General features: G+C 38.3%; 1 protein-coding gene and 1 pseudogene across 3 annotated transcripts; both read right to left on the reverse strand.

The window, feature by feature from the left end:
- Window positions 1-10,219: 10,219 nt before the first annotated feature.
- On the reverse strand, window positions 10,220-80,670 carry Tmem161b (transmembrane protein 161B). Of its 3 annotated transcripts, XM_021179988.3 has the most exons (12): window positions 80,505-80,635; window positions 52,932-53,035; window positions 46,393-46,476; window positions 43,989-44,086; window positions 33,891-34,047; window positions 22,888-23,039; window positions 22,388-22,448; window positions 21,635-21,775; window positions 18,992-19,105; window positions 13,473-13,647; window positions 12,546-12,642; window positions 10,221-11,423 (listed from the first exon to the last, which is right to left on the reverse strand). In XM_021179988.3, the coding sequence occupies exons 1-12, from the start codon at window positions 80,505-80,507 to the stop codon at window positions 11,146-11,148; spliced, it is 1,464 nt and encodes a 487-aa protein (XP_021035647.1). In that variant the 5' UTR covers window positions 80,508-80,635; the 3' UTR covers window positions 10,221-11,145. The 3 variants fall into 3 exon arrangements, with proteins under 3 accessions (XP_029324184.1, XP_029324185.1, XP_021035647.1); XM_029468324.2 differs by lacking the exon at window positions 52,932-53,035 and having other exon boundaries at window positions 10,220-11,423; window positions 80,505-80,670; XM_029468325.2 differs by lacking the exons at window positions 43,989-44,086; window positions 46,393-46,476; window positions 52,932-53,035; window positions 80,505-80,635 and having other exon boundaries at window positions 10,220-11,423; window positions 22,888-23,001; window positions 33,891-33,989.
- A 49,609-nt stretch (window positions 80,671-130,279) lies between these two features.
- Window positions 130,280-130,740, reverse strand: LOC110307576 (signal recognition particle 14 kDa protein-like; annotated as a pseudogene).
- Between the last annotated feature and the right edge of the window lie 13,439 nt (window positions 130,741-144,179).

Raw genomic sequence — 144,179 nt, forward strand, 5'->3', positions numbered from 1 at the left:
CAAAGAAAAGCTTAGGTCCAGGTGTGGTGGTCCATACCTTTAATCCCAGCAGTCAGAGACAGAGCCATAGGAATCTGTGAATAGATGTAATAGAACAAGAGGACCATATTTCAGCCCCAGCAAATAGCTGCCACATGGCCCTAGTTTTAGAGTCAAGAGTAGAAGGGGTTACTGGGACATTTGGTGCTCATTAGCTAAGAAATTAGCAAGAGGACACTCGCCAGCTACCCACAACACCCGACACAGGATCTTAAGACGTCTGGTGAGTGGAACACAGCTTCTGCTCCAATCCAATTGCACGCGGGACCTGAGACTGCATTAATTAGGGAAACAGAAAACCGGCCTGAGTAGGGCCACAGGCCTCTTCCGGCCTGAACAGCACCTGGGTAGCTAGAGCACAGGGTCGGCTGACACCCGCCAGCTACCCACGACCCCCGCCACAGAATTTTGAGACTTCTGGTGAGTGGAACACAGCTTCTATTCCAATCTTTAAACAGTGACAACGACAACAACTAACCCCAGAGATTACCAGATGGCGAAAGGTAAACGTAATAATCTTACTAACAGAAACCAAGACCACTCACCATCATCAGAACCCAGCACTCCCACTTCGCCCAGTCCAGGGCACCCCAACACACCGGAAAAGCTAGACACGGATCTATAAGCATATCTCATGATGATGGAAGAGGACTTCAAGAAGGACTTTAATAACACACTTAAAGAAATACAAAGGAACACTGGTAAACAGGTAGAAGACATTAAAGAGGAAGCACAAAAATCCCTTAAAGAATTGCAGGAGAACACTGCTAAAGAGTTACAAATCCTTAAAGAAAAACAGGATAACATAATCAAACAGGTAGAAGTCCTTAAAGAAAAACAGGAAAACACATCCAAACAGATGATGGAAATGAACAAAACCATACTAGACCTAAAAAGGGAAGTAGACACAATAAAGAAAACCCGAAATGAGGCAACACTGGAGATAGAAACCCTAGGAAAGAAATCTGGAACCACAGATACGAGCATCAGCAACAGAATACAAGAGATGGAAGAGAGAATCTCAGGTGCAGAAGAATCCATAGAGAACATCGGCACAACAATCAAGGAAAATGTAAAACGCAAAAAGATCCTAACTCAAAACATCCAAGAAATACAGGACACAATGAGAAGACCAAACCTACGGATAATAGGAGTGGATGAGAATGAAGATTTTCAACTCGAAGGACCAGCAAACATCTTCAACAAAATTATAGAAGAAAACTTCCCAAATCTAAAGAAAGAGATGCCCATGAACACACAAGAAGCCTACAGAACTCCAAATAGACTGGACCAGAAAAGAAATACCTCCCGACACATAATAATCAGAGCAACAAATGCTCTAAATAAAGATAGAATACTAAAAGCAGTAAGAGAAAAAGGCCAAGTAACATATAAAGGCAAGCCTATCAGAATTACACCAGATTTTTCACCAGAGACTATGAAAGCCAGAAGATCCTGGACGGATGTTATACAGACACTAAAAGAACACAAATTCCAGCCCAGGCTACTATACCCAGCCAAACTCTCAATTAACATAGATGGAGAAACCAAAGTATTCCACGACAAAACCAAATTCACACATTATCTCTCCACGAATCCAGCCCTTCAAAGGATAATAACAGAAAAAAACCAATACAAGGACAGGAACCACGCCCTAGAAACAACAAGAAGGTAATCCCTCAACAAACCTAAAAGAAGACAGCCACAAGAACAGAATGCCAACTTTAACAACAAAAATAACAGGAAACAACAATTACTTTTCCTTAATATCTCTTAATATCAATGGACTCAACTCCCCGATAAAAAGACATAGACTAACAAACTGGCTACACAAACAAGACCCAACATTTTGCTGCTTACAGGAAACTCATCTCAGAGAAAAAGATAGACACTACCTCAGAATGAAAGGCTGGAAAACAATTTTCCAAGCAAATGGTATGAAGAAACAAGCTGGAGTAGCCATTCTAATATCTGATAAGATTGACTTCCAACCCAAAGTCATCAAAAAAGACAGGGAGGGACACTTCATACTCATCAAAGGTAAAATCCTCCAAGAGGAACTATCAATCCTGAATATCTATGCTCCAAATACAAAGGCAGCCACATTCATTAAAGAAACTTTAGTAAGTCTCAAAGCACACATTGCAACTCATACAATAATAGTGGGAGAATTCAACACACCACTTTCACCAATGGACAGAACATGGAAACAAAAACTAAACAGGGACACAGTGAAACTAACAGAAATTATGAATCAAATGGATCTGGCAGATATCTACAGAACATTCTATCCTAAAACAAAAGGATATACCTTCTTCTTAGCACCTCATAGTACCTTCTCCAAAATTGACCACATAATTGGACACAAAACAGGCCTCAACAGATACAAAAATATTGAAATTGTCCCATGCATCCTATCAGATCACCATGGACTAAGGCTGATCTTCAATAACAAAATAAATAATAGAAAGCCAACATTCACGTGGAAACTGAACAACACTCTTCTCAATGATACCTTGGTCAAGGAAGGAATAAAGAAAGAAATTAAGGACTTTTTAGAGTTCAATGAAAATGAAGCCACAACATACCCAAACTTATGGGACGCAATGAAAGCATTTCTAAGAGGAAAACTCATAGCTCTGAGTGCCTCCAAAAGGAAACTAGAGAGAGCACACATTAGCAGCTTGACAACATACCTAAAAGCACTAGAACAAAAGGAAGCAAATTCACCCAAGAGGAGTAGACAGCAGGAAATAATCAAACTCAGGGGCGAAATCAACCAAGTGGAAACAAGAAGAACTATTCAAAGAATCAACCAATCAAGGAGCTGGTTCTTTGAGAAAATCAACAAGATAGATAAACCCTTAGCCAGACTCACTAGAGGGCACAGGGAAAGCATCCTAATTAACAAAATCAGAAATGAAAAAGGAGACATAACAACAGATCCTGAAGACATCCAAAACACCATCAGATCCTTCTACCAAAGGCTATACTCAACAAAACTGGAGAACCTGGATGAAATGGAGAAGTTCCTAGACAGAAACCAGGTACCAAAGTTGAATCAAGATCAGATTAATGATCTAAACAGCCCTATATCCCCCAAAGAAAGAAATAGAAGCAGTCATTAATAGTCTCCCAACTGAAAAAAGCCCAGGACCAGATGGGTTTAGTGCAGAGTTCAAAGAAGATCTAATCCCAGTTCTTCACAAACTATTCCACAAAATAGAAACAGAAGGTACTCTACCCAACTCATTCTATGAAGCCACAATTACTCTGATACCTAAACCACAAAAAGACCCAACAAAGATAGAAAACTTCAGACCAATATCCCTTATGAATATTGATGCAAAAATCCTCAATAAAGTTCTTGCTAACCGAATCCAAGAACACATCAAAACAATCATCCATCCTGACCAAGTAGGTTTCATCCCAGGGATGCAGGGATGGTTCAATATACGGAAATCCATCAACGTAATCCAGTATATAAACACACTCAAAGACAAAAACCACATGGTCATCTCGTTAGATGCGGAAAAAGCATTTGACAAGCATTTGACAAGATCCAACACCCATTCATGATAAAAGTCTTGGAAAGATCAGGAATTCAAGGCCCATACCTAAACATGATAAAAGCAATCTACAGCAAACCAGTAGCCAACATCAAAGTAAATGGTGAGAAGCTTGAAGCAATCCCTCTAAAATCAGGGACTAGACATGGCTGTCCACTTTCTCCATACCTATTCAACATTGTACTTGAAGTCCTAGCCAGAGCAATTCGACAACAAAAGGAGATCAAAGGGATACAAATTGGAAAAGATGAAGTCAAAATATCACTTTTTGCAGATGATATGATAGTATATATAAGTGACCCTAAAAATTCCACCAGAGAACTCCTAAGCCTGATAAACAGCTTCGGTGAAGTAGCTGGATATAAAATTAACTCAAACAAATCAATGGCCTTTCTCTACACAAAGAATAAACAGGCTGAGAAAGAAATTAGGGAAACAACACCCTTCTCAATAGTCACAAATAATATAAAATATCTTGGCGTGACTCTAACTAAGGAAGTGAAAGATCTGTATAATAAAAACTTCAAGTCTCTGAAGAAAGAAATTATAGAAGATCTCAGAAGATGGAAAGATCTCCCATGCTCATGGATTGGCAGGATCAACATTGTAAAAATGGCTATCTTGCCAAAAGCAATCTACAGATTCAATGCAATCCCCATCAAAATTCCAACTCAATTCTTCAACGAATTAGAAAGTGCAATCTGCAAATTCATCTGGAATAACAAAAAACCTAGGATAGCAAAAACTCTTCTCAAGGATAAAAGAACCTCCGGTGGAATCACCATTCCGGACCTAAAGCTTTACTACAGAGCAATTGTGATAAAAACTGCGTGGTACTGGTATAGTGATAGACAAATAGACCAATGGAATAGAATTGAAGACCCAGAAATGAACCCACACACCTACGGTCACTTGATCTTCGACAAGGGAGCTAAAAACATCCAGTGGAAGAAAGACAGCATTTTCAACAAATGGTGCTGGCACAACTGGTTGTTAACATGTAGAAGAATGCGAATCGATCCATTCCTATCTCCTTGTACTAAGGTCAAGTCTAAGTGGATCAAGGAACTTCACATAAAACCAGAGACACTGAAACTTATAGAGGAGAAAGTGGGGAAAAGCCTTGAAGATATGGGCACAGGGGAAAAATTCTTGAATAGAACAGCAATGGCTTGTGCTGTAAGATGGAGAATTGACAAGTGGGACCTCATGAAACTGCAAAGCTTCTGCAAGGCAAAAGACACCATCAATAAGATAAAAAAACCACCAACAGATTGGGAAAGGATCTTCACCTATCCTAAATCAGATAAGGGACTAATATCCAATATACATAAAGAACTCAAGAAAGTGGACTCCAGAAAGTCAAATAACCCCATTAAAAAATGGGGCTCAGAACTGAACAAAGAATTCTCACCTGAGGAATACCGAATGGCAGAGAAGCACCTGAAAAAATGTTCAACATCCTTAATCATCAGGGAAATGCAAATCAAAACAACCCTGAGATTCCACCTCACACCAGTCAGAATGGCTAAGATCAAAAATTCAGGTGACAGCAGATGCTGGCGAGGATGTGGAGAAAGAGGAACACTCCTCCATTGTTGGTGGGATTGCAAGCTTGTACAACCACTCTGGAAATCAGTCTGGCGGTTCCTCAGAAAATTGGACATAGTACTACCGGAGGATCCAGCAATACCTCTCCTGGGCATATATCCAGAAGATGTCCCAACCGGTAAAAAGGACACATGCTCCACTATGTTCATAGCAGCCCTATTTATAATAGCCAGAAGCTGGAAAGAACCCAGATGTCCCTCACCAGAGGAATGGATATAGAAATTATGGTACATTTACACAATGGAGTACTACTCAGCTATTAAAAAGAATGAATTTATGAAATTCCTAGCCAAATGGATGGACCTGGAGGGCATAATCTTGAGTGAGGTAACACAATCACAAAAGAACTCACACAATATGTATTCACTGATAAGTGGATATTAGCCTAAAACTTAGGATACCCAAGATATAAGATACAATTTGCTAAACGCATGAAACTCAAGAAGAATGAAGACCAAAGTGTGGACACTGTGCCCCTTCTTAGAATTGGGAACAAAACACCCAGGGAAGGAGTTACAAAGTTCGTAGCTGTGATGAAAGGATGGACCATTTAGATACCTGCCATATCCAGGGATCCATCCCATAATCAGCTTCTAAACACTGACACCATTGCATACACTAGCAAGATTTTGCTGAAAGGACCCAAATATAGCTGTCTCTTGTGAGATGATGCTGGGGCCTAGCAAACACAGGAGTGGATGCTCACAGTCAGCTATGGGAGCTAGGGCTCCCAATGGAGAAGCTAGAGAAAGTACCCAAGGAGCTAAAGGGATCTGCAACCCTATTGTTGGAACAACATGATGTACTAACCAGAACCCCGGAGCTCTTGTCTCTAGCTGCATATGTATCGAAAGATGGCCTAGTCGGCCATCACTGGAAAGAGAGGCCCATTGGACTTGCAAACTTTATATGCCCCAATATAGGGGAATGCCAGGGCCAAAAGAATGGGAAGGGGTGGGTAGGGAAGTGGGGGGCGCTATGGGGGACTTTTGGGATAGCATTGGAAATGTAATTGAGGAAAATATGTAATAAAAATATGAAAAATTAAAAAAAAAAGAAATTAGCAAGAAGGAACCAGCATCACTGAAGAGAAATATTCTGGGAAATGTTCTCTGGGAGCAAAGAAGCTATGTTCTAGAGATAGACCTCATACTGGCAGCTAGACTTGGTAATGTGTAAGAATCACTCAGGTGGTACTGGTTTTGAAGACACAAAGAGCTCAGAGAGCAGCTGAAGCTTGGCACTGTGAGAGGCCAGAAAAGGCCACTAGTGAAGGTGCAGCCTCAGTGGCAGCTGAAGCCTGAAGGGGCCATTCAAATTAGTTGAGGCTTGGCACCATGAAGAGTCTGAGAGCCTACTAGCAAAAGTGCAGTCTGCCTGCAGCAGAAGACCCTGGCATACTAGAGATGACCACCAAGAGCAGCAGCAGTGGAGTGGAGTCAGCCAGAGCCTGAGGTGCTACAGAGTGCAGAGCTGGAGAAGTGACTGAAGCCATTTAGAGAAGTCCAGAAGACCACATGTGGATCCCAGTCACTGGAACACTTCAACACTGTGATGTTGAAGTTTGCTCGGAGACCCCAAGATGTTAGAGATGCCACAGCTGTGGGTTACCAGCCAAGGGAAGCTGCTAACTAGGAGTACAATCAGCCCAAGAGAAACAGTTGTGTTGCAGAGCTGAAAGGAGCTGGAGACTGGAAAAGTCTTGACATCTGACATACAGATGCAGAATTTGGAGTTTGCCCAGCTGCTTTTTGGTCTTGCTTTGGTACAGAATTAACTCACGGTGCTCCACACCCTATGTTTTGGAATGGTAACACCCTGTACCATGATATGTTAGAAATAGGTGATCTCCATTTTTTATTTTAAAGGTGAATATAATTAAGAGATTACATGAATTCCAGCAGAGACTTTGAACTTTAGACTTAGAACATTATTCAGGTTATGATAGATTATGGAGACTTTTGAAGTTGCACTAAGTGTATTTTGTGCTATGATATGGCTAGGTATGGCCCTCACTCAAGTGTTTGAAGAAGTCTATGGGGGGTCAGGGAGTAAATGAGGTTTGTATATGGTTGGCCCATGTGAATGGAACTATAAGGAGATGTGGCCTTGTTAGAAAAGGTGTGTCACTGTAAAGACAGTGCTTTGAGGTTTCATATATATGCTCAGTCTGGCCAGTGTGATACAGTCCCTTCTACTGCCTGTGGATCAAGTAGAACTCTTGGCTAACACCAAGTCTGCATTCATGCTGCCTAAGTCCTCACCGTAATAATAGACTGAATCTCTGAAATTATAAGCTAGCCACTACTAAATGTTTTCTCTTTTAAGAGTTGCCTTGGTCGTGAAGTCCCTTCACAGCAATGAAATACCTTCCTCTACACAAATGACCAAGGGGCTGTGAAAGAAATCGAGACTAATACCTTTCACAGTAGCCTCAAATAATATATCTTGAGGTAGCACTAACCAAGCCAGTGAAAGAATTGTATGATTAAAAACTTCAAGTCTTTGAAGACAGAAATTGAAAAAGATGGAAAGATCACACATGCTAATGGATCAGTAAGATCAACATAGTAAAAATGGCAATTCTATCTAAGCATCTACAGATTAAATGTAATCTTCACCAAAATTTCAACACAATTCTTGACAGATCTTGAAAGGACAATTCTCAATTCTATATAGAAGCATAAAAAGTAAAACAAAACAAAAAAACCTGACCTCAAGTCTTATTACAAAGTAATAAAAACATCATGGTAAGTAGACACATTGATCAAATGTAGTGAAGACCCAAGTGTAAATCCATAGACCTATAAACACCACATTTTTGGTAAAGACGGCAGAAATACACACTGGTAAAAAAAGACACCATCGTTAACAAATGGTGCTGTTTTAAACTGGATATCTGTATGGTGAAGAATGCAGATAGATTGATACTTAACACCTTCAACTCCAACTGAATCGAAGACCTCAACATAAAGCTGAGTACCGTGAACCTGATAGAAGAGAAAGGGGAGAATAGCCTTGAACACATCGGCACAGGAGACAATTCCTTAAACAGAACACACAATGCAGGTGCTAAGATAGATTTACAATTAACAAATGAAACCTCATGAAACTGAAAAGCCTCTGGACACCATCAATAGGACAAAATTGCAGCCAGCAGATTGGAAAATAGTTAAAGAGTTTACCAACTCTAAATCTAATAGAGGAGTAATATCCAAAGTATATAAAGACCTCAAGAAATTAGACATCAACAAACTAAACAATCTAATTTAAAAAGGGGTATACAGACATAAAAAGAGAATTCTCAATAGAGGAATCTCAAATGGCTGAAAAGCACTTCAAGAAATATCCATCATCCTTAGCCATCAGAGAAATGCAAAGCAAAACTACTTTGAGATTCCATCTTTCACCTGTCAGAATGGCTAACACCAAGAACACACGTGACAGCACATGCCAGTGAGGATGTGGAGCAAGGGGAACACTCTTCCACTGTTGGTAGGTGTGCAAACTTCTATAGCCACTGTGGACATCAGTATGGTGATTGCTCAGAAAGTTAGGAATTCTCTAACTCAAGATCCAGCCTATGCTACCCTTGGTCTATGCTTGATCACACCACAAGGTAACTTGCTCAACCTTGGTCACTGCTACTCTACTTCAGAAATTAGAAATTAGAAACAACCTAGGTGTACCTCAACAGAAGATACAGAATAGGGTATTATTCGGCTATTAAAAAAATCATGCAACTTGCAGGCAAATGGATGGAAGTAGGAAAAAAAATACCCATCCCGAGTAAACCAAGACTCATAAAAATAAATATGGTATGCATTTACTTATATGTAGTTATTAGCTTTTAAGTACTAAATAAGCTACAACATGTAGACCCTGAGAGGTTTTGGCATAGAGAAAAGGACCCCTGAGGGGGCACATGGATTTTCCTGGAGGGGGATATAGAGTAAATTTTATGACTGGAATGAAGCTGGAATGGGGGGTCAGGAGTGGTCAGACTAGGGAGGAGAGGAGGTGGGAAGGTTGAAAGGAGACAGGATTAAAAGAGGGAATGAGGGGAGACAGCTAGAACTGAAGGGCATTTGAGGGCAGGAACGGAAAGCTAGAGCAGTTGAAAGTCACAATAAAATGACTCCTAATACTCATAGATCAGTATCTTACTCAGCCAACAACAGAGACACTTCCTCTTATAGCAGACGGGAACACATAGAGGCTCACCAGCAGACATTATGAAGTGGGGAAGAAAGAGAGAGACACACAGATAAGACTGTACGCACCTTGGAACACACAGCTGTACTGGATTTGTCTCCATTAAATCCCTCTCTGCAGAGCCCAGGAAACTCTGCAGAAGAGGCAGAAGGTGTCTGGGAGACAAAAGAGACAATGGACACCAGAACACGGCCCTCTCAGACATCTGAGCAAAGCACTTATGAGTTCAGAGACTAAAGCAGCATCAGCAGGGCTTATGGGTCTGGACCAGGTCCCCTGTATATATACTCTAGTTTTCAGTTTAACACTTTATGGAGAGGGACTGCTGAATAAATGCAGAGTGGTTCTCTAACTCTTATGCCTATTATTGGCATCTTATTTTTCTATTGGCCTGGCCTGTTCAACCATGCTATGAATGGTTTTTGTTTTCTCTTATTGTATTTTATTTTGTTATGTTTTGTTGTTATCTCTTAGAAGCCTGTTCTTTTCTAATGAGAGTCAGAAAGGGAGTGGATCTGGGTGTGAGAGGAGGTGAGCAGAAAGAGGAGTAGAGGGATAGGGACCTGTATTTAGATATATTGTATGACAAAAGAATTTATGTTTAATAAAAGGCAAAAACCAAAAAAAGAAAATGAAATTTAATGTGTAAGAAATCAACTAATCTTCATGACATTTTAAGTACTATTATCATATATGTACAACAAATAAATTACACTCTCTTGAGCTTTAAAAAAATGTATTTTAATCTCATTCCAAACAGAAATTTCTAGATACAAATACATCTCATTCAAATCATTGTTTAACGTACATTCTGAAACTTAAAATATTATAAGGATTCAATATTTTCATCTTTTATAACCTCAATATATTATATATTTAATATATAATATATACACAATACATACACGTAGTCAGCAGGATTGCAAAGTAATTCTCAAATTTGATCAGTATTGATAAATATTTTTAGATTAAACATAACTATTTAAAAATCAAAGAAAAAATAAAATACAGCAAGGCCCAAAACTAACAGTGAGACTGCTGATGTTCATATGGCCAATCATTTAAAAAGAACTTTCAAGCTGGGTGGCATTCACTTTAAAAGAATATTCCTGCTACTCTCAAGTAACAGTACTTGTAGACAATAGGTGATTTATATCTCCATTCAATGTAAAATGACTATGCAGCTTTTCTTACTGTAATATACAGTAGCTTTCTCTTCCTTTCTGTTGGATTTTTTTTTTAAGACTAATACATTACCAACAGAAGTAATTTTCATTCCTTTCCCTTCCCTCTGGCATGGCTCAGTTTGAAGATTGTTCTGTAGGCAGCAACTATGAGTAGTAACAGTACCACAACACCATGAAAAGCAGTCAGTAACTGGAGTCCTAGAAGAAGTCTAACAGACTGTTGGAGGTTTGCAGCTGTAAACCAAGATAATCAGAAGGATTACCCCTGCAGATAGCCCTCTCACATTAGTTCTCACAATGAGTTACAATTCCAATGCCACAGTGTGTAACAGTGTAACAACCTATCTCATGAGTTTTAAATATTACAACATTAATTCACCCTGAGAGTACAGAGGAAGCATTCAAAACAAAACACTCCAATAATTTTTTTCTCCGTTGTATTTGCATTCTTCCTTTGTCAATCCTTCAAGGGCACAGATATTTGAATTTAAAGTGTGACTTGGATATCCGTTTTTGACTGAAATTCATGCCACTGTCAGATACTGATGATAGAAAAGCCCAAAAAGGCTTGTAGAAAAGAGGCAAGCAGCAATCCACCATGTCAAAAATGACAGAAGTCCTCGAAAAAGGAGAGGCGTGAAGATGTTTTTTAAGCTGCTCAGTGCCACTGTGATTTGTGTAACAGTTACCTTCATCTTCCCATCAGGTGATGGTAGTTCAGGGTAAACCGAGTTGGAGGGGAGATTATTATCCACTGGCAAGGGAAAGGCAGCTTCTGGATAAATTCCCCAGGAATGATTACCTAGGATATTCAAGACACAAAACTTGATAAGTAGATGATTCTAAGGATCAAACAAAACAAACAAACAAACAAACAAACAAAACCATAAGAAAAGCAAACCTTAAATCCCCACCCATATTACACATTAAAAAGTTTGGTGGTAGAGTAAACAATTTTACGTTGAAAATAAAGTAATAATTTTGCTACCTGTTAAGGTAATAAAATTAACTGAACCATATTATAGAATTTTTTTTAAAGTAATTAAAGTATATTATAAAAAACAAGTATGACAGATCCTTAATTCAGTGCAGTGAAATCTGGCTATGAGTCAACAGCCTTCCTTGACAGAACAGCCCCATTAACTTCCTAGAAATCCTTTCTGGGGCTCCAGCATCACACCAAATGTCTTTCTGAGAAAGATATGACATCAATGTGAGAAACAGTTAATGGCTTTTAGAACTGGCTTCATCATAAACTTTTTTACCTTGCATAGGATATGAGTCACATAGTGTAACTGAGCTACCCGTCCCTTATGGTACAGAGGTCTGAAGGCACACTTAAACTTAGGATCTGTTCCCTGTATGAGTGAGCCTATTCAGATCATACTTAAAGAGTTTCTTGGGGCTTTTAAACCACCACTATGGAAGACTGCCTGAACTAAGAAAAGGAAAATAGGGCAACCATAGGTAGTTCCTGGGTACTAACACACAAAGAGACTTGACAGTCCAGACCCCACTTTTGCCCTGAAAATCCTTCACCCTTTCTTCCAACATAAGTTACCTGAAGTCAAACTGTCTATATAATCTGCCACCTAGCCAAGTTTACAAAGACTTTGTAATAACTGAAATCTTAGGCCCCAACAAACCTTTAATTCACCTACTTATAACACTCAAGTCTAAACAACAGTGCTTAGCCACATTATTTGAGAACTCTGGAATTAACCTTAAAAGAAAACCCTTTAAACATAAAATAATAAAACTGCACACATCCAGGCTTCTAAACCCAAGACCTTTCCAGAAAAGATTTCTCTGGCTTCCTTCTAAAGCTACAACAAACAACAGCAATGTCACTAGGTGCACATCCATGCTGGTGACAGAAAGCAAAGGGTGTGCCCTCGGTGCCATGGCACACACACATGCCTACCTAGTGTTTTCAGAAGCAGAGTCATGTGAAGCAGCATTACCAGAGGTGCCACATACTGCAGGGCAATGACACACAGGTAGTAAAAGACTCGCGCCACCTGTAACCAACAACAGCAGACAAGTGATGAGTGAATTAACTGGTCCTAAAGTCATCACACTGCAATGCTTATGATATTATCTAATCCCTTCCTGAGCAAACAAGTGAATTATTACTAGTCTACATTTCATTATGCATGGATCTTAAATTCAAAAAGGCTCAAACTGAAGATAAAGATTTTAGAATTTGAAAGTACTACAAAATTGAAGAAAAATCTCAAAAGTAAATTACCAAAATCTCTATGGAGAGCTACTTAAACAACAGAGTAAACAACTATAAAGGCAGATATGGACATGAACTCTATAAATAAAACACTAAATCTTCACTCCATATGAACATATTTGAGGTCAACTTTTGAATAACACGAAAATATATAAAATATAAAGATGAAAAACAGGCCAACATTCTAGTAAATCTAAAAAGAAAAGGGATCAGACTCTAGGCCCACACATCACTCACATCTCTCTTCTTGAAAGTCTCCACTAAGTACTTAGAATTCACATAGAGGGAGTAATCAGACAGGCACTGCATTCCCCAGTCTTCTAGTCGTAAGGTCTGACAACATACTGTAATGCCTTTCAGAAGTTTATATGGCTGCCCATTCAGCATCAGGGACTTGAAACAGCTTTGTAGCAACCAACAGTATTGACACATAAGCCCCTTTCAGCAGCAGAATTGGATAAACATCTCTGACAAATGCCAGCTTATGAGCACCCCATTTGTTTACAGGAAAGATATTATGAGATGGCATATTTCAATTAAAGGTCCAAATTATTCTTCATGAAATGGCTTCTGTCATTCATTTTCCATTTTGATTGTTATATAACTTGCCATTTTCTGTAGCTCAACTGTACTTATTCGGCCAGCTTCTTTCTTCATTTGATCCACACATTTCTGGGCCAAATTTAAATATGCTTGCAGGTGACTTCGCATCATGGCCAACCGCAAAACACAGAGCAGGATTATTAACCAGAGTCGAAGAGTATCAAATGTGGCTTCTGTCATTCTAGAGATCAGAAAGTGGATATGGTGCTCTCAGGGATCACAATGTATTAGCACAGTAGTCATGCTACTTACTATTCACCATGGAGACCATAGAAAAATTTATACTTATCTAGACTGAACCAGGAGACCCAGAACAAAAGAATTCTACTCTACCAATAACACATTTAATGGCTTCCCTTGTACAAAATAAGTAAGCATAAGCATAACGAAAGTATAGGTCACAAGAGAGCCCCCTTACTATCTACCTATGGCTAGGAAAAAACGTGAGCGATATGACAAAGGCAGTGAGGCTGAATGGTCGCAGATGATTTCGTTCAAAGGGATCATAGGAGACCACAGGTGGAACTAATCAAGTCAATGACTCACCTACAACTTGCTATAGTTTCACATGTTTATAGACTTATTTGGTTGGGGTAATTTCAGTCTGCTCTGTTTCTAATTAGGACCACTGAAAATTAAACAAAACAAAACAAAACTCATAGATTAGAAATCTCCTTAATTAATCTGTCATGTTCTAAGTGGTGCCTCAACAATAAGTTTAAGATTTTAGCACATCTTGTAGCTCAAGACTGAGGGGATTGGTGTGTGTGGGGGTTGAGGGGGGGGGAGGAAGGATAGAGACAGGTGCATCCCTGAAGCTCACTGGGCAGACAGTCCATGAATCAGTGAGCTTCAATGACACTGTCTCAGAAAAATATTAGTAGAATGTGATCCAGGAAAGACAACTGATATTGACAGTGTCCCCCAACCCTTTATCATGCTCACATACATGTACACATGTACACACACACACATACACACACACACACACCATATATACATGCACATACCCTTCCCCATTGTGATGCTTTGAATAGGTGTGGCCCCACAGGCTCATGTTTGAACGCTTGGCCCATAAGGAATGGCACTATCAGGAAGTATGGCCTAGTTGCAGTGAATGTAGCCTTTCTTTTGAACAAAATGTGTCCCTTTTGGGACAGTCTTTGAGGTATTCTACGCTCAAGTAACACACAGTGTGGTATGAGATCTCTGGGTGCTGCCTGCAGATGATAATGGACTACTAAACCTCTGAAATTGTAAGTCAGGCCCAATTAAAATTTTTCCTATTTAAAAGCTGCCTTGGTCATGCTGTCCCTTCATAGCAATGAAACCCTAACTGAGATAGCCCCTACACACAATGTTCCCTGTTGTGTGCTCTATTCATTCTAACGTCGATTTCAGGGTGCATCTTTGTCACGGGATTTTCACTGTCCAATTACATCAGTGCTGAGGAGGCCCATGATTGGACAGGGAAAAGGGAGGCAGAGTAAAGAGTTAGAGAGACAGTGTCTCAGAGTAGGAGGACAAGGAAGATGGTGGCTAACGTGTACCCATGTGGTGTTTTCCAGCTACAAGTAGCTATGATTTCACAAGGTTAAAATATTGGGATAGATCTTTTATCATTATTAATTAGCTCTGAAATTACTGTACTGGCATCTTATAAATTGTGATATTATTGATACATAAATCTGATTGGTTAAGCATTAAGAGTCTTGATTCTACCAGGGTAATGTGTATTATGATTGATGGCTGACCGTGGAGTTACTGGTAGCGAGAGGAACTGGGGGTGTGTGGGGAGCAAGGAGAGGTACGAGAGAGATGGCCCAGCGGGAGCCCTGAGGTCTGACGTGGCAGGAGAGTTGGCAGGCCAGCAGGAGCGCAGAAGCGTGGTCTGGCCCCATGCAGAGTTGGTGGGTTCATTATTTTAATATTTCCGGCAACACATCTTAACTCCAGCTCTTATTTGGAAAATCAGTGTGTGCAATTACACCAAGCATCATCGAGTTACTCTATCAAGTCACTCACAAGGTACTACTTTTCAAACAGAAACCAGTTCTTACAAAACAACAATAAAACCTTTAAGGTTTAAAGAGACATCAAAAGTCTATCTTCATTACCAAAATACTTTAAGCTTTTCCCATCAGTCTAACTTTTGAAGAGATGTCATAAGAGTATGTATTGTCAAGCCTTGCTTTTTATGTAGGTCTGGGGACCTGAACTTAGATCTCTGGGCTTGTCCAGCTGTCAACTTTATAAAATGAACCATCTCCCAGCCTGAAACAATTAAAAGAAAAGAAAAGAAAAGAAAAGAAAAGAAAAGAAAAGAAAAGAGGAGCCTAAAACAATTCACAATAGGTTTTCCCTGATCATGGTCTATTACTACATCACCCTTCTGTACAACAGCAATTGCCTGGGAAGTGAACTAAAGGCCTATCTATACAGGTGCTATGGTACATCATGCTGTTGAATAAGAAAAAGGGAAGGCAGAGAAGCCATGAAAATGTGATTCTGTTTGAGTGTTTTCTGAACTGAAGGTCAGAAATGGGAATGAGACAAAAACTTTATAACCCATAGTGGTTTGTTTCCCTTTTCAAGGTTGTAAAGGCACACAGATTTAAACTACAATGCAAAGGCACTGTTGGCTAGAAAACATAAAGACATAACAATTTAACAATACATTTCCACTAGAATAAGTGAGACAAACGAGCCAGTCAAAAACAATAACAGTATAAAGATGTAAGGGTATGTGCACCCTCAAAGCTGTCATTCCAAGTGACCTGTCTAGAAGTCTGTTCCCTGGAGTGTGGAACGAGGACTGACTGGTAACAGTGAAGATGGCTATTTCACAGCTATGGAGGAGAACAAGGCAAACTTAATAAACTAGAAAATCACTGGCTCATTTTCCAAGTTCAGTATGTGGAATCAGCTACTGATTAAGTATCTTCTAACACATCCTAAGGTAATACAAGTATCTGATCATGTGACCTGATGGAGTCTCAGGCAGGAATGTGAACTGGGGTCAATGCACAGGTAAAGAACAGGCAGAAGGTAAGGACAGCAGTCGCAGGCGAGCCTCAGCTCAGGTCTGAGACTGTATCAGAAAGTGAAAAAGAAGCTCACATATAACTGTGTGGAGGTGGAGGCAGGTGACCACCCACTGTGAGCTCAAAGTGAGCTGGGGCTTCAATAAGACCTAGTCTTTATCAATCAATCAATCAATCAATCAATCAATCAATCAATCAGAGAGAATGGGGAGAAAGAATTCTTTCCAGATTCCAAGGTAATAGTGGTCTTTAGGATAACTTCTAGTTTTCCTTTCTGGCTATAAACACACAAAGGCTGCATGTAGCCCCATTTTACTTTTTCCATACTGTACCAGAATTTAAGCACATATCCCATCAGCACAGCAGCATATCCACTATACTTCTGACTACAAGCACTATTCCATATACTTAGTACTTTATATGACAGAAAAACCACATCACTTTCTTTTTGACCAACAGTCATTATTTCATCAACTACCACATGGATGCTTGACTTTAAACAGATTTTGTTTTGAGACAGGGTTTCTCTGTGTACTCTGGCTGTCTTGGAATTTGTGTTATGGACCAGGCTGGCCTCAAACTCAAGACATTCACCTGCCTCTGCCTTCCACGTGTTGGGATTAAAGGTGTGCTCCACCACTGGCCAGCATAAACAGATATTTTCAACTAAATTATTAACTTACAACTAAAACAGGATAAGATGGAGGATATTTAGGCTATAATTTTGATTAACTGTTTATGAAATATAGCAGAAGCAAAGATAAAACAATGGAGAAAACAGTTTCGCGACTATCCCAAGGGAGGATGTTGTATATAAACAAATTGGATTTTGGTACTGCTACATTTAGAGGAGGGTGGGAACAGAGAGAAATGCGAATCTCACTAGGCTGCCCGGCCTGACCTTAAGCTCCTCATCTTTAGGCCTCCCTCATGACTTTAGAGCCATGACTGTATTCTTAGATGTGCATCCTCAGGTCTGTCTCCCACAAAATGGTTGAGTAACACCATTAGTCAACTATTTAACTTTTGAGTCTGCTTCTCATCTAGTCAATGAGAACAGTAACTATGAACAATTATTACACAAAAGACCAAGAAAAAATGCTGAGAATCACTGACACAGCATAATTGGTTTCTGACAAATGCTAGTTTCCTTGTTCTTCCTAATTTTACTTGTAATCTGTCAAGTTAAACCTATTATTAAGGGTTAGTTGTTTAGTTATATGTATGATAGACACTACTTCTTCAGGGAATACTTCCCTAGTTCAAAAGAATTATGTCAAAATAAAAATGTTATGGTCACCACTGGTTCTACTCTCCAAGGCAATTGAGTATATACTACACATAACACAGTACACACCATGCAGCCAGTGATTTGCCAGACTTCTCGACTTTAATTCTGACGACACAATAGTGAAAAGAGCATCATTAAGCACTTTTCAAAGGGCTGCATTACATGTGATCTTTCACTGAATTCTACCAAGAACCCTGTGAGGTAGATATCACTTCCTTTTCCAGATGGGGAAACAGAGACAGAACAGTTAAAAAATCTGCCTCAAGTGACATTGTCAATGAGAAGCTGGGCTAGAGTGCAAAGCAGCTGTCTAAACCTTCTTAGAACTGCAATGGAATCCCACGACATGTGCCTAGCACACAGAGTGGTTATTAGTGCCTGCCAATAAACTTCTTTATTCCTTTGATATCTTATTCTGCTAACACATAGTTGTCTAACTGGGGATATATGAACAAGTAATAATAATAATAATAATAATAATAATAATTTTAAGATATTACTTTTAATTTTCCTAAGTATGTTGTAGAAACAAATTTTGTTAGAGATGGCAACTATAGTACTTACTGTATGTCTCTAATTTATTTGAAAACATTTTATCTAAAAGGTATGAATGAAGCAAAAGGCAATGTTAAAATTTTCCATGGATAAGGAAATAAATACTACTATAGTTTTCATTGGCATTACTTTCCCTCCATAAGTTTCACAGTAGAACAATAATAAAAGCACCGTAGAGGGATCCAAATAGGCAAAATGGCAGATGATAATTGGACATCAGGAGATAAATCTCAGGGTGTATATAGGCTAATATTAGTATAGAGTAATATTTGTTAGTATTCTTTTCAAAAAAGTTCAAAAATAGGTTATATGATGGCCTGCAGCTTCAGGTTCAAGCCTTATCTTCACCACTTACACTAATATTAAAGAATAAAGTACCTCCACTTAATATAAAAGCAGACAAACAAAAAACTTTAGAAGTGTGACATGTCTTCAATTCTAGTATTCAGGAGGAAGAATCAGGCAGATCTCTGTGAGTTCAAGACCAGACTGATCCACACAGTGAGTTCCAGGACAGTCTGGGCAATATACTGATACTCTGTCTAAAAAAAAGATGAACAAACCTACCTACCATTAGAAAAAGCAACTTTGAAGTATAATGAAATAAAACATAGGACTCAAGTACCCATACTTACAAAGGGACACTCTCTCTACCCAATGGTGGGTTCATGATATAGTCTTTAGTGATTGGTTTCACCCAGAGCAGAACCATAAATAAAGGTGCCAAGAAGTTGATATGAAGTAATGTTCTGAAAATATACAAGAAATACCATAAAGATCTAGAAACAAAATGTGCAAGTATAACTAGGGTATAGCATTTCTAACTATTTACTGTTAACCAGAATCCTTAAGAACTGAGTTATTATCTTAGTGTTTCAGGTGAGAACATGCAGACCTAGAAAGACAATCCCTTAAATCCAGGACTCAATGATAGGTGTTTTAAGAATTATCTACAGTGATCCCAAGGGAATATATACCCACACGTCATCCGAAAATTTTCAACATAGCTAAACTGAACATTTGCTTATTATTCACAAATAAATGAGTAGAAGGCAAATGGCAAATGAAACACAACAGCTTACAACTGAGCAAACCTTGCAATATGCAATGATCATTTATAATGCCAAAATTACAAATGACTCAAGATTTGTATTTCTTGGACTGTTATAAACACAGATGAAATTCATTTACCATATACAAATAAAGATAATGTACCACCCCCCCCCCCTTATTTTTAGTTCTATGGAACAGACCTTGTTACACAGCCTAGCCTGGCCTTCATGTTACTCTCAGCCTCACAAAAGCTGGAACTACAGACATGAGCCACCATACTGGGGCTACATTCCTAATGCAGAAGAGGGATATCAGGATTAAGCTGCAACCTCTCTGTTAACTAAATCTGTATCCTACAGATACACATGGCTTGACAAAAGTTTTCTCTTTGGAACAAAAGACAGACTTGTTACACTATTTTATTACAACACACTGCTTTCATTATCAACCATAGAGAAGGCTTAACTATAGGTTTTAAATACACAGACTTTTAAATATTACTACATAGACAAATGGTAGGGACAGGTCTGGAGGACACAGGGCTGAGTCAGGAATAGTAAGTCCTGAGACGGAAAGGTGGTTACAACCCAAGCACAGTACAAGCTGCAGTGCCTTGCCATAGGGGTGCAGTCTGAGCTGCTCCTTTGCCACTCAGGCTACCCACAACAGAACTAGCTTGCTCATACTGTTGCAGCATGACAGGGTGAGTGCTGTACCACAACACGAGGCTGTAATAAACTGGAAATAACACAAAATCCCAAATTCCCACAGGAAAACCCTTAAAATAAAGCCACATTTTACTGAAGATAGATGCATCACCCTCTCTCCAATCATCACTAAATGCTTTATGTTTTATAACGTGATTCTTTCATCTCACAGTCTTGGTAAACCATGGAGGGCAGGGAAGAAAGAGCAGTATTAGGTATGCAGTGTTGCTAGGGAACACTCCAGTATCAAGGAGCAGCCCACAGCGGTTTCAGTAGCTTGTGAAGGGCTCCCCTCCACCCACCCTTTTCAGCTTATTTAAATCCTAACACTGGGGTTAGTGGACTGCAGTGTGTGTGTAGAGAGGAGGGGGGGGGGAATCAGGTTTTGTCTTAAAAGAAGCCTTTAGAGAGCTGGGTGGTGGGAAAGGCAGGGCATAGTGAAGAGCATGCTGAGTAAAAGAAAAAACGTGGGGGGAGATGAAGTAGTGTGTAACAGGGGCGGGGCAGCTAGGAACAAGTAAACACCTAAACACGGAGAAAATGGAGTCAAGAGGAAAAGTGAAAATTAAAGAACATAGGTAAAAGCTAAGAATGTAAAGAGAGGAATTAGGATCTTAAAGTGTCTTAAATACAGTGTCCTCCTAGAAGAGCTTAATGACTATATATATGTATATAAGATGGAGGGTCCAAGGATGACCTGCAGTGCAGGTATAAACGAAAGCATATACAAGCTCACCCTTCTGTTAAGGTGGGAGTGGGTGGGTAGGGGAGCAGGGCTGGGGGAGGGTATAGGGGGCTTTGGGGATAGCATTTAAAATGTAAATGAAGAAAATATCTAATAAAAAATTGAAAAAAAAAGATGTCTCTATTCATAAACAAACTAAACTCCAATCAACCAAATAAACAAAGACCCCTAAATAACTACAGAAATCAGCAATGGCTTCAGAGCCATGAGCAGAGGTTTAATGTTTTCTCCCTTAGATTCAAAATAAGATTTGGTGGTTAAACTAACTTGATGCAGGATGTTGCATATTATTTACAATCTGGAAATAAAATAGTGAAATACTTTAAGTTTAACATGCAGATCAACAACTTAAAAACATTCTTACAAATGTAACTCAGATTTAAAATTATTTGTCATAAATAAAAATATTAAAATATCTGAATCAACACATAAACTTTAAGTATTAAAAAAACTTTTTTAAAAAAATTTTTCTATGAGATTTTCAATTTGAATGTAGAGACCAAAATGCTATAAATCTCTGAATTAAAAAGAATATAAACTTTAACATTTTCATTTAAACAGGTAAAAATGAGTTTTAACAACAAATGTATTTTTAACACTAGCCTGAAATTTCAAAGAGAAACTACTTATAGCTGACTAAAAACTGGTGTGACATCAAATATTTATTGATATTAATTTTGAATAAAATAATTTATTTTATCACAATAATATACCTTAATTAAGATGGAAAACATATATTTATCTGCATGTGCTTATGTACATTTTCCGCTTACTGTGTAATTTTTTCTGTTGCCATATTCAGGGCATCCAGATGCATTTGAGCCAGCCGTAATCCAGGAAATGTCAAAAAAGCCCCAATGAGTGAACAGAAAACAGCCAGGAAAAATTTGAAAGTAAGTTTTGAAACAGGGCCCCTAGAAATAAAGTTTAAAAAAAAAAAACTGATAAATTTTTTGATAACTTACTAAGAACCATTTTTTCTATCCAGGTAATTTACAAGTCATGACAACGTCAGTACATCAAAGTATGTACTACACACATGCATACTGATCTTATTCTTGACAGGTCATGGTGAACTAACTAGAAACTAAACCAGATATTTCTTAAATAATAGCCAACAATCCAAGCTACACATTAATGACATATGGCTCAGATATAAGTTAATTTCATCTTTGGACACAGTGGGATTGTAAGAGCAAATATAGCTAAAAATTTGATGGGAAAGTCTTAACTTCAAATGACTGTACACAGTCTGAGTAAGGTGTTCCTAAAAGTGGTGACCCGGGGGCTGGCAATGGAGTTTAGGGGTAAGCGCCTCTCACAGTGAGTTTGGAGGTGAGCACCTGCTCGTCTGTATGCACTGGTCCCAGGGTTAGATCCCAATACCGAAGTGAGTGAGGGAGAGAAGTGAGAGTCCTATCATAAGGGAATTATTTTACTAATTAAAATCAATTATTTATAGTAAAAACTGCTTTAAGAATGAAAAATGTTAAATTTAAATAATGCTCAAATTGTCAAAAACTTACTGAGATTCTAAACCCTGCTTTTCAAGAAACTGCATTGCACTGTCTGAAAAATTTGTAAACCCTGTAGGAAAAAAGAGACTACTGTCATCATAGGGTGAAATATACTCTTAGAAAACACAGCATCTTATATGCTAATGACTAGCCTTTCTCTGTGTTAATAAGTATGCTATGATGCAATAAAAATCAGTTATTCCCAAGAACAGTCTCTAAAACATCCCTTTGATACTTGTACATTTCATGAGTGCAGAAAATTTGAATTAATTCCTTAGCATTACAGAAATTAATTAAACCTTAAGAAAAAACTAAGTGTGCAACATTTTGGGAACAAGGTTAATAAAATCTTATAAAACAGTAACAATAAAGATCTCATTGAAGAATAGTAAAGGTTAATTAGAACATAAGCCAACTCAACGTTTAAATATTTATCTGACAAAAACTTAAATACTGAAATAAAAAATATTTAACTAAAATTGATTTTTAAAGTTGTATAAAAGTTTTACCTGTTTCAAGGCCAAACTCCAGGTAGTTCTCTGTTACGATCAAAACTGCCATTGCTTTAACGAAGAAAAAAAATCCAAAGGTGACACAAACTGACCTTTCACCTCCATCTTCTACTTTAAAATAGTGTGTAGTTAATGAAAATAGAACTTTGCTGCAAAAGGAAAAGTTCAGGAAAAACCACAAATAACTTGTGGGAGCTATGTACAGCCATCTTTACATCAGGCAAATGCCAAAAGAATACCCAGTATTCGCTTTGATTCTATCTAGTGTCTGTCAGAGGTCCTTGGGAAGTGAAAACTAATGAAAATCTTAATGGAAATAGAACACAAAGAGAAAATCTAATGAGTCTATATTTTTAAATTAAGGAAAAGTATGTAAAAATTAAATTGTAATTACATAATGTATTTCTTATGTATATGACTCAAATTCAATGGGAGTAACAACAGAATTTGAGAAACCAATAGGTTCAGGACAACAGCAGCTTGAAAAGGAGTGGCAGAGATTTTAGGCTGCTACTCTTATCAGGCATACTTATTAAGCCTTTATATTTATTACTTGCACTTATAATAAATTACATATTATAATACCACAGAAGTCTTTTGTACCCACTAAATTATAAAATTTTAAAATTGCTTATAGTTGCTGGTGTTATATGAAAACTATTTAGAACCATCATTCATATGAGGGCTAAACAAAGACAATTCCAACTGAATATTCCAAACTGATCAAAGTTTCAACATGCCCACCTTGAAAATAAAACAAAAGGCAACATGTTACCTGAACTCCACATAACACATATTTACTCCTTTAATTAGGATCAAGTCAAATATAACGCACACCTAGCACTTGGACCGCATTCTCCTTAAAAGAATGCAGCCAGTTAACAAATGTAGACATAAGAAACTTTGATAGAGCTGGCTCCCACTCTCACAGCCTTTGCAGCACACTGAGCTCCATCGATACAGCGCGCCGGGCCATGCGAGAGCTGGCCCAGCACTGGGCGACTCTGTGCCTCGCAGAGGAAAACCAGCTAAACATGGGCAAAGGAGATCCTAAGAAGCGGAGAGGCAAAATGTCCTCATATGCATGCACTCTTTGTGCAAACCTGGCGGGAGGAGCACAAGAAGAAGCACCCGGATGCTTCTGTCAGCTTCTCAGAGTTCTCCAAGCAGTGCTCAGAGAGGTGGAAGACCATGTCTGCTAAAGAAAAGGGGAAATTTGAAGATATGGCAAAGGCTGACAAGGCTTGTTATGAAAGAGAAATGAAAACCTACATCCCTACTAAAGAGGAGACCAAAAAGAAGTTCAAGGACCCCAATGCACCCAAGAGGCCTCCTTCGGCCTTCTTGTTCTGTTCTGAGTACTAACCCAAAATCAAAGGCGAGCATCCTGGTTTATCCATTGGTGATGTTGCAAAGAAACTAGGAGAGATATGGAACAACACTTCAGTGGATGACAAGCAGCCCTATGAGAAGAAGGCTGCCAAGCTGAAGGAGAAGTGCGAGAAGGATATTGCTGCCTACAGAGCTAAAGGAAAACCTGATGCAGCGACAAAGGGGGTAGTCAAGGCTGAAAAGAGCACAAAAAAGAAGGAAAAGGAAGATGATGAGTAGGGTGAAGAGGATGAGGAAGAGGAGGGAGAGGAAGACAAAGATGAAGAAGATGATGAATAAGTTGGTTCTAGCAGTTTTTTTTTCTTGTCTATAAAGCTTTTATCCCCACTGTACACAACTCACTCCTTTTAAAGAAAAGAAATTGAAATGTAAGGCTGTGTAAGATTTGTTTTTAAACTGTAGAGTGTCTTTTTTTGTATAGTTAACACACTACCGAATGTGTCTTTAGATAGCCCTGTCCTGGTCCTATTTTCAATAGCCACTAACCTTGCCTGGTACAGTCTGGGGGTTGTAAATTGGCATGGAAATTTAAAGCAGGTTCTTGTTGGTGCACAGCACAACTTAGTTATATATGGAGCCAGCAGTTTTGTTTCGTTTTTTTTCTTTTGGTTTTACTTTTGGGTTTTATTTTTTTTCATCTTCAGTTGTCTCTGATCCTGCATATACGAAGATAATAGTTGTTCTGTTAACTGAATACCACTCTGTAATTGCAAAAAAAAAAAAAAAAAAGCGGCTGTTTTGTTGACATTCTGAATGCTTCTAAGTAAATATACTTTAAAAAAAAGAATCTTTGATAGAATGTCATGTTAAGCACTGAAAAAAACAGCTGTGTTTTAGCATTAGTCACATACAAAACAAACCGCGGCTAAAGAGACCTGTTCCAGAAGTTAGGCAAAAACCTGGAAGTTATGCAGTTAGATTAGAGGAGGCTGAGTTTTAACCCTAGCATAATCCAGAGCCTGGACACTCAGCACTCACTTGTCTGCCTCCACCAATGACACTAAATAGTCAATCCCAGAGCAGAGGAAAAGATGGACCTTTTCAAACTAGTTAAACATTTTTCTTACAGTTTTTCAAAAGGAGCATGCTCTATGCTAAAGCTACACTTTAAAAAAAACTTATTTTATTTAATCCATCAATTAATGAATAAATGGTGTTAGGTTCCCAGCCTAGGGCCTTAAGCTTTCTAGGGAAGTGCTAAACCATGAGACATCTGTACATCCTGCTCAATAATTTCTATAGCAAGGAATAAATCTTCACGTCTTCTGAATCTGGAAAGCTGGCAATCTCCTCAAAGCACAGAAAGACTTTAAGAAACAATACTGATGCAAGCTTGCATCTTGCAGTGCAGGACTTTGTTGTGCTTCTATGCTCTACTCCTCCTAAAATCCCTACTACTGCTATGTAAATCTTACCTGAACCTGCTAGTCAGTCTTTTTCCTATTTTTTAATAACACCTACTCAATCATATATAAGTAGCTATGAGTAAACTGTGGCACTGTTGAACTTGGCATGATGCTCTGCTGTCAAGCTTAAGCAAATTATCAAATTTATTTGATGTTAATTTCAATTCAAATGATTCAGAGGTTTGTCAAAAGCATCATTTCTATGTTATTTTAAGAAAGATGATTTTTAAAGCTTCTCTTTCATGAAACCATTACATATAAATCAATATTATTCTTCTCAACTTTTATACATAAAGAGATTTTGCCAATTATGACAAAGACTACAGAGACTCAACACCAGGTTTTTTGATAAAGCCTTGAGGAACCATATTATTTTATATTTACCTCAAAACTAAAGACACATATACACACACACTCTCTCTCTGTGGGTGGGTGTGCATTCACTTCACTTAAATCATGCCTGGTACAAGAAACGTAGCAACTGTCTGGGACTGGTGAAGTCACGGATCTTAGAAGAGAAACTACTCCATCCTACTTTATTAGACCAGCATAATTTTTAAATACATTCTAAAACTTTAAGTCTTTTTGTTTGCTTGTTTGTTTTGTTACTTTTTTTTTTTTCTTTTTTCTTTTGAGACAGTTTCTCTGTGTGGAGCCCTGGCTGACCTGGAACTTGCTCTGTAGGTCAGCCTGGTCTCAAACTCAGATCCACCTTTCTCTGCTTCCTGAGTACCTGGATTAAAGACGTGCACTACCACCGCCAGCTAAACCTTATACTCTTGTAATTTCCAGGTCAGTACAGCTTCTCTCTACAACAAATAAAGACCATCACAGAAAACAATAGACAAACTGCAGCAATCAACAGACCAAGCTGATCTATCTACAGTATAGCTCCTGTTATCTAAGACTCAGAGAACATTTAGACTAGGGGAGAAAAGGATTATAAGAACCAGAGGACTAAGAAGTTTGCAGTATCTCCTAGAAGTGACTGCCTAAAAACAACTGAATTATGACAATATCAATAGTCACACTAATGTGAAAGGGGAATAAATAAATAAACCTCACAGGGTCCAACCCCTAGACAAAAAACTACCAGTCATTAAAGACTGCTGAGAGGGAAAGGCTGGGTTGGTGTAGCTCTGCATCACTCTCTCTTCCCCTGCCACGAACACCAGTAAGAATCAAAGGGAAAAAGGCTATCATTTTGAGAGAGAGTGAGGAAGGACAAGGAAAACTTTGAAGAAGGAAAAGGAAGGAGAGAAGTGATGTAATTTAATGTTAATTTACTATAGTTTTTTAAAAAGGCCATATGCATTGAGAGACTATGACCAACCCTGACCTGAATTAAGTGTCCAGTCAATTTTAGCAATGCAGGAATAGTTTGACATACGTAAATGTAACTCATCATGTAGTGAAGATTAAAACACAGAAATAACACCACTTTACTAGAAAACTTTGGTAAAATCCAGAATTCATGGTAGAAATCATAGAAGGCTAGTGACAGAGGAAGTGTACATCAACACACCAAAAGCTGTTACAGCAGCCCTACCCTACTAAATGCAGAAAACCTCAAGCACCTGCACACTAAGATCTGGGATAAATAAGGAGGCCCATTCTTTTTACTGCTATACAGTACAGTTTGAAGTCTCAGCTAGACCAATAGGACAAGGGAAGGAAATAAATGGGATAGGAATAGGAAAAAAAAAAGAACAAAGTATCCTTGTTTGCAGAAGATATGATTATATAAGAGTTCCTAAAGACTCCACCCAAATCCTTTTATAGATGATACTTTCTGCAAAGTGGGACGACACAAAACACATACAAACCAAGAGCTGTCTTATATATCAATGACAAACACACCAAAAATGAAATTCCATTTATAACAGCCATAATAAAATAAAATAAACATGCCTAGGGACAAACTGAACCAAGGAAATAAAAGAACTCTACAATGGAAACTTTACAACAAACAACACAGAAATTAAGGAAGATGCAAGAAGATTGAAGAGTTTCCAGGCTCATGGATAGGCACAACTAATCTTATAAAAATGGCCATCCTACCAATAGCAACCCACAGAGTCAATGCAATTCCAATCAAAATTACATGACCTCTTCACAGATGCAGAAAACCAAAAACCAATCCCAAGCATTTCCGGGCCAAAAGGAAGTAGGATAGCTAAGACAGTCTTGAGCCAAAAGATGCTTAGCGAGGTACCACCATACTTGATTTCAAATTATACTACAGTAATAAATATTGTATGGTACTGGCACAAAAACAGAGATCTATGGGATAGAATTGAGAACCCAAATATAAGTTCATGTAACTATAATTATACAACTTTTGGCAGAGTTGTCAAATATATATTGAAGAAAAACTGTATCTTAATTCTGATACTATAAAACCAGGAGTGGAGAAAGCAGAGTGCATGTTTCAACTTACAAGGACAGGTAAGAAGCTGGCGAGCAAGACTCCAGTACCTCAGGAAATAAAAACAATTACAAAATGGTATCCCACAAAACTCAAAAGCTTCTGTACAGCAAAGCAAACTGTGAAACAAGTAATAGGCCCACGTTTACCAGCTATTCATTCATCGGGGATTCATGTCCAAAGTATACAAAGAACTCAACAACTAAACATTAAGAAAATCAAGAATCCAACTAAAAATGGGCTATGGAACGGAATAGAAAATTCTCATACAAAGAGCCAGAAGAACCTTAAAAAGTGCTCGTCAGCATCACTGCCCATCAGGAAAATGTGATCAAAACTCTTCAAAGATCCCCTGTTACCCCAATCGAAAAAGCCATCTCCAGTAATACAAATGACAGCAAATGCAGGTGTGCACATGGCAAAAGAGAATTTCTTACATACTTTTGGTGGAGTGTAAACTAGTGGAAATCAGTTCTGAATAAAACTGCTTAAGACCCAGCTATACTACTCCTGAGCCACATTCAAAGGACTTCATACTCTACCTCAGAGACACTCAGACAGCCATGGTTTTAGAGGAAGAAAATGAAGCAGCTAGGATATCCCAACAGATGAATACATAAGAAAAATATACACACAATACAGTGCTGTTCTTTGTTCAGGCAAAGAACAAAAAAATAAAGAAATGGATAGAACTGAAAAACTGGTACTTCAGGCCCTAAGTTCTCTCTTTATATTTATATCCTAGTTGCAAACTTTTGTTTTGCGTATTTAACTTGGAAGACAAATTGAAGCCAGGAAATTAAAAGGGAGATATGGGGAGGTACGTTAAAGGGGAGGGGAAAATAAATTATAGGTAAAAAGAAAGTAGAAAGTGGAAAATTGGGGGTGGAGAGGCTTATGCAGGAAGAGGCATATAAGGAAGAGTATGGGAAAACCAATGGAAGCCTAATAGGATCCTTGGGATACAAAAGAAAGGGGATTGGGATGGGCTTAACGAATTAAGTGGAGGTGTGGATAGAGGAGAAATAGCAAGAGGAAAGAAAATAGCAAGCAGGTTAATCAAAAGTAAGGATGTATGAAAAAGTTATTACGGAAACTGACTAGTTTAGCAAGCTAATTTCAAAACAGTAGTTTGAGCAGAAGGACACCACACAGATGGACAATGCCACTCCCAGAAGTCACAGGTTATTACATAAAAGTCAAAGTTCGAGGCACGGGACGTCTCCCCATGAGTTGTTAGTTAGAGAAGGCCAAGAGATATTAAAACTATCACAAGCTATTGTCATTGCTACACAGTAAAATCATATTGCTGAAAACACCACAGACTTGGGCTACAGGACATAAATTAATCTCACACCAAACAGGAACCATCCTGATAACTAGCCTTCAAGGTGCTAGAAAGAGATCATGTTCCTACTTAAACTGAATTTCACATAAGCTGAAATTTGTTCAACCATGGAGAGATGATGTACTTATGTTTGTGACTATTATTAAAAGTGCTGGTACTTTTCCCCTATTCAAATGATTACGTTTCACACTTCTACTTTTCTTGGTAGAAAAGCAACTAAGACAATTACATTTTTCATTTTACACTACAGAACAAAGAGACAGACAAAACCCTAAAAACAATATTACATCTTTATTACACATTCTTCATTTAAAGCTAATTTATAATAAGCACATTCACTCTTATGATCTATTTAGCAAAATCTTTCAAGATAATCATTCCAATTCAACAGTACAAAAAGTTTGTAACATTACCTTCAAGTTTTATCATATTCTAGATGTGCAGCCTTATTACTTAGGAAGAAAAAAGGAACATAAAGTTTTTCTAGATATTAGAAAAAAGTATCATACATGTTTTAAAGTACATCACAAAATAACCTTATAGTGGGCCAGGGTAAATGTAACCAGATAATAGAGAAAAATACCTCTCAAAGATATATGAAAGCATAAAGATGGGCTTTATTTTAAAAAACAAAAATGGCCAAGGTTTTAGATTCTAATAAAACAAAAGGCCACCCTTGAATCCTTTTTGACTAGAGCTGACATCTAAAGCAAACTACTTCAGAGTTCCAACTTTCACATCACATTTGTACAAAGGAAGAATATAGTAATAGTAATCTGTAACCTTTTAAGGGATTTAGAAGTAGCTAGAAACTGACTCGCCCTAAGTTGCTATGGCTATTTCCCACAGCAAATAAGGTAGCACTTAACTTCTATACCTTTGCATGTCTACAAATAAAACTGCCTCAACTGGAAAGCCTTAGGACTTATGTTCATTTAAACTACGACTTGGTTTTATAAATATTTGCATGTCCATAATAATAGCAAATTAAAAACTCTAGCTAGGTATAAAGATATGCATAATGGCTTTTGAATCTTACATATTTGACACTGTATAATACAGTGTGGAAATATGACTAATGATTTAGTACTGTAGCCAAGCACAATAGGTCTGAAAAGCCTTAGAATTCTTTGCAGCATAGCTTTCTTCTTGAAATTCATGTAATTGACCCAACACTACTATGGGCTACAGTTTATTCTTAAGAAAGTTTATTTTAAAAACCTGCCTGTATGTTATAAACTACTTTAACATTTTGACTTCTATCACAGGATCACTCACTGGCTTTTGCTATGATGATTTTACCTCTTTGCTTTTCATTTCTTCATAAGAGATTAAAATGCTCCATAATCAGAGACATTTCCCTAGAACTCTAGGACGTCACATGAAGTAAAGACCATTAGTACAGCTGCTTCCCTGTGCTGTGAGGTCTTCACTGTCATTGCCTTACACTCTAGCTCATGGCATAAATAGGACTGAAGCATGAAGCCTGGTCAATGATGATGTGCAGAGCTACAAACCAATGAGGAGGGAAGTCAGGGTCAGTTTAGAGTGCACTGATGACAAGAGGTGGCCCACATCCAGGCTCTAACATTTAAATTTAGTATCATGCATTCAAAATACCAGTCTCCTTCTTTTAGGACTCTCAAGACTACAGAAAATGTTTCTGCTGTCCAATGTAAGTCCATCAACATAAATACACCAAGAAAAGGAACAAATGATTGTGTAAATAAAACAACTGGCCTGTGTAACTTAATCACTAAACTGATTAAGTTAAATGTTCCTAATTTGAGAACTACTTTAACCAAGAATATTTCATTAGTAACAACTGCAGAAAATATCTGAATCAATTAATGTATATGTGCTTGGAAATCTGCAGAGACCTGCATTTGATTCATAAGTAGGGACATACAATAAGGAGATGAAGAAATCCTAAACAGTAGTCACTGCTGGTAGATTTGATTCATAAAGATGAGAGCAGTTAAAGCTAGGACAAGCACGGGCTGTCAGCACATTCTTCTTAAATAAAATGAAAAATGACAGAAAATATGTGAGTGGCTAGTCACTGTGTATGTTCTTTTCTTTAACGAAAGTGGAAAGAGAAGCATTCTATAAGGAATATTTATCACTAATAAAAAGACACAAAATGTAATAAGACAGATTTTCAAAGGAGTTAAAAAAGAGCTCACGAACATTTTAAACTGTAGTAAAAGTCTAAGCGAGAAACATAAGAAAATAGTTGAGAAAGTAAAGAAAATTTCCTAAAAAATACAAAATTATAATGACCATACATATGAAATACAGACAATTCCAGATGCTTGTATAGGTGATTCTACTTCCTCAGCAATAAGCATCCACAAAATGTTCATCAGATAAATAGTTACAAAAAAGCTTCCTAGAACTCACCAACATGAATTTTCAAAACAGGTGATTTTATAAGAATAAGACCAAATCCAAGCTGGGCAATGGTGGCGTATGCCTTTAATAATCCCAGCACTTGGGAGGCAGAGGCAGGCGGATTTCTGAGTTCGAGGTCAGTCTGGTCTACAAAGTGAGTTCCAGGACAGCCAGGGCTATACAGAGAAACCCAGTCTTGAAAAACCAAAAAAAAAAAAAAAAAAAAAAACCAAAAAAAACCCCCCACAAACAAACAAACAAACAAAAACAACAACAACAAAACCCAAAACAAAAAAAAACCCAAAACAAAACAACAAAAACAAAAAAACCCAATTCTTCCCTAAAGTACAGAACTGCCCTAAAGGGTAATAGGCCGGGCATGGTAAAAAAACAAAAAACAAAAAACAAAAAAAAACCCCACAAACAAACAAACAAAAACAACAACAACAAAAACCAAAACAAAAAAAAACCCAAAACAAAACAACAAAAACAAAAAAACCCAATTCCTCCCTAAAGTACAGAATCTAGCTTTTGTTTTGTTAATCTAAAGGGTAATAGGCCGGGCATGGTGGCGCACACCTTTAATCCCAGCACTCTGGAGGCAGAGGCAGGTGGATTTCTGAGTTCGAGGCCATCCTGGTCTACAGAGTCTGTTCCAGGTCAGCCAGGGCTATACAGAGAAACCCTGTCTCAAAAAACCAAAACCAAACCAAAACAAAACAAACAAACAAAAAAACAAAATAGAAAAGAAGTTCCAGAGAGGTCGTACTTAGGTGTGTGAGGGGGAGGGGAGGTGGTGGCACACACAACATGAGAGTTAATAGGACATCCAGTTCTTTAACACAAAATTCTAAAGAAACACTGGTTTTGAATTTTCTGCTGTGTCAAAATATCAACTGTTTAAGAAGACAGCTTGATGCACACAAAACTTCAGAAACTACTTTCTAAAGACATCACACAAGAGTTCATGCTTTCAGATAGAGAGTGAGCCAAAGCATCTGAAAGGGACACTGAAACTTTTTAGGACAGCAGAGAACAGGGCTGCAGAACAAGCCTCTGCAACAGCCGGGCGGTGGTGGCGCACAACTTTAATCCCAGCGCTTGGGAGGCAGAGGCAGGTGGATTTCTAAGTTTGAGGCCAGCCTGGTCTACAGAGTGAGTTCCAGGACAGCCAGGGCTACACAGATAAACCCTGTCTCAAAAAAACCAAAGCTGGGGAAGGCGAAGGTGCTGGGTGGCAAGCCTGAGCCTTGTCTCAAACCAACATGGTGAAGCAGCAGACTCCTACCAGCTGTTCTCTGCTCTTCCAACGTGTGTACACATAGAGTGACACATGAGACGTAACCCTTTCAAGTTTACAGAAGGAGAGTTCTATGGCAAGCAAGATGGCAATGGCGTTCTGATCTACAGATGAATCACTACTCTGGGAAAGCTTACTTTCCAAGAAATAAAAAGAGATTATTGAAGGAAGGCAGCGAAATATGTTTTGCTACAAACAAGATTTTCAAAGGTAGCTACTAGCACAGTAAACCTGAGTGAAACTTAATGAAATGCTATCTGTACTGGAGGGACTGGAAGAGAAAGGAAAATTAGAATATGACTGTCTCAGGATCACAGAGTAATTAAGCACCGGGAAGGAAATCCTCCCTTTATTCCCAGTACAAACATAGAGCTCATTACAAAGGTGAAAATGTCTGCTAGCCTTTCAGATATGCTACATGGGTAAAAAAAGAAATGGGAAAGAAGTTACCTCTTTTCCTACATTTACCTTTTAGAACTGCCCTATTTTGAAATTTTAAGAAGTTGCAAGAAGGATGTTTATTGAATGTGATCAAATTACACTGCAACTTGCTCACATTCAGTAAGAAATTGTCAAAGAAGAAAGTTAACATATCCTAAAAATTCTGTAAAGAATTCAACAAGGAAAATTCTTTAACTGACAAATCTTTTCAAAATTAAACACAAGGTCTAATGGTATTAAGTTAAAAAGAAAAAGGTAAGTTCACCATGTTAATGATGGTTTGAAGGATACATTGCAAAAGACAAAACCAGGAGGCACCACACTAAGCTGATATTCATTTCCTGTGTAGGCTTCATGAAGCTGTAATAGACTTCCGTTACTAAATAGACGATGGTAGCAGCCACCGTGAAGTCCACCAGCCACTGGTATTCTGGAAAGTAATGCAGTGCTGAAAAAGAAAAGGTCAAGACAGGTTGCAGTTAAATGTCAGCTTATGAGGATAAATCCATGGAACATAAAGTATGTTAGACTCCATTCTATTTGCAGACTTGAACTGTAAATTTTACGAATAAAAATGCATCTGTCAAATTTAGCAGTTAAAACCAAAATTTGATAGCTCATAAATTAAGTAAGAAAATAATCTTGAACTGATCACTACAAATTATTTAAATTGCTATTAAAACATGAATGCAAATATATTTGTATCTTCTTAACCTTAGCTTATCTCTATAAAAATTACATGCAAAGTTTTCTTCTGGTGTATTTAGCTGCGTTAACATTAACTTCAATGAATACAATTTCTACAGAAGTTTACATTTGTTCTTAGCCACAGGTAGGAGTGATTCTGTGAGTTATTGCACACATAGCAAGTGAACAAGTGCACTTCTTATTCTCGCTTAGAAGTAAGAAAAATGGATAGAATGCTGATTTTACATAGAGCCATAGCCCTTCAAAAATAAATTCATAATTCAGCGCTTATTCAAAGTACAAGTCTTTGAGAGTACAACTAATTACACATTTGATTTAAACGTTTTTCAAAGTGTAGTGTGCTTTATTTCCTTCAATTTGTGATAGTTATCAATTATGTACACAGGGAACCAAAGTAAAACTGATAGATATCCTTGGTCATATTATTAACCCATATGATCATGTTTTTTTACTTCTATTCAATAAAACACTGAGTTCATACTCATGTATGTCTCTTCAATAGAATTGTAGGAGTCAAAAGAAGTTCACAGAGCACGGAGAGCTCAGCTGTAAAGCGTTTGCTTGAATGAGGCACTTCAATAAGTTGTACCATGGAAAGGAAAGGTGCAACAACTCCTCCGCATAACCATACAGACATGGCATGCATTGTGGAGGCACATAAACACCAAGGAACATGTCACTGCTACTCTGGTTAACAAGAATGTTCCTGATATGAAATAACCAGTTGTTAAACTAGTACCATTTGCAAGTAGTTCTCAAAACTGTCTACATGAAACCATATGTTCAAGAAACTATGTGCTAAAGCCACATTAGTGAAGTATATTAAGTTAAAATAGCAAGTTCTCACTGGTTTGTTTTTTAACATCCAGAATACAACTGTACCCTGTTATTAACTTTTTTTATAAATTAGGAAAAAAAGTCAATACCTAACAGTATTCTACTACACTTTTAGATTGGTGTCTATTCCAATTGTCAGCAGAGAGGCTTCCCCCAGAAGCTGATGTAAACAGATGCAGAGACCCACAGCAGAGCTCAGTGAATGCCATGGAAGAGGGGAAGGATGGACTGAGGGATCCAGGGGGGTGAAAGACACCAGGAGAATCAGCCACACAGAGCTCAGATTGAAGCAGCAACCTTGAAGCCTGCTTGGGGTTTACATTAGGCCTTCTGCATGTATTCTGTGGTTGTTCAGGTTGAGGTTTTGTGGGAGTGGTGATATCTCTGATGCTTTTGCCTGATCAGGGGACCCTTCTCCTCCTACTGGGTTGCCTCATCCAGCCCTGATATGAGAGTATGTGCCCAGCCTCAGTGCATCTTGTTATGTTGTGTGCAGTTATTATCACTGAGAGACCTACTCTTTTCTGAAGTGAAACAGAGGAACAGTGGACCTGGGTGGGGTGGAGAGACTAAGAGGAGAGGAGGCTACTCTTGAGATGTAAAAGAGAATAATAAAGAAAAACAAAGGGATCTTCTGTGCAAGCCCAGTAGAGGGTTCCCAAGGTCCCCAGAGAACTCTCCACACCACAGGCTCCCTAGCACACCCAGGACCTTGAGATCACTGGTGAGTGGAACCCAACATCTGTTCCCAAGAATCCCGGAAGGTCTTGTGCCAGCAGGAACAGGGACAAAGGAACCCCGCCCAACCAGAGGTTGGGATTCCTTCTGGTGGCTCCAGACCCATGCTATCTTGGGCGGGAACTGGGCAGGCCCTAGCACACCCAGGATCTTGGGATCACTGAGACCAGTCTACACAAGAGAGCACATGGGTGGCAAAAGCAACAAAGTTTTTTGGGCAGCATCCTTTCAGGCCTTCATCCTCAGCCAGGAGGTGGAGACGAGACCCAGACCCCTGGGCACCTTCCTTGCCAGATAGGGCTCTGATCCATGGAGTGAGAAGGAGGATCTGAGGTCCAGACTTCTGGGCACCTTCCATGCAAGAGGAGAGTTTGCCTACAGAGAGTGCTCTGTCCAGAGACTCAGGAGAGAGCTGGATTCCCAGGAGTGCTGACAGAGGCTAACAGAATCACAGGAGGAACAAGTGCCAGCCAGAGACAGCTAGAACAGCTAACACCAGTTACCAGATGGCAAAGGGCAAACATAAGAATCTTACTAAAAGAAACCAAGACCACTGGGCACCATCAGAACCCAGTATGCCCACCACAGCGAGTCCAGGATAGCCCAACACACCCAAGACTGGGGTTTAAAATCATATCTCATGATGATGGTAGAGGATTTTAAGAAGGGCTTTAATGACTCACTTAAAGAAATACAGGAAAACACTGCTAAACAGGTAGAAGCCCTTAAAGAATTACAGGAAAACACTACTAAACAGGTAGAATTCCTTACAGAGGAAACACAAAAATTCCTTAAAGAATTACAGGAAAAGACAACCAAACAGGTAATGGAATTGAAGAAAAACATCCAAGATCTAAAAATGGAAGCAGAAACAATAAAGAAAACCCAAAGGGAGACAACTCTGGAGACAGAAATCCTAGGAAAGAAATCAGGAAACTTAGATGTGAGTATCAGCAACAGAATACAAGATATGGAAGAGAGAATCTCAGGTGCAGAAGATTCCATACAGAACATAAACACAACAATCAAAGAAAATGCAAAATCCAAAAAGATCCTAACTCAAAAGACCCAGGAAGTCAGGGACACAATGAGAAGACCAAACCTAAGGATAATAGGAGTAGATGAGAAGGAAGGTTTTCAACTTAAAGGGCCAGTAAATATCTTCAACAAAATTATAGAAGAAAACTTCCCTAACCTAAAGAAAGAGATGACCATGAACGTACAAGAAGGCTAGAGGACTCCACACAGACTGGACCAGAAAACAAATTCCTCCCGACACATAATAATCAGAACAACAAATGCACTAAATAAAGATAGACTATTAAAAGCAGCAAGGGAAAAAGGTCAAGTAACATATAAAGGCAGACCTATTTAGAATCACACCAGACTTCTCACCAGAGTCTATAAAAGCCAGAAGATCCTGGACAGATGTTAGAGACCCTAGAGAACGCAAATGCCAGCCCATGCTACTATACCCAGCAAAATTCTCAATTACCATAGATGGAGAAGCCAAGGCATTCCATGACAAAACCAAATTCACACAATATCTTTCCACAAATCCAGCCCTTCAAAGGATAATAAAGGGAAAACTCTTAACACAAGGATGGAAATTCCGCCCTAGTAAAAGCAAGAAAGTAATTGTTCAAAAAACCTAAAAGAAGACAACCACAAGAATTGATCACCAACTCTAACAACAAAAATAACAGGAAGCAATGATTACTTTTCCTTAATATCTGTTAATATTAATGGACTCAATTCCGTAATAAAAAGACATAGACTAACAGACTGGCTACATAAACAGGACCCAACATTTTGCTGCATACAGGAAACCCACCTCAGGGACAAAAACAGACACTACCTCAGAATAAAAGGCTGGAAAATAATTTTCCAAGCAAATGGTCTGAAGAAACAAGCTGGAGTAGCCGTCCCAATATTCAATACAATCGTCTTCCAACCCAAAGTTATCAAAAAAAGATGAGGGGCGCTTCATACTCATCAAAGGTAAAATCTGCTAAGATGAATTCTCATTTCTGAATATCTATGTTCCAAAGCAAGGACATCCACATTCATTAAAGAAACTTTAGTAAAGCTCAAAGCACACATTGCATCTCAAGAAATAATACTGGGAGACTTTAACACCCCACTCTCATCAATGAACAGATCCTGGAAACAGAAACTAAACAGAGACACAGTGAAACTAACAGAAGTTATGAAACAAATGGATTTAACAGATATCTACAGAACATTTTATCCTAAAACAAAAGGGTATAGCTTTTTCTCAGCAACTCATGGTACCTCCTCAGAAATTGGTCACAAAAGAGGCCTCAACAGATACAAAAATATTGAAATTATTGCATGCATCCTATCAGATCTTCATGGACTAAGGCTGATCTTCAATAACAACATATATAATAGAAAGCCAACATTCATGTGGAAGCTGAACAACACTCTCCTCAATGATACCTTGGTCAAGGAAGAAATAAACAAAGAGATTAAAGACATTTTAGAGTTTAATGAAAATGAAGCCACAACATACCGAAAATTATGGGACACAATGAAAGCATTTCTAAGAGGAAAACTCAGCTCTGAGTGCCTCCAAAAAGAAACTAGAGAGAGGATACACTAGCAGCTTGACAGCACACATAAAAGCTCTAGAATAAAAGGAAGCAAATTCACCCATGAGGAGTAGTAGAAGGCAGGAAATAATCAAACTCAGGGCTGAAATCAATCACTCAGGGCTGAAATCAATCAAGTGGAAACAAAAAGAACTACACAAAGAATCAACCAAACCAGGAGCTGGTTATTTGAGAAAATCAACAAGATAGATAAACCCTTAGCCAGACTCACTAGAGCACACTGGGACAGTATCCTAATTAACAAAATCAGAAATGAAAATGGAGACATAACAACAGAACCTGAGAAAAATCCAAAACATCATCAGATCCTACTACAAAAGGATACACTAAACAAAACTGGAAAACCTGGATAAAATGGACAATTTCCTAGACAGATATAGGTACCAAAGTTAAATCAGGATCAGATTAATGATCTGAACAGTCCCATTCTATTTCCCTAAGAAATAGAAGCAGTATTTAATAGTCTTCCAACCAATAAAAGACCAGGACCAGATGGGTTTAGTGCAAAGTTCTATCAGACCTCCAAGGAAGACGTACTTCCAGTATGCTAATTCATCTGGAATAACAAAAAAACCTAGGATAGCAAAAACTCTTCTCAAGGATAAAAAGAACCTCTGGTGGAATCACCATGCCTGACCTCAAGCTGTACTACAGAGCAATTGTGATAAAAACTGCATGGTACTGGTACAGCAACAGACAGGTAGATCAATGGAATAGAATTGAAGACCCAGAAATGAACTCACACACCTATGGTCACTTGATCATCAGCTAAAATCATCCAATGGAAAAAAGACAGCATTTTCAACAATTGGTGCTGGCATAACTGGCAGTTATCATGTAGAAGAATGCGACCTGATCCATTCTTATCTCCTTGTACAAAGTTCAAGTCTAAGTGGATCAAGGAACTCCACATAAAACCAGAGACAGTGAAACTTATAGAGGAGAAAGTGGGGAAAAGCCTCAAAGATATGAGCACAGGGGAAAAATTTGTGAACAGAACACCAATGGTTTGTGCTGTAAGGTGGAGAATCAACAAATGGGACCTCATAAAATCACAAAGCGTCTGGAAGGCAAAAGACACTGTCAATAAGACAAAAGGCCACCAATAGATTGGGAAAGGATTTTTAGCAATCCTAATTCTGATAGGGGACTAATATCCAATATATACAAAGAACTCAAGAAGCTGGGCTCCAAAAAATCAAATAACCCCATTAAAAATGGGGCAGAGAGCTAAACAAAGAATTCTCAACTGAGGAATATCAAATGGCTGAGAAGCACCTGAAAAAATGTTCAACATCCTTAATCATCAGGGAAATGCAAATCAAAACAACCCTCAGATTCTACCTCACACCAGTCAGAATGGCTAAGATCAAAACTACAGGTGATAGCAGATGCTGGCGAGGATGTGGAGAAAGAGGAACCCTTCTCCATTGCTGGTGGGACTGCAAGCTTGTACAACCACTCTGGAAAACAGTCTGGAGGTTCCTCAGAAAATTGGACATAGTACTACTGGAGAATCCAGCAATACCTCTCCTGGGGTTATATCCAGAAGATGTTCCAACTTGTAATAAGGACACATGCTCCACTATGTACCTAGCAGCCTTATTTATAATAGCCAGAAGCTGGAAAGAACCCAGATGTCCCTCAACAGAGGAATGCATACAGAAAATGTGGTTCATTTCCACAATGGAGTACTACTCAGTTATTAAAAACAATGAATTTATGAAATTCTTAAGCAAATGGATATATCTGGAGGGTATCATCCTGAGTGAGGTAACCCACTCACAAAAGAACTCACATAATATGCAGTCATTGATAAGTGAATTAATATTAACTTAGAATGCCCAACATACAATTTGCAAAACATATGAAACTCAAAAAGGAAGACCATAGTGTAGATACTTAATCCCTCCTTAGAATGGGGAACAAAATACCCATGGAAGGAGTTACAGAGCTAAAGTTTGGAGCTGAGACACAAGGAAGGACCATGCAGAGATTGCCCCACCAGGGGATCCATACCATAATCAACCACCAAACCCAGACACTATTGCATATGCCAGCAAGATTTTGCTGACACGAACCTGATATAGCTGTCTCTTACGAGGCTATGTCAGTGCCTGGCAAATACAGAAGTGGATGCTCATAGTCAGCTATTGGATGGATCACAGGGCTCCCAATGGAGGAGCTAGAGAAAGTACCTGAGGAGCTAAAGGGATCTGCAACCCTATAGGTGGAACAACAATATGAACTAACCAGTACTCCCTGAGCTCGTGCCTCTAGCTGCATATGTAGCAGAAGATGGCCTAGTCCATCTTCCATTTGCCTAGTCTCTTGTGAGACTATGCCAGGGCTTAGCAAACACAGAAGTGGATGCTCACAGTCAGCTATTGGATGGATCACTACAGATACTTGCTCAGCCATGTTCACGGTTACTCTATCATAGTCAAAAATGAGAAACAATGTAGATGCCCACTAAGTGATTAGTGAAAAATGAAAATGTGGTACATTTCACAATGAGATATTATTCAGCTGTTAAAGAAAAAGACCCCGAAATTATGAAGTTTGCAGTTAATTGGATAGCACTAGGAAAAAAATCATCTGGAGTGAGGTAACCCAGACCCAGAAAGATAAATATGCTTATATGTGGATGTTATCTTTTAAGACTTCAATTGGCATGCTGCAAATATAACTATATAGTCACAGGAATTTGGTACTGGAAAATGGACTAACAGGATGGGGAGGATCTCCCACGAAAGCTGAAATGAAATTTATAGATATAAGAGACAAGAGGGAGACTGGAGTAGGAGGATTAAATTGGGAAGAAGATGGAATAGAGGGTAAAGAGGGAGATATCAGGAGGGACAGTTAATATGAAGGGCCAGTTGAGGGATCCTATGAAAGCCCACAGAAACTTCCTAACATGTATACATGTATGAATAAAATATAGTTGGAGGCTCCAATAATAATGCCCCAATTAGACAGCTTTTGCCACCAAGTAAAAACTTTAGTGCTAGGAATAGGTTACATCTAGTTGAATTGTTAGACAAAGAGGCCCCAGGGAAACCCCCCAAATATCTCAGGCCATTAGATGCTCTCTATAAATTTATGGTAAGGCCCTACAGCTGAAGATAGCACATACAATTTTATTGAACACAAAGAGGGCAAGCTGGTACCTATCTAGAGCCTTTCCTGCTACTGATTATGTTCATGGTACTAGAAAAAATGCTGCATGTACCGGAGGAAACAGGTAAACGTTAATCCAACTACAAACCCTGTGATTCATAATGATAACCTGCCTGCATGATATGGTAGTACAATACTCACACAAATGTTGTGCAAGTGTCTTAGGGTTTCTATTCCTGTACAACATCATGACCAAGAAGCAAGTTGGGGAGGAAAGGGTTTATTCAGCTTACACTTCCACACTGCTGTTTATCACTAAAGGAAGTTAGGACTGGAACTCAAGCAGGGCAGGAAGCAGGAGCTGATGCAGAGGCCATGGAGGGATGTTACTTACTGGCTTGCTTCCCCTGGTTTGCTCAGCCTGCTCTCTTATAGAACCCAAGACTGCCAGCCCAGAGATGGTCTCACCCACAAGGGGCCTTCCCCCTTGATCACTAATTGAGAAAATACCCTACAGCTGGATCTCATGGAGGCACTTCCCCAACTGAAGCTCCTTGATCTGTGATAAACCCAGCCTGTGTCAACTTGACACATAAAACCAGCCAGTACAGTACAGCAAATGGAACCTATGCCCGACACTGCTCAGGTGGCCAAGAATCTTCGCTGGATAGGCCATTGGCTTAGGGGAAAATCAAACACTATTATTCTGCTAAAAGAACATAATAAATGATTCTTAACAACACTCTGCTATAGATTATTGTCTTGCTTGGCCATCATCAGAGAAGCATCCTATTGCAGGAGATAGGAACTAACACAGACATCCACAACTGAACAATGCGCTGAGAGTAAGAGGCTTTGGAAGAGTCAGTTCTAAGTGTGCCTTTATCAAGTCAAATCCCTCCTCATAGGGTTCAGGAAGCCACGTTGGAGAGGAGGAGGAAAGAGGGTAAGAGCCAGAAATGAAAGATGCCCCCAAAGAAATCGTGTCTTCAGACAAAGCATCTTCAGACACAACAGGCCTGACACATACATGAACTCACAGAGACTGGCAGCACACATAGAACCCGCTAAAGTTTAAGTCAGATGGGATCCCAATGCTAAGAAAATAAAAAAATAGTGGATATGGAAATCACCCCTAACAAACTGGCACTGACTTGCAAAGGCAAACATTGTTTTCTCCACTCGAGTCTTACTGGGTATTTTATTAGCTACACTTAGAATAGACCCCATGTCCAGCAATAGACGGCCTGCACAAAACAAATTTCCTGGCATTTTTGTAAACTTTCTAACTCAAAATGTTTTGGGTATTTTTGTCTTACTGATCTTTTGCTTCTTTATTATTGTTCCCAATTCTGTGTTTTTAACGGGTTTTAGTGGGATTTTATTGGAGGTAGCAGACATAGTAGTAGTGGTGTGTGTGTGTGTGTGTGTGTTTTGTGACTTTTTACAATTCTGGTTTGTTTGTTTTGTTTTATTTTCTAAACAAAGGGGAAAGGGCATAGAGCTAAGGGGGCGGAGAAGTGGGAGGAGCTAGGGGATAGGAAATCTTGATCAGAATAAAATGTATAAATATTTTTTAATAAAAAGTATTGACTGATTAATGTGGTAGTTCCCCATTTTTCACGAAACCCAGTGGTTCTCATATCTGATTAAGCATCAAAATCACAGGTATTTTTGAAGTCAAATTACCAGAACCTGTTCTAGAATCAATGGATTTTTAAAGATGAGTACAAGAAATCTATATTTTTAAAAGGTCTCTTCAATAACATAATATAATGTATAAGGCTTGAAAACTAGTGTTAGGAGCACCACTTCAGACATCTTTCCCCTCCAGCATTTAATTAGCTTTATATAAAAATTTCATTTTAAACTTAAAATCATTATAGTCATATTATTACAGAAACTGAGGGGTAAAGTTCATTATTTATTTTGATATATTCAATTGATAAAGGTGAACTGTGAATAAAATCTCAACTTCTTAATCCCTAACACCATAAGAATAGTTGAGTTACTAAAATTTAGATATCTCAAATTGCAAATATAATTTAAAGTTCATTATGACAGTAATAGATTACTAAAGGGATAAATTTAAAATTTATGATCTCAAGACTGGTTTCAGCCCAATAACCAGAAACTACAACAAGGCTGAGCAAGTGTGCTGCTTTCCAGACTGGGGAGAAGAATACCATAGAAACAGAAAAGAGAAACTTCATTTGAATAAAGCCTTTGGAGCTTGAGAAAGTCAGTTGTTAGATTCCATGGAAACAAAACCATACCCACAACAGAGACAGTTTTTTTCACCGACATAGCCTGGTGTATGCAGAACACTTTACAAGATTGCCCTTACCTAAAGTATCCACTTCTGTAACGGACTTGGTTTCTAGATGAAGGTCAATGTCTTTTGGAATGGTTAGTGGCTTATTTTCAATATGGCCATTGTATTTTCTGCAAAAATTAGATAAGTAACACAAAAATAAAACACTTAGTTATCCAAGTACATACATTATCCTAAATATAAGAGATTTTAGCTTCATTGTCCTGTCACCCTAGAGGAGGTCACATACTCCAAAACAGTTTTCTAAAGCAGACTACAAGGTGCTGAGGTAAATTATGTGACCATGTATATGACCAGGGGAAGAATTACCTATACCAAAAGAGCAACAAAATCTTGTATGCTAGTATCCTGTTTCACACCCATTTTTTCTACTCTCTTTTGCAAATTTAAAAGCAACCTAGTATCTCTCTAGTAGGTAACAAGATTAAAGGAAAGGAAGAAAAAATAAAATTCTCTTTGAACGTACATGTACATACATATACACATAAACACAGCTGTAATGTAGGTCAGAGATGAATAAGTATATTAAAATTAATGTTCATAGGAAATTCATAAACATGAAAGGCAACTGTAGAGGTGCCTACAAAGACTTCCAGATGGAGAAACTCAGAAAAGTTCTTTAAGTATATTCTGTCACTCCCCAACTTAAGTTTTAAGGACAATCAAATGGATATACAAAGTAATAAGCCCAGTTTTAATAACATTATTTTCAACCTTGTATTTCCTCTGTAGTAAGTAAACATGGGGGCTCTCCGTGACAATATTTCACATAAGTGACCCAAGCCCTATTGCTGTTATTAGTGAGAAGAGAGCATCACCAGTGCGTCCTTCTGTAGTTTCCGCACTGAGTGATCCTGGAAGAGCTATGCACTCAGCTCAGTGGACACTGCCTGCCTGGCTTGCATCAAGCCCTTGGTGTGCTCTAGGATGGCATAAGCCAGGAACGGTTATCTGGTGCTACTGGAATCAGGAGGCAGAAGGATCAGAAGTTCACGTTCATCATCCTCTGTGCCAGCCTGAGCTACATGAGAACTCAAGTCTAAAAAAAGAGCAAATTAACGGGTTATTAGGCATCCAAAAAGAATATGAATATTTTCGAAATGAATAATAAACTCCATAATTAAATCCCACAGTTGTTTAAACATGGGAACAGTGGCCATCTGCTGAGTTTGGTGGTTGAAAACAATAAACAAACAACAAAAAGAAACTAAAAATTCAACCTATATTTAAAAACTGGTCCTTAAGTACATAAACTTGAGAAATCCATTTGACATTTTTTTAAATTATGCTTTTACCATTTTTGGATGTATGGGTTTTTCTGCCAGAGTCTGTGTAGCACATGCATGCAGTGCTCTTGGAGACCAGAAGAGGACATTATAGCCAAAAGAACTGGAATTAGACAGTTTGTGAGTCTGGGTGCCAGGGACTGAGTCAGGACCTATACAACAGCTGGCACTCTTGACCACTGCACCATCATTCAAGCCTCTGGTTCAACACTTCTAATCAACAGCATTTTAGTAAAATGTAAATTAAACTACTTAGGATGGCTGTCTATATTAAGTAGCAGCTGTACATAATAATATCTTATGAACAAAAACATTGGTTAAGAATACTTTATTAAAGTACTGAAATTTTTAAAAGGGAAGGGCTTATGATTAATAATACACTGAAATTCAAGATTAATAAAAAAGATATCCTCAACTGATCCCCAGCTGAGGACATTGAAGCTAATGTGGACTTTTGAGTCAACACAGACTTTCTCTGAGATTTAAATAGGGGTATGCAACTTGAAAGCCATCAGAGTTATACATATGACTACCTCTAGTCTTTGCAATTTACAGAGGGGACTGATTTAAGAAGGCCTGTTAGCAGACAGTTAAAACATTAAACAAAATAGAAAGAGCCGGGCAAGGGCTACAGCTCAGTGGTAGAGCTTTGTTCAGTAGTGCCATAGAAAAAAGCAATGCAGTGACTGAAGGGAACCTACAAAGCCATATCTAGTGAAGAGAACCCCCCACAACCCCGCAAAGACTCCAAAACAGCAGCTCTGAAAGACTTACAGATATCCTTGCAGCTCGTCTCTTAAGCCACGTAAATATCTATAACATAGTTCTCATAACTTAAATCAGAAGTTAACCATTGTTGAGTAAAACAACTGTCTTGACCTTCCTGTTTTCACTGAGATTTACATGGGTTCTGATGTCAAAAATACTTGAATAAAGTTAATCTTTGAGTACAGCAATCATTATTTTGTACTTATATTCTAATTTTTATTTTACTGGAATCTGCAAGGGTTCTGATCTGAAATTTATCAACTACTTACATCATTAATAAATATTCCTTTAATTGAAACAAATATATCTGTGTAACTTATGTAAAATGTTTAATAAATTAGAAGCTCGTCAATATAACTTACCTGTCTTTTTTACTTTTTCCTTTCTGCTGCTTCCCTGCAAGGATTCTTAATTCTTCTTCGGAAGGATGTTGATACCATCTCAAACTAAGGGAGGAAAAAGGAGCCCTTTGAAATAAGTCACTTAAATGACCACGTAATCCGTTTGCAAGTATTTACCGAGTTTCCAACTGGAGGACACTGTAGGAAAATAGTCACGTGACAAATGCAGAGCGAACAGACACTGCTGCTGAAGCCCTGGGGTGAGATGCTCGCCCAGCCAGCATCAGTAAACACTTACTAGATGCCAGGCAGTTACCCTGTATTTCTAACAGCCTGTCGTTTCCTAGGCGAAAATGACACCAACTCTGCAAGAAATTCTCTACCAATCCTCTATTTGAACCAAGTGATAGTTATCTTTAAGAGAGCTGACTCCATGTTCTCTCACATTTACAAATCTTTCCTTTTATTCTTTTCTATTACATAAAATATCCACGTCATTTAATCTTCCCAAGCACCAACCACTTCACTATGACTTTCCTGTTTTACAGAGGTGTCACTATTTACCAGTCACTTAAATGTGGTAGTTCTATCTTACCTTTAGTGTATCCATATGCTGCTATCAGTATTGTGCAATGCTGTAAATTCTCCCCATTCTACTGCACACACTACTCCGGACCTGTGCTCTACTTAGTCTTCCATAGCCATGACTCTCACAACACTCTCTTACCTCATCTTCCTGCCTTTCTTGGACATCCTTCTCATCCTCCCACCCTGAGCCCATTCTTACTTCTTTTTCCATAATAGACATTGTGTCAAAGTACATCAGCCCATAAAAACCTGTCTCAAGGCTACTCTAGGCAGTACAATGTGTAGACTATGCAGGGACTTTCCTCAAGGTCCTTACCATTATATTGTTATAAAGAATAAATACAGACCTTGTATTGCTATACTATTTTTTTAAATCACAAAACTCTAGATTATAATGAGATGTCTAAATTTAAATATCGACTAGCTTGCTGTTTCAAAAAAAGTTACAGAACTGACAATTTGAGTCATAACTCAATATTGCATAGAAAAAAACTGTTTAAACTCTGAGATGGCATTGGGATTGTGTCAATTTTAAAGCTTACATTATTTAGAAAGGTACTGAAATCTTTATGCCTAAAATAATACAATGTTTGGAATTTGCACCAAAATATGTTGGGGTGAGGGTAGATGGAGCCAAGAACAAATAAAACAAGTCTAAGTGCTAGCTACTGCGATGAGTACATAGGTACTAAAAATAGTGTCTACTCTGAAAATTCAGGTTTTAAGACCTGAAACGTATATAGGACTTGAAACTTCCAACTTCCATAGCTTGCAGGATGAGCCCAGAGCTCACTTCTCCAGATTCCTTTCCAGTCATTCTCTACTTCAAAAGAGCACACACTATCTTGAATAAATGATACTTATTTCTAACAAATTCTTTCATCTTGTGATGCTTTTGCATATATTCTTCTTTCTGGCTATAAACATCTATACTCCCATTTATTTCCTGTTTCACAAGGCAGTACTCCAGTGACAATACAGAATGTATCACCTGTCCATTGCTCATTCCAGACAGTGCTTCAGACGCCCGACCTGACAGGCGCTTGTTCTGCTAGTAAGTTAACAGTAGAATCTGGTCATGGAAACCCCAAATATGTGATTAGAGGGTTGAAACTTTAACTTCCAGTCATGGGAAAGAGACTAGAGTGTGAGTTCAATCATTTAAATCAACGATATAAAGTCTACCACATAAAATTCTACGTTTGCAGGAAATTTCCTTAAAAATTTTGGATTTCAAAGCTTGTTGTAATCTTCTGGTTTACACGGATGGGCCCAGAAGGAGAAACCTTCAAGGTGTTCTTGTGGCCAATGTATATTCTTAGATAACACAGCATTGCTATGGATACTCTGGACACTCAGCATGCTGAACGCTAGACATCCAGAGGGCTATGAAGGAAGCACACTGCAGGCCGGGAGAATCCCAAGTGAATGGTGATAGCATCTATGTATGATGGCTATTGTTGGCAAAAATGCAGCTTCCCTGTGGGTTTTGTGTACACAGTCTTGAAGACAGAGGCTGCTGTCCATGTGTCTGTCTTCAGACCTGTGTACAAGCCTGCCTACTTGACTATGCCCTTCAGTATGTGGCTGTGGAGTACTTTGAGGCCTTGGCTGCATGAATAAACTGTTTCTATCTGCCTGTGACTCTTCACATCTCCTAAGCTTCCAGGTCTCCCATGCCCCACTTCCTTTCCTGGCATGAAACTCAGATCTCATAGCTCAGCTCTGTCCAGGAAACCTAGACAGGAGTTCTATTTTCCAGCCTCCTGTAATTTTCTTGAAGCTGACTTACATTTTACTATTTTTTATATAATACAAAGCTAGTATAGTTGCTGGCGTATAGTAACTGCTCAGAAAGGATCACTGAAACAAAATACTTCTGTTTCCTTCCTAATTCAATGAGTACACACACACACACCAAAAAGTCTCTAATGACAATTAATAGGTGAGGAGGAACTTCCTGCAATTCCTATGCAAGTGCAGAATTTTAACTTACAGTTGACTTGTTTGTTATTCAGGGTAGTTACGTTCTATAAGGGAAACACTGAATCATCGCTCCTAGGAAATACAGGAACCTAACCCTGTATTAGAATATAAGATGGCTAGGTGCCAAAGAATACCACTAAGAACACAGTAAGTATAACCATATGCTAGCTGCAACTGTCTGTATATGAATATATATGATGTATATAAAAAAGGATATTCTACATATCTATGACATTCTCTGAAAGGCAAAACACTGCAAGGAAAAAGGGGAAAAGGTGATCCTATTTACTAAACTGCTAACAGAAACTTCAGTCTACTTGTGGTTAGAGATCACATTTACAATCCTGTTCACACAGGACAATGCCAGGACAAGATGGGGAGTACACGAGAAGCCATTAATGTAGCAAATAGGAGTTCAGCCTACTCAGTGGTATATACCACTTACCCTTAGTAGGTATTTGAAACTGCAGACACTATCAAACCTTATATATGCTATGTTTTGTATGCATATATACGTTTTGATTAAGTTTAATTTATAAATTAGGTACAGTAAGAAAGTAACAATGAGGAACAAATAGAAAAATTGTAACAAGATACTGTAATAAAAGTCATTAATACCGCCTCTCACAATCTCACTGTACTACTGACCTTTCTTGTGACCGAGTGAGGTAATACAACGTCTGGATGATCAGATGACGTGAAGGGTAAATGATTTAAGGAACCTGATCTATGATGTAAAGATAACTTGAATACAGTACCCTGATACCACAAAAGTAATCCTTATCCCGACCTAGGATTAAGTGATGAACAGGCAGGTCACATGTAGTGTGACCAGTTAGGAAGAGAGTGTAGTTTCATTATGTTATTTAGGATGGTATGTCATTTTTAAAAACCTTTATTTCTGAAGCTTTTCCATTTAGTGTTTTCAGACTGTGATGGAATGCAGTGGAAAGTACCATCACAGCTTTAGGGGGAACTGTGGCACTAGACCATGACTTGGGCTTCTAAAGGAAGGCCTGAAGCTGTTTATCTGTCATCATCTAGACCTGAGTATATTACTTACAACTGATTCCCATGGGTAAAATGGAATTATCACTACCTACTTGAAAAGAGAAACAGCTATCTTGTTATATCCGAGGTACAGTAAAATCATCTCAGCTTCCTCTGGACCTTCAGCTACTACTAGTCAAGCTACTACCAGCTATGAATACATCAGTCTGAGTTCTAGGCTTGGTACCTCAGAATCTTTCAATTCATAATCCACTCTCTTTTCACTTGTCAACCAGCACAGCATTTAACAGTTGACTCTGAGGTCATAGAGAGAGAAAAAAGCCCACGAAATGCAGGACAAGTAGAGTATCTTTCACCACTTAAAAGATAACTCAATTCCTTCCTCACCATTTTGTGAGGAATCCAGTGGAACAGCTGTCCAATCACACTGCCACCCCATTTGACAGATGTGAAGCCTCATTAACCAAGTACTGGGACTCTGCAGGTTACATGTCCCAATGTATCCTGGTCCTACTTCACTTAGAATAGCCAAATGAAGTATTTAGTTTTTTAAAAAAATTATCCTATGCTTTATATAAATACAAAGACTTTACAGTTTTTTCTTTTTAAACAAACAAAAAATGTTAAAATTATGGCAATGTTAGTGAGAACTAGAAAAATAATAAACTTTTTATGTTAAAAGGCTTGTTAATTTTAAAATCTTGCTTATTTTTTTAGATACAGGTGCTTATTTTTGAAAGCATTGACCAGCTTAATTATCAAGTCAATATACTTAATCAGGTGTCACTTTAATCTCTGCACTGCAAAGATCCAGAGGTCAAAGAGATACAAGGAATTAAGTTAACATAAACCCAAGTACTATCCTTTAAGAAAATTATAATTTATTTATATTATGAAATAAATGAATAAGATGATACCTACAAAAACTAAAAAAATAAAATAAAATAAAAAATTTCACCCAAATTCTTTAGCATACTGTTGGCTAGTACTGTGGTATTTACACATGTATTCTTCACATAAATGGTCTTACTAAACAGTTCTATCAAACATAGTAATTCCCAAGCCATCACATAATAGTTTCAATTGCTCAAATGACTTCAAATAAAAACTACCATTTACAATCAATAGTACATAAGCCACTAGGATGGTATCAATTTTAAACACAGTATGGTTTCATATCATGGAAGGTTGACAAGAGTAATTTATCCTAAATTAAGCTATAAATCAAGGACCGTATTCTATTGAGTTAGTTAACAGTGCTGAGAGTTGGCGTTTGTTGACTTCAAATGCCAGCGTAAAACCTTAAACAGGTAGGTAACATTAAAACACAAGACAAAACAGTGGAAACACAAAATAATAACAGAAAAGTAACCTAACTCAAATATATGGCTTTTAACAGAACTTCCTTTTTCATTAAAGGCAGCCTTAATCAATACAAAATACATTGTTTACAAGAGCAAGTTTCAATCACAAGAAAATCAACCTCATGTTTCATTTTCAAGACTGAGTTTCACACATCTTATAAAAGACCAAACTTTGATAGGACGTAGCTCAGTGAGAAACCTTAGCTCTTAGCATATACAGTACCTACCCTAGGTTCAACTGAAAAGCTTATAACATATTACTTTAACAAATTTATTTTACATATTTTAAGGTTTTATGTTTATTTCTATTGTCATTTACTTAGAACTAATAATTTGCCCAGCTGACATTTTATTCTTTCATAATCTATAGAATGCAAATTAAGTTATAAGATTATGGAAGGTACATAAAATCCCAGCCATAAATGATAGATTTGTACACATAACAATTTCATCAAAAATGTCCATCACTCTTTATTCATTTAAAATACATTTAAACAGTTTATTTCAGTACATAATCAGTACACATGCAAATATGTTGTATTAAAAACTTTAAAGTTTGAATATTTTCCTATATTTGACTATCACAAAGGAAAAAGTACAAAACATAGCAAACACGAATAAAAGAGAAAATAAAGGTGAAAGAAACTTAAATTCTGTAAAAGGAATAGTCTTCTAAATTAAAGGCGTATTTGTCTTGCTGTACAAAAATATATTAGTAAGAGAGCCACTCATTGTGTTCAAGCTTCAAAGGTCTACACAAAGACAGTGGTCAGCATTTAATCAGCTACTGAAGCAGCTATACTGTACTGAAGTAGCATTTTGTAACTGCCAGTACTGTTCAAAGCTTGCATTTCTGTGTACAGATTTCTCTATAACTTTATCATCTAACTTCTTTTTTTTGATTTTATAAAATTATGCGAATCCTAACATGTCAACCTAGAGTGGAGATAAATAGTATTATATTTACAGTATAACAGATTAAATAATACAACATAATTCCACTCCTTCCTCACTGAATCAAGGAGATTAAAATTTTCTGCAATAAAACAAATTATCTGCAAGAACATCTGGTTCTTATACTAATTTTTAAATTAAGTCACCAAAAGCATGGCATTTATTCTAATTTCTTTCCAACATTTAAGCACTTGCTTCTAACTTTCCACCCTCTTGCTGACCAGCTTTTAAAGGTAACTAGAAAAGATACTTCCTATTTTCAGTGGTCAGAGAATAGACAGAAGGAAAAGGAAGAATGGGATTAGGAACTGGATCTCATCTGCTTGTTGCCTTTGTGCTATACAGTTAAACCACCATGCCAAGAGAAAGCAAGCCTCTCTCCTAACACTCACTCTTGTTATTTTGGAATCAGATTCACATTTGTACTTGGAGGAAGTCACTCAGCCTTATAAGCTGGAGACTCCAGGTGCCAGGCATTATCCAGGTGACATGGTGTGTGCTCATAATCCTAGTACTTGTAAGGCAGGAAGATTAACGACAGGGAACTGAAGGTACCTTAACTACATAGGGAACTCTAGGCCAGCCTGGGCTATATTAAAGCTTGTCTCAAAACAAACAAAAAATGTGCCCATTGCAATCAGCCTATGCCTTCCTTACCTGCCATTACAGAGTAGCCATCGAGCAAGAGAATAGTGAGGTATAATCTTCTGCATGACACTGGCCATCACCATGGTAACAACCAGCTGTATACCTATCACACCCTGTGTGAAAAAAGAAACAAATAAATTTAACAATAAATTATTAATGTTTGGGGACCCTGTGGAAAACTCTATACATTTCGAAAATTCTATTTTAAAAAACTGGCTTTAACATTAAATTATCTTGTTCTTGTGGCATTTAAGTGTTCAGGAACACATACTTTGTTTAAACTACAGTATGGGTTTCACCTCCAAAATTCTCTTCAAATTACCAAAGTATCACATGCTTGAGAACACATGTAAAATAGACCAATCATTCAAAATTTATTCCCAAGAGTACTCTATATAAATTAGGGGTATCTGGTCAATTTTGGAGAAAGTTCTATGAGGTGCTAAGAAGACTTGTTTTTGTTTGGGGAACTGTTCTGTAAATATCTGTTAGGTTCATCTGGTTTGTAACATCTGTTAGCTCTAGCATTTCTATCTAGAACTTGTCTGTATGGCCTGTCTATTGTTAAGAGTGTGGAAGTAAAATCTCCCACTATCAGTGTGTGAGGGTCAATATGTGATTTAAGCTTAGTAGTTTTTCTTTTACTAACTTGAGCATCCTTGTGTTTGGTGCACCAATATTAAGACTTTAAATGTATTCTTGTTTTTTGTGGTTTTGGTTTTTTTGATATTGACTGCTTTTGGTTTGAGGCTTTTTTTTTTTTCAGGTCAGATATGAGATCAGCTACATCAGCTTGCTTCTTAGATCCATTTGCTTAGAATATCTTTTCAATCTCTTTAACCTGAGACAGAGTCTATTCTTGATGTTTCATGGACAGGGTAGCAAGATGGTTTCATTTCGTGTTCATTCTCTTAGTCTATGTCTTTTTACTGAAAAATTGAAACCAATAATGTTGAGGAATATCAATGAGCAGTGTTTATTGATTCTTGTTTGTGTGTGTCTGTGTGTGTATTTACCCTCTCTTTATTTACTAGCCTGGGATTATTATTTGTATTCTTCCTCCCCGCCCCTTTCTGTCCTTTCTATATGTATTTATGGGTTCCAGTTTATTAGCTTTTTAAAATGTGATTCCTAAGTAACAAGTGGGTCTCCACATCTACACCTGTTTCTTGTGACTTTCCCTGGGCTCTTTCCTTCTGTTTGTCTTGTCCTATTCTGATGTGTTAATTTTTCTTTTATATTTCATTGTTTACTTAGAAACCTGTTTATTTTCCAATTAAAGATAGAAAGTGGGTGGATCTGGACTGGAGGGGAGGTGGGGAAGAACTCTGAGGAGTAGATGGAGGGGAAACTGTAATCAGGATATATCATGTGAGGGGGGGAATTTTATTTTCAAGGAAAAAAAACAGTAAATTAAGAGTATGTAATATGGTGAAAGTATTGGTTTCATCATCATTCTATAATTCATTTAAGAATGAAAATAGGAAACTTTAAAACCACTAGGCTGGGCAAAGTGGCACAAACCTTCAATCCCAGCACTCAGAAACCAGACGCAAGAGGCTACATAGTGAGACCCTGTCTCAAAAAAACATAAAAAGAGCAGTATATGCAAAGCCAGACCTGGTGGTGAATGACAACGGAAGCTGAGGCAGGAAGACTGATTCAGAGTCAGAAGCCAAAGTGAGCTATCACACCTCTAAACAAACAGAAAGACAAAAGCAAAACACTACAAACCCCCAGGCTAAGCCCACCTCTTTAGACTGACTGCACAAGTGAATGAGTATAGACCATTGACTGAACTAAGTGTAGAAGCGTGAGGGCAGAACTATATTCCTCATCAACTACTGGATCTACGTAGCAGTGTGGTTCCGGCACACCATCTACTTAAACACTGGACCTTTGTTTCCAGAGACAATACTCCAGTCTACCTGACTGAACGGGCTAAGAGTAAAATCTAAGTGACTGCTATCATTAGAAGTTCCGAGGTGTTCTTAAACAGGACTGCTTTTAAAGGTACCTGATCAGTTTTACCTCTGCTTTGTGTGCGCATGCTCTAACGCCGTAAACTCAGGCAACTGGGTTACAAATAGGGCCCCTTTCATTCTGTTTTGCATCCATGGTTACATTACTACACTTTACATTCCCCACTGTTTTACCTGTAGTTTGTAACCAAAGTTCTGCAATTTCTATACTCTGAATATAACCACAAAAAAAAAAAAAAAAAAAAACTCTTCTTCAACAGTGTGCCTGGTTGGTTTCTTTAAAATTATAGATTTAAATGGCAAAGGAGTTTTGAGTTAGTAAAGTGTTGTAGATGACGTGAGCATCACTCAACCTGGCCTTGAATATGGTGATAGCAGCCCAGAGTGTCAAGGTCAGCAATATGGCCACTCACAGACACACTGACAATTTGACAATTTAAGAGTACAGTCATTTCTATGCTCAACAGTAAAACCATATTTTTAGTCACACTTAATAGAAAGTCACTGCTATAAAATGTTATTGCAGGAAGACTGATCTAAACAATGTTTATGATAGAACATGATAAAGTGGAGAAGGACATCACTTCTCTTCTTTCAAATTTCAAACTGTAGTGAGATTCTGCTGTTAACAGCTCTACTGTTAAAGATGCAAACCATGTAATATACAAGTAATCCAACAAACGTCAGAGAAACAGACTTAATAATCCAGGCTCCAAAATAATGACTTTATACCTTTGGTACCTGGAGGGAAAAAAGCATTCTAGAAATAATGTTGAAAAATTGAAAGACTGATCAAATATGAAGCCAAAAAGAGACTTAAGGAGACTCACCTCGAGAAAGTCAAAGCTGGTATATTCTCAGTATTTTAGTTCATGGACAAATTATTCAATGCAAACGTGAAACTCTCATTTGTTCAATTTACTATGTCACTTTCCTCTACTGAAATGAAGCTGAAAATAGCTTTCCAAAACCTCATCCACATACTGTGCTAAACACATGATTGCCTAACAGGAATCTTTCAGCTTTCTAAAGGGAATCAGTAAGTCTTTCCTAGAAGGTGTCCCTGTTAGATGAGTACACACATGATACAAAAGGAAACATCACTGTGACCCGAAAGCAGGGATCTAGAGTAAGAGGTCCTTTAAAAACTATGTGAAAAAGATTTCAGCATAGTTTCTTCTTTTCATACACATATAGGTGAGATACACTGTCAAATTGTGGTTTTTGGAGAATTGTCTCAGTAATTGACTCTTTTACTAGCACCAACTTAGACCAAGTTCTACAGCATGAGCGACTGTAGCATTATTATCAGATTTGAACATTTTCAAGTCTCTTAAATGCTCTGATTTTTTTCTTTTTAAATTTCTTTAACAGAGGATATTTTTAAAGAAATTTAACTATGGAGTTAAGAAAATTTCACAACATAAAGCTTTTAAACAGATGCACTGAAGCTTCAAAGACTATCATAGCTGAATCTCAAACATTCCACCATGCACTCTTAATGGTTTTTATTGGGACCTTAAAATAATAACTTGGTCAAACAGTTTCTATCTGGATTCACTGCCTTTGTTCAAACTCCCTTGACAACTGGAACTAGGAAAATTAACTTATGAAACAGTTTAGGAACCCAAGAGAGTTGTGAAACCTATGGTAAATTGCAGTGAACTTTTCCAAGTCTACTAATCTAAGGCCATCAAGAGTGAGGAAAAGTTACATCTAGTGTCTAGAATGACCATTTTAATTATTGTCAGTAATAGTTTCTGAGCAGGTTAAAAAAAAATCTTACCAATGAAAATTAAGTAATTCTCCAAGAAATAAAAAACCAAATACCAATAGTTTCTTTTGCTTGTCAACACTAGAAACAAAACTTCAATAAATACAAACAAGCTGCAATTTTAAATTTCAAACTTTTGAAAATTATGTCACCTTCAGTGGAGCTGACATTGTTATGTTTCATTAAAGTAGCTCTCCTGCTGGCAAACAAATTGAAAGGAAACACACACTGTTTACTACTAGAAGGCATATTTGCATGTAAACTTGGGACTCACATCACCCCAAATGGTTTCAATTATCATCTCCTGAGTAAGTTAGGCAACAAAAAGGAAAAAGGCTATTACCCATTGACCTTCACATTTTTTTGTTTGTTTCTCAACAGTTTAAAATGTTTAGCAGCTGAAAGAAAGTTATACTCCTTACAGATTTCTTAAACATGTGAACAGCATTTTACTCCTAAAGAACAGAAAACATCATTTCAACCTAGAGTAATACAACACTTAAGAATTCACACTTTAGGCACTTAACAAACCTCTAGACAATTAACAAAGGAAAACAATTTAAATGACCTAAATCATACAGTACTTGGTTATGGACTTACATTGAACCCAGGTACCTAATTTCAAATTTAATGATTCTTCTACTAAAGTCTACTGAGATCACTTAATTAACATATATTCAGGAACAAGCCACTGCATGGTGCTTTAGAACACTAGAGGCAAGAAAATGTGTGTGGTCTTGACCTCTAATGAGCAGTTAGCACATACTTTATGTACTGGCTTTGTGTCAACTTGACACAGACTTTATGTACTGGCTTTGTGTCAACTTGACACAGGCTGGAGTTATCACAGAGAAAGGAGCTTCAGGTAAGGAAATGCCTCCATGAGATCCAGCTGTAAGGCATTTTCTCAATTAGTGATCAAGGGTTGAGGACCCCTTGTGGGTGGTACCATCTCTGGGCTGGTAGTCTTGGGTTCTATAAGAAAGCAAGCTGAGCAAGCCAGGGGAAGCAAGCCAAGCCAGTAAGGAACATCCCTCCATGGCCTCTGCATCAGCTCCTGATTCCTGACCTGCTTGAGTTCCACTTCTGATTTCCACTGGTGATGAACAGCAATGTGGAAAGTGTAAGCTGAATAAACCATTTCCTCCCCAACTTGCTTCTTGATCATGATGTTTGTGCAGGAATAGAAACCCTGATTAATAAGACACCTTTTAGATGAGAGTTACATATTCTATTAAAAAGTGATGAAAAGATGAGCATTCTATGGCAATACAACAAAGGGGAAAGAAGTTGAGAACAAAACTATGACAGGTCACTATGGAAGGTCAATTCAAGAGGCAGTATTCAAGAGGCAGTAGCGTGGTCAATCAAAAGTGCTAACTGCTGAATGGGAAAGATGGAAGGCCAAAACCAGATATCAAGAGGTGAGACTATCTGACTTAAAATTTAAACTTAAGGCTATAATACTATGAAATGTGGTAGGCCATGGTGAGTAGTTAAGAAAACTCTTCTGGAGACCAAGAGCAAATATGGAAAAGATCAGCAGCACTAAGCCAATGGCTCAAAGGAGAGAAGAGGACCTGAAGTTCAAGAAGGAAACAGGACAGCAGAGTCTCTTATTTCAGTGGCAGGAACTATTTACATCTGTGTTTGTCGCATAGTGATAATTTAATTAATTTCAAACAATAACAAAGCACTATAAAACAAATTATACCATCACAGAAATAAATCTAAAAAGCAAAAATATGCTGTCCTGCTGGTTATGGTGACATATGCTGGTTATGGTGACATAATCTCAGGAAACAAAAGCAGGAAAACTGCAAGGTCTTCCTTCTTTTTCGTTTTTCTTTTTTTTTTAGGTGAGGCTACAAAAAGTTGGTATCCTCCCTGGGCTACACAGGAAACATATTTCAAAACAAACAAATCTCAAAAAAAAAAAAAAAAAAAAAAACCAACTCTCTAATATGCATAAGCTGATAACTTGCTAGCTGTGACCAGGAACTTAGCACAAAAACCTGTTTTTATTGACAGTTACACCTCCATCACTCAGAGCAATATCATTTAGAATCGTTTTGACAGCAAGTACAGCATGTGACAGCCGAATGAATGAAATTATAAAGATTCAGTATTAACAAAATTTATAATCCAAGATAACATTTGGGCACAAATTTGCACAGTATAAGGAAGTGCTACAGAAATTGAAAAACTGGATATGAAAGTTTCATAGAAATGGGGAAACCTAAGATGGAAATTGAAATTTCACAAACAAGGAAAATTCCAGGCTAAATGACAAGCATAAATATGAAAGAAGAGAGAGAGAGAGAGAGAGAGAGAGAGAGAGAGAGAGAGAGAATGTGTTCCCAAAGTTCTGATCACCAAGAACCTTTAAAACACATTAGGTTGAATATTAAATATTCCCTAAAAAGGAGTCATCTCCAGGTGGCTGATCTCACTGAAAGGTGATATAATTTAGCCTAAATAATGAAGGGGTCATTCAGTGATGGGGTCATATAATTTGATGGCATTACTGGGAAATGGTAGGAACTAAAAGGTGGATAGGCATGGATGAGAGGAAAGAAATCCCTTAAGGATGTTTCTTTAAAAGGTACAATTTGTTCCTATCCCTTTCCCATCTGCCTTACTGTCTTCTCAAAATGGCAAATACTCTCCTGCCTCAGCACACTGTCAGAAACAAGGGAATAGTTGGCATGAACCAATTTTAACACTGTAAAATCTTTAAAATGCTTTTGTATTTAATCATATCAGGTATTTTGTCATGGCAACAAAACTTCTAACATGGCAAGTATTTAACTCTCATATTCTGTTTGATTAAAAATAACATTTTGGAAGTCTAAGTAGTCAGAAATAGGGCAATGAGCATATACAGAATTAGACTCGTTAGTAATCTGCTTACTCAAAAAGAAGTTCTAATACAAAAAAAGAGAGAGAGAGAGAGAGAGAGAGAGAGAAAAGGCAGTTAAAACCAAGAGGTATGGACAGAGAGAGACCATTCCAGATGAAAATAAAACTGAGTATGCCTGAATACAGGAGACTACAACTGAGGAGGGCTCATGGTATGTTGAGAAGTTCCCTTTGGTGTGGCTAACACTATATAACAAAGTGGTAGACTGAAAGAATCTCAAGAAGCAGGTGGCAAGCCTCAGAGAAGCTACCCAAGGACACTTGAGTACAGCCTCAGCTTTGCAGAAAATACCTGTTTACTGATGTGGTAAGCATAGTCAATCTGCTTGAGGCACACTGATGAAACTCACGTTTGTAAGAGTGAGTGCTATGACTTCATTTACAGGAAAATGGAAGCTAGCAAGAAGATAATGCATTACGTTTACTAAGGACCCATTCAATTACTGTTTTAATGTGTAAGTTACACTAGTAACCAAAAGAACAGGCTAGTTGGTGAGTTTAGCACAGAAAACAGCAAGTACCACTGAAGGACATTTCACTCAGGAAATGCTTAAGACTGATGAAAAACTCATATGCAGTAGACCTTTATAGTATGTAAAATACATTCAACCCCAAATAGTTATGAATACATGTTTTACTTGTTTTTCTTCAGACTTACAACTGATAACGCAGACTTGTCTTCTCTTTATATAAAAAACAAATGAAACATTACTGCTTTTGACTCATAGATACAATTGATATGACTATACTCTCGACTACAAAGGCCAAAAGAAAAAACTATAGCTAAGTTCAATGTAAAAGGATATAATATTTCTTGCATTGTATGTTAATTTCATACTGAAATGCTAACCCTTCCTTCACCACCACATGCAAATAAAAGGTGATAAATCTTAAAACAAATAACATTGTCCAATGTTAAGTAACTGTGATGGTTTGTATGTTCTTGGACCAGGGAGTAGCACCATTTGGAGGCAAGGCCTTGTTGGAATCGGTGTGATCTGGTTGGAGTAGGTGTGTCACTGTGGATGTGGGCTTAAGATCCTCACCCCAGTTGCCTGGAAGTCAGTCTTCCACTAGCAGCCTTTGGATGAAGATGTAGAACTCTCAGCTCTGCCTGTGCCATGCCTGCCTGGTTACTGCCATGCTGCCACCTTGATGATAATGGACTGAACCTCTGAACCTGTAAGCCAGCCCCAATTAAATGTTGTTTTTTATAAGACTTGCCTTGGTCGTGGTGTATGTTCACAGCAGTAAAACCCTAACTAAGACAGTAATCCTCCAAGTTTAGGGAATAATTAAGTCTACAAAAGTGGTCTGGGAAAGTCTGGTTCAAGGAATGACATCTGATTCACTCAAGAGCCACTCCGCTCAAGTAGGCTGACAGTGGACCCACACCTCTCCTTCTCCAATCCACCAGTCTCATCCCCAGCTCTGTAGCAGAAAATTTGGTCTCCCGTTTTCTCTCTGACCCCATCCCCAATGAATCACAAAGATCTTCTCACCAAACCTTCTTTCTCCCAATCATCCATCCCACTCTCCTAGCCTCCAAAGTAGGCGTTCACTGGGAACAGGAGAGCTGAGAGCTGAGAGGCAGGGAAACAGATAAGCCAACCTTCACCACTTCCCTCCCCCTCTAAATCCAATCCCTGAATCTCAAGCCCAGCTCTTCAGCAAAACACCCATGGCAGCTCTCCCTGCCCCTGCTTCCAATCTTTCCCTTGTAACCTGTCTACCCCAACTCAGCACTGTACTTCAGCCCCCAACTTCAGCAGGTACCCCTTGCTAACCCACCACAAGCCAGAAAACCATACAGAATCCCTGCAGGTCTGGTATTCCAGCCTCATCCCCAGCTCTGCAAGAGAATGCCTGCTAAAGCTTTCTTTCTTTCCTCCTCTGCCTGCATCCCCTGTGGATCCTACAGACCTTCCCTCTCCCCATTTGTTGCTTTAGCCCTGCCCCAAACTCTAAGCAGGCATCTTCCCTTTTCTAACCCCTAGTCTCATTCCCAGCACTATAGCATACCCTCTTGGGTGACCTCTCTTCACTGACTGTCCCCCACTCCCATTGCCAATCCAAATAGACAAAAAAAGCAATTATTGAACCTTCTGTTCTCCCTCCTATGGATCCCCTTACACCCCTAGCCTACCCCTATTCCTATGTGTCAGCCCCCAATACCCAGAAACACATTTTATCTGGTACCCACAATGGTCACAACTATCACATCCATAGAAAACTTCCTACCAGGAACACCTCAGCATCACACTCACAAAGACAAATCCAGAAATCAGCACTTAGGCCTATAATCAAACCATTTCCAGATGCCTAGACACCAACTTAAAAACATAAGAATAACCAGGACAACATATTTCCACTAGAACAGTTATCCTACCACAGCATGACCCCAATATCCCAGCATAACTGAAGCACAAGAAAAAGAACTTAACACCAACTATATGAAGATGAAAGAGGTCCTTAAAGAGGTAATGAATAAACCCTTAGAGAAATACAGGAAAACACAAAGAAACAGCGTGATAATATGAATAAAACTGTTTAAGACCAGAATATAGAAATAGAATAAGAAAAGAAAAAACAAAACGAAGAAATGCTAGAAAAAAAATGTAGGAATTCCAACAGGAACTACAGGGGCAAGCTTCATGAACAGAATATAAGAGATAGAAGAGAGAATCGCAGGTGTTGAAGATATGACAGATGAAATGGATTACACCAGTCAAAGAAAATGTTAAATCCAAAAAAACCTCCTGAAACAAAGCAGCCAGGAAACCTGCAACACTATGAAAAGATCAAACCTAAGAATAATAGGAATAGAGGGAGGAGAAGAATACCAGCTCAAAAGTTCAGAAAATGTTTATCACAAAATTATAGTAGAAATTCTCCTAACCTAACGTTGATATCTAATAGAGATATAAGAAGCATAAAATACCAAACAGATTGGATCAGAAAAGAAAGTCACCTTGAGGCAGGGAATGGTAGCACAGACCTCTAATCCCAGCACTTAGGAAGGCAGGCAGATCTCTGAGACTTCAAGGTCAGCCCGACCTACAAAACCAATACCACGACAGCTAGGACTGTTACCCAGAGAAGCCTTGTCTAGGGGCAGGGAATAGCCTCTTTGCCACATAATAATCAAACATACTACAAGAATATTAATAACTGCAAGGGGAAAAGATCAAGTAACATATAAGGGACGACCAATTAGAAAGGAAAAGCCAGAAAGTCCTAGACAGATATGCTGCAGACTAGAAGAGACCACAGATGCCAGCCCAGACTATTATACCCTGCAAAAATTTCAGTCACCATTGAAGGAAAAATAAGATATTCCATGACAAATCCAAATTTAAACACTATATATCTACAAATCCACCCCTACAGAGAGTGCTAGAAGGAAAACTCCAAACTAAAGTTAACTATACCCATGAAAACGCAGGGAAGAAACACCAGCAAAATCAAAAGAGAAGCATACGGAAGCATATGCACAAATACACACACACACACACACACAGGCACACAAACACTGCCACCAGGAAAATAAAAGGAACCAAGAACCAAAGATCAATGATATCTTTCAGTATCAATAGTCTCAATTCCCCAGTACAAAGACACAGACTAACAAAATGGAAGTGAAAACAGGATCCAGACTTCTACTGCATCCAAGAAACACACTGAACATCAATGACAGATACTACCTCAGGGCTAGAAAAAATATTCTAAGCAAATGTACCTAAGAAGCAAGGTGGAGTAGCTATTTGAATATCTATCAAAACAGACTTCAAAACAAATCCAATCAGAAGATATAGGTAAGGACATTACTTACTCATTAGAGAAAAAAAACCTACCAAAGAGACATTTAAGTCCTTAGCATCTATGCCTCAAACACAAGGGCATTCAACTTTGTTAAAGAAAGACTACTACAGTTTAAACCACACAATGACCCTTACACACTGATAGTGAAAAACTTCAGTACCCCACTCTCACCAATGTATCGGTCATCCACACAAAAAAGTAAACAGAAATAATGGAACCAACAAACATTATCAATCAAATGGACCTAATAGGTATCTACAGAACATTCCATCCAAACGAAAGAATAAACCTTCTTAGTACCTCCTGGAACTTTCTCCAACATCAACTACATTTGCAGACATAAACAAGTTTCAGCAGACACAAGAAACTGAAATAACTCTCTGTATGCAGTCAGGCCACCACAGATTAAAGCTGGATACCAACAGTAACAGAAGCAACAGTAAGCTTACAAACTCATAGAAACTGAACAACTCTCTACTGAATGGGTAAAGACAGAAATGAAAAATTAAACTTTCTAGAATTCAACGAAAATAAATACACAGTATATATGATTTTATGGGACATAATGAATGCAGTTCTAAGAGGCTAGAACAAAGCACTAAGCACCTACATTTAAAAAAAAAAAACAAAACAAAAAAACCAAAGGAACAACAACAAATGCTGAAGAAATCTCATACCAGCAACTTAATAGCACACCTGAAAGCCCTGAAACACCCAAAAGGAGTAGATGGGAAGAAATGAACTCAGGGCTGAAATCAATAAAACAGAAACAAATCAATAAAACATAGTTTGTTCTGAGAAAAATTAATAAGATCAACAAAGCTTTATCCAAATTAACCAAAAGGCAGAGAGAGAACAAAGTCAGAAATGAAAAGAGGGACATAGCCATAGACACCAAGGAAAGCCAGAGAATTTAGGACATACCTAAAAAACCTGCACTCAACCAAGTTACAAAATCTAAAAAGAAATGGATAATTTTCTCTATAACCACTTACCAAAGTTAAATCAAGATCAGATAATCAATATAAAAGACCTATAACCCCTATTAAAATAGAAGCAGTCACTAAAAGTCTCCCAAGCAAAAAAAAAAAAACAAACAGCCAGATGGTTTTAGCACAGAATTCCACTAGACTTAAAAAAAAAAAAAAGTTAACAGCAATATCCCTCAAATTATTCCACAAACTAAGAGAACATTGCCCATTCACATTATGAGACTGCAGTCACCAAAACTACAAACAAAAGAAGAGAATTACAGACCAGTTTCCCTTATGAACATAGTTGTAGAAATAATAAAAAAATATTTGTAAACTAAATCCAAGACACATCAAAATGAACATCCACTACTATCAAGTAGGCTTTATCCCAGAGATGCAGGAATGGTTTAATGTATGAAAATCAATAAATGCAATCCACCACATGAACAAATTAAAAAAAAAAAAAAACAACAACAACAACCCACCACCATCTAACTAATTAGATGCACAAAAATCCTTTAACAAAATACATCCTTAATGATAAATGTCCTGAGATTAGGGATATAAAGGACATACCTAAATATAAAAGGCAGTTCAAAGCAAGCCCATAGCCAATAATCAAATTAGAGAGAAATTCAAATCAATTCCACTAAAATAAGGAACAAAACAGGTTGCCTACTCTCTCCATACCCATTCAATGCAGTACCTTAGCTAGAGCAGTAAGACAACTGAAGATCAAGGGGATACAAGTTTGAAAGAAGTAAAGTATTTTTATTTGGTGATGATATGACAACACATAAATGACTCTAAAAACTCTACCAGGGAACTCCTACAGCTGATATCTACTTTCAGCAAAGTAACAGGATACAAGATTAACTAAAATCAGTGGTCATTGTACACACAAATGACAAAGGACTGTGAAAGACACAGGGGAACAGCACTTTCACCACTCCTAACTTCAAGCTGTACTACACAGTTATAGTAATAAAAATCTGCATGAAACCGGCATAAAACCAGACAAATTGATGGATGGAGTCAAATAGAAGACCCGGACATAAAACCACACACCAATGGGCACCTGATTTTTGATAAAGAAGCCAGAAATGCACACTAGAAAAAAAAAAAGACAGCAATCTTTAACAAAACATTAGATACTTTGAACCTTATATAAAACAAAGTGGGGAATGGCCTTGAACGTAATGGCAGAGAAAACACTGATAGCACAGGCACTAAGATCTACAATTTATAAATGGGACATCATGAAACTGAAAAGCTTTTGTAAGGCAAAGGACACAGCAAACCGAAAAAGCAGCAGCCTACAGAATCAAAATATTTTTACTAATTCCACACTGATAGAGGGATAATATCCAAATTATATGAAGAACTCAAGAAACTAGGTATCAAGAAATCAAATAACACAATTTAAAAATGGGGTACAGATCTAAACAGAATTCTCAAAAGAGGAAAATCAAATGGCTAAGAAACATTTAAATAGAATGTTCAAAATCCTTAGTCATCAGGGAAATGCAAATCAATACTATTTTGAGATTCTATCTCACACCTGTCAGAATGGCTAAGATTAATAACACAAGTGACAGTTCATGCTGACAAGGATGTGGAGCAAGGCTAACATACATCTATTGCTGATAAGAATCCAAACATGTACAGCCACTATGGAAAGCAATATATTGTTTCCTTAGAAAGTTGGAATCAAGTTGGAATCAATTTACCTGAAGACCCAACTACATATACCCAAAGGATGTTTCAGCCTACCACAAGGACACTTGCTAAAACATGTTCATTGCTGTTCTGCTAAGAACAGACAGAAATTGGAAAAAACCTAGATGTCCCCTAAAGAAGAATGGAGTATTACTCAGCTGCTAAAACAATAAAAATAAAGTAAAATACAAAAAATATTGACATCATGAAATTTACAGACAAATGGATGGAAGTAGAAAAAAAAATCATCCTGAGTAAGGCAGCCCAGACCCTGAAATGTAAATATGGCATGTATTCACTTATATGTGGTTATTGGCCATTAAATAAATATCTAAGATAAAAATCTATATCAATCATATCACACATATATGGGACAAGAGGGGGCATATGCATCTCCCTAGGAGGAAGAAATAGATTTTATGGGTAGACTGAGAGTAGGGCAGAATGCAAATGGCAGCATCAGGGAGGAGGGGGCAAGGAGACAGGGTTGAGGATGAGAATGTAGAGAGAGAGAGACAGCTAGAATTTGCTGCTTTTATTTTGATACTAATTCCACTCTCCAAACAAGGAGTGAGTCAAGTACTCAGGTGACTTCTTGTGAACCAATCCCCTAATAAAAAGGAGCCAATCACTTGGAGAGCAGGAAGGACTTCCGGGTTGGGGAGAGGAAGAGAGAGAGGGGGTCCCTTTGGACAGGGATATTGTCAGGACAAGATGTAGCTACTAGTGTCTCCCAGCTTATATCACCGGAGAAATTAGATTTAATATAGCTTACAAGATTAGGATTCTAGTTGTTGCGCCCAGATATTGAGTTATCACTGTTTCTGAACTAAGTTTGTGTGGTGTTTCTCGCAGCAACTTGACTGGGTACAAGAGAAAAGGTGCAGCATCAAAGTCTGGGTTTGCCTGATGTGCACCTCAAAGGCTGTGGAAGTATTGAAGCATGGGGCTGAAGTGTTAACGACCCGCCAGTGGGAACCTAGCGAGCTAGGTGGAGAGTCTGCATGAGATAAAAACAGGTCTGCCATTCCCTACCAGTGCATGGCCAGCCAGGCCGCCAGAGCAGAGTTGCCGGCACAAGCCCTGGAACGTGCCGGTTCTTTTTTTGGTTTTCCTGCAACAAACGAGTGCCAATTGGCCATCTTATCACTAAAGGAGTCTTCCAGTACTGGGACTAGGTGGCATTCAAATGAACTGTTGGCCAGTGGGGTACCAAAGACATCCCCAAACAATCCAGGCTGTTACTAAGATAATAGCTTCCCCTCTGCAAACTGACTCCAGGGCCCCATTGCCAAGGACAACTTCCACCCAATTCAAAGAACATGGAGAAGTGGAGGTAGAGCCTACATGGCAGCCTCACCCACAAGTTCCAGTGTCTTTTGTGTGGTAAGGTACTCTGCAGGCTTCCAACGAGAAATGTAAACGCTAATCAAGCCACAAAACCTGTGACCTATAATGCCTGCAAGATACGCTAGGGCAATAGTAGCAAAGAACTTAAAGGAGTAGTCAACCAATGCTGATTTGACTTAAGGCTGCATCCTCAAGACAGAATTCATACCCAACGCTGTCTGGATGATCAAGAACCAGAGACTAGATAGCTCAGACATCTAGAAAACCAAACACTACTGGTCTAAAGAAAAAAAAAAGTAGCAATAAAATAACTCCTAATGATATTCTGCTATATGCATAGATGGCGCGCGCCTTAAACATCAGAGGTGCTTCCTCAACAGAATAATTAGAGACCCAGAGCCAGGTGTTACACAGAGAGAGACTTTAGAACCTGACTCAGGGACCCTGCAGACGAAGGGTAGAAAGAATTTAAGGGAGAAGGAAGATTGGTGGATGGGAGATATGGAGGACACCAGGAGAACAAGGTCCTCTGAATCAACTGAGCAAGGCTCATATGAACTCACAGAGAATGAAGCAGCAAGCACAGGGCCTACATCTGTTCCTCTGTGTATATACTATAGCAGACAGAAAAGGAAATGGGTCGGGAAGGGGAGGAAGGGGGAGGGCACCTCGAGGAGTAGAGGATGAGGAAAGTGTAATCAAGATATACTATATGAGAAAAGAATCTATTTTCAATAAGCAATCAAAAATAGTTCAAATAAACAAAACCAAAAACCCACAAGCAACCACACACACACACACACACACACACACACACACACACACACGTATAGCAAAAGAGGCAGATTAAATGTTACCATTTATGGGTAAGATTAGACCCAAGGCATAAAAAAGTGTATCTTTAGGTCTTTGTCCTTTGAGTGGAAGTATAAGTAAGGACTATGTTAAGTGTGAAAACTGTGGTCATCACAGGTAATATGAACCAGGTCAGGATAAACCAGATAAAAGGTGCCAAGATTCTAGATAAGTTTGCTAGTACCAGGTAGTTGAAAAACTCCTTGGATTTTTTTTTTTTTCAGAGATTTCAAATTAGCTCGGGCATAGTAAGTAAGCTATAGAAGGAGGGAGTACTTCCAATTTAAGAGAATTCTGGTTAAAAGCAGAACATAGGTATTGCATGGATCATTATCCAAGTGACTGTAAGTCTGCCTAAGTGACAACAAGCTTAGGTACATTATCAGACAAATGAATTATCAGGATTTAGAACCTTTATAGACCCAAGATAAAATAGCTTATCAATAGCCAAATATTACACCAGGCAGCATTTGAGATGTCCTTGAAGAACAGTCATGCAACCAACAGGTTCTCTGAAAGTGAGAAAAACAAGTCATAAAATAAATACTAGGGTTATCATCAAAATCAATGGCATTAAAAGAAGGGTTAGAAAATTAAGGGGAAAACTGATAAAAACAAAAATCACACAGGTGAATGATAACAGCCCTAAACTGAAGCTTTGAAGATGGATGCTTTAAGAAGTCAAACATTAGAATAGTTGCTTTAATAGGTCAAGGGATTAAGAACAGTTTAGACTTAATCCAAAGAGAAATCCTCTACAATTCCAAACTGGAAAAAGTAACATAAAACAACCATAAACAGACAAGAAGTCATTCTCAGGAGCCATTTCCAGTACCACAGAATTGGGTATGAGCTATTCCTGCCTAGAGCAGCCTTTAGAGGCACAGTAAACTGGATTTTTCAAAACAAGGCTTTTATAGTAAATGACATTAATGAAAGAATTTTGTAGTAAAGCAGCTAAAGAGGGCTGGCAAAATGGCTCCGTGTGTAAAGGTGCTTGTAGCTAACTAAGCCTTATCACCTAAATTCAATCCCTGAAGGAGAGACTACTCTCATGAACTATCCTCTGACCTCAGTAACACAAGTGTCTCCCCCAAATAAATGCTCTTTCCATAATTATAAAAAGCAGCTAAAACATTAAGTTCAGCAGTCAATATTTAATACTGATTCATTGAATGATTTATGAATTCAATCAAATAATAGATAGTGAACTATCTTCTGCTATAAAATAACTACATCTTAATGTTCAATTTATTCCTAAAAAGAGAACCATTGTATCAACTATGAGTTGAACCCAAAGGACAATTTTTTTTTATTTTTATTTGTATGTACATTGGTTTTCTGCCAGCATGTATGTCTGGGTGAGGGTGTCAGATCTTAGAGACAGTTGGGAGCTGCCATGTGGGTGCTGGGAATTCACCCAGGTCCTCTGGAAGAACATTCAGTGTTCTTAACCACTGAAAAAAATATTTAGCTGAATTGTTTGCAGAACTCTTTAGTTTGCTAGTATCGATGCTTCATTAACAAAATACTTTTTAATTTCTTTAAAACAAAAAGTATATACACAAATTTTACTGCTATTTTCCTAACTCAGGAAAAAGGTGAATATATTTTAAAACTGAAGTGCTGGATTGGAGAGATACCTCAACAATTAAGCGCACATACTAACAGTCCAAACCTTTAATTCTACCTCCCAGGAGCAAGGGGCAGATAGCAGAGTGCATGCTGCTCTCATGGCGGACCTCAGTTCTGTTCTGAGATCCTTTCCAAGAAGCTTACAACTGGCCAGTAGTCCTGCTCCAAAGGCATTTAGCACTTCTGGCTTCTTTAAGAACCTGAGCTCATGGGAACATACCCATCCACATACAAACACATACATCATTTTTAAATAGTAACACAATACTATTTTTTAAAAGATTTATTTATTTTATGTGCGCTGGTGTTTTGCCTGTTTTTATGTCTGTGTGAGGGTGTCAGATTCCCTGGATCTGGAGTTACAGACAGGTCTGAGCTGCCAAGTGGGTGCTGGGAACCAAACCCACATCCTTTGAAGAATAGTCAGTGTTCTCAACCACTGAACCATCTCTCCAGCCCCCAGTAACAAAACATTTTTTAAAAATTATTAAAAGTTATGCTTAAAAGTACAAATTCTCAAGAAAATGCCTAAATACAAGGTAATTTTCTTTAGAATTAAACCTATGATGCAACAGAATACATGCAATTGTATTCAAACCCATCAGGTCTATAGTTTTTGGTAAAGATAATAATAAAGACATCTAGAAGAACTGATTAAATTAAGAAATAACAAAAGACTTATTCTTCAAAATAAGTTGATAAAGCAAACGAGATTAAAAAAACAGCAAAGATAAGGATACATGGTAATGAAATACAATTTATAAACTATTCTAGCATACTGGTGTTGAAAACATCGCAAAGAGAAGGATACATGCTAATTAAGTACAAGTTATACACTACTCTAGCATACTGGTGTTGAAATTAATAGTTGTTTATTTAAAAGATAATTTTTCAGTTATAGCAGTTGAATAAATTATGCAATACCGCTTATAAAGCAATACTGTACTCATAAAAGCATTGCCAATGAACCAAGTATCTTAGAAGATGTTAGTCACTTCATCTCTAGCTAAGACATGACTTACTCAAAAACTGTTCTCATTTCTTCCACCTCACTCCAACCTCCACTTCCTGGAAGTTATCACAGTAGTTTTAATACCACAAAGTTAATACTTACTCCTTGATGAAATAAAGGACAAAGGATAAACTTGCCCGACTGTTTAATTACAGGCACTGTATGAAGCACTGAACTGTAACATAAAGAAAAGTCCTGTTTCTTTATGAAAAGGAGTACCTCTTACCAGGAAAGCCAATATACCATGCTCTCTGTGCCTCCAAAGACAAGGCATACCATAGTCATCTCAATTTAAAGTAGTGGCTATTTGTGTTACAAATACTTTCATTTATACAAGCTATATTTTACAACCATGTTAAGCACAGTAGTAATGATTCATAAAGCAAATTTAAAATAAAAATTCAGTTATAAATACAAAAGCCAAGAAACTTTAGGTATATATCTGTACAGTTAACTATTCCTTAAATGCACTCATGGTGAATATTTTAATGCACTGAATAAGTGAACACACTAGAGTACATAGTTTTGTTACTAGCAACACAACAATTAGAAAAGCTCTCTCTCATTTCCTATCTCTAAAATAAGGGGGAAATGATATCTCAAATCCCAATTAACCAAATTAACAAATAAACAAATAGTATTTGAAAATTTAACACTTTGATAGCATCAGCAAAGTCTCTGATATGGAATTTTCATCTAATAAATAATGGTCCTGTGCAAAAAAGTGATAAAATGAGCTACAATTTATAAGAAGTTTAAAAGGAAACTAAGATTTGCAAATTAATGTAAAGTAGGAGACTCAGTCCACTACTCAACAGTCTCATTGCAAATTAGTGCTTTAAAATAGACAGACAGACAGACAGACAGACAAGATCTCCATGGTGACTGACATGCTTATAGAGTATTAAGGCCTTTACTGCCAAGCCTGAGGATCTGAGTTGGATACCCCGGACCCCCATGGTAAAAAAACCTTAAGTCCAAGCAATCTTCAGAGCTCCACACACTCCATACCATGGCAGGTGCACCTGTTACAGTACACATAAACACAGGCACTTAACTTTTCAAAAATTCTATTTATCTCTAGAGACTTAGGACTTAATGAATCTTACAGTCTTGTTTTTGTTTATTTGTCTGGTTTTTGAATTCTATTGCAGAAACTTAGTAAATTCTCTCTTTAAATGACTTGGGGATATTTATTTTTAAATGATACAGTATTTTTTTCTAATCAGTGGTTATTAAGAGAAAGGAGTTGGGGATATCACTTAGCACTGGGAAAATAATGAAACAAAAGCATTTGAGGGTATTAGTAACACTAAGCACTTGGGTGATTTTATCAGGACAACAGGATCAAGACCAGCCTGACCTACAGCATTACATTTCAGGGCGCTCAGAGATCCACATGGAAGAAGAGGGAAAGAGGATATAAGAAATGAAGACCACAGACACTTTTAGTAAAAATGACTAATAAACAAATTGTAAAGATAAAATTCAAGGACTCAATAAGCATTGTTAAAATTATACTAGAAAAGAATTTCATACTAAAATGTTTCAAGATCATATTCTACAGTATATTGAATGTCTCAGGTTTTTTCCTATGTGTTTCTAATAGTCAGAAAAATACTGACCAATTACTTCCAAAATCCAGTTGCCAAGTCTTCTACTTTTATTTCCATTAAAGAGCATAAGACAATTTTTAAGAACAATAAGTGCAAAACTTAGCTAGGCATGGTAGCATATACCTGTTGGAAGCCTGTGGCAGAGGGATCAAGAGTTTGAGACAGCAGGAAGTACAGAGTGAATTCCATACTAACCTGGACTAATTGGCAAAACAATGTGGCAAAAATCAAAAATCAAACGGTTTTCCTTTTGAATAAGGCTAAACAGAAAAGAATGGTGTTAGTGACAAAATAAATCTGTTTACACAGACAACGTCACAAGCTGCAAGAATAAGAACCATTTATAATTAATCACTTATAATCATAAATATTGTTGAAGTCTTCTGGAATGATAAAAACATTAATGAAGTTATGGCTTTGGTGGAAAAGCATCTTCCATCATGACTTCCCTTCAGTGAAAGGAAGCAGAAGGTGACACATGGCTTTCCCAAGCAGTAGAGCAAACAGCAGCAGTCAGAAAACAAAGATAACACAACATCAGTTGAGCACAGCATGGTGCCAAGGACAAACATAATTTGAATGACTGAGATTATTATATTTAAAAGTTCCTATTTATCGCAGAGATAAAAATGTGAAGTTTACTTTAAAAAGTAAACACAGGTTGTAACTCAATGTCAAACCCTTCCCTCAGCATTGGCAAAACGAAGTAAAATGAAAACCTGATTGTGCTAAGTATTCATGGTAGGTATCAACCACTGACAATCTACAACAAAATATGCATAAAACACAGCAGAACAACATGCTAACGGTTCCTGTAGATATGCCAGTTGCACTGAACAAAGGTTTCTTTTCCCCTTCCCAGTGCCCCCTCAGACTAACCACATTTCCTCACAATCCAGACCTCTCCATTCCTGAGATTTTGCTGCAGAGATACTATCACTACCAACCCATGGCATGTACTGCAGGATAACTATGGATGTGGCCCAACATAAAATTGTAAATGTACTTAAAATGGTTTCTAACGTGACGTCTCTTGTAACTCAACTGGATGTTGTTGAGCATGACCTTGAGATGACAAATCCTTTATCAAAATATTCTATTTTTCCTCTAAAAAAATATCTGTACTAATTAAACAGTCAGTGATCAAAACATGGAGAAATGGTCTTTGTGTCTGCTGACCTTATGAAAGGGAGGCAAGTTTCTCTAAGAGATTACAGTTATTTTATAGCTCATTTGGTAGCCAAGTTTCAGAAGTCATCACAAGTGCAAAGAGGAGGAGAGAGACAATTGCTAGAACCCTGGGAAGAAGAAATGGGTGAGTGTGCCACATGCTTAGAACAAGTATGAGAGAAAACGCTTTCAGTAACTAAGGAACTCCAGTTCACAGCTTCTCTTCGGCAATCCCTCCTCATTCATCAGCATTATGTCAAGTCCATGCCCACACCTAAATGATTAATACTCTGCTTTGAAGGAATGTTTTAACTAGATATAGTTGAAGCAAAATAAGTACTAAGGAATTTACACTGTTGCTCTAATTTTGTGCCTCCATCTGTACAACTGAAGTTAAAACAAAACAAAACCTCAGAATTCAACTACTTCATAGTATTTAAACTGCTAAAAATACTCTTAGGTATTATAGTTACTGATAAGAAGCAAAATTCAATTTTTATTCATCTATAGTGCTTTAAGTCTTTAACTTTTAAAAACTTTTCTTAGCTGGGCGTGATGGCACACCACTGCCTGGCTAGCAGTATTTTATATCAGCATCCAAAATAAAGTGAAATATTTAAATAATGGTCTAAGAAGATATAGCTAGACATGGTGACACACACCAATCCCAGCATGAGAGAAAGTAGGAAGAGAGTAAAGTATAAGATTAAGGGGAGGAAGGAACAATTTTAATGTTTCCTAAGAAAATGTATTTTAATTGAGTTAGGCCCACCCTCTCTAGGTGATCTGTTTCACAGGAAGGAGACTGCCTACTGTATGAGATAAGAAAGTAAGTTGATCACAACCTGTCTTGACTTCACTCTTGCTCTAGACCAGCTCTCTGATGCATAGCTTTCCTGTCCCACAGAGGTCCTCCTGGTTGGTTAATAGTTCCCTTAGAGATGGAATCATTCCATCCAAAAAGGAAAGCTTTTTTAAATATGAAGGTAAACAACTTAAAATAGCTTCAGTAAGATCCTGAAACTAATCAGATTCCCTAGTGCCTTCCCTGCCAGAGTAAGCAATAAAAGCTGAGAGTTACCCTCAGACAGAAGGAAACCAGGCTGAGAAGACGACTCAGAGCTGCAAAGAAAACTTAAGACCATGAAAGCTGACTGGAAGGAGAAGGCAGCCAAGCTGCCTGGAAGAGGTTTCGACCAGTGGAGGCACCTGGAAAGAACACTCTCCAGCCTGTTGAGCTACCTTTAGGCTGTCCAGTGTGCTCATGGTTCCCAGCTTTGTGAGCTGTCACCTGTGCTAGGTATGTGTTGGGTGGAGTGGGTAAGGGGAGGGCTCAGTGATATAGATGTCTGTGTCATTTCTGCTGCTGTAAGTAATCCCTTACCCATATTCTTTTAAGTTACCCTACAGCACACATCAAGTGGACTTCAGTGGTATCTTACTTAGGTCTGTCATAGGTTCCCTATCTGGATGAGAAGACATTTGTGTTGCATCTCCCCAGGACAAGTTTTGTCACACAGCACATTCCCTGCAATCCAAGTACCACTGACTGGCAAGTATAGGTCCTGGCTCTGTCTTAGAATAAATGAAGGAGGAGGGTAGGAAACACAAGAGGAAAGGAAGAAGAAAACTATCAAGACACAAAGACCAGGGTAGAGGAACTTCAATATTACAAAGAAGAATAAGCCAATCCACAAGGGTTTTAAATTTGCATGGTTCCAATTATATAATATCCTGGAAACCCTTGATTATAGTGAAAAAAGATCAGTGGTTGCCTGAGGAAGGGAAAGAGGAAGAATGATTTCAGGGGAGTTAAAATACACTTATACCATAATGATGGGTGTACATAAAAAAAAAAAACCTATTCATTCAAACCCACATATAATGTGATCAAAATACAATATAAAATTCTCAATGAATGAAAATATATTTTTTAAAAAAATTAAAGATACATATCACTCGTAAAAGTTACAGATAATGGAGAGGCATGTAGAACAACAGAAACTCGTGCACACAATCTAAACCTAATCAAAAGTTCCTCTTTAAAAAAATAATCTTTATGGCTTGGAGAGATGGCTCAGCAGTTATGAGCAGTGGCTATTTTTCCATAGGAACCAGGTTCATTTTCCACCACCTATGTGACTATAGGAACTCTACTTTGATGATCTTGTGGAATTTATCACATCCCAATGGCAATACCCTGAAACATGAGTTAGGTGAAGTTTCTACCCTCCTAAGTCATTGGAAGTTAAACCCCAGTGCGAGTTTCAGAGAGGACAAGCCATAGTTTACTATCCTATCTGCTCTGGAATTATGTGAAACAAACAAACACAAAACAAAAGTCCTTGTGAAGTGAGTATTTTGTTGGTTTGGCTAAAATGACTATACCCTTTGTTTTACCAGACAACCGTTTAAAAAGCCCTATTATTTCAGAGGATACTTCTTCACTCATTCACTTGCCATTTGCTGAAACATTTCACTGTCAGCAAAGCTATCAACTAGATGAAGTCTCTCTAACTTGAACCAGAACTGTGAATAAAACCATACTAAGTCATTAGCAATGAAAATAGTCAAACAAGCAAAAAAAGCAGAAGGTAGTTTACAAATGTTTGTTTCTGCAAAGGTGCTCAGGCACAACCTTAACCAAAATAGTAACTGAAGAAACACAAGGCTCTAACATAGATTGACTAGGCCTCTCGGAAGACAAAGAGCAAAGAATCGCAGGAAAGAGAAATCAGAAAACTTGAGAAGAAACTCAGATCTCTGCTACTACATTCAATGTTAAAACCTCCTTAGAATCCTTAAAAGGCTCACAAGAGACAGCTATATCAGGATCCTTTCAGCAAAATCTTGCTGACATGCCTGGCAAACACAGAAGTGGATGCTCACAGTCAGCTATTGGATGGAACACAGGGCCCTCAATGAAGGAGCTAGAGAAAGTAGCCAAGGAGCTGAAGGGGTCTGCAACCCTATAGGTGGAACAACAATATGAACTAACCAGTACCCCCAGAACTTGTGTCTTTAGCTGCATATGTATCAGAAGATGGCCTAGTTGGCCATCATATGGAAGAGAGGCCCCCTGGTCTTGCAAACTTTATATGCCCCAATACAGGGGAATGCCAGGGCCAAGAAGTGGGAGTGGGTGGATAGGGGAGTGTGGGGGGGAGGGTATAGGGGACTTTCGGGATAGCATTTGAAATGTAAATGAAGAAAATACCTAATAAAAAATTGGAAAAAGAAAAAAAAAAAAGAATCCTCAAAAGGATTGTCTTTCACTCAAATGCAAAAGAACTTCCAATAAATACACTCCAGTTCTTAGTTTTCCATTTTCCTTTAAGAATGGCTTGAAGACCACTTGTTTCAGACTTAACTACAGAATTTATTAAAAATAAATTTTTGAGTTGGGAATGATAGCTCATACAATAACCCCAGCATTTGGGAGGCTGAAGCAGGAAAGCAGGGAGTTCAAGGCTAGCCTGAGCTACTGAATTAAGAACCTGTTTCCAAAAACAAGCATGCAAAGATTCAAAACTTTTACTACTCAAAATAGGATCCAAATACACATTTTTTTTTTAAACCAAGAATCATAGGTAATTTTTTTTTTTTTCCTGAGTAGTACAGAATTCACTGTATACCAGACTGGCCTTGGACTCACAGATCCCATGCTGGGATTTCAGGCATGCACCACCATGCCCAGGCATTCTTAAGGAAACTTAAGTATCCAACACTCGTCACAAGTTCACTAGATGTCAGCTATTCCTTGACTCCCTCAGTTTACAATCAATTCACTGGTCGGTACTCTCTAAGTGTACTGTGTGTGTTTCTCTCATATCACATAGCACATTATTTCTTCCCAGCACCGCTCCTCACCAACTCTGCTATAGCAAAGCTTTCTGTCTCCCCACAATTAACAGCAGCAAATTATTAAACTGCTACATTGACTAAACAAGCCACCAGGGATCTGTAACTCAAAATGTTGCTCTAATTGTGCTACTGTTCTCTCATAAATCAATACCAATGCAAGATTTTCATCACAACAGAAAGTGGAACAGAATTAAAACACTTGCAGTTATGTTTTCTACCAAATATTTTCACATACTGAAAGCAAATAATTTAGTTCAGTATTTTTGGTCTACATCACAAGCCTATTGTCCTTTGCTCACAATACAAGAACCTGATATACACAGCACATCTATGAAGTTTGGGGCTACAAAACCAGATCAGAGAATGAGCGGGCAGAATAAATTTATAACCAATTAAACATCAGTAAATCCAAAGTATCCACTGTGGGGTAGCATTTATAAGACATGAAATACCTGGCCTAATATAAAGACAAGGATTCTCAGACTACCCAAATGATGTATGTGTGTGTGTTTGTGTGTGTGTGTGTGTGAATATATATGAATGATGCTTTTAAAGGAACTAAAAGAGCAAGGGAACCATATTAAATCTTTTTTTGCTCTGTTTTTCTCTTTTACTTATTCACTTTACATCCCACTCACTGGCTCCCTCCCACGATCCTTCCCCTGACCCCTACCCCCACCCCAAGCAGGTGGGGCCCCCAGAATATCCCTCAATCCTGGTACATCAAGTCTCTGTACCAGATTAAATCTTAATCTGAAACTTGTATTTGTCATGAAATAAGGTTCTAAGTCACTGAATGTAAAGAATCAGAAGATGACTAAAAGCCAAATCTACTTTTGCCAGGAATTTAGAACTTCTCAAAGAGTTCAAACTCTTACCAAATTTATGTAAGTAAACTAATGGATAGAACCTGGGTCTTGAGAGTTCATGTCTAGTGAGTGTTCTTCTCACTGTATGGTTCACAACTTAACTGTTAATTCAACCAAGGTCAACCTAAATTCCGACCATCCTTGCTTTATTTTTTAAGGATTCCAAGCAATGACAGCAACTCCATACACAAACACCAACTTCATAGCGGTGAACAACTTTAACTTTAGTCAAGTAACTAACTCAAAAACAAGACAGATCAATGTCACAATGGAGACAACCAGGCCCCACATTGTGAAGTGTCACCATGAGATTAGCTGAAAACATATCTACTTCCTTCGAGCTGCCAGAATGGTTCTGTGGATCTCAGAATGCAGAGGACACATTCTAATTCGGCTTCTATGTGACTATCATGGATTTAATCATTTTATGTAGATACTATCGCCAACTTTCTAGACAAGACCAAGTTTATTAGACCTCACCTCAGGTATAACACTGCCTGCTTCTAAACTCCACATTCTTCCTTCTGTAAAATTGGAAGAGATGGGGAGGTTGCTAGACTTGAATTCCTTCTAGTGCTAATGTTCCCTCTCTAATTTCATGATCCCAAATGAAAACAGAACTCTCTTAAGGAATCTAAGCCATACTATTCAGAGGTTCAAAACACTAAAACAAACAAACAAACAAACAAAAACATTAAAAGAAAGAAGTAACCTGGTAGTTTGCAACTGAAACCAGGTTTTTTGTTGTTGTTGTTTTGTTTTGTTTTTTTTTCTCTAGTAAGTCATACAAAACAGCTAAAACTGGCAATATTAACCCTGAAAAAAGGGGGCATGGCCAAACTGGGAGTGGTGGCATATGCCTTTGATCCCAGCACTTGGGAAGCAGAGGCAGACAGATCTCTGAATCAGAGGGCAGTCTGGTCTACATAAAAAGGCAGCAGCATAGTCAACTAAAGCTTGAACCCAAGATAGAAGTCTCTGCAGATGGTTTGAAATCTTTCATGTGGCTGATTGCCTGTTCAACTTTACCAGAACCCTAGGACTTTGGAAATAGCAACTATCTTTTAAAAATTCTTTTATGTTCCAGAAAGTAGTTGACTGCAGTCACCAGCCCCTACACAACCACCTGCCTTCCTCTCATAGTCCCCCAATAAAGCCTAACTTAGATGTTTCGAAATCCCATTCATTCCATCAATTAACTTCTGAACTGTGTGATCAGTCAGCACCCATTGCTTCTTATCTACAGTTGATTAAGACGTTCTTTGTACAAGTCCCTGAACTTTGTCCTTTCAGACTAAAACAGCAGAGAACTCTGAGAATGACTGGCCTCACGGTAAAACACTCTTCGGTTACTCCTTTCCCTCCAATCTCTCACACCAGGTTCTTTCTATGTTTACGTATCCTTCTCACCTAACCTTTAAGACACTTGCAAATAATATGGCTGAGGCTGTGCTCCCTACTTCGATAGAGATTTACAATAAGAAATTACAAATTTTCCTTTCAAGTTAAATCTGTTGGGACTCAACCTGGACATTTTCTTTAAAAGTGACATTGATTTTTCAGTTCTGCTATAGTTGAGTGTTAAGAGAAGCCAATTTTGTCTTAAGTGCCTCGGCGTTGCTTGTCTCCAAGGAGACAGGAGAGCGTGCAAAAAGGCACTGCTGCGTCCTTAAATTCTCAGCCAAAAGCCTGCGGCGGGAAAAGGTGGCAGGGACAACGTGGTGGGTAGAGCAAGGTCAACAGTGGGCCACCGGGCGCCACAGGACACACGCGAGGGCAGGCTCCTTAGACTGGGTACTCCGACAGACCCGCCCCTCTCCAACCCCACAGGTCCCTCGGCTGACTGGAACCCCGGCGGCGGCCGTGCGCACTCTGGGAAGGTTGGGGTCCTGCCAGCGGTTCATCCCAACGCTCCAGCAGGTTCCATTCCCAGCAGGGACATCAACCGGCTCCTTTCACAGACTAACCTCCCTGTCCTTTCCTCCTGAGGTTGTCACTCTGATCCTCACAAGACTCACCATAACGCCAAGAACAGGTCGTGGGACAGACAGTCTAGAGTCCCCGGGACCGTCCAGAATCTCCCCTTCAGGTTCTGCAAAACGGAGCTCTCGAAACCGCGAAGGGAAAGGTCTTCCGGCTCGGCCGGAAGTCCTGCCCGCATGGGACAGGAAGTTCCTCCCTCTCCGGACCGCCAGCGACCCCACGCCACGCAGAGAGGAGGAGACGCAAGGCGTTCTCTAAAGCTACTTCCGTGGGTGTGAGGCTAAGGCGAGGGGCGGGGCTGACCTTGAGAACGCAGGGGCGCAGGCGCACAGGTAGGTGGGCGTGGCGGGGCGGGGCGGAATGCCCGCAGGATTCCTAGGTAGGTGCGGTACTTTTCGCGGGCGCTGGGGTCGGTTTGTGCTGCTGCAGGGATCAGCTGGGTGGGTGTAGCCGTCGTACTCTGACGGTTTAGTGAGGGTAAAGAACCTTCTAGGCTGTATTCATGCTGAGATCATTCAGAAATTGTTTAGCCAGCCTCCTTTCTGTCCGCTTTCCTTACGCAGTACCGTGGAATCTCAGTTAATTCATGCTGTCCAAGCACCTTCCTCTCTTAGGTCAATGAAATGTGACCCTTAGAAGTTCTTTGCTCTTCACAGACGCCAGCTCAAACCAGAGGATATCTACAAAAAGAGCAGAGGAGCTAAGAAGAAAATTCAGTATGGACATTTCCAACCTACTTAATACCAATATGAACAGAAAGGGCCTTACAACATTCTCATATACATACATACACACACATTTATGCTTTATGACACCTCCCTCCTTCCAAATCTGTACCAGTGAACTTGCCTTTTTATTGTGATGAGGGTTAACCATAGAGGTAAGTTTGAAATAAGGACACAGAGCATCTTTGACCCAGAAATTATCACACAGTTTAACGATCCTTATGGAAACATGCTTATCTCACCCTTCTCCGTGAGATACCTTTTACCATAATGTGGTTCTCTTGTGGAGTCAGAACTGGGGAGGAAATTCATCTTCAGCAGTCAAGGTTGCACAAACTTGCAACTATAAAGCAGCTATGATGTTCAACCTCTAACTGGCCCAAGGACCCTGGGAAACAATTCTGAGCTACCTAGAGAAATTAGATTGGTGCTGTTTCAAAAGGATACAGAAACAAAGTTTATATATTATGTTAATTTTTAATGGGGGGATAGGGTGACAGGTGATAGAGAAATTATAAGAAATGAGAGAAGCTACTCTGAGACCAATAGCCTTGAGGAATAGTTTGTGAAACTGAGTCTGCTGCTGATCAACCCAGAACTTCCCCCAAGGGTTCTGTTACTGCTTTATAGAAACATGCCTGCTAATAGACAGGCCCCAGGGCAACTGCAGTATGGTAAAGAAGGACTCTATCTGGGGGAAGCCATTGCTATCCTTGAGAAAGAAAAGGTGGAAGTGGAGAGTGGCTATCAGCCTGTCAGTGACATCACATTCTGTGAAGTCTTGTCTTTCACTTGTGACACAGTGGGTCTTCCATCTGTCCTAAACCTGGCAGCCTTGTTAAGGATCAGAAAACATCTTCTCCTATATGACAGTAGGATAGGAATTATTAGCAGGATAGAATCCATTCCTGCCAGAGGAAAAACAAGAAATCAGTTTTTACTACCTTATTGCTTTCAATAGACTGTCAGATTCTATATTCTTTATTTTGTACATGGCACATTGATTAACAATCCTTGGTTAAAATACTTTAGTTTCGCATAGTGTGTATATATGTTTACATTTACAGCTGTATCAAGTCTTTTTGTCCTATTAAAAAACAATATACTCTACTAATTACCTGTTTTTTTTATTGACCATTTTCTATTTCTTAAATGTATAGAAGTCTTTGACAAAGATTCAGAGAAAGAATTATGAAAAGGAAAGAGGGGAAATGTGATGATAAAGATTAAAAGATCTTTTTGGCAAATTAGTTATGATCACAGTCTTTGATAAAAGTCATGGCTGCTTACCATGTGGGGTTTGTGATAATTTAAAATGTCCTCTCTACGAACTGATCTCAGATATGTATAAATATCAACAGAATAGTATTTACATGAGCACTCTGGTCTGAAACTCTTCCAATTTTTAAAATCACTTTTTAAAAGTCTAAACCCTGTCTTAACAAAATGTGTTAATAGTTTTACCTCTAAAAAAATTCAAACTCTTTTCTCTTTACTGAATATGATATGTTTTATTCTGTGATTTATATTTCTTGTAAATTGTAATTAGTCTGTAACTATGTGTGGAACGTTGGGTTTTGTTCCCTTAGGTAAATTGTACTTAAAATTCTTTATTGGCCATCTTAGAAAAACCATGTACCAGTAACAATGATTTATTGGTCATGTTCTGCCATATATGGTTAGTGGAACATTTCGCAATTGTTCTAAAAAGTCACTCGTGGGAAATGGTTGTCTTTTAAGTAGGATCAGAGGATGGGACCTTCACAATGTGCTGAATGTCCTTTTCAGAGAGAGAAGAACTTGCTTCCCCGTTGTTTATTCTGCACCATGTGAGAACTTAATCACAACTCACTTGCCAACAACAAAGGGGTCCATTTTCACCCCCACCAGTGATACATATGAGAACTAATTTTGTGGTTTAAATCACCCAGTTTATGGTACTTTTGTTATAGTATCCAAAGTAAAGAATGCAAAATTGTGTTCAGTGTAATTGCTTTGACCTGAATAAAAAGCCCTACACTCGCAGAAAAAGATAATTGAGAATGTATCCATTACCATTCAGCATTCATTTTCTAAACTGTTCTATTTGAAACAATTATTAAGAAAAAAATTGTCCATCAATAAAGCTTCTTAAAGCCTACCTATATTGCTCTTACTTTCCTAATTTAGGAGAAAATGTCTTCAGAAGTTAAACCAGGCATATGACCATAGCCCCAGCAATTGGAGGGTAGAGAGTCAGGAGTCCAAGGCTAGTCTAGGCTACTTAAAAGTCTCAAAAATAAAAATGTACTGCATTCCTTCAATAATAGTAGCATTCCTGAGAATCTTTATTGCCATGTTGCTTCCCCTCATTGATTTTAGAAGTTGAGTGCAATGACAAATCTTGTACAAGCTGTATAGTGTATATTTTCACAGGATCTGGGGTAGGGGGAGTCAAAGACAAGTGTCCTTCCTCAAGAGCTGTAATCCCTTTGTCTCTGTCTCTGTCTCTCGATGTCTTTGTCTCTCTCTCCCTCCTTCCCTCCTTCTCTTCCTCTCTCTGTCTCTTTCTCTCTCTCTCTCTCTCTCTCTCTCTCTCTCTCTCTCTCTCTCTCTCTCTCTCTCCAAGAAACATTAACAAGTTTGTGTGTGTGTGTGTGTGTGTTGTTTGTTTGGGGGATTTGGTTTTGTTTTAAGCATAGGTTCTAGGATTCAAACTCAAAACAGCCAGCATTTTACTTGTCGGAGTTATCTTCCCATAATGGGATCTTGATGCCATTTGAAACTTTTTCCCCCTCCTTCAAGTGCCCCCTGGTCCTTCCCCATCTTTCTTTCCACTCATCTTCATGTTCTTTCTTCCTTTCAACCTAAACAAAAACTTTAAGACAACAAAGCAAAACAAAACAAACAAAAAAACCAAAAATGCAAACAATCAAATAAAACTACTAAACTATAACAGGAAAAAGCCCCCCCCACCAAAAAAAAAAAAAAAACACAACAGGACCTCAGAAAATGAAAACGTTTCTGTGTCGCAGAGGACACCATCAAAGTAGCAGCCTATAGATTGAGGAAAAAGATTTACCAGTTATACATTTGACAAAGCCTTTGTATGTAAAACAAAAACAAAAACAACTGAACATCAAGAAAACAATCATAGAGTCATTTTTCTAGCCATAGAAATGTCTTCTTAAATAGTCTACCTAGATTAAATCTTCAGTCAAACAACATCACACACACACACACCAGTCATAAACAACTTTAAACAAAATCATATAAAAGTGTCTCTTTAAAATCTAATCTAGCTTTATTCTATGATTAAATATTTACTTTCATCTTTCTATCAGTTATTGTTATACACTAAAGAAAATGGGAGAGTTATATTTCCTATGATCAGAAGTTTTCGTTTTTGTTTTTTACTACTAAAAGTTATTTTACCAGTAAAAGAAGTACTTTAACTAGAAATGGGTCATAAGTGAATAAAATATAAAAGGGTGCCATTTCAATGACAAGAAAACCCATTTTTTTTAAAAAATCTGGGAAGCCTTTATTAGTCAAATGGGGAACAGTACAGAACCTGAAACTACAATCCAGCTTGAAAAATTTCACGTAGTTCTCTCTACAGCACTATATCTAAGCAAAACTCAAAGAGTTACCTAACCATAGAGATAAGATTTCATATCCTCTAGGTGAGTAACAATTTGATACTGGGAGTATCCATGGAAAATTTATACATTTCTAATAGGTGGCACTGATACCGATTCTGGAAACGATTTGACATTACTAATAAAATTAAAAATGAGCAGTATCTTTGATCCATGAAAAGTGTACCACAAGATATACAAGAACATTTACAACAATGTCATATAAACCAGCAAAATTTAGGAATAATCCATTGTAGTTTGATAGGAAAGTAGGGAAATATGTTGAGAATATACACACAGTAGAATATAGCATTAGAAAAAGTTCATTACAAGTATAGAAACATGGGTAAGCCTATTCATAAAATTAGTCGAATAAAACATAAACTCACAATAAAGTATTACAGGATCCTACTTAAAAATTTAACAGCAACAAAAACAATCTAAGTATAACATGGATAATAAATTGTGGATTTACTTTTTTAGTTGTTGTTCTTTGTGTGTGCCTTGTATGTACACATTGATGTAGCCACACCCACACATGGGAAGGCTTTGCACCTTGAGACAAGTTCTCTCACTGAACCCTATTAGATAGATTTAGGGTAGCTGGACATTGAGTTGCCAGCATTTGCCTGTCTTCTCTTCCATCATCAACCCCCAAAGGGGAGGTTATAGTACAAGCTGCCAAGCTTGGTTATTCATATACTGGTCTTCTTGTTTAAATAGCCCATCCTCTCATCCACTGAGCCATCTCCCCTGCCCCTACTTATTCTTAAAGTAACATTTTCTTTACTAAAATTAGATAGACTGTATATAGCTGTTCATTGAATGGGTGTTTTGTGTTTCTTACATATATTTTATAAATATTCATTTGAAACTAGTCAATGAAGTAATTCTAGATGATAGCCAGTAGTAATACAGCTTTAAAATATTTGTGTATATAATAAATATAAATAGGGTCTATTTAAAAGATTATCTATGTAGATGTTATAAATAACATGTACCTGGCATTGTATTATACTTTTAAAGGAAAGTATATCACCTTTATGGAAATATCTATAAATAGTTGGTATGTATATTTTTACCTGTAAAGAATGAGTCCCCCAAAATATGCATAACTTTGCCAAAATTATAACATTTTTAGCAAATCAGGGTTTAAACTCATTGTGATACAAGAGTATATGTTCTCAACCACAGTAGCAAAAACTGTAGTATTCACTGTTAGCTTTTCATATGTGCCATAGACATCACTTATAGTCTGATAAAGTCTATAGAGTTCCCTTTAGAATAATGTTTTTAAGTACATAAAATATAATATGTAAGATCAATTGTTTGTGATACAGCAATAAAGACATTAAATGTATGCATGTACTTTTAAAATACTGCTTTAATGGAGGGTCTAATTGTAAAGTTTTGGTATAGTAACTACCAGTTATATCTTGAGACACATAACTATGATAATGTGATAGAAAAATATCTAACTTCTATAGGCAAAAAGGTCCCCAATACACTAGTAACATTGATCTATTGTCTGTGTCCACTATTTGAAGAAATTAGATTTTATTTAGAAGTCAACAGATGTAGGACTGCAGATGTGGCTCATTGGAAGAGCATTGGTTAGAATAGATGAGATCCTGTTTGTGATCTCCAGCATACATAAAAAACATTAGTAGACATGAGACTGCAGGTGTGTGTCAGCAAAAGAAGTCTTGGTAAGCATGTTCAAGACCCTATGTTTGATCCCAACATAAATACATGGCAGACATGGGACTGTAGGTGTGCAACAGTGGGAGAGCCCTTGGTTAGTGTGTGTCAGATACTGAGTTTAATCCCTGATGTAAATAAAATAGCAGAAAGTGGGACAGTAATATTTTTCTGAACTTGATTAAAGCCTGCTTTATTATCTCAACTTGTAAACTTTCCAACATATTTTACTTAAAATGATCATCCTCACATAACCTACTCTATGGCTTGAGATTATAAGCAAAAAGTGTTATGCAAATACATTTAGTTTACTGGAAAAAAATACTTCCTCAGGTGAATGTGTGGGTTCATAAATGACTGTTAGAGTAGCCAAACTCCTGTATAGACAAAAGAAAGCTCAGGGCTCATACAGAAGGTTTTATGTATAAGCTTTGAAATTGCTGCCAACATTTACTGCCATATACTAGTCATAAAATAATTTATTGTTGATTCAGTACCATTTAGCATATACAAAATTTCAATACCTGTACCCATGCCATACTCAGAGAAGAAAATTCAAATAACTGGACATCTTTAAAAGTTTACTTGGGCTAATTTTTTTAAAGTGAAGTTTTGTACTTGCTTTTCTTATGATTTTAGCATACTGGCACAGCACCTGGGGAACCTGACTCTGATCAACAAGGAGGAATTGCTTGGCTAATTGAAAGTGACAGAAACCTTTGGAGAAAGCAATAGCACACCAAGGATAATTATAAAAAGTAACATGAACACTAAAGAATACTGTTAAGAACCTAAAGCTCCCAAATGAGGTTAGACTTGCAAAAACAATCTAAGAGAGAGGACAAATAATGGACCTTTTAAAATTCTGCTCAGAACCAGGAGATAATCAGGGGAAAGCCATGTACAGCTTCTCATACTGGATCAGTGCTAACAGAGAAAGCACAACTCGAGGTCTTGCTTCATTTGTAACAAAGGAAGCATATGCTGGGATCGTGAATGAGCCTGTGTCTGTGGTGTCAAGCACCTGGGTTTAATCTCTGTTTACAATATTAAAATGTATCAAGGCCATAGTTTTGAACTGAGCTTCCCCTATAAAGCAGGCAAAAATAATCTTCCTGCTAACACTGGATATCACCAAACTGAAAGCATCCAACCCCCCCAAACAAGCTAGTTTTAGCCCACATAGTAAGGAATATGCTCTGCTGTAAGCCTGCTAGGAAAGTCACTTTGAAGTGACCAGTTGTCTTTGTATTCCTTGTTTGTATTCTTAAGCCTTGTTCTGCTTATTAAGCCCATCTCCCCATCCCAGCTTATTGGATCATCTATATTAGAGAATGAGACACCACTCAACTTTTAGACTCATATATAAAAGCCAGTCTATTTTTTTAAGATAAATGTTTTGTGATTTTTGACATTTGGCAACACTTAAATTTATTATTCTGGGTAGGTGTTTCTCCCAGCTATAAGATGGAGATAATATTTCTCGTAGGAATTATCCAAATAATGAAAATAACATTTTAAAACATGGAATCAGGCTCACAAAGAGTACCTAAAACTAGTAACTCTGACTTGCTAAATTTTCTTAAAAGCAAAGTTTAAATAGTAGTGAAAAGAATATGATTTCCAAATAGGTGGAGAAATCTTGATAGTTCCTAAAAATTTAAGTTTAAATTATATCCTGCTATGAATGGTTTGCTTTCCAGGCATTTAACAGAAAATTAATAAGATTTTAGTGATACACATATTTGAAGAATTTCAGGAAACAAATAGAGCAAGCTAACACATGTGTATCTTTTAGGGTAAGAAATTGAAGACTTTGAGAACTCAGGAATTCAAGGTTCATATGGAAACATAATAAAAGAGCTACAGCAAGCCAAAAGCCACTATCAAATTAAATGGAGAAAAACTTGAAGCAATCCCACTAAAATCAGAGGCAAGAAAAGGCTGCCCACTCTCTCCCTATCTATTCAATATAGTACTTGAAGTTCTAACTAGAACAATCAAATAACAAAAAAGAGATGTAGGGGATACAAAGGAAGGAGCCAAGGTATCCTTATTTGTAGATGATATGATAATATACATGAATGAACCCAAAAATTAAACCAGAGAACTTCTATAGGTGATACATAACTTCAGCAAAATGGCTGGATATAAAATTAACTCAAACAAATCAGTAACCTTCCTCTATACAAATGATAAACAGTCTGAAAAAGAAAAGAAGGAAACAACACCTTTCACAATAGTCACAAATGATATAAAATATCTTGGTGTAACTAATCAAGCAAGTGAAAGATCTGTATGATAAGAACTTCAAGTCTGAAGAAAGAAATCAAAGACCTCAGAAGATGGAAAGATCTCCCATGCTCATGGATTGGTAGGATTAACATAGTAAAATTGGCCACCCTACCAAAGTAATCTATAGATTCAATGCAATTCCCATCAGAATTACAACACAATTCTTCAAAGACATGGAAAAAGCAATTCACAACTTCATATGGAAAAACAAACAAACAAACAAAAACCAACAACAACAAAAAACCCAGGATAGCAAAAACAATCCCCAACAATAAAAGAACTTCTGGGGGAATGACCATTCCTAACCTCAAGCTGTACTACAGAGCAATAGTGATTTAAAAAACAAACAAACAACCATGATATTGGTACAGAGACAGGATGATCAATGGAATAAATCTGAAGACCCAGAAATAAACCCACACACCTATGGACACTTAATCTTCAACAAAGAAACCAAAACCATACAGTGAAAAAAAGAAAGCATTTTCAACAAATGCTGCTGGTCTAACTGGTAGCCTTCATGTAGAAGAATGCAAATTGATCCATATTTATCTCCTTGTATAAAGCTCACGTCCATGTGGATCAAGGACCTCAACATAAAACCAGATCCACTGAATCTAATAGAAGATAAAGTGGGAAATAGCATAGAACACTTTGGCACAGGAGAACATTTCCCGAACAGAACACCAATGGCTCAGGCTCTAAGACCAACAATTGACAAATGGGACCTCATGAAACAGAAATACTTCTGTAAGAGAAAGAACACTACTGATTGGGAAAAGATCTTCACTAACCCAATATTTGATAGAGGGTTAATATCCAAAATATGCCAGAGACTCAAGAAATTAGACTCCAAAAAGCTAAATAACCCTATTAAAACTGGGGTATAGAACTAAACAGAATTCTCAACAGAGGAGTCTCAAATAGCCGAGAATCACTTAAAGAAATGTTCAACAACAACTCCCGTCTGGTCGGTGCCAGCACCAGGTCACCTTGGGCGCAGAATCAGCGGACACCCCCAAAGTCCCCTAGAGGAATCTCCACGTGATCTTAGGACCACCAGTGAGTGGAACATAACTTCTGTTCCAACCCAATTGCGCAAAACCCGAGACAGCATTAGGGAAGCAGAAAACCCTGCCTGACCAGGGTCACAAATCTCTCCTGGTCAGCACCAGCACCGGGTCACCTGGGTGCAGAGTCGGTGGGCAGACACTCCCAAGGTCCCTAGAGGACAGCTTCTGAGGCAGACCCCTTTTCAGGCTCCAGACATCTGGGCACCTTTCCTGCCAGAGGAGAGGTGTCTGCCCTACCAGGGAGGGCTTTGCCAGAGCAACTGGGGGAGCCATCTTGGTTCTCGGATCCCTCTGAGACTAGTCTGCACTGGTGAGAGTGTGGACTACAGAAGCTAATAGCTTCTGTGACAGGCCGAAGCAACACAGCTTCTGGGACAGGTCCTGTTTCAGGCCTTCATCTTCTGCCAGGAGGCAGGTCTGAATGCCAGATATCTGTGCACCTTCCCTGTAAGAGGAGAGCTTGCCTGCAGAGAGTGCTCTGACCACTGAAACTCAGAGGAGAGAGCTAGTCTCCCAGGTCTGCTTATAGAGGCTAACAGAATCATGAGAGGAACAATCTCTAACTAGAGACAACTATAACAACTAATTCCAGAGATTACCAGATGGCGAAAGGCAAACGTAAGAATCTTACTAATAGAAACCAAGACCACTCACCATCATCAGAACACAGCACTCCCACTTCACCCAGTCCTGGGCACCCCAACACACCTGAAAAGCTAGACCCGGATTAAAAAGCATATCTCATGATGATGGTAGAGGACATCAAGAAGACTTTAATAACTCACTTAAATACGGGAGAACACTGCTAGAGTTACAAGTCCTTAAAGAAAAAGAGGAAAACACAACCAAACAGGTAGAAGTCCTTAAAGAAAACAGGAAAACACATCCAAACAGGTGATGGAAATGAGCAAAACAATACTAGACCTAAAAAGGGAAGTAGATACAATGAAAACCCAAAGTGAGGCAAAGCTGGAAATAGAAATCCTAGGGAAGAAATCTGGAACCATAGATTAGAGCATCAGCTCCTACAAGTTGTCCTCTGACCACACACATGTTGTGTCATTCACCACACCCCCACATACAAATACAAATAAATTAATATAATTTTCAAAAGTTTACTCTAAAGCACTGTACCTTGTTAAGTCAGAAGTATCTTTGTGATATGTTTACCACATCTCTTGATTCCTTCAAAATGACAAGTTGAGTGACTGGCTTACACCTTTGAGCTTTGTATCAATCCAACCTATGATGGATGTTTGCACAAAGACCACACAATTCATGTCGTAGAATTTTCTTTAAGTGATGTATGCTTATACATCATATGCCTTATACTTGTGACTTCCCTCTCCATGGTATCACATTCATTTACCCAAGGCAAAGAGATTTCCAAATAAACAAAAGAAGCAAAAAATAAATTTGTTGAAGAAATGCTTAAGTGGAAATGTAAAACTTGGAAACTAAAGTGGTATAGAAAGAACAAGTTTTTTGAATTTCATCAAAGCATTAAGAAGTTCTTGTAAAAGAGAAAACCTGTGTCCCTAAACAGGAAGTAGTGGTTGATTGTGATCCCTCAAAAGAGACCCACACCCTAATCTTATGACCTGTGACCATTATTGGGAAGAGATGTTATTAGGATATTTAAGATGAGATTATCCTGAATTACTTGGTGAGTTATAAATCCAATAGCATATTTTTATATGAGTAATAAAAGAAGAGAGGCAGTGTAACCATAGAAACAGAGAGTGGAATACTGTGGCCACAGAAACTGAAGAAAACTAAGAACATGTTTTTCCCTAGCCTCTCAAAAGGAAATTGAAGCCTGCTAAGGCCACAATTTTGGAGTCTTGGCTTAGAACTCTATGGGAGGCAATCTTCCTGGTTTTAAGTGGAGAGGGGAGAAGGAAGAAAAAAATGGAAGGACTGAAGAAAGGAAAGAAGGAAGGAGGGGAGAGAAAATGAATTAAAAGGGTGACTATGCTTGAGAATCTGAGCAAACAAACCCAGTTAGGCTTCAGGAAGTAATCTTGCTTAATTTGCAAACAAGCAAAATAAAAAGCTAATTCTTATAAATGCATATAATTACAGACAAAAAAAAATGAGCTTAAGCTTAACCAGAAGTAGCCAGCAAACATACAGGGTTTTCCAGTATTGTGAACCAAATGAAGCAACTGTAACTTCTAAATTATTCGGTTTGCTCTACATCTGTGTTTCTCCTATACAGCTTCCCCTCTGGTCCGACAGTGGAAGGTTTGCTCAAATAAACCTGATTTTTCTTTGCTTTTGTTTTTTGTTTTTGAAGTAGGATCTTACTGTGTAGCCCTGGCTGGACCTGAATGCACAGCAATTCGCCTGTCTCTGCTTCTAGAGTTCTGGGATTCAAATCGTGTACAGCCATGCCTGGCTCAAATAAACTGCTTACAAACACACACACACACACACACACACACACACACACACACACACACACACACACACTCCTTAGCTTATGTTTTTAAGATAGGTAACAGAAGGGTATAATGATTACCTCATGTGGTTTTGGATCAAGATCTCTTGTGAGCAAGCTGAAAAACCAATAAGGCAAGTGATATTATTCAGCTAAGGAATGAAGGCTTGAAAACTTGTAGCATGAGTGATGTCACTCTTTTGTCAAGTCACAAGAGTGAGGCTATGAGTGCTAGCTTAAGCCCAGATGTCAGAATCAGGTATGGCATCTAATGGGCTAGAGAACATTGATGTTGTAACCCCCCAAAGAAAGACTTGTTTATAAATTTGAGCAAAGAAGAAGGAAGACCAATGCGTGGATACTTCATTCCTCCCTAGAATAGGGAATAAAACACCCATGGAAGGAGTTACAGAGACAAAGTTTGGAGCTAAGATGAAAGGATGGACCATCCAAAGATGCCCCACCCGAAGGGCCATCCCATAATCAGCCACCAAATGCAGACACTAGTGCATATGCCAGCAAGATTTTGCTGAAAAGACCCTGATTTAGCTGTCTTGAGTGAGGCTATGCCAGTGCCTGGCACATACAAAAGTGGATGCTCACAGTCATCTATAGGATGGAACACAGGGCCCCAATGGAGGAGCTAAAGAAAGTACCCAAGGAGCTGAAGGGCTCTGCAAGCCTATAGGTGGAATAACAATATGAACTAATCAGTAACCCGAGAGCTCGTTTATCTAGCTGCATATGTAGCAGAAGATGGCCTATTCGATCATCCTTGGGAAGAGAGGCCCCTTGGTCTTGCAAACTTTATATGCCCCAGTACAAGGGATGTCAGGGACAAGAAGTAGGAGTGAGTGGGTAGGGGAGCAGGACAGGGGGAGGGTATAGGGGACTTTTGGGATAGCATTTGAAATGTAAATAAAGAAAATATCTAATAAAAATATTTTAAAAATAAAATAAAAAATAAATTTGTTTGAGCAGGGCCATTATACCTACTGGCATTGGTGAGGGAAAAAAATCTTAGTTCAGTGATGTAAAGGCTAATTTCTTACAGAAATACAAACACTCAAATATTTTACCAGCTATCTGTGTATCCTTTAATGCAATCTGGATAACATAAAATTAGCCATCACCATCAGGTTGAGAGGGAATGAGAGATAGGAAAATGCATGCAAGGGGTGAGGAAGTCTGAGATATGTCTCAGGGTGATTACTGGAACCAAAATGTAGTTATTAAATTACAGATCACTCAGTTTCTGTGGTGATATAGATTACCAAGTTTCAAAGGATACATACAGGATTAGTATTGCCAGCAGCATAAAGATGTTTAGCAAAGCAAAACGCAGTGCTCCCCAGAGTCAGGTAATCAGAGAAAGTCTGTTTGATTAGCAAATGTTTCTGCCTATTCCTTTGATCTGTAGAGGAAGTAAATCTGTGGTTAGGCATATATTTAAATCAATCATATTCAAAGTAATTATAGGTAAGATGCTTTTTAAAAGTATTTTCAAGCTTCAAATATACAGTTCTAGACAAAGTTTTTAAAGTGATATAAAATGGAAAGTACATCACTTAGAAACTGCCCCTCTATATTTTGACTGAGAATGAATTCATTCAGCTAAGACTTCCTGACACATGTTGATCCTTGGCTAGAATCTTTATGTGTATAATTGTCCTAGTTAGGGTTGCTGTTGCTCTGATGAAACAACATGATCAAAAGCAAGTTGGAGAGGAAAGAATTTATTTGACTCATACTTCTACATTGTGGTCCATTACTGAAGGAATTTGGAACTGGAACTCAAGCAGGGCTGAAACATGGAGGCAGGAGCTGATGTAGAGCCCATGGAGTTGCTGCTGCTTACTAGCTTGCTCATCATGGTTTGCTCAGACTACTTTAAAAAAAAAATTACTTCTATTTTTTTTTTTTTTTACAGTTCAGTCATTACCAACTCCTGGTCTGCCCTCTCTCTATGACAATGTCCTCTATCCAACCTTTCACCTCCACTCCCCAGCCCCAGCCCATACTCCTGCCAGACCTCCCCACTCCCTGGGGCCTCAAGTCTCTACAGAGTTAGGCACATCTTCTCTCACTGAGGCCAGAACAGGCAGTCCTCTGTTGTATATGTGTTGGGGGAACCTCAGACAAGCTAGTGTATACTGCCTGATTGGTTGGTTTCTCAGTGTCTTAGAGATCTCAGACTACTTTCTTATAGAATCCTGACGACCTGCCCAGGGATGTCACCCTTGCAATGCATGGGGCCCTCCCCCATCAATTAGTAATTAAAATGCCCTACAGGCTTGCCCACAGCATTATGAAGGCATTTTCTCAATTGAGATTACCTCCTCTCTGATGACTCCAGCTTGTGCCAAAGTTGACATTAAACCAACCAGCAAACTAATAAGGCACAGTAATCAATTTAGTACAATTATTACCTGTAGTAATGGGTTGTAGCCCAATTTTCTTCATCATAGGTTGCAAAGCTAATAGGAAAGACAGTGGAATAGAGAGTGTTTACCTGGGATCCATAGGATTCTGGCATATACGTGTAAGCTGAGGCATAGGGTGGGAGGAGTTTCTAAATGAGCACTGTCAGAAAATGACAGCAAAAAAAGTGAGTCTTGAGCAGCAGCTCTTCTCCCCAGAGGGCATTAGTATAGACTTACATTTTCTCCGTGAACAGCCTTGGGTTTCATTTAAGAATGAGAACATAGAACCCATACTTACCCAAATTATATCCAATACAAAGTCAGGGAGGATATATTTTTAAATGGTACTATTTAGAGTTGCCAAAACTTGTAGAGCTAACATTTAATATTATAAACAATTCAACAAAACGGCAAGGATTTTCACACTTAGTCACTAATTTTAATGCTATAAACTTATAGAATATTCCACATGTATATCTATGTTGGGTTTGAAAACAGTGATTAAACTGTGTTTAAAATCTTATAATGGAAACAGACTTGTAAAGAAGGAGAATATAACATTCTAAGGTATTATGTTTATTAAAATTTGTAAAAAGCTATATTCAGTTATATATGCCAGGACAGGGAAGCAGGAATGGGTGGGTTGGTGAGCAGAAGGAGGAGGGGTGGAATAGGGGGTTTTCCGGAGGCAGGGGGGGAGACCAGGAAGAGGGATAGCATTTGAAATGTAAATAAAGAAAATACCGAGAGAGAGAGAGAGAGAGAGAGAGAGAGAGAGAGAGAGAGAGAGAGAGAGAGAGAAGAAAAAAGAAAACCTAGGAAAGAGATCAGGAGTCATAGATGCAAGCATCACCAACAGAATAGGAGAGATAGAACAGAGAATTTCAGGTGCTGAAGATACAATAGAAAACATTGACAGTTTTAACAAAATGCAAATGGCTCTTAACCCAAAACATCCAAGAAAGAGGAACACTCCTCCATTGTTGGTGGGATTGCAAGCTTGTACAACCACTCTGGAAATCAGTCTGGCGGTTCCTCAGAAAATTGGACATAGTACTACCGGAGGATCCAGCAATACCTCTCCTGGGCATATATCCAGAAGATGTCCCAACCGGTAAAAAGGACACATGCTCCACTATGTTCATAGCAGCCCTATTTATAATAGCCAGAAGCTGGAAAGAACCCAGATGTCCCTCAACAGAGGAATGGATACAGAAATTATGGTACATTTACACAATGGAGTACTACTCAGCTATTAAAAAGAATGAATTTATGAAATTCCTAGCCAAATGGATGGACCTGGAGGGCATCATCTTGAGTGAGGTAACACAATCACAAAGGAATTCACACAATATGTATTCACTGATAAGTGGATATTAGCCCAAAACTTAGGATACCCAAGATATAAGATACAATTTGCTAAACGAATGAAACTCAAGACGAATGAAGACCAAAGTGTGGACACTGTGCCCCTTCTTAGAATTGGGAACAAAACACCCATGGAAGGAGTTACAGAGACAAAGTTTGGAGCTGTGATGAAAGGATGGACCATCTAGAGACTGCCGTATCCAGGGATCCATCCCATAATCAGCTTCTAAACGCTGACACCATTGCATACACTAGCAAGATTTTGCTGAAAGGACCCAAATATAGCTGTCTCTTGTGAGATGATGCCGGGGCCTAGCAAACACAGGAGTGGATGTTCACAGTCAGCTATTGGATGTATCACAGGGCTCCCAATGGAGAAGCTAGAGAAAGTTCCCAAGGAGCTAAAGGGATCTGCAACCCTATTGTTGGAACAACATGATGTACTAACCAGAACCCCAGAGCTCTTGTCTCTAGCTGCATATGTATCGAAAGATGGCCTAGTCGGCCATCAATGGAAAGAGAGGCCCATTGGACTTGCAAACTTTATATGCCCCAATATAGGGGAATGCCAGGGCCAAAAGAATGGGAATGGGTGGGTAGGGAAGTGGGGGGCGCTATGGGGGACTTTTGGGATAGCATTGGAAATGTAATTGAGGAAAATATGTAATAAAAATATTAAAAATCAAAAAAAAAAAGAAAAACACACATAGATGGAGAAACCAAGATATTCCATGAAAAAAACAAATTTACACAATATCTTTCTACAAATCCACACCGACAAAGGATAATAAATGGAAAACACCAACACAAGGAGGGAAATTACACGCTACAAAAGCAAAAAAGTAATCCTCTTTCAACAAACCCAAAAGAAGATAGCCATACAAACATAAAAATAACATAAAATATAACAGGAAGCATCAATCAATATTCCTTAACATCTTTTAACATCAATGAACTCAATTTCCCAATAAAAAGACATAGAATAGCAGACTGGATATGTAAGCAGGACCCAGCATTTTGCTATATACAGGAAATACACTTCAGTGTCAAAGACAGACACTACCTCAAAGTAAAGGTCTGGAAAACAATTTTCCAGGCAAATGGTCCCAAGAAACAAGCTTGAGTAGCCATTATAATATTGAATAAAACCAACTTTCAACCAAAAGTTATCAAAAAGGACAAGGAAGGATACTTCATACTGATCAATGAAAAAATCTACCAAGAAGATCTCTCAGTTCTGAACATCTATGCTCCAAATGCAAGGGCACCCACATTCATAAAAGAAACGATACTAAAGTTAAAAGCAAACATTGCACCTTATACAATAATAGTGGGAGACTTCAACACCCCAGACTCATCAATAGACAAATCATGGAAACACAAACTAAACAGAGGTACAGTGACACTAATAGAAGTTATGGACCAGGTGGATTTAATAGATACCTATAGAACATTTCATCCTAAATCAAAAGAATATACCTTCTTCCCAGCACTTCATGGTACCTTCTCCAAACCTGTTGCTTCCAGGCTAAAGTATTTAAGTCAGAGCACAATTTGCACACTGACTTTATTTGTATAAAATGCACAAGACACTATGTCAGAGTAAAGGGCTGAACAGTGTATTGAGATGAAGATACCAGTGAGTAGAAGCATCCTGAGTTACAAGGAGATACCTGGAAACTATCCTGGATTCTTAGCAAATTTGCCCAAAAACCTTTACTTTTTACTTAGAACACATTAAATTTTAATGAGTATACACTATCTTTTTTTTCAGGGTTGGATATTTTTTTAAATTTATTTTTTATTAGGTATTTTCCTCGTTTACATTTTCAATGCTATCCCAAAAGTCCCCCATACCCACCCCCCAATCCCGTACCCACCCACTCCCCCTTTTTGGCCCTGGGGTTCCCCTGTACTGGGGCATATAAAGTTTGCAAGTCCAATGGGCCTCTCTTTGCAGTGATGGCCGACTAGGCCATCTTTTGATACATATGCAGCTAGAGACAAGAGCTCTGGGGTACTGGTTAGTTCATATTGTTGTTCCACCTATAGGGTTGCAGTTCCCTTTAGCTCCTTGGGTAATTTCTCTAGCTCCTCCATTGGGGGCCTTGTGATCCATCCAATAGTTGACTGTGATCATCCACTTCTGTGTTTGCTAGGCCCCGGCATAGTCTCACGAGAGACAGCTATATCTGGGTCCTTTCAGCAAAATCTTGCTAGTGTATGCAATGGTGTCAGCGTTTGGAAGCTGATTATGGGATGGATCCCTGGATATGGCAATCACTAGATGGTCCATCCTTTCGTCACAGCTCCAAATTTTGTCTCTGTAACTCCCTCCATGGGTGTTTTGTTCCCATTTCTAAGAAGGGGCAAAGTGTCCACACTTTGGTCTTCGTTCTTCTTGAATTTCATGCGTTTAGCAAATTGTATCTTATATCTTGGGTATCCTAAGTTTCTGGGCTAATATCCACTTATCAGTGAGTACATATTGTGTGAGTTCCTTTGTGATCGGGTTACCTCACTCAGGATGATGCCCTCCAGGTCCATCCATTTGCCTAGGAATTTCATAAATTCATTTTTTTTAATAGCTGAGTAGAGTACTCCATTGTGTAAATGTACCACATTTTCTGTATCCATTCCTCTGTTGAGGGGCATCTGGGTTCTTTTCAGCTTCTGGCTATTATAAATAAGGCTGCTATGAACATAGTGGAGCATGTGTCCTTCTTACCGGTTGGGACATCTTCTGGATATATGCCCAGGAGAGGTATTGCTGGATCCTCCGGTAGTACTATGTCCAATTTTCTGAGGAACCGCCAGACTTATTTCCAGAGTGGTTGTACAAGCTTGCAATCCCACCAACAATGGAGGAGTGTTCCTCTTTCTCCACATCCTCACCAGCATCTGCTGTCACCTGAATTTTTGATCTTAACCATTCTGACTAGAGTGAAGTGGAATCTCAGGGTTGTTTTGATTTGCATTTCCCTGATGATTAAGGATGTTGAACATTTTTTCAGGTGCTTCTCTGCCATTCGGTATTCCTCAGGTGAGAATTCTTTGTTCAGCTCTGAGCCCCATTTTTAATGGGGTTATTTGATTTTCTGGAGTCCACCTTCTTGAGTTCTTTATATATATTGGATATTAGTCCCCTATCTGATTTGGGATAGGTAAAGATCCTTTCCCAATCTGTTGGTGGCCTTTTTGTCTTATTGACGGTGTCTTTTGCTTTGCAGAAGCTTTGCAATTTTATGAGGTCCCATTTATCGATTCTTGATTTTACAGCACAAGCCATTGCTGTTCTATTCAGGAATTTTTCCCATATCTTCGAGGCTTTTCCCTACTTTCTCCTCTATAAGTTTCAGTGTCTCTGGTTTTATGTGGAGTTCCTTAATCCACTTAGATTTGACCTTAGTACAAGGAGATAGAAATGGATCAATTCGCATTTTTCTATAGGATAACTGCCAGTTGCGCCAGCACCATTTGTTGAAAATGCTGTCTTTTTTCCACTGGATAGTTTTAGCTCCCTTGTCAAAGATCAAGTGACCATAGGTGTGTGGGTTCATCTCTGGGTCTTCAATTTTGTTCCATTGCTCTACTTGTCTGTCACTATACCAATACCATGCAGTTTTTATCACAATTGCTCTGTAGTACAGCTTTAGGTCCGGCATGGTGATTCCACCAGAGGTTCTTTTATCCTTGAGAAGAGTTTTTGCTATCCTAGGTTTTTTGTTATTCCAGATGAATCTGCTGATTGCCCTTTCTAATTCGTTGAAGAATTGAGTTGGAATTTTGATGGGGATTGCATTGAATCTGTAGATTGCTTTTGGCAAGATATCCATTTTTACTATATTGATCCTGCCAATCCATGAGCATGGGAGATCTTTCCAACTTCTGAGATCTTCTTTAATTTCTTTCTTCAGAGACTTGAAGTTCTTATCATACAGATCTTTCACTTCCTTAGTTAGAGTCATGCCAAGGTATTTTATATTATTTGTGACTATTGAGAAGGGTGTTGTTTCCCTAATTTCTTTCTCAGCCTTTTTATCCTTTGTGTACAGAAAGGCCATTGACTTGTTTGAATTAATTTTATATCCAGCTACTTCATTGAAGCTCAAAAACTACTTAACATGCATAACATTTCAATCAATAATTTGTGTCATCAGTCTCCAGCATTAAATTTTCTAATCAAAATGAAGAATGCTTTAATTATTTTTATTATTTATACTTTTTTCAAACTCATACCTTGGTGTAATAATTGCTAATCAATAAAAAGCATTGGTTTAAGCAGTTTTATAATTTCCTGTTAACAAAGACATCATATCCTGCTTTGTGGGAAATAAAATTGGGGCTTGAAGTGTGCATACAGAAAAAGTTTTGAGATCATGTTCTTGGATTCAACTCTGTGGTGAAATATAGACTTGGATAGAAGGATGAGTTGAGGCAGTTACAATAATACTCCCTCCAACTCCATGGTGGCTCTGAACCTAACATAGACTTTCAAAGGTTCCCAACCTGAGGCAGGGGTTTAGATATTGACATAACATTGGGGCCAGATACTGGATAAAGCCTGGCATGGGGAAGTGGATATGACCTGGAGTGAAACAAACAGCAATGCCTCTTTGGGATTTATATTTTTAGAACTGGGAGCCAAAGCATTTCCAGCAGTTGAGCAAATTCATCTTACATAAGGATCTCAATGTTTTCTACAACTGATAATCATGAAAAGTCATGTGTCTCTCTGAGCTATATCCCCCACCACTACTACCAGCATTCCAAAAGTCTACTAGCAATGTTGCTTTGTGCCATGTACTTTGTATTTTAAGTATTTTAAAATTATCTCACATAATTTTCAGACTAACACTATAATCTAAAAATGCCTTTATCTGAAAATTTTAAATTAAAATTTTTTGCTGAAACATGCTCCAATATTAGAAATTCTTTATTAACAGGCATTCAGCAATGTTCATAAATTCTCTCTCCAGTATGAGTATCCCCATTTGGTGGCATTCTTCAGCCAGAATAGCTTTTTCATAATTGCACTATCTAAATCATGGATGGCTTATGATGTCTGTAATTTATTCTCAATAATTAAGGATATACAATGTGAAGATATGTGCATATGTTAATGTATGCATATGTTAATGTATGCTATATCACAAAGTGCCATTGATCTCTAAAATTAAGAAACACTATTCTTACACATGGTTTACTGATATTTAGTGGAATAGCCACTATGCTAGATAATTGTTTTTAGTTTTTGTGGGTTTTTTTGTTTTGTTTGTTTTTTGTTTTTTTTTTGTTTTGTTTTGTTTTGTTTTGATTTTTTGGTTTTTTTTTTTTTTTTTGAGACAGAGTTTCTCTGTGTAGCCCTGGCTGTCCTGGAACTTTGTATAGACCAGGCTGGCCTTGAACTCAGAAATTCGTCTGCCTCTTTCTCCCAAGTGCTGGGATTAAAGGCCTACACCACCATTGCCCAGGTTGCTGAATAGTTTTATATCAACTTGACACAATCAAGGGTACCTGAGATGAAGGAATCCCAGCTGAGAAATTGCCTCGGTAAGATCAGGTAATCGGCAAAACCTGTACGAACTTTCTTATTAGTGACTGAAGTGGGAGGGTCAAGTCCACTGTGGGCAGTTCTATCCTTGGGCTGGTTGTCCTAGGTCTTATAAGAAAGCAGGTTGAGCCAGCTATGAAGAGAATGCCAAGAAGCAGCATCCTACATGTCTCCTGGACGAGTTCTTGTCTCAGGATTGATTCCTCATGAGTTTGAGTTCCTGCCTGACTGCCTTTGATGATGAACAGTGATGTGTAAGTGTAAACGAAAGAAACACATTTCTCCCCAAGTTCTTTTTGATCATGGTGTTTCATCACAGCAAAAGTAACCCTAACTAGTACAGAAATACTCCAGATAAAGCTATGGTATCTAATTATCTTAAATTAGAACATTTCCACTTAACATAGTGAGCATCGGCAAAAAGGTTTTGTTGGTAAAGTTGATGTTGTTCAAAGTATAGTGGATAATCAATTTATTTCTACTTTCCACCTTGACAGCATATAAAAATCTAGCAAGCACCATAATCAATATCCTTAAGAATTTATCCTTCCCAACAAGTTTCCTTCTGTCTTCTGTTTCTTCTTTTTGTGTGTGTGACCCACCAAGTTTCATTAGTTTCTTGCCCTAGGATGGGTGGGAAGTTATTTCCTGGGCTTAGATTATCAGTGGCTATGCCACTGAAGAAAATGGTGTTTCCTTTCCCCAACAGTCCCTCAGGAAGAGGTAGATCTTCAGGGTCCTCTCCTTCATCCTTTATGAAAGGCTGATGGGCAGAATCATGTTCAGGTCTTATTACAGGTAGTTACAGCTACTCTGAATCCACGACTGTAACGACTATTTCATGTCCAAAAGATACCTTTTTCTGGAACCAACACATATTTTACTGGACCTAAGTTTCACTCAGTGGGAGAAAATGCTTACACACTACCATGAACCTAGCCAAGAACCTATGCACCCATCTGTTATAGAACCTGTAGATTCCAACTGTGAGATATATATTACCCTTGTATCCATATATAAATGCAACATTTGCCCCTTGTCAGGCAGTTTCGTTTTTACACCTGAGAGGGGACAAAAGGGACCATCTACAGCATAACCACTACAACTAAACTCAGGGAACATTGTGAAAGAGTGGTGGAAAGACTGTAAGAGCCAGAGGACTAGGAGGACTATTGTGAAATACCCTCTTCTGCGTTTTACAGGACTGTTCCATCTATGAGCTCCCAAATGAATTGTTGCCTGCATATGACCACAGCAGTTGACATGCAACATAGATAGTGATAATTTCACAAAGTCCACCCCTAGTCGAAGAACTATAGTTAGTCGGTGGTTGCAAAGGGAAGGAGAATCATTTTTCTTCAGGAAAAAGCCCCTTGATATTTTAACCTAGTGTAACTGAGTTATACTAGGTCCCCAAATTAAATACATATAAGCAACACTAACTAGAAATAGTAGGTATATATTATATAATATATATAATATAGAAATAGGTATATATTATAGAAGTTTTGAGTTTGAAAGTGGACATGGGAGGATTTGGAGAAGGGAGAGAGAAGGAGAGAAATGATGAAAATACAGTGTACCCACGTAGGAAATTCTCAAAATGTAAAAATGAAGCACCGCCAATGTCAGTCAATACAGAGTTTGTTTCCTTTTAACGTAATGGGCATCCCTATCACTTACCTGGAAACTACTTTTATTTATCTAAAAAACCAAAATACTTGTATCAGATGAAATTGTCTTCCTATCATTCTGAGTTTCGTATTGGTTTTTACTTGTAATAATTTGGTTCTACCCACTTGTCATCATCACTCTAATATAATCATCTCTCACCTGGACTATTACAATAAATGCTAATTAATTTATACCTATTAGCTCTTCTTCATCTCATCATAACCATTAAAATTATAGTGATCCTTTAAAAACACATACTTATTATTCCACCACTGCCCTTCTCCCATTTAAATCTTTAACTGCTTGGAAGAGCTCATTAAGCAGAAGTTATAAAGACAAAACATGTCCTGCATAACCTCTGCTGGGCCCAAGCCTACAGCCAGCCCTTCTAGCCTTGTCTTCCACTCATCTTTATCTTGCTCTTGTGATTCTATCCCATACTAACCTTCCTTCAGTGATTAGTATTCTATTTTTCTCTGACCACCAAAGATGGTTTGTTTCATTTTGAGATATTGTCTTTCCATGTTTCCTAGGCTGCTCTAAAAATCCTATACTCAGTCACTATTCCTCCAGCAGCCTCTGGAGTAGCTGGAACTACAGGCACATGCCACTATAGCAAGCCAACTAACAATGATTGTATATGCTGCTTCCTCTGCTTTGAAATCCCTTCCTTTTCGTTTTTGTCTACGCTAGCCTCAACATTCTTCATACTTAATGGATCTATCACATTCTTACCAACATTTTGCCTAATACCTTTTGAGTTGCATAACGTCAACAATTTGTCTTTTGTACACCAGTTACATTGAAAATTTATATTTGTTTGTGACATTATTTGACTAATAATATGATTCCTTTTATCTACTATGAGAATAGGCACCATATTTACTATCATTCACTTACATGTTCTCTACCACAGTGCTCAGGCAATAATGCATATTTCATGAAAAAAAAGGAATACCTGACTATCTAATTTAATGATCTCATGTGACAATGAATGTTTCTTCAGAGCCAAACTACCAAAGTTTGAATTCTGTCACTTCCTGACTCTTTAATATTAAAGATGATTTTAATGCATTGTCCCATAAAGTTGTTCTCTGTGAATTGAAAATAATGATCTTGTTGAGTTTTAAAATTCTTAAATGAGTTAATATACATTAAAGTCTTAAAATAGTTTCTAACAAAGTAGATACTGTGTATGGTTTCTACATTAGTATAAATATTACACTCATTAGTATAATGATTAATATTTCACTCAGTAGTATTAATAATACACTCAGTCACTTTGACATATAAATTCCTTAGGTCATAATCACTAATTCCTTGAATATCTTTATTGATTTTTTATAAATACAGAATTTTACATGTCTATATAAACAAGAAAGTGTGTCAAAAAGCAAATAGACATGGAAGTGGCTGGTAAATCTTTTCTGAGCTGTTCACTGTTGACTCAGGTATGAGGCTACTGCTGTTAATGTCATGTCATTGGTGTTTATTTGATATTTTGCTATTTATGCAAAGCATCCAATGGAGCATGGGTTCAGGAATATGAGAACATGTTGGCTTCATAGATTTGTTTTAGGAATCCCTTGATAAGCAGATTGTGAAAAAATTCTATACATTCACTTTTAAAAATAATAGTCAGCAGAAATAATTGAGTCTAATTTCTATGCAGTTTTTGCAGATTGGTTGCTTAATTTGAGCCTCCCTCAATAATCTCGATTTAAGCATCAATAATAGCAACCTAGTGAAATCATATAAAATGCTTTTGGTCTCTTTGTGCTATCGAATTTCCACACTAAGATACTAACATTAAAATGGAAGGAAGCTGGAGTTTCCTTCTTACTAGACAATGGAACTATTTCACTCATTGATAAGGAAACTAATCCTTGATATGTCGTGCTTTTTTTTTAATAGCTCAAAAATTCCTTGATGGTTTCTTTTTTTAAATTATTAGATATTTTCTTTAATTACAATTCAAATGTTATCCCCTTTCCTAGTTGCCCCTCTGAAAATCCCCTATCCCCTCACCCCTAACCCTGCTCCTCAACCCACCCACTCCCATTCCTGGTCCTGGCATTCCCCTCTACTGGGGCATAGAATTTTCACAGGACCTAGGGCCTCTCCTCCCATTGATGAGCGACTAGGCCATCCTCTGCTACATATACAGCTAGAGCCACAAGTTCCACCAAGGGTTTTTTTTTGTTTTTGTTTTTGTTTTTGTTTTTTTTGTTTTTTGTTTTTTGTTTTGATTGGCAGTTTAGTCACAGGGAGCTCTGGGGGTACTGGTTAGTTCATATTGTTGTTCTACCTATGGGGCTGCAAACCCCTTCAGCTCCTTGGGTACTTTCTGTAGCTCCTTCATTGGGGACCATGTGCTCAGTTCAATGGATGATTGTGAGCATCCACTTCTACATTTTCCAGGCACTGGCAGAGATCCTCAGGAAACAGCTATATCAGGCTCCTGTCAGCAAGCTTTTGTTGGAATCTGTCATAGTGTCTGGGTTTAGTGGTTGTTTATGGGATGGATTCCCAAGGGGGGGCAGTCTCTGGATGGTCATTCCTTCAGTCTCTGCTCTGAATTGTCTCTGTAACTTATTCCATGGGTATATTATTCCCCCTTCTAAAGAGGATTCTGAGCTTCTGAGCTAATATCCACTTATCAGTGAGTACATATCATGTGTGTTCTTTTGTGGTTGAGTTACGTTACTTAAGATGATATCCTCCAGATCCACCCATTTGTCTAAGAATTTCCTAAATTCATTGTTTTTAATAGCTGTGTGGTATTCCATTGTGTAAATGTACTACATTTTCTGTATTCATTCCTCTGTTGAGGGACATCTGGGTTCTTACCAGCTTCTGACAATTATAAATAAGGCTGCTATGAACATAGTGGAGCATGTGTCCTCATTACATGTTTGAGCACATTCTGAGTATATGCCCAGGAGTGGTATTGCTGGATCTTCCAGGAGAACTGTGTCCAATTTTCTGAGGAATAGTCAGATTGATTTCCAGAGTGGTTGTACCAGCTTGCAGTCCCACCAGCAATGGAGGGGTGTTCCTCTTTCACCACATCCTCACCAGCATCTGCTGTCACCTAAATTTTTGATCTTAGCCATTCTGACTGGTGTCAGATGGAATCTCAGGGTTGTTTTGATTTGCATTTCCCTGATGATTAAGGATGTTGAACATTTTTTCAGGTGCTTCTCAGCCATTCCATATTCTTCAGAAGTCTTTGTTTAGCTCTGTACCCTATATTTAATGGGATTATTTGATTTTCTGGAGTCCAGCTTCTTGAGTTCTTTGTATATATTAGATATTAGTCCCTTATCAGATTCAGGATTGATAAAGATCCTTTCGCAATCTGTTGGTGGCCTTTATGTCTTATTGACAGTGTCTTTTGCCTTACAGAAGCTTTGAAAATTTACAAGGTCCCTTATGCCATTGCTGTTCTGTTCAGGAATTTTTTCCCCTGTGCCCATATCTTCGAGGCTTTCCCCCACTTTCTCCTCTATAAGATTCAGTGTCTCTGGTTTTATGTGGAGTTCCTTGATCCACTTAGACTTGAGCTTTGTACAAAGAGATAAGAATGGATCAGTTCTCATTCTTTTACATGATAACTGCCAGTTGAGCCAGCACCATTTGTTGAAAATGCTGTCTTTTTTCCATTGCAGGGTTTCAACTCCTTTGTCAAAGATCAAGTGACCATAGGTGTGTGGGTTCATTTCTGGGTATTCAATTCTATTCCATTGATATATCTGTCTGTCTCTGTACCAGTATCATGCAGTTTTTCTTTTTCTTTTTCCTTTTTCTTTTTCTTTTTTTTTTCTTTTTTATCACAATTGCTCTATAGTAGAACTTGAGATCAGGCATGGTGATTCCACTAGAGATTCTTTTATTGTTGAGAATAGTTTGCTATCCTAGTTTTTTTGTAATTCCTGATTAATTTGCAAATGGCTCTTTCAAACTCAGTGAAGAATTGAGTTGGAGTTTTGATGGGGATTGCATTGAATCTGTAGATTTCTTTTGGCAATATAGCCATGTTTACTATATTAATCCTGAGAATCCGTGTGCATGGGAGACCATTCCATCTTCTGAGATCTTCTTCAATTTCTTTCTTCAGAGACTTGAAGTTCTTATCATACAGATCTTTCACTTCCTCTTTTTGTGTCTACTTGGTTGATTTCAGCCCTGAGTTTGATTATTATCCTCCTATGTGAATTTATTTCTTTTTTTTCTAGAGCTTTTAGGTGTCAAGCTACTAGTGTATGCTCTGTCTAGTTTCTTTTTGGCAGCACTCACAGCTATGAGTTTTCCTCTTAGGATTGCTTTCATTGTGTCCTATAGTTTGGGTATATTGTGGCTTCATTTTCATTAAACTAAAAAATCCTTAATCACTTTATTTCTTCCTTGACCAAGATGTCACTGAGGAGAGTATCAACATTCAGCTTCCACGTGAATGTTGGCTTTCTATTATTTATGTTGTCATTGAAGATCAGCCTTAGTCTGTGGTGATCTGATAGGATGCATGGGATAATTTCAATATTTTCTATCTCTTGAGGCCTGTTTTGTGACCAATTATATGATCAATTTTGGAGGAGGTACCATGAGATGCTTAGAAGAAGGTATATCCTTTTGTTTTAGTGTAAAATGTTCTGTAGATATCTGTTAGATCCATTTGTTTCATAACTCCTGTTAGTTTCAATGTGTCTCTGTTTAGTTTCTGTTTCCAGGATCTGTCCAATGAGGAAAGTGGGGTGTTGAAGTCTCCCACTATTATTGTGTGAGGTGCAATGTGTGCTTTGAGCTTTACTAGAGTTTCCTTAATGAATGTGGCTGTCCTTGCATTTGGAGCATAGATATTCAGAATTGAGAGTTCATCTTGGAAGATTTTACCTTTGATCAGTAAGAATTGTTCCTCCTTATCTTTTGTGAAAACTTTAATTTCAAAGTCAATTTTATTCGATATTAGAATCGCTATCCCAATTTGTTTCTTGGGACAATTAGCTTGAAAAATTGTTTTCCAGCCTTTTATTCTGAGGTAGTGTCTGTCTTTGTCCCTGAGGTGAGATTCCTGTATGCATACCTGTTTATGTAACCAGTTTGTTAGTCTATGTCCTTTTATTGGGGAATTGAGTCCATTGATATTAAGAGATACTAAGGAAAAGTCATTGTTCCTTCCTGTTATTTTTGTTTTTAGAGTTGGAATTCTGTTCATGTGGCTATCTTCTTTATGTTTCTTGATAGATTACTTTCTTGCTTTTTCTCGAGCTTAATTTCTCTCTTTGTGTTGGAATTTTCCCATTATTATCCTTTGAAGGGCTGGATTTGTAGAAAGATATTGTGTGAATTTGGTTTTGTCATGAAATACCTTGGTTTCTCCATCTATGGTAATTGAGAGTTTAGCTGAATATAGTAGCCTGGGCTGGCAATTGTGTTCTCTTAGGGTCTGTATAACATCTGCCCAGCATCTTCTGACTTTCATAGTCTCTGGGGAGAAGTCCGGTGGAATTCTGATAGGTCTACCTTTATATGTTACTTGACCTTTCCCCCTTACTGTTTCAATATTCTTTGTTTTGTGTATTTGGTGTTTTGATAATTATTTGATGGGAGAAATCTCTTTTCTGGTCCAAACTATTTGGAGTTCTGTAGGCTTCTTGTGTTTTCATGGACATCTCTTTCTTTATGTTAGGGAAGTTTTTTTCTATAATTTTGTTTAATATATTTACTGGCCTTTAAGTTGGAAATCTTCCTTCTCGTCTATACCAATAATCCTTAGGTTTGGTCTTCTCATTGTGTCCTGGATTTCCTGGATGTTTGGGGATAGGATCTTTTTGCATTTCACATTTTCTTTGATTGTTGTGTCAATGTGTTCTATGGTATCTTCTGCACCTGAGATTCTCTCTTCTATCTCTTGTATTCTGTTGGTTATACTTTTATCAATGGCTCCTGAATTCTTTCCTAGCTTTTCTATTTCCAGAGTGGTCTCCCTTTGTTATTTCTTTATTGTTTCTATTTCCATTTTTAGATCCTGGATGGTTTTGTTCAATTCTTTCACCTGTTTGGATGTGTCCTCCTTTATTTCTTTAAGGGAGTTATTTATTTCCTTCTTATAGTCCTCCATCATCATCATGAGAAGTGACTTTAGATCCATGTCTTGCTTTTCTGGTGTGATGGTGTATCCAGGACTTGCTATGGTTGGAGAGTTTGGTTCTGATGATGCCAAGTAACCTTGGTTTCTGTTGCTTCTTTTCTTATGCTTGCCTCTTGCCATCTGATTATTTTAAGTGCTTGCTGTCTTCAATATATCTGATTGGAGCCTGTCCTTCCTGTAATCCCAGTTGAGTCAGAACTCCTCAGATTCTGATTTCTCTGTGATCCTGTGATTCCTGGATCCTCTGAACCTGAGTGTGTCAGAGTTCTTGGCAGTCCAGCTTCCTCTGAGACCCTGAGATCATGGTGTTACCAAACTCCTGGGATTCTTGGATCCTGGAATCCTAAGATCCTGGGTGTTTTAGAGCACCTGGAAGTGGTAACTCCTCTGGGGACCATGGGGCTATCTGCTGAATTCAAAAGCAAGGTAGACCAGTGCCAACCAGAAGGTACCCGAGCTGCTGTTCGGGTGGGTTTCCTGTGTCCCTGCTCCTGCTGGCACAGGCCCCTCACAATTGTTTTGGAACGGATGTGGCATTCCACTCACCTGTGATCCTAAGATCCTGGGCATTCTAGGACCCCTGGGGGTGGAGAGTCCTCTGGGGACCGTGGGATCCTCTGCCGAGTTTGCACCCACGAGTTATGGCGTTTTAAGTGCAGGCATTTTGTCATATTCTGTTCCCTTCTATAAACCTGTCCATCAGGCACTGCTACTGATTTAAGAAATAGGTAACAGACTGTAAGCTTCTTCTGCTACTGCTACAATCTCCTCCTTCTCTTCTACCCCCCCCCCATAATCATTAAAAATAACCTTGTATTTTCAAGAGACAGTGAGATTGTCCAGCTCTTAAAACTTAGATCTTTTCAGTTTGGGTGAAAGAGAAAAAAGCTTTTTAAAACTTTTTGCCAGATCTTGGCTTTCTGAGGAGACGTCTCTGAAAAAAAAAAAAATCAAAGTTACTTGGGACTAAGGGCAGATCAGATAGCTGGACTTTGTAGTTGCTGAAAACAAAATTATAGTTCCTGGAAAAGATTCACGTGTCATAACTATAAGGGGAAGAGTAAAGGTTACAGGGGAAAATAAAAACTAACCTAAAAATCCAGGGACCATTCTTCCAGTTTGTTCCACATTAAAATTCAATTAGAAATTCATTTTACAAATTAATTCAAAAGACTATAGAAGGTTATTTCTTTTTTCTTTTTTAGATATTTTCCTTATTTACATTTCAAATGTTACCCCCTTTCCTAGTTTTCCCTCTGAAAATCCCCTATCCCCTTATCCCTCCCCCTGCTCCCCAACCCTCCCACTCCCATTCCTGGTCCTGGCATTCCCCTATACTGGGGCATAGAGCCTCCACAGGACCAAGGGCCTCTTCTCCCACTGATGACCAACTAGGCCATCCTCTGCCACATATATAGCTAGAGCCACAAGTTCCACCATATGTTTTCTTTGATTGGTGGTTGTCTTAGTCAGGGTTTCTATTCCTGCACAAACACCATGACAAAGAAGCAAGTTGGGGAGGAAAGGGTTTATTTGGCTTACATTTCCATACTGATGTTCATCACCAAAGGATGGTGATGGACTGGAACTCAAACAGGTCAGAAAGCAGGAGCTGATGCAGAGGTCATGGATGGATGTTCTTTACTGGCTTGCTTCCGCTGGTTTGCTCAGCCTCCTCTCTTATAGAACCAAGATTACCAGCCCAGGGATGGTCCCACCCACAAGGGAACTTTCCCCCTTGATTACTAATTGAGAAAATGCCCTACAGTTGGATCTCATGGAGGCATTTCCTCAACTGAAGCTCCTTTTTCTGTGATAACTCCAGCTGTGTCAAATTGACACAAAACTAGCCAGTACAGTGGTACAGTTCCAAGGAGCTCTGGGGGTACTGGTTAGTTCATATTGATGTTCCTTCCATGGGGCTTCAGTCCCCTTCAGCTCCCTGGGTATTACTCTGGCTCCTTCTTTGGGGACCCTGGTGATTTCTATTTAAACTCTAAGTTCTCTATTGAATCAACTTCTTGAAACTGAATTTTGGAAACTGAGGCCAAGAGGTAACTTTAGCTTCTAAAAGTTGTGATCTGAGACTAGATGTGGATTGTCCAGGAAAGGTGGGAGGAACAGACTGCATCTCAAAAGAGACAGGATATCTGGCTGTGGAGACATGTTTGTTTTGTACCATGAATCTGAGGAAGATACAGGAAATGAAATGGATTTTAAATTTTCTTACTTGAGATTTGTGATAGACAAAAGAATGCAATAGCAGAATAAAAAAGACACTGTACTTGTGTTAGCAGCACAGATACCCAAAGGGACACTCGTGATCAACACTAGACTTTTAGAGTAATTTCACTTTCCTAACTATCTGAGTGATTAGCTTTTTTTTTTTTTTCTGATGATGTCATCAAGTGGAGGGCTGGATCTGTTCACATTCCTCAGAAATCCAATTCAGCAAGGAGAAGCTTTTCAAATGTTCTAGTTTTGTAACTGCTGCTACACTCAGAGGGGTATATCTCTAAGTCTGGAAAACTAGAGGTTTACAACAGTAGGCACTAGGGTTAGGTACTAATTGCTGTGGTATTTAGTATCAGTAGCCTGGCACTCAACAGCTAATGTTGTCCTCCATTAACTGCATCTAGCCGTAACAGAGGCCATTTCTAGCTAGCAGTACATGTGTTGGGTGTTGGATGTCAGGACCATTATAACTATAGCTAGTGTGACAGATCAATTCATCCAGCTCTGTACACCTCTCATCAGTAAGACTTCAGCTCTTTCAGTGGCTCCTCACACTTCTCTTTAGCTTGATATCAGCACCCTCAACCCTTAGAACCTCAGAGATCTTTGGAACGACCAGGTCTACAGACCAGGGCCCAAAGTTTGCCATCCTCAGACCTTTCTAACCTTCCACCTTCTGCTTCTCAGTTCTCTGTCTTCTTTCACTTCCTCTGTACTTCCTCCATCCTTTGTCATCTACCATCTCTGCATCCCATTGTCTGTAGGCCCAAATGCCCTCTTGCTACTGCTGCTTCTGCCACATCTGCCTTTTTTGCTACTGTTATAGCTGCAACCATACAGCAGCTGCTACTGCCATTGCTGCCACCATCCCTATGTCACCTTACCACCTTGGCCCACATTACCTCTGATCTCTTGTCACAATTTGACAAGAGAAAATGATTTTTGAGAAGCTCTGATGTTACTCCATTATTGGACTATCTTGAGAATATCTCGTAACTGGCTTGAAAAGTGAGACCAACTAGTGTGCTTGCTAATTTTATGTCAACTTGGCACAATCTAGAGTCATATGAAAGGAGAGATTCCCCACTCCCCTCAGTTGAGAAAATGCCTCCATAAAATCTGGCTCTAGGGCATTTTATTAGTTAGTGATTCACGGGGGAGGGAGGTCCCACTCCTTTGTGAATGGTGCTATTCTTGGGATGCTGGTCCTGGGTTCTATGAGAAAGCAAGTCACGAGGAAACAGTCAGTAGACATCACCTTGCCATAGCCTCTGCAACAGCTTCTTTCTCTACGTTTCTTCCATGTTTGAGTTCCTGTCTTTTTTCAATGGTGAACAGTGATTTGGAAACATAAGGCAAATAAGCCCATTCCTCCCCAAGTTGCTTTGATCATTGTGTTTCACAACAGCAATAGAATCCCTGATTAAAAGACCTAGGCACATAACCAAAATAGTGATATGTCATGGCACATATACATGACATGCAGATTTAGTTTTCCTTTTTCATCAATTATAGTACATTTTCCACTTCCAGTAATTCCAAGCCTTAACAGACAACCAATCATTGGCCTTATACTGTAACTTCAGAGCCACCAAGGGTAGTCCTTGTGCTTTAGCAAGAACAGCTTCAGAGTAAGCAATGGTCACGTAATGATGACTAAGGCTCATCCTAGAGTGTTGTCTTCTAAGGCCCATATAGATTATCTAGAGACAAAAGACCTTTGGGTTGGGAATTGAAACTTCAGAGGAGTAGTCCTAGAAGCTGAAGTATTAGTGAAGGATTTAAAACAGTGGGATAATACCCTAGTCAGACCATACACATTTTTTGCCTTTTGAAATAACTAGACTGAGAGGCAGAATCATTGTTTGCTAAAGGGCTTCTTAGTTAGCAGTTCCATCCCTTGAAGCAGCAAAAAGTATATGAGAATGAATCTGCTAGGTACCCAAGCCTTTGACTGCCATGGTACCAACAAGTCAAATAATTTAAAAAGGAGAATCTCTGTCTCTCTGTCTCTCTGTCTCTCTGTCTCTCTCTCTGTCTCTGTCTCTGTCTGTCTCTGTCTCTGTCTCTGTCTCTCTCTCTCCTATTATAAAATTAATATCAACACTCTCCAGCACAAAGACCACTTGACAAAACCAGAGTCTGAATTTGAGTCTTTATTAAGTGGCTGGGGACTGGATGGAAAGAGCTCTCTCTCACAGACCAGCACAGATTGCTTTCTGTAGGGAGCTTTTAAAGACAAAACCCATAGACTGGATGGCAGTTCTAGTGGGAAGCAGAGAAAGCAAGCAGTTTAACAGAAGCAAAATGTGCAGTAAGCCGGGGCATCTTTGACATCAAGTTCATGGGTAAGGCTTATGTGATTTTTCTAAGGTACTTTCCCATGGGAGGGGATGTAAACAGGGGGTCAGCTCTTAGTTGGACCTTGGCTGCAGCATGGACAAGATGAAGGAATCTTGGCCCTGTCACAACACTAGTTAAAAGAGTTTTGCTCTTACAAAGAACTGTTAACTATAATCTAACTCCTGCCAAATGACCCAGGAATGGTCAGGTGTCTCTTACCTGTCCCTATAGTCACACTAATTTGATTGTATGATTATGGAATGATATACAGAGCTGCCCAAGGGTAGTAAGTTTTTTGTTTTGTTTTGTTTTCTGTCTTTTACTAAATCTTTATATGTGCTTTCTTCTAGTTACTCACCAGTGAAATGTATGGGATGAATCTCTTTCCATGGATAGTTGAGAACATACTTTGTCTCACAATGAAGAATCAAGAAGAGACAAAGAAGGAGGTGGATGTAGATTTAGTCTTTGTCATTACATACTTGGCATTTGTCAGGTGTACTAGAATGGGAGAAATAGAGATCTAGGTAAAGGGGCTCAGTGGATAAAGGAACTTGCCATTAGGACTGATGACCTGAAGTCAATGTCCAGGCCCCACACAGTAGAAGGATAGAACTGACTCCCAAAATTTGATCCCTTACCTATATACATGTCCTATTACATGTATACAAGTGTGCACACACATGCACACACACACACACAAATACATACACATAGAGACTAACACATGCATACAGGTATACACACACAAATACACACTCAGAGATACAGACACACATACACGGACATAAATACACGAACACACATACAGACACATATTCACATACAGACTCTAATAAATAAATGTAATTTGAAAATTTAAAATTATGATTAGAAATAAAAGCTATCACCTACAAAGAGGTTTTATGGTAGGTTTGGAATATGCTAGCATGTGAAGGGAAGATGTATATGGTAGGAGCAGAGATTGTGTCAATTTATATCCTACCAGCAATTTTTTTGGTTCATTTTAACTTTTTGAAACAAGGTCTAGCTCGATAGACATGCTGGCCTGAAACTCTCTGTAATAACCCAAGGAAGGTTTAGACTCTTTGTTAGCCTACTCAGTGCTGGGATTACAGATGTACATCTCCAGCTTCTAACAGCAATTTTGAACATAGTGATGCCCAATTTTGATAATCTTAATGTATAGTCATGCAATCATTAGTTTCTATCCAGCTCTTTATCAGTTTCACATAATCTGGAACCACTTAACATGCAAGCTTGTGGCACACCTCTAAGGGATTATCTAAATTAAGGCTAGTCTCTGAAATTGTCTATGAGGAATTACCTTAATTATGTTAATTAGTATAAGAGTACCCATTTTAATTGTGAGCAAGATCATTCCCCAGGCAGAGGTCCTGGATTGTAGAAGTTGAGGAAGGGAGTTGAGCAGCATTCATTCACTGCTCCCTACTCCTTGATGAAGATGCCATGTAACCAGTTGCTTCTGGCACCTGCAGCCTTGACTACTTCCTCACATGATGAACTATATACCCTGAGCACCGAGCTAAAGCAAAACCTCTCTTGTTACTGTGTCAGGAGATTGTATCATGGCAACACAAAAAGAAGCTAAGGCATGGTCTTCATTTACATTTCCCTGATTATTTTGTCCATATTTGTTGGCCATTTAGTATGCAACATTTATGAATGGCTTACTCAAGTTTTAATTATTTTTAAGAACTTGTATTGTTCCTATCCTTTAGTAAAATTGCTTTATATAGTTTTAATATTAGTCTTTCATCAATAGTTTTATGTTTTTCATCTCTTTGTTATTGTCTATCCCTCTCTTAATGGTGTCTTTTGATGGACATGTTAATGAAGTTTATTTTATCCAGTTCTTTGTCTCTTCTTTCACAGCCTCCAGAATGCTCAAAATACATGTGTAAGCCTCACACCTCAATTATGTGTGTGTGCATATTTTGTTTGTATTTGAGACAAACTAGCACACTCTAAAGAAGGCAGGTTGAGAACTCATCATATAAGCCATAGTTTACATATAAGAAATCATTGTTTCTTTTAGGTCATGAAAATATTCTTCTTTTTTCTAGAAGTCTCCTTGTTTGGCCTTTGCACTTGGAACTTTGACACACTTTCAATTAATTTCGTATACAATGAAAGGAAAGAGGCATAGTTTGGTTTTCTTTTTTCATATTAATGCTTAATACAGTACCATTTGTTCCAAAGTTTAGACTTTCTCCACCTAATTGCATATTGGTTACTGTTTTCGTTAGGATTTTACTGCTGTGAAAACCATGGCCACCATGGCCAAGGCATTCGTTCTAAGGACAGCATTTAATTTGGGCTTGCTTACAGGTTCATAGGTTAGGTCCATTATCATCAAGGCTGGAACATGAGGCAGGCATGGTACAGCTGGAGCTGAGAGTTCTACACCTTCATCTGAAGGCTGCTAGCAGAATACTGACTTCCAGGCAGCTAGGATGAGGGTCTTATAGCCCACACCCACAGTGACACACCTACTCCAAGAAGGCTACTCCTCCTAATAGTGCCACTCCCTGGGCAGAGCATATACAAACCATCAAAGTTATAAATCTTAATTACTTAAGTGTGATCACCTCCCTAAAATGCTCTCCTAACCGTACTAGTTACTAGTGAAAGACATATTCAGTATTCATTTAGAAACAAACAAGTTCATAAACTCATGTTGTAAAGGGTAAAAGTCAGTTACACTCTGCTCCCAGAAGCAACCACAAGTCTGGAGTCCCAATATGATGAGTACTGCAGCTTAATTTTAATCAGCACAAAAAGAAAAACCTCTTATCCCACAGCATATATTTGTTGATTTTAACCAAATGCCCTTTAAAGTCATTTTGCTGATCAATTTCTTATGGTTCTGATACTATGTTCTAGTGTAGTTTAAAAGGTCTGTTTTCCTCCCCTCTTTTAAAAGTATATGGCAGAATTTTGGTTTATTTGGGACAGAGTCTTAATATACAGTGTAGGCTAATCTGGAACTCCCTATTCAGGATGGCCTTGTATTCTCAATAATCCTCCTGCCACACAGAGCCTCAGAGTGCAGAGATTTCAGGCTTCATGTCCAACCTAGTTATACTTGTGTAATTTTGTTTTTGAGCTCCTCTCACACTGTAGTGAAGGCTGGCCTAGAAACATGCTCTAAACCATTCTGGCCTGGAATTTAGGGCAGTCCTCCTGTCTTAGCTTCCTGAGTTCTGGGATTATGCCACTATGCCCTGTTCAGCAGGATTTTAAAGCCAAAATTAGACAAAAGAGCTTCATTTTATTAGCAGGGTTTGAGTTGCTTACATGTATGGTGATGTGATTTCTCTCTAATACCTTATCCTGTTATTCATTAATTCCTGAGTGTTTTTATTTTGCACTGGATTAAGTCGGTCAAGTTGCTTTCTTTCTTCATTATTTTATTTATTTTTCTCTTTCTTTATTAGCTTGACATTATATATCTTGTTTTATTCTACACATAGATGTTACTTTATTGCCCATTTTACCTATGTCTCTTTCAGAGCCTAGATTTAGCAGCTAGCATCCTTGCCAATGTTCGCTTCCTTCTCTTCTATCTCTTTTCTACTATGGCCTTGTATCATTCCTGCTGGTAACCCAATAGTTTATCTTCTAGTTGTTACTTTTATTTTATGCACATTTCTTCTCATTATAAAACAAAAGTAATTTAAAAAGTGTCAAAGCTCTAAATATGATGGCAGAACAACAAAACTTCTGAAAGAAGACAGAATATTTTCATGATTTCTTAAGTCATTTTTTTTTTTAAGTTCAAGTAACTGCTAATTATCTTGACATGTTTACAGTTTCTGTTTGTTTGTCTTTGTTTTGACCACAGGCTCCGTGGTCACTCCTCTTAAGGAAAGCATTGCCTTCACCCGACTTCCTACTGTAGTCTTTCCTCAGCCATACTCTCGATTTGCCACTTAAAAGCAGGACTTTTTCAAAAGTAAATCTAGTCACACGAAGTCCTTACTGCAGCCTGTCTGAGAGGTTTTAACTGACTGGGCCTGCACCTCCAGCCTCAGCACTGACCTTAGCATGTTGCTGGTTTTACGTTAGCCACTGACTCCTCACTGTTCTTAGGGAGCCCAGCACACTAAGTCTCGGGGGCTTTACTCTGTGTTTACTGTATCTGAAGTGTTTTCCCCGAGGTGTCCTAGTAGCATACTTCCTGTAGTGTCTGTGTAAACGTTACCTTATCCAAGAGCTCTTTTCTGACTACCACATGGAAACTACATTACACTGCAGTGGCCCCTTCCCTTCCTCCCTCTCCTGCCCACCCCCCTCTCTCACACACTTTCATGGTAAAAATCAGGAAAATAAGATTTATTCAATGTGGGCATATTGAGAATAGGGACTCAGTGTTCCCTCTCTTCAAGTTCATCTTGTAGTTCCTGATCTCAGGGCAGGGTCTAAATAAAACGCAAGAGATGTGCGTAACTAAGTAGTCCTCAGGGAGCTTGGAGTTAACGAATCTCCTGATATGCGAGTCACCAGAGAACCATAGGCAGATGAATTAGTTTTTCTCCGCCTTAAAAAGGGATGTCAGACTTCTGGGTTCCTCTCCTTTAGCACAAAGAATTCATGAGCAGATTCTGTCCCTTCTTCCTGTCTCCATCACACTCCCTTGCGGCAACCAAAACTAACCAGTCTGAAAGGAGGAGAAACAAGTTTCCCTGTACTTCAAATGTACAAACCTAGAACCTCCAGAGAGGAGTGGACTTTGACTCCAAGTCTTTTGCTGTGCTATGTCTATGTTTGGCTGTGCTATGACTATAACATTTTCTACCTTTTAATTCATTAGTAATGACAACCCACACAGTCTATGACCTCCTACAAGGTATATCCCCTACTCAGTTCTCAGTTCTCAGTCTTCCTTCTAGGATGCCCACTGAGCAGTGAATCTTTCTCCAGAGCCAGGCTCCTCCTCTGGCTGCCCCAGGACTTCAGCCATTTCTTCTCCCAGCAGGACATTCTTGAGGGGGTTCTTATTTCTTGGACTCTATTCTTTCAATTGTCCAATAGCATGAAGTGGAGAACCGTCTCTCTAGAGTATATTCATTCTGCCAGGCAGGCTGATGGCATTTCCTCACTCTGTTTAATATCTCAGTCTTGAAGTGAAATATGCCTGGACCTGAGGCGAATAGCATAAGCAGACTACAAGTAGGAGCCAACGTCAGCATGCAGTCACTCAGCATCAGGCTCCCATGCATAGGAGGCCTTTCTGAGTAATTTCTTAGCTTTTTTGTTACTTTTTGAAAGACTGGCACAGCAACTCCATCTTGTTGATATGAGACAGAGACGACTTCCTGGTCAAAACAATAGAATCTTGGTCTGTTTCTTGTCCTGGGTGAAGACTAGATACACCAAATGTTACCAGTGATTATTTAATATTACAAACTGTTATCTCCTCTTTCAGTGCAGTTATCCACAGATCTTTATGATTAAGTTTGCCTGACTTTCCTGATCCTCAATTTAAAAACAAATAACCATAAAAACATCTGTTAGAAATAAAGAATACAAAGAAAAAAATCTTGGTGTGGCACAAAGGAACACAAAGAGAGAAATTAACTCAGCAAGGCAATTACTTTTTGCAAAAAGAGTGTGTCAGAACTTAGACACTGCCATTAAGTACTTTCGGTGGGACATTCTAACACAGTCTTTTCCTCATTGGCTGGAGTCTGGCTTCACAGTCTTTATTAGTTTGCTAGTTTCCAAATAATTGATGCAAAGGAAATGAAGGAAACAGGCCTACCATTCCAGGACAGCAAGTTTTGAAATGCAGGCTGGTCTTTGTGTAACAAAAGGTTTAGCAGGAGTGATAGAAATATTGGAATTTGGCAGGTTTGCTACTTTTGATATATATCGTTCTCACACACATAAATTTTCCTTCCCCCATTGTACATTATATTTACCAAATTTCAAGCAAGCCAGTCCTAATGCTGGACATTTTTAGTCAATCTCTGAAGACCCCTGATTCTTCGATGTAGCTTTATGGAAACCACCATTCCTAAGCTTGCCTACTTAACTCTTTCCTAAAACTTTCTTTTGAGTCCTGTTTCCAAATTCTCATATCAAGACTAAGAACCCATAAAAGAGAACCCTTATTTCCTAGCAACATATTTATATATGAAAGTATATTATTTTATGAAATATTTATAAGATAATGCATTATCTCTTAGCAATTATTCCAAAGCAAAAAAAAAATAGTCCATCTCAACATTGACAAAATGTATGTACATTTTAAATGGGTCAAGACAAAAGTATTACAACATACAAATCAATTCTCAAATTAGTCTTTTTATTTTATACTTTCAGTTTGTTTAGCAAAAGCAATTCTAAAAATTTCTGAGCATTATTGGTGATATGAATAAAGAGAATGTCCCCTATTAGCTCATATATTTGAATGCTTAATCATCAGAAAGTAGCACTATGTGAGACAGATTAGGAAGTGTGTAGTCTTGTTGGAGGAATTGTGTCATTGTGGGATGGGCTTTGAGGTTTCAAAAGCCCAAGCCAGGCCTAGTGGCTTTCCCTTCCTTTTGCCTGTGGATCTGAGTACAGACCTCTTAGGTACCAGCACCATGGCCTTCTGTGTGATACCATGCTCACTGCTGGTTAGTCTGGGAAACTCTAAGCAAGTCCCAATTAATTTTACTTTTATAAGTGTGACTGTGGTCATCATGTCTTCACAGCAATAGGACAATGTCTAAGATGACATTTAATACAATATTTTAAACTGTGTTTAGGTCATCTCTCTTAAAGACTGTAATCAAATTTTTCCTTTATCTCAGTTTCTAAAACTAATATTTGAAAACACCATACTCAAACGATTAAGAAGAAAGCTTAAATCAACATTTAATTTGATATTTTAGACAAGCCTTCCTGAGGTAAAATCCTGCAAACCAGTACCTTTTTGATTCAAATTAAAATCACATCTAAATCTTTGTATTTTAGCTAAATAAAAAGAGGCCCAGGACCAATTGCTCAGAATAGTTCAAAAATCTCTCTCTCTCTCTCTCTCTCTCTCTCTTTCTCTCTCTCTCTCTCTCTCTCTCTCTCTCTCTCTCTCTCTCTCTCTCACACACACACACACACACACACACACACACACACACACTTAAAAAGGACATGGCATTAATAATTATTACACATAGTGTCATAAAAAAGAAATGTAAAATTAAAGTTGTCAGAGGTTTTTAAAGTTATTTTCAGGAACACTTCCAGGAAAGATTGTTTTTTACCCATTTCTGTCTTAGAAACTATCCTATATTTACAAAAGCCTAGGCAGTCACAAATTTGCCTAGCAGGTAGGTACCAACGTCACGGAGATTAACATTTTCATGGTTACATAAATCACAGCAGAAATCTCCTCATTACTCCTGTCTCTCTATCTCAAATGGTTTGGTGGAGTCTTAAACCTTCCCAGACACATGGTAGGTGGCCTGATTATTTGAGCAGAATTTCAAATTTGCTCCAGAGAGCTTCCAAGCTGAAATGGACATAATTGGTAACTGTTCGATTCAAATTAAAATCACATCTAAATCTTTGTATTTTAGCTCGCTAAATAAAAAGAGGCTCAGGACCAATTGCTCAGTCCCTCTAAGACACTAGCCACTCTAGAAAGCCATCTCCTCCTAAAGTACCTCTGGAAAGGTCGAAGTAGACAGGGCGGGTAGGAGGCAGACACAAGACAAAGGAGATACAACTATCCCCTGCATAGTTAACCATCATGTATTGCTTATCATTTTTGGTTTGCATATAAAATCTCTTCTTTTAAAGTCATGAAATTTTCTTCAGGTCTCCACCCCCCCCCACACACACACAAGAATTTTACCAGACAAATAATTTTATGAAACCACTTCATCATCTTGACGTCATCTTGGTGTTATATTTAACTCATTAATCAGGGTCATCTTTTAACATGTTAACTTTGAATCCCAGATATTTTTCTACTTGAATTTCTTCATGATGTCACAGTTTTTAAAATGAAACTACAAGAGGACGTTTACTTTTACTCTATCTCTTCTATGGAATGCATCTGTAAGTTGAAATTTTTTTGCAACAGGAAACTGATGTCCAGGCTAGTTTGCAACATATACAAGAAGCTCCACAGTTGTGAGGGAGAAAGCTTAGAGACAGAGTCTGGGAAGTCATTTTATTTATAAAGATTATCTCTAAAGAGAAGAGCAGCAAGTTTTGAAAATTATGTTTTAAATTATCATAGAAAATAATGGGTTTAATTATATTATCTTCATATAAGTATTTCATGTATATAGCTCATACTTACCCTCCATTTCTCCCTTTTGTGCCTTTGCAAAGTAGCCCACATATAGAGAGATACAAATAGATATATATAGGTATATCTCTATGTTTGTGTTTTAAAATCTAGATTCTGTACTGGAGAAATGACTCAGAGCACCAAGAGCACCAACCGCTGTTCTAGAGGTCCCGAGTTCATTTTCCAGCAACCACATGGTGGCTCACAACCACCTGTAATGGAACCTGATGCCCTCTTCTGATGTGTCTGAAGAGAGCAATGGTGTACTAATATACATAAAATAAATAAGTAAAATCTAGATTCTGAATATAAGAGAAATGTATTTGTCTTTCTGAATTTGGATTTTTTTTTCACTTTTCATGACTATGTCCACTTTTCTGAAACGACTTTATTCTTCTTTATGCCTGAATAAAATTCTACTATGGGGCCTGGGGAAATGGCTTGGTGGGTCAGAATTTGCTTCTAACGCATGAAGATATGAGTTCAAGTCTCTTGCATCCATATAAAAGGCAAGAATAGCTACCTTCTTCTATAACCTCATGTTTGAGTTGTGGAAACAGGAAGCTCCTGGGAGCTTTCTGGCCAGCCAATCTGACAGAAGTAGTGGCTCTCGGTTCAGAGAGACCCTGTCTAGAGAGGATAAGATAGAGAATGATGGACTAAGACGGCCAATGTTCTCTTCTGGCCTCCTCATGTATTTGCTCATTTGTGGGAACCCATAAAGACATGCATGCCACACACTCCCCCAAAACAAAACAAAACAAAACAAAACAAAACAAAACAAAACAAAACAGTTCTATTGCATATACATAGTACAGTTTTCTTTATCCCTTTATCTGTTGATGGACATAGAGGTTTGTTACATAACCTGGCTGTTGTGAATATAGCCACAACAAATATGAATGTAGCAGAAAATTAAAACACAAGACTAAGAAATCTCAGGTAGCTGTCATGACCTCAGAAACTTCAATCATATATGAAAATTCTAATCATGGAAGACTGTAGTGTGATCAGTTTTCAGTCAGTCTGGAGTCACAATTTTGGTCCTTGGATAAAAGAGTGGATTATAAAGTTAATGTGAACACATGACAAAGAATTAGTAATCTGATCCAAGCCCCTGTCCTGGGCTCCACAGCCTTGGGGAGGCTAGAGATGAAAGGCACCCAAACGCCAGCACTGCTGTGGGAACCTCTAAGATGAACAAATTTGTGATGGAGATATGGGAAAGATTCAGAATGTGGTAGATTTGGAAGAGACAGTGAAGTCAAGCAGTTAGCGCACTGTGGAAAGTGATGGTACTGGAGACTAGATGGCACTGAGGAACAGGCAGATATGAGGAGCCTGTCCAACCACTTAAGACCATAATGATGTCAGGTCACTTGCTGCTACCAAGGGCCATGTCTGAGTCTGTGGCTCTACTGTAGCCAGGGTTGTGCTGATGCTTTTGGCCCATATTGGCAGCAAAGCCCATCTTGATGTCAATGGGCTGCTTCCTAAGATCATGTTGATGTTCCAGGGTCTCTCCTGACCAAAAGGGACATACTGACCTGAGTGTCCTCTGCTGCCACCTAAAAGCGGGCCTAGAGGGCATCAGAACTGGATAACTGGCCAATTATCTGGGCAAAGCAGGAGACCTGGCCCTGTAGCAAGGGCATAGGAGAGCTGGTGGGCATAACAACTTAGTTACCACTCAGGCCTAAGACAGGGCTCTGATTTGACCTACACCAACATCCACCACACCTATGAATTAAATGCTGGAGCATATGATGGGGCCAGTTCTGAGGATCTAAAGTTACAGGATTTCCATGACACTAGGTAACAATATTGTATAACACACCCATTGTGATTCACCGTCAAGATGTTTTTGTTGTTGTTGTTTTATTTCATTTTGTTGTTGTTTTATCTTTTATATTTTAATTTTTTGTTTTCTTTTGGAGGGGAAGGCTGCAAGAGCAGAAGACAGATATGAAGTTGATGTAGGGATAAATGGGGTTGGGGTACATGCTGTGATATAAGAAAGTATCAATAAAAAGTTTAAAAGAAAAGGAATTAGAAATCTAAGGCACAGATTTAGGCTCTGATTCAGGGGCTGACAAGTATTAGACCATTCACTAAAAACAAAACAAAACAAAACAAACAAACAAACAAACAAAAAAGCCAGACTAGGTCTGAGGGCGTATGCCTGTAATTACATCATTTGGGGTAACAGAGGCAGAAGATTTATCAAGCATTTGAGGCAAGACCTCATCACAAAGACAATACTCAAAAGCCAAGATTATGTTTGTGTGTTTTTAACAGTTCCTCATCACTTTGTCAAACCTTTCTAGAGACAAGAGAAAAGAAGTGGGAGTGATTTTCCAATGACAGAGCTGCCATAGGGCATGCTTATAATCTTGTAAATTATCTTTAAAATTAAGAGAACATTGCATTCTATACCTCAATGTATTTGTTTGCTTAAATATAAAAACAGTACTACAAGAAATTACTTGATTTGGAGTATTTGTCATGTTAGTCTTATATGTCCTTTCTACAAGTTGAAAAGTATGAAATTGAGATTACAAATTAGTGTTCAATTTCCTTGTCCTGACATTCAAAACGTCCAAATGGCAATTCCACATTACTTCTCCAAACCCGTTTCATGTATCCAGACCTCATGTGCCAGTTATTCGGAATTACATGCATCAGTATATCAGTTTATCTGTATCACCTTGTATTTCACACTTCTGGCCCTTGGTTATGGTTTTATTTCTTCCTATAATTCATTTTTTTTCAATACCCCTATTTGGCTTATTCTTTCATCACACTTCAAGACTTAGCCCAGACATTTCCTTTGGAAAGATTTTCCTGACTTTTTTTTCTCTCTCCATTCTTTGCTTAGATGAGAAGAAATTTCTCTCCCCTTTAACCTATTGCCCTTCATTTTGTTTGATAAGAGAACTAGCCATGTCTTATTAAAATAGTCATTTATACTCTGTTCTAGTTATCTATTTTTTTCTTGCTCTAAATGTAGCTTGAAAACAAGTCATTACTAATTTTCATGGTCCTGTAAATTGGTCTCTCTTGTGGGCGCTCATAGACTTACAATTAAATGCCAGCTGGGCAGCCAAGAATTGTTCACTGGCGTGTCTAGGGCCTAACAGAACATCAGGATACTTGTAGGGAATGCCATTCTCTTTGTGGTTTCTCCATATGGTTAGCTTGAGCTTTTTAACATCGTTTTGGGTTCAGTGAAGTTGGATTTTTTTTTTGAGAACATCTTTTTAGTTTAGTATTCCATGATAAGAAACAGAAAATTCAAGGTTTTGAATGAGAAGAAAAGAAATGTGTTAACGCCTGTGATGGTTAATCTTTTTTTTTTTTTTTTTTTGGTGATGGTTAATCTTAACTGTCAACTTAAAGAGATCTAGAGTAAAGGATAGGCCTCTGAATGTGGCTGCAGAAGACAATCTTGATTACGTTAATGGAGGTGTAGGGAACAACTCACTGTGCACATGAGTTTTCTCTGTGTTGGATTCTGGGCTTTGTAAGGAGGAGAAAGTGTGCTAAGAACAAGGATTCATGGCTCTTCTTTCCACTGTGGATACAGTGTGACCCCCTGCCCCACTTGCATCCTACTGTGATTTACTCTCCATGATGCTTGGTTACCACAAACTGTGAGTTAAGGTAAGCCTTTTTCCCCCTTAAGTTGCTTTTGTCAGGGTACTTATCACAGCAACAGGAAAATAAGTAATACAACATATACTAAAAACTTACCATGACCTGGATAGAAAACTAGGCATTATTGTTTTAAACTTATATAAGTACTAAAATGAAGAAAAATAATTTTTAAAATAAATTACTAATGTACACCTTAAGAAAAAAATATTTCTGTTCTAACAAAACTCATTAGAGGCTTTTCTAGGTAAATGGTTTTTATTTTTCTTTAATTTTCTTTTTTTTTAATTTTTTTTTCTGAGTACATCACACCTAAGTACTATACTTACATCCATTCTACACCTCCCTCTCCTTCTGCAGCTCTTCCCATGGCACTTACTCCACCTCAGATCTATGATCTCTTCTTTATACACACAGGCAGACAGACACTCTTGGAAACTCTTATTTAGAGCTGCTCACTTGGATGAGCTAAGAGGGAGCGTATCCATGGAGAAGACTGATTTTCCTATTTTTTTTTCTTTCCCAATAAGAATTTTCTTATATCAAAAATAAGAATGTAATAATGAGTAAGAATATCAGTGTTCATCCAGTGCTTTGAGCCACGTTGACCTCTGAGACTCTTACCTTTTCTACTCCCTTTCTGGCTTTGCTGAGGAAGTTAAAGATCAGATTCTTTTTTTCTGACGAGAAAGGAAAGACTTCATTGAACTTTGGAGCAGTGATATCATTCCTTCAGCCTCATTCAATTTTCTAGCTCCATTTTTTCTTCTCTCCTCTTCCAGGGTATTTTAAGTAAGAAGAATAAAAGTCAGAATTAACTGTGTTCAGTAGGTAGTAAAGCAAGACTAAGTATAGCAAACTAGTTGCACAGAATCAGAGGCCAAGCAAATTCTTGGTTCTCATTTGCTGGGTACCAAAGGCAGATTCATGTTCTTGCCGTAGGGCTTCACCTTCAGTGCCTTCCAGGTAAAACCAACTTTGTTCCCTCTCCTCATCAGGGAAAATGTGACTGAACTGAGCCGTGTTTCACCTGAAATATTTTGGCCCTTATCTTAACCAGTCGCTACATCATGAGGCAGTTGTAACTGGGATAGGTATAATGATCTGACAAAAAGCCTATTCCTCCAACATTACTAGTCATTAACTCTCTGTGACGAGATGTGACATGCCACATCCCAGACAGTTCATCCTGAAGGAATGTCTTCTTGACAAATACAATCCCTTCTCACCTTTGTTCATGACAATTTTATTTCTTCTACAGTGTCAAACTACCATTTTTCCAAGACAGTGTTCTCTGGTTGGACCAAAAGCCTTTTTTTTTCCCCCTCTTTGTCATTTTAAAAGGAAGTACGGCTACACTTTCACTGATTTTGTATAACTTTAATGAGAGATAGATCTTTAAAGCAGGTACATATTTAAAGGAGAAAATACTGATACTAATAAATGCTTCCTATTATTTTTCTGAAGTTTTATTGATTAAAATATTAAAAAACTATTAATCATATCACAACTCAAGTTTACTATGTACAAATAAAAACTCATTCCATCATATGATGCTGGAATGGATGAAAACTGGCAATTCATAAGTTTCATAAATGTGAAAGTTTAGAATTAGGGTGGCCTAGTCTTTAACTTGATTTTAAATAAAGTTACCTATATTATAAACTATGTTTTAAAATATCTTTTATAAATGAGATTTTTAGTTCAAAATATCTCTATTTCCTCTAGTGATCAAACCTATATAAACCTGAACTCATACCAAAAAAAGAGAAAAATCAGTTCTCTCTGAAGACTATTTTTAGTTTCATGATCTGTGGTGTAGTTGTAAATAAAGGCAAGAACCTCTCATATTGTGAACAGAATAAAACAGAGCATGATTTTGTATTGACTTAAAATGAAACTTAAGCAAACAATTCAAGAGTTGCCAGGAAGCTGATGGACTTAGGGAAAGGTGGATGACAGAGGGTATGACAAGTCCTAGGAGCTCAGATTGCAACCTGCAAAATGGTCAAGGAAAGGCGTTCACATGAACTCCAGGATATGACTAAATGGGAATCATGGAAACTTGCAGCAGTTGCCAGCTGATGTCAGAAAGTAACAGCTATAGAACCCTACTGTTGTGTGAGATTCAGTCCAGATAACCTCTTGAGTACAGAATCACAGAGATCAACTGTAGAGTTCATCAGTGGTCAGTTTGCAATGAAAAGAAAGGTAAAGTAGAAAAATGTAAAAAGGTAGAAAAGGCTAAAAACTTTAACATCTTGTTTAAGAAAGGACCTTTTGTTTAAGGAAAGGTCTTACTATGTTGCCCTAGCTGGCCTGGAACTTGCAATGTAGACTAGATCAGCCTTGAATTTAGAGATCCCCCTAACTCTGCCTCCTAAGTGCTGGGATTACGGGGCTGATCTCTTTTGGGTTCTTTGTTTTGTCTTTCTTTGTTTCTTCCTTAATTAGCTTTGCACCACCTCCAGGCTAGACAGGTATACAATGCATGGCGGGCTAAAGTCTGAAATCTGATAAATTCCAGAAATCTGATAAAGGATCCAGTTCCTACCATTTCTCATTTTGGGGCTCTGTACAAACTGTAATCTTCTACAAGGTTCTGCTTCCCTATTCCTAGACAAATACAGGCAATAAGAATGCCTTCTTTATAGAGTTGCTGGGGAATGAATTATATAAATCGAATAAAATAATGTAAATAAAGTCCATATTTCTACTTTTCAATTAGCAGCAGAGGATTTACATTTATTTATGTTGAATGAAAATGTATTTTATTTTCTTGTATCATAGAATCTCTGTTATGGAAAGCTGTTATAAGTTGTATTCTGTCTATTATCACATTGTATAAAAAGCTCAGAACTAATTTCAACTACATCTGAAGCTATATTTACCACGGTCTTATTGAAACCAAAGATTAAAAAAATGCAGTAATGGAAGACAGCATACTCTTTGCCCATGTGTACTCTAGGAAAGGTATGCCATAGGCAACAAGATGAAGTGAAAAGCAAAGCTAAACAAAACAGACATGCACCTGATTTTTAATGGCCAGGGGTTACAAGTAGTAATTGATCTACAATCGGCTTCTTCCCACTAGGGCAACTCTTTCACATACTCTAGAGAAGAAGAGCAGCAACAGTTTCTTTTATGACAGTGCCTAATTATGAAGTCATGACATGTGAAGGAAAAGGTACCATGCTGGTACATGTGAATATTTACGTGATCTCAAAAGACTGTAAATATAAAGCCAAGGAGAAATGGGTTGAATGACAGTTAATCCTGCTATTGGAGCCAGGCACTGAGCTTGTTTTCCATTCCTTTGCTTTCAGAACCTGATTTCCAACCCTTCTTAGGGTCAACCTTGATTAGTATAGATGATTCATGTAATAAATGAGAAAAAGCCATTTAAGTGAAGCATATTATAATCAGAGGCATAACAATTACTCAGTCTATCACAGCATTTATATAATAGAATGCATATCTATTTATTAAATGACTAATGTTTTACATTTTAGAAGGGGTTTTCTTTTCTTTCTCTCTCTCTTTCTTTCTTTCTTTCTTTCTTTCTTTCTTTCTTTCTTTCTTTCTTTCTTTCTTTCTTTCTTTCTTTCTTTCAGTGAGTATAACTAGCTGACTTCTCCAAGGTCTTCCTCATTCCCTTGCTCAAGGGAATGACTATTCATTCAGGCCTTTACTAGATGTGTCCTTAGATCTCTGCAAATCTCCAGATTGTCAACACCACTAAGACTTTCTTTCACTATGATATAATGTGTTCTACTTTTATGAGTAATTGCCTGTATGAGTACACATCCTATCTTAACTTGCTACTTATAAAACATTTCCTATCATATCAACCTTGAATAATAATGCAATTGTTGACATGACACAACTTTTAATAAAACTACTACAGTAATCTCAAAGACAAGGCAAAGGTGACTGAGTAACTGTACCATCTAGAGTTAGTAGTTATTGTCAGAATTAGGGTAGGAAAAGAAGTAGCTAGCATGGAGAATTATGTACAGATATTCAAAGACAACTAGTGATCTTATGGCTGGAATTTAAGAATATCTAGCCATACAGCACACATCTAAAACTTCTTAGCACAACTAGCCTATGAACATCCCAACCCTTCACTCTTAAAGGACCCTTTACATCAGAGCAGTTATATACAGAGGGAGTCAAGAGCAGCAAACAAAGGAAAAACTGCACTTGTGTGGCTGGTTGTTAGTAGGCACGACTGTCACTGTGCTAGTTTGGTCTTCTTGTTCTTCTTGTCCCTCTTCTTCACCCCATCGATGTTGGCTCTCAGTAGATTTGAATAGGCCTGTATGGGCAACTTGTGTGCCACAGAATGTCTTCACTCCTTCTGCAGCTTCTGAGACATTAATTCCAGAGACATGGAATTTTTTTCTTTTCAAGCAAAAGGGGAAAACTGCTGGCAAATTTCTACTCAACAAAGTTATAGAGTGTGTATCATAGTCACTTCTGTGGGACTCACCATGGTGCTAATTTTCCTTTTTCCACCCATGGCTCTTAAGAGACACTTGTTTTCTGCTGTCTTGAGGCCCTCCACAGAGCTCTTTCTTGGAATGGGTTTGGTGTGACCATCATACTTCTTCAGGGTGATGAACACAGAGTGTTCTTCTGCTGGAAAAGTCTGGTTAGCTTTGTCAGTAACTGCTTGCTCTCGAGCAACACCATCCTCATCTCTACTGGTTGCAAATCTATCAGCTGTTGACATTACTTTAAAAACAAAACAAAAGAAATTATGACAGCTTGCAGAAGTGAGTGGTAGGCACAGGCCCCTGAGCAATATTGTCTAGTTCTGGCCTTGATTCTCAGTCCAGAGGAGCCTTGCAGGACTCTAGCAGAGTCCTGCCTCCCTGTGGAATACTTTGGGTCCCCAAAACTAACCAGCTTGGAACCTTGCCCAACTACCCATTCTAGTTGGATCTACCTGCCACCTCATCTGGGTCTGCCTGGAGAGGTGAGAAACACAAGCAATCCCCTGAGTACTATTGTCTAGCTCTTGTCTTGCTCTTTGTTCCAGAGGTGCCTTGCAAACCCCAAGAATATCCTGGAAGTAAACCTGAAAACTAACCAGCTTGGAACCCTGCCCAACCACCCATCCTAGTTGTATCTATCTGCCACCCCATCTGGGTCTGACTAAGACACATCCTACAGAATGGGACCTGTCAGAGGAACAGCTAACAGACTAGGGTATCCTAATGTCCATTGTCTGGCCCACAGCTCCTCCCACCTTCCCCAAGAAGACCTGCTGCCTTCAGGATAATTTAACCAGCACCAGGGAAAACCAGATACCTTACAAACAGCTTAAGAACACAATCAACAAGACCCAGGGTAATATGGCACTACTAGAGCCCAGCTATCCTACTACAACAATATTTGGATATCCTAATAAAACTAAAGCACAAGAAGAGGATCCTCAATTTTATAAAGATGATAGAGACCTTAATGAGGACATAAATACATTCCTTAAGGAAGTACAGGAAAATACATCCAAATAGGAAGAGGCATTTAAAAAAGGAAGTAAATAAATACAAAGAAATACAAAAAATGCAAACAAACAGGTGAAGGATTATGAACAAAACTGTGCAAGACCTGAAGAGAGAAATGGTAGAAATAAAGAAACTCACAAACCAAGGCAATGATGGCAATGGAAATCCTAAGAAATGTAATAGGAACTAGAGAAATGAGCACCACCAACAGAATATAGGACATGGAAAAGATAATCTCAGGTGTAGAAGATACAATAGATGAAATCGATAAATCAGTCAAAGAAAATGCAAACAATAAAGTGTTCATGACACAAAACATCTAGGAAATTGGGACACTATGAAAAGACTGAACATAAGAATAATGGGAGAAGAAGAAGAAGAAGAAGAAGAAGAAGAAGAAGAAGAAGAAGAAGAAGAAGAAGAAGAAGAAGAAGAAGAAGAAGAAAGAGGAGGAGGAGAAGGAGGAAGAGAAGGAGAAGAAGGAGGAGGAGGAGAAGGAGGAGGAGAAGAAGAGGAGGAGGAGGAGGAGAAGAGAAGAGGAAGAGGAAGAAGAAGGAGGAGGAGGAGGAAGAGAAGGGAGGAGGGGGAGGAGGAGGAAGAAGAAGAAGAAGGAAGAAGAAGAAGAAGAAGAAGAAGAAGAAGAAGAAGAAGAAGAAGAAGAAGAAGAAGAAGAAGAGGAAGAAAGAGGAGGAGGAGAAGGAGAAGGAGGAAGAGAAGGAGAAGGAGAAGGAGGAGGAGGAGGAGGAAAAAGAGGAGGAGGAGGAGAAGGAGAAGAAGAGAAGAGGAAGAGGAAGAAAGAAGAAGAAGAAGGAAGAAGAAGAAAGAAAGAAAGAAAGAAAGAAAGAAAGAAAGAAAGGAAGGAAGGAGAAAGAAGAAGAAGAAAGAAGAAGGAAGAAGAAGAAGAAGAAGAAGAAGAAGAAGAAGAAGAAGAAGAAGAAGAGGAGGAGGAGGAGGAGGAGGAGGAGGAGGAGGAGGAGGAAGGGAGGGGGAGGGAGAAGGGAAGGGAAAGGGGAAGATTTTCAGCACCCAACTTTACAGATGATACTAGAAGGAAAATTCAAACCTAATGAGGCTAACTATACTCAAGTAAATACAAGAAATAATTTACATTATTAAAACCAATAGAATAGAAGTACACACATACATGACTATACATACAAACTCTCTCTCTCTCTCTCTCTCTCTCTCTCTCTCTCTCTCTCTCTCTCTCTCTCTCTCTCTCTCATGCACACACACACATACACTAAACTACCACTGTACTGACTAGTTTTGTGTCAACTTGACACAGCTGGTGTTATCACAGAGAAAGGAGCTTCAGTTGAGGAAATGCCTGCATGAGATCCAACTGTAAGGCATTTTTCTCAATTAGTGATCAAGGGGGAAAGTCCCCTTGTGGGTGGGACCATCTCTGGGCTGGAAGTCTTGGGTTCTATAAGAGAGCAGGCTTAGCAAGCCAGGGGAAGCAAGCCAGTAAAGAACATCCCTCCATGGCCTCTGCATCAGCTCCTGCTTCCTGACCTGCTTGGGTTCCAGTCCTCACTTCCTTGATGATAAACAACAGTATATAAGTGTAAGCTGAATAAACCCTTTCCTCCCCAACTTGCTTCTTGGTGGTGATGTTTGTGCAGGAACAGAAACCCTGATTAAGACAACAACCAACATCAAAATAGCAGAAAGTAACAATCATTGGTCATTAATGTTTTTCAAAATCTATGGACTCAATTTCCCAGTAAAAACACGCAGGCTAACAATGGATCTGTAAACAGAATCCATCATTCTGCTGTTCATAAGAAACATATCTCAGCAACAAAGATAGTCATTATATATTATAGTCTCTGTATAAAGGGCTGGAAAAAAATTTCAAGCAAATGGACCCAATAAACAAGCTGGAATGGGTTTCTAATATCTAATAAAATAGACTTTCAACTAAAAGTAATCAAAAGAGACAGGAAGGACATGTCATACTCATTAAGGGAAAAATCCACCAAGAGGACATCTCAATTTGGAACATTTCTGCCCCAAATGCAAGGGCAACCAAATTAGTAAAAGAAACATTACTAAAGATTAAATCACACATGGAACCCCACACATTAACAGTGGGAGTCATTAACATCCCACTCTCACCAATGGACAGTTCATTGAGACAGAAACTAAATAGAGAAATAATGAAAACTAACAGAGATTATGATTCGAATGGACCCAGCAGATCTCTCTCCCTATCCAAACAGTTACCTATCTGTCTGTCTGTCTGTCTGTCTGTCTATCTATCTATATATCTATCTATGGACAAACAGATATCTATCTATAGAGATACAGAGATATCACCCAAACACAAAAGAATATATCTTTTTCTCAGCACCTCAAAGAACCTTCTCTAAAATTGACCATATAATTGGTCACAAAACAAACCTGAGCAAATACAAGAAAATTCAAATAACCTCATGCATCTTATCAGATCACCATGAATTAAAGCTGGATTTCAACAACAACAGAAACAAAAGAAAGCCTACATACTCAGGGAAAGTGAACAATTTGGTCAGGGAAGAAATAAAGAAAGAAATGAAAGACTTTCTAGAATTCAGTAAAGATGAAGGCACAACATAACCAAATTTATGATACACAATGAAAGCAGTGCTAAGAGGAAAGTTCATAGCAATAAAGCCCTCATAAAGAAATTGGAGAGTTCTTATACTAATGAATTAAAAGCACATATAAAGGCTCTAGAAATAAAAGAAACAAATGCTCCCAGGATGTGTAGAAGGCAGGGGGAAAATCAAACTCAGGGCTGTAATCAGTCAATTAGAAACAAATAGAACAGTTCAAAGAATAAATGAAACCAAGAGCTTGTTCTTTGAGAAAAATCAAGAAGATAGACATGAAAAGGGAGACTTAACAATGGACACTGAGGAAATTCAAAGAATCATTAGGTCTTATTTCAAAAAGCCTTTACTCCACAAAATTTGAAAATCTAAATGTAATGGATGATTTTCTATACAGATACCAATTACCAAAGTTAAATCAAGATCAGATAAACTATCTGAATAGTCATGCAAACCTTAAGGAAATAGAAGCAATCATTAAAAGTCTCCCAACCAGAAAAATATCCTGTGCCAGATGGTTTTAGTGAAAACTCTACCAGGCTTTCAAGGAAGAGCTAATGCCAATATAATGGCTATGCATGGTTATCAAGTTGACTATATTTGGAACATACTACAATCCAGAATTGGAGGGCTCACCTGTGTTCCAGATCTTGAGGCTGGAAGACAAAAGTGTCTGACCTGGATCTTGGCATGGAGATCTTGAGGCACAGTGGCCATGAAAATCTTAGGCCCAGGCAAGGTAGTACACACCTTTAATCCCAGGATACTGAGGCAAGGAGATCTCTGAGTTCAAGGCAATCTTGGAAAAAAGCAAGTCCCCAATACAAGTGTGGTGGTACATACCTTTAATCTGGGCCATATCTTCTGCTGGAGGCCTACATAAGAACATTGGAAGAAGGAAAATTCACTCTACTTGTACTTACCTGCCAGCACATCTTTTAGAACCTACTTCTACAGAAGACCAGCTGAAACAGCTAGCGTTTTGGGACTGAGCAACTACTAGATTCTTGGACTTCCCATTTACAGCTGCCCATTGTTGGGTTAGTTGGTGTCCTAGTAAGGGTTTTACTGCTATGAACAGACACCATGACCAAGGCAAATCTTATAAATGAGAGCATTTAATTGGGAATGGCTTACAAGTTCAGAGCTTCAGTCCATTATCATCAAGGTGGGAACATGGCAGCATCTAGGCAGACACAGTAAAGGAGGAGCTGAGAGTTTTATGTCTTCAGGTGAAGGCTGCTAGCAGAAAAACTCACTTCCTGGCAGCTAGGATGAAAGTCTTATAGCCCAGATCCACAGTGACACACCTACTCCAACAGGGCCACACATTCTCATAGTGCCACTTCCTGGGCTGAGCGTAAATAATCCATCACAGTTGGACTACAGACTATAAATCATCAAAATAAATTCCATTAATATATAGAGACATTCCATAACTTCTGTGACTCTAGAGAACCCGGAATAATACAAAGCCTCAATTCTGAACATCTACACCTCACGTTCATAAAGGAAATGTTACTAAAGCTCAAAATACACATTGAAACTCATATAATAATAGTGGGAGATTTCAATACCCCACTCTTATCAACGTACAGATCATGGAAACAGAAACTAAACAGAGACACGGTGAAATTAATAGATGTTATGAACCAAATATATTTAACAGATATATATAGAACATTTAATCTCAATGAAATACCTTCTTCTTAGCACCTCATGGTACCTTCTCCAAAACTGAACATACAACTGGTTACAAAACAAGCCTCAACAGATAAAAAAAAAGAGTGAACTAATCCTATGCATTATATCATATCATCACAGACTAAGGCTAGACTTCAATAACAACAAAACAACAGAAAGCCCACATACTTATGAAAACTTAACAACTTTCTACTCAATGATAACCTGGTCAGGGAAGAAATAAACAAAGAAATCAAAGTCTTTCTATAACTCAATAAAATTCAAAACATACTACACCCAAATTTATGGCACACAAAGCAGTATTAAGAGGAAAATTCATAGCAATAAGTGCTATCATAAAGACGTTGGAGAGATCCCATATAAACAACTTAATAGTACACCTGGAAGCTATAGAACAGAAAGAAGCAAACACATCCAAGAGGAGTAGATGGCAGGAAATAATCACTCTCAGGGCTGAAATCAACCAGTTAGAAACAAAGAGAAAGATACAAATAATAAACAAATCCAAGAACTGTTTTTTTTCAAAATCAACAATACAGATAACAGTCAGACTTTGAAAAGGAAGACATAATAACAGAAACCTAGGAAATTAAAAAAATCTTCAGATCTTACTACAAAAGTCTTTACTCAACAAAACTTGAAAATCTAGGTAAAATGGATAGCTTTCTAAACAGATATCATGTACCAAAGTTAAATCAAGAGCAGATAAACTAAATAGCCTCATATTCTCCAAGGAAATAAAAGAAGTTATTAAAAACCTCCCAACCAAAAAGAAAAGCCCTGGGCCAGATGGCTTTAGTACAGAATTCTACCAGACTTCAAAGAAGAGTTAATACCAACATCCCTGAAACTATTCTGTACAATAGAAATGAAACACTACCTAATTCACAGAGGAACTATGAATCTACAGTTACTCCAATACCTACACCACACAAAGCCCCAACTAAGAAAGAAAACTTCAAACCAATATCACTTATGTATATTGCTGGAAAAATATTCAAATTCTCACAAACAGAATCCAAGAACATATTAAAACCATCATTTACCATGATCAAGTAGGCTTCAACCCAGGGATGCAGGGATGATTCAGTATACAAAAATCCATTAACGTGATCCACTACATAAACAAACTCAAAGAAAAAAATGACATGATCATCTTAATAGATGCTTAAACAGCACTTGACAAAACCCCTTCATGTTAAAAGTATTGGAGAGATCAGGAGTTCAAGGCCCATACCTAAATACAGTAAAAACAATATACAGAAAACCAATAGCCCATACCAAATTAAATGGAGTGATACTTAAAGCAATTCCACTAAAATTAGGGACTAAACAAGACTGCCCACTCTCTCCCTTTCTATTCAATATAGTACTCATTCTAGCCAGAGCCATAAGACAACAAAAGGAGATCAAGGGGATACAATTTGAAAAAAATAAAAAGAAGTAAAGGTATCACTATTTCCAGATGATATGATACCCCAAAATAAGTTACCCCAAAAATTCTACCAGAGAACGTCTACAGGTGATATACAACTTCAGCAAAGTGGCTGGATATAAAATTAACTCAAACAAATCAGTAGCCTTCTGTTACAGAAATGATAGATAGGCTGAGAAAGAAATTCGGGAAACAATACCCTTCACAATACTCAAATAATATAAAATATGTTGGTGTAACTAAGCAAACAAGTGAAAGATCTGTATGACAAGAAATTCAAGTATCTGAAAAAAGAAATTGAAGAAGACCTCAGAAGATGGAAAGATCTCCCATGCTCATGGATTGTTAGGATTAACAGTAAAACTGGCTATCATAACAAAATCAATCTACAGACTCAATGAAATCCCCATCAAAATTCCAACACAATTGTTCATAGAGTTAGAAAGAGCAATTCTTAATTCCATATCGTAAAATAAAAAATCCAGGATAGCGAAAACAATTCCCAACAATAAAAGAACTTCTAGAGAAATCACCTTCCCTGACCTCAAGCTATACTACAGAGCAATAGTGCTTAAAAAAAAAACAACCCACACAGTATCAGTACAGAGACAGACAGGTTGATCATTGTAAGAGAATTGAAGACCCACACACCTATGGACATTTGATCTTTGACAAAGAAGCCAAAATCATACAGTGGAAAAAAGATATAGCATCTTCAATAAACATTGATGGTCTAAGTGGTAGTTTGTAAGCAGAAAAATGAAAATAAATTCATATTTATCACTTTACACAAAGCTTAAATCCAAGTGGATCAAAAGCCTCCACAGTAAACTAGATATACTGAATGTAATAGAATAGAAAGTGAAAAAGAGCCTTGTATTCAAAATAGAGTACAGGGAACTCTAATTGCTCAGGCTCTAAGATCAACAATTGATAAATGGGACCTCATGAAACTGGAAAGCTTTTGTAAGGCAAAAGACACAGTCAGTAGGACAAATAGGCAACCTACAGATTGGGGAAAAACTTTACTAACCTCACATCCGATAGAGGGTGAATATCTGAAATATATAAAGAATTCAAGAAGCTAACCTCCAAACAAAACAAAACAAACAAACAAACAAACAAAAAACCAAAAAAACAAAAAAAAAAAAACCCAAATGACCCAATTACAAAACTGTGGTACAGAGCTAACCAGAGAACTCATAACAGAGACTCTTGAGTGGCTGAGAAGCACTTCAAGAAGTGTTCCTTAGTCATTAGGGAAATGCAAATCAAAACAATCCTGAGATTCCACATTACATCAATCAGAATGGCTAAGATCAAAAACTCAAATGACAACACATGCTGGTGAGGATGTGGAGAAAGAGGAACTTGCACTCCTCCATTGCTGGTAGCATTGTAAACTGGTACAACCACTTTGGAAACTGATCTGGAGGTTCCTCAGAAAATTGGAAATAGATCTACCTGAAGACCCAGCTATACCATTCTTGGCATATACCCAAAAGATGATCCACCATGCCACAGGGGCACATGTTCCACTATGTTCATAGCGGCCTTATCTGTAATAGCCAGAAGCTGGAAACAACTCAGATGTCCCTTAACTGAAGAATGGATACAGAAAATTTTGTTCATTTATAAAATAGAACACTATTCAGCTATTAAGAAGGAAGACATCATGAGTTTTGTAGGCAAATGGATGGAACTAGAAAATATCATCCTGACTGAGGTAACCCAGATCCAAAAGGATGTGCATGGTATGTACTCACAAAGAGTGGATTCTAGTCAAAAAGTACAGAATACCTAGGATACAACCCATAGAACTCAAGAAGGTTAACAAGCCAAAGGCCCCAAGTGAGATTACTTCAGTCCCACTTGGAAGGGGGAAGAAAGTAATCACTGAAGGTAGAGGGAATGAGATGCATGGGTCAAAAGGGGAGAGAGTGGGGAAAAGGAGAACAGGTAGGGGATGAGGGAGACAGGAGAGAAGCCCAGAGGGCCAGCAGAATGAATGGATATATGCAGTGGGGGCAGGAGAGGTACAGGTACCCTATAGAAAGTATCAGAGACCTGGGAGGTGTAAGACTCTCAGGACTAAATGGAAGTGATATTAGATAAAATGCCCAACATTTGGAGAGGGAACTCAAAGAATCCACCTCCACAGGGGAGGGATGTGGTTGCCAATCCACAGTCAAAATTTCTGAACCATATTTGTCCTTGTCTAAAGAACTGCAGGGACAAAAATGGAGAAAAGACAGAGATGGTCCAGTGATCATCCCAACTTGGGATCCATGTCATTGGGAGTGACCAAGGCTTGACACTTACTGATACTATGGTGTGCTTATAGACAGGAGTCTAGCACAGCTGTCCTCTCTGAGGCCCAAGCAGTAGCTGACAGAGACAGATGCAGATACCATTGGACTGAAGTCTGGGACCCCCATGGTTATGTTAGGGAAAGGATAGAAGAAGCTGGAGAGGAGGATGACCCCAAAGGAAGACCAGCAGTCTCAACTAACCCAGTCCTCTGACATCTCTCAGATACTGAGCCACCAATCAGGCAGGATACACGAGCTGGTCTAAGTTCCTTTACACATATATAGCAGAGGAATGCCCGGTCTGGCCTCAGTAGGACAGGGGGAAGGCTCCAGGGAGAGGAGAGGCCTGATGGGAGAAAAATATCTTCTTAGAGACAGGGGGAGGAGGAATGGGATGAGGAACTGTGGGAGGAAGACAGAGAGAGTAATGGCTGGATTGTAAATAAAATAATAAAAATAAGAGAAACATCCATTACATTTTGATGTATATATTATAATTCCTCTGATGAAGTTAATTAGTGTATACATTATGTAATCCTCTTCTATGGTGAGGTTACTGAAGGTCTATTCTCAGCAAATTTTAAGTGTAAAATAAATTATTATTAATTATTTAGTAGTCATTGTCTCTGGAACTTATTCATTTACCAGCTGAATGTACCAACCCTTTCAATATCTGTTTCCTGTTACTATCTCTACCATTTTGCATGCATTTATACTCTTGCTCCAGTGAGTTTGCCTGTTTAGATTTCAAATATAAGAGAGATAATTTAGTGCTTGTTTTTCTGTGACAGATTTATTCTGTGCAGTATAATATCCTTGGTTTTCTCTATCTTTTTGTGATGATTCCTTCCTTTTAAAGACAGAATAGTGTTCCATATTGTATATGTGTATTATAGTATCTGTATAATGTCTCTTTATCCATCAACAGATGATGAAATTGATTTGATACCTTGACGTCTGTAAATGTTTCAAAGGACATTAAAATGCAAACATCTCTTCAACATGGTGTCTTCATTCCTGCATCAGGTTTCTATCACTGAAACAAAAGCACTATCTCATAGTGCTACAGGCTAGGACCAAAGTTTAGTACATGGATCTTTCAAGAGGAAGATTCAAGGCCCAAATTCTCTTCCATTCCCTTGCTTTTTTCTTTTCATGCAGAAGTGAAATAGGTATATCATATGACAGTACTATGACTAATTTTAATTTTGAGAAAATTTTCCTATAATTTTTATAATGTCTGTACTAAGTACATTCCTACCACCAATGTGTTCATTGCATCTGTGTGTGAGCTCAGAAAAGGACATTAGATCTCCTAGAACTGCAGTTGCAGGATGCTATGAGCTGCCGGACATGGGTGTTGGGAACTAAAGTCAGTATACGTATTTTTAAAAAAATATTTTATTTATTTACATTCAGATTTTGCTCCCCTCCAGGTCACTCCTCCCACAGCTCTTCATCCCATTCCCTTCCTCTTTGCCACTGAAAGGGTATTCCCCCCACCCCCACCCCAGGCATCTCTCCTCCCTATGGTCTCAAGTCTTTACAGGATTAGGCACATCCTTTCCAACTGTGACCAGACAAGGTAATCCTCTGCTATATATGTGTCAGGGGACTCAGACCAGCCCATGTATGGTTTTTGGTTAGTGGCTTAGTTTCTGGGAGCTCCCAGACAGAGTTCCTGGTTAATTGAGACTGTTGCTCTTCCTATGATGGTGCCACCCCCTTTAGCTCCCTCAATTGTTCCCTTAACTCTTCCATAGGGGTTCCCAACCTCTGTCTAATGGTTGGCTATAAGTATTTTGACTTGTCTCAGTCAGTTACTGGTAGGGCCTCTCAGAGGGCAGCCATGCTAGGCTCCTGTCTGTAAATACAACATTGCATCAGTAATAGTGTCAGGCTTTGGTGTATCCCCATGAGATGGGTCCTAAGTTGGGCAGGTCACTGGACTACTTTTCCCTCAATCTCTGCTCCATTACTTCCTGCTTTTCTTTTAGATAAGAACAATTCTGGGTCAGAAATTTTTACATTGGGTTGGTGACCCAATCCTTCCACTGGGGGCCCTGTCTATCTACTGGTCTCTTCAGGTTCCTTCTTCTCACTGTTGGGCATTTCACCTAAGGTCACCCTCACTGAGTCTTGGGAGTCTTTCACATCTCTGGTCTCTGGGTCAGTAGGCATTTTAATTGCTGAGCCATCTTTCTAGTCCCTTGTGTCTATTTAAAAATTTATAGTCAGCATATAAAAGAAAGCATGCAATATTTATTTTTCTGTGTCTGGTTTATTTTATTTTGTAAAATAAAAAAAAATGAATAAAAATATGGTCTTCAGTTCCATCATGTTCCTACAAATGATGTAAACTCACTTTTCTTAATGATTAAATAATACTTCATTGTGTACATATGTGACTTCTAGGCTGGTTCCATGACTTGGTTACTCTAAGTAGTGCTTAGATTAATATGAATGTACAGGGGTCTATTATATGTCAGCTTTGATTCATGATACTCAGTGGTGCTGTAGCTGCATCTTATGGTTCTGTATTCATTATAATAATGGTCTGGTGTGGGGCAAACGGGGTCCTGCGGTGTTTGACTGTGAGAAGCCAAGGGATCCCGCTCCAGGGTGGGGAAGGCACAGTCTGGGGTCCCTGTGGAACTGCGGGAGTTGGAGTTGGGCTCTGACTACTGGACACCACAGATGCCCCTGGGCACAGCTGAGAGCCAGTTCTGGGGTCTCTGGGCGACACAGAGGCTAGGGACGACAGGTTCTCACTCTCAGACATCCCAGATGCTGTTGTATGTTGCAAAAGAGCTGAGAACAGAATGGGGACCCTCCAGCAGACTCTTGCCCAGGGAGGCTGAAGGGGAAAAGGTAGGAGGAGAGTGCTCTGGAAGGTTGCATGGGGGAAGAGAGTCTTGGCTGGCTCAGGCAGCTAGCTTGGTGGACTGCTAGGTTTGGCTGTCTACCATGGCTGGAGCACAGGGAGGCTTCCTGGCGAGAGGTTAGATAGGTGGCTTGATAAGGGAAGACCTGCTCCATTGCTCCAGCACTGTAGTTCTGATGAGAAGAGGCAGTCCATGGTTTTAAGGCATTTATTGTAGAAAGGCAGAGAGAGGAAGAGAGTGGGGAAGTAGAGGCTGCCCATGGCTATGTGGAGAGAGGGGAGATAAGAATGGGGAGAGAGGGGAAGCAGAGGAACGATAGTAAGAGCAAGAGAATAAGAGGTAAGAGAGCAAGAGAGTGAGGAGGGGGCAAGCAGCTTCTTTTATAGTGGGCTGAGGCTACCTGGCTGTTGCTAGGTAACTGTGGGGAGGAGCATAACTAGCTGTTGCCAGGTAACTGTAGTGGTTGAGTCCAGGCAGTCTATTATGGATCTGGGGTGTCTTGTCTTATCGGGAGCCCAGTGTCTGGGATCATGTAGTAAACTTCTTTTCGTCCCTTGCAGATTAGTCTGCTGGGTCTCCAGGGTTTAAACCTAGGTCCACCAGTTAACAGGCTGCCTTTCATGGTCCCACAGTCTGGATTTATTTTTCGCCAGCAGTGTGTAGAGAGGTTTTTTGCCATGGGCCTTCGCTGTATTTGCTCGATTTTGTTTTCTTGAGAATATACACTCTGACCAGGGTGAAAATATAGTTTCAGCTGGCATATTCATGGTTGCTAAAAAGCATTGGACAGGGGCTGGAGAGATGGCTCAGTGGTTAGGAGCACCAATTGCTATTCTAAAGTTTCTGAGTTCAAATCCCAGCAACCACATGGTGGCTCACAACCATCAGTAAAAAGATCTGATGCCCTCCTCTTGAGTGTCTGAAATGGCTATAGTGTATTTACCTATAATAAATAAATAAATCATAAATAAAGTGTTGGACATTTTTCATGTGTTCATTGTTCATTTGTATGTCTCATATAAAAAGTCACTGTTGAGTTCACTTGCCCATTTAATAATTAGATTACTTGTCTTTTGAAGGCTTAATTTTTGAAGTGCTTAATCATTCTGGTAATTTGTTCCTATTAGATGAATAAATGGTAACCTTTTCACTCAAGGAAATGATGAAAAAATAAAATGTAAGGCTGGTTTACTGTTCCTTGACTCTCATGATAGCTGCCGGGGATGAGGGTGGGGGTGGGGTGGGGTGGGCCTGAGGCAATGGAAGAGGAAGTCTGTAGCCATCTGGGCAATACAGGAGACCTTATCTTAAAATGAAGTTTCAAAAGTATATATGGGGCAGAGTCATGATATTACTTCTCATTGAACAAGCATGCACAAAACCCTAGGTTCCCATGACTTAAGAAAAGAGGAACAAGAAACAACCCAAAGGAAAATATTTATAAACTATATATCCGAGAGAACATTAATTTCTAGAAAAAAGAAACTAAATAGAAACCAAATAAACAATAATAAAAAACCAAACCAACCAACCAATCAGCCAATAATAACTCACCCAAGTGATAATAATAGTAAAACAACTACAACCTACCAACCAACAAAATAATAACAACTAACCAAACAACCAAACAACTAAACAGTAATAACAAAATATCAACCAACCAACCAACAAACCAAATAAACAAG

This window comes from Mus caroli, unplaced genomic scaffold (genome assembly GCF_978045245.1).
Source record: "Mus caroli unplaced genomic scaffold, Mus_caroli_1 scaffold_15, whole genome shotgun sequence".
NCBI lineage: Eukaryota > Metazoa > Chordata > Mammalia > Rodentia > Muridae > Mus > Mus caroli.

Coding starts and splice junctions, on each gene's coding strand:
- Tmem161b (XM_029468324.2), bottom strand. CDS start 80,647: ATGCGGGCAGGACTTCCGGCCGAGCCGGAAGACCTTTCCCTTCGCGGT. Junction 21,776..22,387: donor AAGCAGGGTTTAGAATCTCA/GTAAGTTTTTGA, acceptor CTTTATTTCTAG/GGGCCCTGTTTCAAAACTTA. Junction 13,648..18,991: donor GGTAGAGAGAGTGTCCCTTT/GTAAGTATGGGT, acceptor TCTGATCTCTAG/AATGACAGAAGCCACATTTG.